Consider the following 117465-nt stretch of genomic DNA (forward strand, 5'->3'; position numbering starts at 1 on the left):
CATCAGAACTAGAAAAAATTACATGTATAGTTACTGGAAGGGCTAATAACTCAAACTTCCACTTCAGCCTGCACTGCTCTCCACTCCCTGGGGTGTAGCTTGCGAGTGGTGGTCCCAGGTGGTGTGAGCGCCTGACCTGCTCACACCCCATTTGGAACTCTAGATCCTAATGACGCTTCTCGCATCCTTCTCATCAGCTCGGATCCAGCGCTTGCTCCTACAGAGAAACGTCCACCACAATATTGACATCTCTGCACCTCGCCCAGTGCAGTAGTTGCTTGCCTCTCGGGCAGAAATAGCCAAGCAAGATAGGGTCTGCTCTATTGGGCAGGTGCAAGCCGTCTGCACGGAGCGGACCCAATCAGGCTCTGCTATTTCCACCAGAGCCCGTGCAGCAAGAAGCTACTGTGCCTGCGTGAGGTGCACACTGTTCGAGGGACCCGGTGGTGAAAGCCGTAGTGTGCTTTTGCAATTGCCGGCGGACTGTCTGAGAGGCCACGCTGGACCGGGGATGCTAAGGAGAATGTGGGATGCCGCTTTAGTATCCAGAGGTTTCCCACTCCTGAGATTAGTACCCCCTAGAGGCACTTTTTCACTAAAAAGGGACACTTAAGCCACACCCATGACACACCCCTGGTCACGCCCCTAGCCACGCATACCATAAAGTTTTCATAAGAAAAATATGTTGTTTTATAATTCAAACCATACTGGTCCTTTCTATCCTGGTTCATTTTCCTTCATAGTAACATTTTAAGATTAGTAATATATCAATTTAAAGGATGGGAATAAAGTTTAGAGTGAATCAAACACATTTTTAGTATAGAAATATAAATATTTATATAAAAAGAGGGACAAAGTCCTGAAAGAGGGACAAATGATAGGGAAAGAGGGACAGGGCTCCCAAAAAGGGACTGTCCCTCCGAAAGAGAGACAGTTGGGAGCTATGACTTTTTATACTGTGTTTAATGTTTTAGAGCAGATATGACATTTTTAGTTTTGTGAATGACCAGCAATAAAAAAGACCAATTCTACTGGTAGTAGGTAGCCCTAAAGTGTAACAACAATAGACATGATTCACACAGCTTTTTCACCTGTTTTCACTTTCTCTATGTTCCTTTTTTAAGCTCCCAAAGAGCAAAAGTATAATATAATTAAGGTATGAAAAGTAATACTTAAATTAAGTTAATCAGGAACAAATTACTTTGAGTGATTATTTTGCTGGCAAATGTGTTGAAAGGTTATTCTTATAAATTAGGTGATAAATAAGTTATTTATGAGAAGTTTTGTGAATACTTTGCATGGAGTACCGAAGCTGTGCTCTCCAACCATTCACAGCTTTCTCCTGAAATAAGGACATGCAGCACACACCATGGTTTATTTCTTGCCTAGGTATTGTAATTATATGAGCTACTAGTAAAGCAGTTATAAGCAACCTGCTTTCTTCCAGCTCTTCAAAAAAGTAAACGTCTAATATAATTAGCTATCCCATGCTGCCCCTTACATGTTACAGGCTTCCATCTTGGATTTGGAGGAAGATCAAGCAAAACAGGTGAGAATATTCCTCCATTTTTTCCAGAGATCTTATATTTTACTGTGTAGAAATTAGATATACCTCACCCTTTGTATAGTACGTTCAAGGTCTGATATAGAGGCCCATATGCAATTAACTTTTTCTCCTGAGTTTTCTCCTTGGTGATATTTTCAAACTTGTCAGTTAAATGTATTTTAAATCACCAGCGAGCAAGAAAACACTTAAAATAGTTTTGATAGTACTTTTCCACTGACTTCTTTGGTACTTTTTCAGTAGTAGAGAGTGAAAATGTTAATCTAAATAGAAGGTGAAAGCTTATCTCCTTGGAGAAAACTAAGGAGAAAAAGTCAACTACATATAGGCCATAGTCTTTTTATGTAAAAATGAAATGTAACACATCATTCCAAAGGGGATCATTGTTGAACAGACTAGATATAATATTTATAGACTGGATTAAGTTCATAAAATGAAACACACTGTTTGTTGCTTGCAAATAAATAAATAAATAGCATTATAACTGGATGAGTCTCATATTTTGCTTATGACTGGTTAATGTGGGTCTGCATGGATAATATACAATGCTAGTTACTCTATGAAGTAAGAAGTGGAGAAGTGAGCCAGCACTACTGATTTGCTGCTTTATTGCAAATATATGCATACAAATGTATCATATACGTGATAGTAGTTATGTCCATCAAAGGGTTACACATATCGGTACAATATTATATAAGAGAGAACAGAGGCGCCAAAAGGATAAAAAGGGTTTTAAAAGAGCTTAAAAGCCAAAACTTGGTAATTAGAGGAGGCAGTGGTGGACTTACCCCCTCCAAGCAGACACAACACGACTGTACATTCAGTCTATTTATTAACGAACTCCAGATAAAACAAAGCAACGCGTTTCACGTCAGCGCCCGCTTCCTCAGGCAATAGAAAAAGGAGTTACAGCTGCAAATGACAGAGATCAGAGGGTATATTGTTTCTGCTATAATATATCTTACGTTTAAAACTTCAATCATTGAGTGACAAACATGTGCAAAATAATAAAGTACATTGACAGTAAAGGTACAGTATTTTGTATTATAGAATTGTTATGTTGGTGGGCTGTTTTGGTGGGGGGGGGGGTTAAAGAATTTGGTAGAGAGAGAGGGAGGGGGGGAGAACCACACAGGGGTGGGGGTTGGGGGAAACCTAGGGGGGGAGGGGGGGAGACCAAGGGAAGGGTGTGTGTCAGGAGGAGGGAGTAGGCGGGGGAAGAGGGGGGAAAAAGAAAAGGAAGGGGTTTATCTATTGTGGCCATGGGACGTGCAAGTTACAGAGCAAGTAGCATCAGAGGTGACTGTAGGTCAAAGATAGTAAAAAGAGTGTGAATGGCAGCAAAACAAGCTAAACAATGGCAGCAAAACCGACATACCCCAGTATGGGGTTAAAAGATATGGATGGTAGCAGTAAATACAAGATGTAAGGCCATCTTGGCCTGACTCCTCTTTAAAAGGGTAAGTCCTTGCAGGCTCCTCCCACTGATGATGCACTTCCTCTCTCTAATTGATGTCACATCCTGCACACTATTTAGCATGCTCAGACACTCTCTGCCATTGCAGAGGCGCTGAGTGTCGTTTGTTTTGCTAGATGGTAAGTCCTGGTGGGTTTATCCACTTACATCTTGTATTTACTGCTACCATCCATATCTTTTAACCCCATACTGGGGTATGTCGGTTTTGCTGCCATTATTTAGCTTGTTTTGCTGCCATTCACGCTCTTTTTACTATCTTTGACCTACAGTCACCTCTGATGCTACTTGCTCTGTAACTTGCACGTCCCATGGCCACAATAGATAAACCCCTTCCTTTTCTTCCCCCCCCCCCTCTTCCCCCCCCCCCTACTCCCTCCTCCTGACACACACCCTTCCCTTGGTCTCCCCCCCTCCCCCCCTAGGTTTCCCCCAACCCCCACCCCTGTGTGGTTCTCCCCCCCTCCCTCTCTCTCTCTCTCTACCAAATTCTTTAACCCCCCCACCAACACAGCCCACCAACATAACAATTCTATAATACAAAATACTGTACCTTTACTGTCAATGTACTTTATTATTTTGCACATGTTTGTCACTCAATGATTGAAGTTTTAAATGTAAGATATATTATAGCAGAAACAATATACCCTCTGATCTCTGTCATTTGCAGCTGTAACTCCTTTTTCTATTGCCTGAGGAAGCGGGCGCTGACGTGAAACGCGTTGCTTTGTTTTATCTGGAGTTCGTTAATAAATAGACTGAATGTACAGTCGTGTTGTGTCTGTTTGGAGGGGGTAAGTCCACCACTGCCTCTAATTACCAAGTTTTGGCTTTTAAGCTCTTTTAAAACCCTTTTTATCCTTTTGGCGCCTCTGTTCTCTCTTATATAATATTGTATCCACCCTTGGTGGAGGGTTGCGACCCTTTCTACTATCTACAGAGAGCGACTTCTTATTCCTGAGTGGGGTCGGGATAATCTCCCCACCTGCCTTTACAGTGGTTGCCTATTGGTGACCCATGTTTGTGAGTATAACAATTATTACTCTTTGTCATTACCCCCGTTGTCAATACATACTACACTATTGGGGCTCTTGGTGTTCCTCTGTTTATCTCGTTTACATATCGGTACAAGAGTGGAGAGGTGGGTAGCGGTGGGTGCTGGGCACTGAAAGAGGAACTCCAGTGAAAATAATGTAATAAAAAAAGTGCTTCATTTTTACAATAATTATGTATAAATGATTTAGTCAGTGTTTGCCCATTGTAAAATCTTTTAAATCCCTGATTTATACTCTGACATTTATTACATGGTGACAGTTTTACTGTTGGCAGGTGATGTAGCAGCTGCATGTTTTTTTGGCAGTTGGAAACAGCTGTAAACAGCTATTTCCCACAATGCAACAAGGTTCACAGACAGGAAACTGCTAAGAGTACGTACTCAGAATTTCTTTGTGGGAGGGGTTTCACCACAATATCAGCCATACAGCGCCCCCTGATGGTTTGCTTGTGAAAAGGTAAAGATTTCTCATGTAAAAGGGGGTATCAGCTACTGATTGGGATAACGTTCAATTCTTGGTCGGAGTTTCTCTTGAAGCTTGACGGCCATTTTTGAGGCCTCCGTCAGGATTCAGTGCCCAGCACCCACCGCTACCCACCTCTCCACTCTTTTACCGCTATGTGTGACCCTTCGATAGACATTACTACTATCATGTATGTGATACATTTATATGCATATATTTGCAATAAAGCAGCATATGTTTGCAATAAAGCAGCAGTGCTGATCTTCTTCTCATCTTCTTACTTCATAGATAACCTGTGCTGGTCAGAGCACGCTGCATCTGTGCTGTGTGAAGTACAAGGTGGCTGTTTACTGACCCCCTGTCTCTATACTGCACCAAACGCTGCAGTGCCAACACTTAGGCCTTGTTCACATCAATTAGCAAAGATGGCTGTGCGATCGGAATGCAACGCGTACGATCGCACGCCATATGCGCTGCTGATCCCATTCACTACAGTGAATGGGTCAGCGCTGGAATTCTTGAAAAATCCATGCAACATTGCGATTGTGGATCGCACTGCTGCCCAGCGTGTATGATGGGAACGGTAGAAGGGCTATCTATGCCCATCTACCGTTCTTGCACGTTGCACACTATACACGCTGCCGAAATACGCACGGCAGCGTGTATAGTCTGAACAAGGCCTTACTTTGCTCCTTACAATGCTAGCTGCAGCAGGTCTCCTAACGGCTTTGAAATAACCTAAAATGTGGGAATACATCCTTTAGAATACGGTTATCTCTATTTCATTGTAATAAAAACCCACTGATTAATTCTGCTCGGTGATGGTCACAGTATTTTAACCTCCCTGGCGGTTTATTAAAATCCGCCAGGGGGCAGCAAATACGTTTTTTTTTTTTTAAAAATTTTCTTTTTCATGTAGCGAGACAATGTCTCGCTACATGATAGCCGCTGCCGAGCGGCATCCCCCCAGCCCCTCCGATCGCCTTCGGCGATCAGAGATCAAGAGATCCCGTTCAAAGAACGGGATCTCTTGGAGGGCTTCCCCCGTCGCCATGGCGACGGGGCGGGATGACGTCACCGACGTCATCGACGCCGTGACGTCAAAGGGGAATCCGATCCACCCCACGGCGCTGCCTGGCACTGATTGGCCAGGCAGCGCACGGGGTCTGGGGGGGGGCGGCTGCGGCGACGCGTATAGCGGCGGATCGGCGGGTAGCGGCGGCGATCGGAGGTTACACGCAGCTAGCACAGTGCTAGCTGCGTGTAACAAAAAAAAAATTATGCAAATCGGCCCAGCGGGGCCTGAGCGGTGCCTCCCGGCGGCATAGCCCGAACTCAGTTCGGGCTTACCGCCAGGGAGGTTAAGAAGTCCCTATCCAAAGAAAATATTGCTGTTGCAGCACCACTAGGCAACTGGCTTGCTCAGTTCATAACTCGTGAAAGAATACCTGGATCAATAGATAGATTGATGATAGATAGATATCGTATTTATACATATGGAAATTTTATTCACATTCACGGATGGGAGTGCAGCCACAAAGAAGAAGAAAAGAGTCTTGGCAACCGCGGGTGGGTTCAAGAAGGACCACAGAATTTTCTCTCTACTAAGGTATGCAACTTTTTTCATTTTTTTTTTAAATAACACCTTTGTGTTAAATTTTACAGATTTTTTGTCGCAATGCCCCTTTAATAACTGACACGTCAATTAACCTAAAGCAAAATTTCAGGGTCACTTCTGTTTTCCGGGTTTCTCAATGTTTTAAAACAATTTTTATTTGACTTTATGCACATGACATTATTTTAAAACCGACAAATTGGTGACAAAAGTCAACATCATATGCACAATTTTCAAAATTACCCCTAGAAAGAGCCCCTCCCTCCCCTACCCGCTCACGCAGTACCTCACTAACCTCCCCAGTTTGAGTTGTTTCGGTTTCATCTTTTTCCATCTTTTTACTTTTTATACTTTTAGCCTTCCCAAAGTTCCTCCCAGATCCTCCAAACAGTATCAGGATGTCAGCTTGTAATCTCTCATCAAAGCATTTATCTGTTGAGAGGTGAATTGGCTCAAAATAAAGTTTCTCCATGTTTTGAAAAAAGTTTTTGTTCTTGCCTCCAATGCTTGATGAGTATTTAGTCTCTCCATGTTAAAAACATGCAAGAGTTCCTGTTGCAGCATTTTTAAATCTGGTATTCCTGGGTCAAGCCACTTGTTAAGAATAGTCCGCCTGGCTGCTATTAGTATAATATGAAAAAGATCCGATGGTTTATCTCGATGATCACTAGAATCACTTTTGGAATAGTTAAATAACATAAGCAGCTGTTGTTTAGAAACTTTCTTTTTGCAGGTTTTGTTTGCATACTGAAGAACTCTATCCCAATATACCTGGACCCTAGAACAAGACCGCATGCAATGTATCAGATCTGCGGTTTTAGTTTTACATTTAGGGCACCATGGATTGTAGCCTTGGGGGGGGGGGTACTTTATATTTAATATTGAAGGCGTATTTGCCTCTATGGATTAACAGTAGATGGGAAGATCGCCATTTTTCATCTTTAATCACCTGTCTGACTATCATATTGCCTTCCAAAATTTTTGATCCCACCCCTTCTTCTACTAATATGTCTTCCCATTTTTTCATTGCTGCATCTGCTTTATGCTGGCTATCTAAAGCACGAATTGCTAGATAATAGTCATCTAGAGATCGGATAGAAAGTTCAGGTTTAAGAATATTATCAAATTTTGTGGGCTTCATAATGGATTCATGGAGGTGCAAATTTTGTTTAACCATAGATCTTATTTGGGCGTATGCTAGAAAATCCCCTGGGGGGAGTCCATATTTTTTCCTCAAAAAATGACCACCATTTACCCTCCTGTAATTTGAACATATTCCCCAGGCATTTAAGACCCTTGTCATCCCAATTTGCAAAAACAGTTTGTTGAGTACTGGGTAGGAAATTGTTATTCCCCCAAATAGGGAGATATTTAGAAAATTGCCAGGGGAGCACACATTTTTTTCCTGTTTCCAGGCTGCAATGGTATCCCTAAATAGAATATTATGTTTCAGTGTGATTGGAAGATTACATAACTTTGCATGTAAAAGGCCTGTAAGAGACCAAGGCAGCGCCTGCTCTTGTTCTAATTTAGTGTTCGAGTAATTTTCTCTGGCAGTAATCCAGTCGTGGGAGTGACGGAGGAGAGAGGCTAGGTTATATTCCCTAATAGAGGGGAGATTAAGTCCCCCCCATTATTTTAGGTAGTGACAATTTACTTTTTGAAATTCTGGCTTTTTTAGCTCTCCATATAAATTTAGACCAGGCAGCATCAAGCATTGTGACGTCTTTATGTTTCAGTAGGAGTGGGATTGTCTGCAGGGGGTACAATAGCCTGCCCATTGATATCATTTTGACCAAGGCAACACGCCCAGCAAAACCCAAAGGGAGGTTCTGCCATCTCTCTAGCTGTGAGATAATGTTTTTCACAAGGGGAGAGTAATTTAAATGATAGAGTTGTGTAGGGTCTCTGGATATGGTCACTCCCAAGTATTTAATACTACTCGTTGTTACTTTAACTCCCAAAGTGGACCATAAGGAGGTCTCTGCTTTAGATGAAAGCGGCATCAGCTCACTCTTTTGGGGATTAACCACAAAACCAGACAGTGTACCTATTTCCTTAATTGTTTGAAGGGCTATAGGGACCTGTGTAAGGGGGTTCGAGAGAAATAGCAACAAGTCATTTACATAAAAAGGAAAAAAGTAGTCCCCTTAATATCTATCAATAATAGTATTCAAACCACAGTAATCTTAGGTTATAAATTCATCTTTATTGCTGGATTCAAACGACATGATAGTTAAAAACAATTAAAAACAACAATGAGGATCCCCTGGCCTCTTGCCATCCAGTTTCCCTTGTAAAGTAATACAATAGAATCACAGATCCGCTCAGTGGAAGTGGGACCTGGGGTAGTTGGTGTGCTGATCAAATGGGCTTGTTTAAATAAACAGCCACTTTGATGTATAAAATTATAAAAGTAAAAAAGCTTAATAGCTATGTCAGCGTAACCAACGTCCCAGGGAGCCACAGAGGTTATACAATAGTATGACAATTACTGCTGGTTAAGGACATGTGCAAAAATACAAATGCATAAAGTGCTGTGCAGTATAATTGATGTAAGGTCATATAATAGACATTAATGTGAACCAAAATAAGTGTAAACAATGCTAGGAAAAAACTGCAAAGTCCAAAGAGGACTGAGGCTGGTGATGAGTAGTCAATAGGGAATAGTGCAAGGAGAAAACCAGTGAAAAAATGAAGGAATACGAAACAGGGAGTAGTCCCAAACAAACCAGAATCAAATGACCACGTGTAATGGACCAAAGCCCGCAGTAGGTAAAGGTCAAGCAAGAGTGTGACCATGTAAAGAAAGCAATCATTCGCACATCTGAGCAGAGCTTTCCCTCGTGTGGGGAATAGGATGGGGCCGTGGGGATCCAGATCCTACCGGTTGCGCCAGAAGCTACCTCAGGGATTCTAATTTCTGAAGTGAATAATATGTTGATATTGAGGCTGTCTTTTGTCTCGTTTCAGAGCCTGTTTTATTGGCTTGTGGCCATTATGGCATATAATTTTATAGATTCATTGCTCTAATTTCTGAAGTGAATAAATAGCAACAAGTCATCAGCAAATAAAGCTTGTTGAACAAGCCTATCTCCAATCGCTATTCCTCCCAATCTCTTTCTTAGTAAAATTGCCAGAGGCTCCAATGCTAAGTTAAAGAGGAGCGGCGACAGGGGACAACCCTGCCTCGTTCCTCTTTCCAGTTCTATAGTTTTGGAGAGGAATCCTGGCTCTTGGATTTCTATACATGGCCTTAATTGCATTCATAAAATGACCTGTAAAACCTCGTTTCGTCATCACCCCCAGCAGCCAACCCCACTCCACCTGATCAAAAGCTTTTTCTGCATCAATACTCAAAAGAGCCGCAGATTTAAGAGTATGTGGGTAGGCCCTTACTTGTTCTAGTACAGCTATGACTTTGCGCATATTGGATACAGCAGCTCTCTGTTGTTTAAATCCCACCTGGTCAGGGGCGGACTGACCATTAGGGCACTTGGGCACGGACCGAGGGCCCGTGGTCAGGGGGGGCCCGCCAGAGAGCCCTGAGCACGAGGGGAGACAGCCAGCGAAGTAGGGCGATGAACAGAGAAGCGGAGAAGGGGGGGGGGAAGTTCCCCCCCCCTTCTCTCACCTTGGGGCTTCCCTTCCTGGCTCTCCCCTCCAGAATCTGTAGAGTGTTGGCGCAGCGGGTAACGGCTGACAGCGGGCGGAGACTTACCGCTGTTCATCCACCGGAGGGAGCGCTGATCTGTGTGCCACTAGTCTGGGCTTCTCAAGATACTCTAGCTGCATATACTGGGGGGCACCTATAGACCTGGCTATACCGGGGAGACCTATACCCCTGGCTGCATATACTGGGGAGACCTATAACCCTGGCTGCATATACTGGGGAGACCTATACTCCTGGCTGCATATACTGGGGGCACTTATACACCTGACTACATATACTGGGGGCACTTATAGACCTAGCTACATATACTGGGGGCACCTATAGACCTGGCCATACTGGGGACACCTATACACCTGGCTGCATATACTGGGGAGACCTATACACCTGGCTGCATATACTGGGGGCACTTATAGACCTAGCTACTCATACGGAGGGCACCTATAGACCTGGCTATACTGGGGAGACCTATACACCTGGCTGCATATACTGGGGAGACCTATACACCTGGCTGCATATACTGGGGGCACTTATACACCTGACTACATATACTGGGGGCACTTATAGACCTAGCTACATATACTGGGGGCACCTGTAGACCTGGCTATACTGGGGACACCTATACACCTGGCTGCATATACTGGGGAGACCTATACACCTGGCTGCATATACTGGGGGCACTTATACACCTGACTACATATACTGGGGGCACTTATAGACCTAGCTACATATACTGGGGGCACCTATAGACCTGGTTGTATATACTGGGGGTACCTATAGACCTGGCTATACTGGGGACACCTATACACCTGGCTACATATACTGGGGACACCTAAAGACCTGGCTATCTATACAGGAGACACCTATAGACCTGGCTATCTGTACTGGGGACACCTATAGACCTGGCTATCTGTACTGGGGACACCTATAGACCTGGCTATCTGTACTGGGACACCTATAGGCCTGGCTACCTATACTGGAGACACCTGTAGACCTGGCTACCTATACTGGGGACACCTATAGACCTAGGTATCTTAACTGGGGACATCTATAGACCTGGCTATCTTAAATGGGGACATCTATAGACCTGGTTATCTATTCTGGGGACACCTGTAGACTAGGCTACTTATACTGGGGACACCTATAGACTTGGATACCTGCACTGGGAAAACCTATAGACCTGGTTACTTCCACTGGGGATACCTTTTGACCTGGTTACCTATACTGCGGGCACCTATTTTGGGGGAACTGCTGCCAGATTAACTATTTTTGGGGAACTGCTGCGGCCAGATTAAGTGTATTTTGAGAAACAGCTGCCAGATTATGTGTATTTTTTTTTTGGGCTGCCAGATTGTGTATAATGGGGGAACTGCTGCTTCCAAATTCTGTGTATTTTGGGGGAACCACTGCTGCTACATGTATTTTCGGTGATCTGCTGCCAGATTATCCATATTTTCGGGAGCCGCCGCCAAATTATGTGTATTTGGGGGAACCGCTGCTGCCAGATAACGTCTATTTTGGGGGAACGACTGCCATATTATCTGTATTTTGGAAGAACCTCTGCCAAATTGCATGGATTTTCGGTGAAATGCTGTCAGATTACATGTATTTTGCGAGGAAACACTATGGCAGAGTTCAAACTTCCCCGGCAGACCTTTTACACCACTGCTAAGGTCATGTATATTTTGCCCCACCCATATTCTGTTGCGTGACCACACCCATTTTTTGGCGCGCCGTCAGGGGTTTTTATCAGTATAGAATATAACATATTTACTGTTGTTAGTAAATTATTATATCTTAGTCTGTAAAAATATAACGTGAAAGGTGGGAAACACTGGTATGGGGGCCCCATAATCTCCTATTGCCCGGGGGCCCCATGAGTTGTCAGTCCGCCCCTGCACCTGGTTAGGATGGATTAAACGTGGCATGATAGTTGCTAGTCTGGTTGCTAATATTTTTTATAGTAATTTGACGTCAAAATCTATGAGTGAGATGGGTCTAGGACCCAACCTGATTTGGATCTCTTCCCTCTTTGGGTATCAGCTTGATATGAGCTAGACGTTCCATAGATGGATAAGATTCTGTAAGTAGTATCTTATTAAAAACTTTTACTAAGATTGGGGTTATCTCTTTCTTTCATATTTTAAAATATTCTGATGAGAGGCCATCTGGGCCAGGCGCCTTTCCAAGGGCCATGTGGGTTATGGCAGTTTTTACCTCTGACAAGGTCACTTCAGCATTCAAAGATTTTCTGTCTTTGTCAGTTAGTTGCTTAAGTATAAGGAGTATAAAGTTTGATAATATTTAGCAAAGATGTTGCATACTTTATCAGGCTGATGTGTTAGCGCTCCCTGCTCGTCTCTCACCACCGGTTTTTTATTACCATGGCGTTTTTTTTGCCAGTGAGGCCAAGAGTCTACCGACTTTTTCTCAGTGTTTGTAATATTGAATTCTCAATGTTCATCACATGTTCTCAAGCTCATAAGAACATTATTAAAACACCGCAGCTGGCTAATATATTATACCAGTCAGTTCACAAAGCTTTACATTATTAAATTCATTCACAGGGAATAACACATTACTCTAATTAACTAAAACATACTTATCACACAGTAATAGTAGAAGCAGTAGAGTGTTATACCGTGTTAGCCATTGGTAAAAGCAAGAAGTTTTGAACGTAGATGATACACTTTATTAACTTACTTAGAAGAAAGCAGTAAGCTTTCGGCTATAAAAACTTGTTCAGACTGATTCCTGTATCCTGACAAAACTTATTATACAGCTTATATACAGTGGACATTAAAGGGAACCTTAACTGAGAGGGATGTGGATGTTTCTTTTTAAACAAGACCAGTTGCCTGGCATCCTGCTAATCTCTTTGGCTGCAGTAGTGGCTGAATCACACACTTGAAACAAGCATGCAGCTAATCCAGTCTGGCTTCAGTCAGAGCACCTGATCTGCATGCTTGTTGAGGGGCTCTGGCTAAAAGTATTAGAGACACAGGATCAGCAGGAGAGTCAGGTAACTGGTATTATTTTAAAAGGAAAAATACATATCCTTCTCAGTTCAGGTTCCCTTTAAAAGGAGATGCATTGTTCTGTCACACAGTAATACACATTATACAAGTGAATTGCAGTATCTCTCTTTTACCACAGATGGCACACATGTAAGGAAAACATGGAAATGTGCAGAGATTTTGTGGGAACGCAAATGAGCATCACTATCCTACTTGCCACTTGGGACTGAACCATTGAAATCCAAGTCTATTTGTATTAGTAATTGTTTTCATTTCTGTATATCCGGAAATTTTGGCGCAGAATCTGCTTCTAGCTTCTTTTGTTGTATTGCATTTTTTGAGCAAGTCATGCAAATCTAGTGGTCTCTTTATAAAGAATAATAAAGCTAACAGATCACCATTTGCTTGCTCTCTTGCCACTTTTTAGGCCTTTTCACACAAGATGGTGAAGGGGGTGAAGTCACCGCCTATCAGTTGCTCCTATTCTCCATGCGTATAATCGCACAGTTCAGCTTCTCCTGTGAAAGACCGTATAATGCAGAGTTCATAAAAGGATGATCAGACTTTGTTCCCTGGTGATCAGTACTGTGTTCTCTGTATTGCAGTAATGATCTGATGCTGCAATCACTTGACGTAACTGAGAGCTAATTGCAATCCTTACTTCTTAAAGGATATATCTGGCATATGTAAAAACATTAGATTTACTTACCTGTGGCTTCCTCCAAGCTTATGTGTCCCTCGCCGCTGCTCTGCTCCTAGCTGGTCTCCGAGGGTTCCCTCCGTAATAGCCGCTGACCCAGCGCAGAAGTACTGCGCCTGCACAGAATTCTCCCGGCTACGGAAGTGCGACCGCCTGCTCGCACATGCGTAGTAGTCTGCGACCTCGCCAGGTCGGCGGCTGCTACGGAGGGGACCCCTGGAGACCGGGTAGGAGCGGAGCTGAGGCAAGGGACACATAGGCTTCCAGTGGCTGGAGGAAGCCCCAGGTAAGTAAATCTGATTTTTTTTTTAATTTTCCAGGTACATCCTTTAGAGTAAACCTGAGATGAGGAAGTCTTCTTATAGTCTGTGAGGTCCATCGGTGTCCTCTGGACTCCCTCCTGGCTGGGTCGCGGGCTTCTGATCATGCGCTGACCCAGCTGCACGCCTCCTTAGTCGTGCCCAGGAGAATTCTGCGCATGCGCAGCTACAAGTCTATACAAAGAGCGCATGCACAGAATGCTCCCTGCCATGAGAGTATAATGGAGAAGGCGAGCAGCCGGGACAGCACATGCGCAGCAGCCCACAACTCAGCCAGTCCTGGACTTTAATTTGGCTGACAGCAGCCTAACGGTAGGGTAACGGAGAACACAGAGTGACCTGACAGACTACTGCGGTCTGCAAGAAGCCCAAGGTTAGTAAAAGTCATCTTGTCCCCCCGACCCCTCCCCTTTCAGGTGCACTTTAACAACAACATGATATTGTATGCCATCCATTGATTTTGACAGAAGCTGTGTACTGCTGTTTCTTAAAGTGGCAATAGGATGTTTTCCATTGTAACTTATGGGGTTTGCCACTTTGAAAGTGAAAGACACCATTTAGCAATAGAAAAAATGGTGATCAGACTTTATTCTCACCTTTGTAAACATGGCAATTGGCAATAAAATACAGTTTAATAACAAAGCTTTGCTGTAAATTTAAGAAAAAGAACAATAGGAGGTGCCCAGTGAAAATAAAACAAAAATTAATATTAAGTGAAGGTAAGAAGTTAAAGGGAACCTTAACTGAGAGGGATATGGATGTTTCCTTTTAAAGAATACCAGGTGCCTGGCACTCCTGTTGATCTCTGTGGTTGTAGTAGTGGCTGAATCACACACCTGAAACAAGCATGCAACTAACCCAGTCTGACTTCAGTCAGAGCACCTGATCTGCATGCTTGTTGAGGTGCTCTGGCTAAAAGTATTAGAGACACAGGATCAGCAGGAGAGTCAGGCAACTGGTATTATTTTAAAAGGAAATATCCATAGCCTTCTCAGTTTAGGTTCCCTATAAGTAAAAACTTATCTCCCCAGTGATCCCCTCCCCAAATCACACCCCCTCCTTACCACTAATAATGCCCCAGCACACCCTTGGTCACGCATACCATAAATATTTCATAAGAAAAATATGTAGTTTTATAAATCAAACCACATATTAACATTTGAGAATAAGAAAGATAACAATTTAAAGCATTGGAGTAAAGTGTAGAGCCAATTAAACAAATTTTTCAGTAGAAAAATACATATATTTACATAGATCCAGGCCCAGATTTACCTCACAGGAGCCTATAGGCACAGATGTCCTGGCACCCTAGACTCCGCCCTCCATGAACCTACAAACCCCCTGCGAACTGCACCACACGTGTGCTGACTGCCCCAGCTGTCACTTCTCCCTTACTTCTCTTGCCCATCACAGGTAGCTACAGGTTCCCCTCAGTATTAGGTAGCCAAACTCTGCATAGGGAATGAGGGAGGCACTAAGGGAGGGGACTGAGCCACCTTTCCATCATCAGGCGCCTGTAGGCACGTGCCTATAGTGCCTTATGGTAAATCCCGCCCTGCATAGATCTGTACATGAGTCCTAAAAGAGGGACAAATGAGGAAGAAAGAGGAATTGGCTTCCCAAAGAGGGATTGTCCCTCCAAAAAATGGACAAGTTGGGAACTATATATATAGAATGCTTGGGGGACGGGCCAATGTAAAACTTGCACTGGGGCTAAAAGCTCCTTAGCTACGCCATTGGTTTTATATGTAAATTGTGAACTGAGCCATGATGACTTTTTCTTTTTTACGTAACATAATGAATGGAACATATAGAATTAGCTGAGGGGAAGGATGTACAGTTTTCATTTACTGGGAGGACAACACTGAGTTACATCAGTCTCATGGAAGGCTGAACAGGGAATTGAAATGGATCCACACTGAACAGGTTGCAGGGGAGAGGCTCTAAGAACAATAGGCGGTATTAAATCCTGGGTGAACGTAAAAAGACAATAACACCAACTGATGCAGCTAGCAATAAAGCAGAAGGAGGTTTATAATCCTTTGATTCAGGATAATTTATAGAACCATACAATAGTGAACTCAGGCTACTGTTACAATAGATAAAACAACAGTATGTCCAGTCGGGTGATATAAGAAAGCATGAAAGCGCCGCATGTAGAAATAGGCGCAAAATAACGGTAATAGAATATCGGTAATTTTACCAATATTCTATTATCCACTATAGTAGAATATTGGTAATTTTACCGCTATATTACTATGTCTTAACCTACCTAACCTATACTCACACAGAACCCTCCCTCTTAATGCCTAACACTAACCTCAACCCCCCTTTAATGGGCACCCTGCATTTAGGTTTAGGTGTGGGGGAAGGAGGGTCTTAGGGATTAGGTATGTTGTGGAGGTCTTAAAGGAATACTTAAGTCAAAAAAAAAAAATGACATTTACTCACCTGGGGCATCCCTCAGCACCCCGAAGCTGGATGGTGCCCTCGCAGCCCCGCTCCGATCATCCTGTCCCCGCCGGCGGCTACTTCCGGTTCGGCGACAGCCGCCGACAGGCTGGGAACGCGGCTGATTTTCCGCGTTCCCAGCCGCTGCTATCACTCTCTATGCTGCTATAGCGTATATAAGCGGCTGGGAACGCGGAAAATCAGCCGCGTTCCCAGCCTGTCGGCGGCTGTCGCCGAACCGGAAGTAGCCGCCGGCGGGGACAGGACGATCGGAGCGGGGCTGCGAGGGCACCATCCAGCTTCGGGGTGCTGAGGGATGCCCCAGGTGAGTAAATGTCATTTTTTTTTTTGACTTAAGTATTCCTTTAAGAGTTAGGCATGGGGGGGATCTTAAGGTGTAAGTGTGGTAGGAGGAGATATATATAGCATGAAGCAGTGACACAGCCAGAAGGGGTGACAAGCCACAATGACAGCTGGAAGGAGTGAAAAGCAGTCAACACAGCGGGAAGTGGTAATGAGCAATGGCAGCTGTAAGAGGTGATGAGCAGAGATGACATCAGGAAAAGGTAACAAGGGGCGATGATGGCAGGAAATTGATGCAGGCAGTGATGTCAGTGGTGAGGAGCAGAGATCAGAGTTGGAAAGGAGCAGGAAAAGGTGGCAAGGGATCAGAGTGGGAAAAGAGCAGGGATAGGTGGTGAGCAGATATGACAGTGGGGAGTGGAGACAAACAGTGATGACAGTAGCAAGGAGTGAAAAGCAGTAATGATAGCAGGAAGCGGTGATGAGCAGTTCCACCTGTAAGAGAGATGAGCAGCGACGAAAGCAGGAAGATTTGATGAGCAGAGATGACAGCGGGAAGAGGTGGCGAGGAGTGATGAACAGCGACCACACTAGGAAGAGGTGAAGAGCAGTGATACTGTAAGGAAGAGGTGACCAGGAGCAAAGACAGCAGTAGGGTTACAGCTCTTTCCAGGTGGTCAATGGGCGGATCTGCAGGACTCCCTGGTGCCAGTCCTATACTTCCGGAGTGAAGAGCCTCTTCCACCCCTGGAGTAACAGAAGTCCTTGGTAAACCTCAGAGTGCTGTGTGACCAGTTTAAGGGCCAGAATAATCTTCATCAGAGCCACTTCAAACACTGGATATCGACTTTCTTATTGAATATGACATAATGGATCTCCTGATACAGGGGATATGATGGGTGCATGAAGACATAGGGCGCTATCTGGATTAGGGTAGATGGCGGAACATCCGCTCATACCGAGTGCACATGGATTTCTCTCCATGGATTTCCATTTATAACCGGATTTACTTTCTTTCACTGGATGGTCCCGGGAGGCTTTTTAGCCCTGTGGCAGACACATTGTGGGGCTCAGTCCCTTCTTGCATAAATCAGACCTGGACACTCTGCTCAGATACATAATAGATCTCCTGATTGAGGTGATGTGAAAAGTGCATGAAGACGTAGGGGCGCTTCCTGGATTTAGGGCAGATGGCGGAACATCCGCTCATATGGAGTGCACCTGGATTTCCCTCTATGGATTTTCATGTATTACCAGGTTGGACTTTTTTAATTAACCACTTGGCCACGGTTGGCTTTGCAGTCCTGTGGCAGACACATTGTGGGGCTCAGACCCCTCTTGCATAGATCAGACCTGGATGTTCTGATCAGACTTATTAAATCACTGAAGATTTTTTGTGAGAGTCTTCCAACTATATTATGCTACTGAAGCTGCAAATGTTGCTTCGCCCCGAGGAGCAACACCCCATATGACGATATGAGTGCTTTCTCCAATGAAGATGGCGCACCAACCACTCATACAGAGCAGGGACAAGGTTCTCCAGCACCCAAGGGTGAGACACCAAAGTGCGCCCCTCCATCCCTCCCACCCCAGCCGTCACACACTGATTACTATTAGACTAAGAGGGCCAAAGGGCCAACAACCTCCCCAACACCTTAATCTCTAGTTATCTGGCTTGCAGTCACGGTTATGTATCCACTTTTCTTATTTCTTTCTGCTTCATACACAATTAGGAATGACAGCTGAATGAATTGTGCGCCCCCTCTCCAGCCTATGCCTCGGCACGGCCCTGCACTCATATACAGTCCATGGACCTACATTCCGTGCAGCTCTGATCCTATCTTCTTCCCAGCAAGTGAAATACAGACAGCTCCAAGGAGGCTGCCGCTGGAATGACAAGAAGAAAGAAGAGCATAAAGACAGAACATTCCCTAGAGTGAGAGAGAAAGTGTGTTTACATGATCACACCTAGGAGAACAGTTCAGGAGAACCGCTGTCCTGTTTCCTTCCTTCCTGTTTCCTTCCTCTTCACAGCAGCTGCGGGTCGCGCGGCACTGACTGAGGTCTATGACGCAGGAGAGGTTTACCAGCCGGGGACTATCATAGAGGAAGCGGCCGCCAGCTCAGAAGGTAGCACAAGTGGTGGAGGGGGACAGGGAGAGAGGGTGGGGCAGGCTGGTCGCCTACCTTGCTAATCTATACTGGGGGCAATTGTACTAGCTACCTATACTGGGTCAACTATACTACCTATACTGGGGGCAACTATACTATCTATACTGGGACAACTATACTATCTATACTGGGGCAACTATACTACCTATACTGAGGCAACTATACTATCTATACTGGGGGCAACTATACTGCCTATACTGGGGGCAATTATACCAGCTACTTATACTGGGGCAAGTATACTACCTATACTGGGGGCAACTATGCTAGCTACCTATACTGATACAACTATACTACCTATACTAGGGAAAACTATACTAGCTACCTATACTGGAGCAACTATACTGGCTACCTATACAGGGGGCAACAATATTGGTTACCTATACTGAGGCAACTATACTGGATACGCTATACAGGGGGCACCTATACCTTGCTACCTACTTATACTGAAGGTGAGAATTTTCGGGTGCTGGGATGGGGGTGCATTCTCACAAGTTTGCCTCAGGCAGCAAAAAGTCTAGAACCAGCCCTGGTGATTAGTAAGTGTCAATCAGCAATAATACCAAATGTAACAAACATCCACTACTCAACGGACCATGGGAATATTTCCTTTTATTGGAATACAACTGCAGAGTATATGGAACAGGCCAGCACAAAGTTTTAGGCCAAGTTTTAGGTGAAGAGGTGTGGTCTTTTAGACTCCATGCCCCAGGTAACCCTCATCTATTGCCACAGGGAGAGTAAACAGGTAGTTCTCAACTCTAAAGGTGGCCATACATCAGACGACTTGGCGGCCGATCGATCATCCGATTCGATTTTTATATTTGGAATCGGATGAAAATCGGTGCCACCAAGTGCATGCCCAATCAACAATGCGACCGATTTCGGACCAAAACTGGTCACATTAATCAGTCAGACATGCTGCAAGATGTAGGGCCGACTTCCTCGATCGTGTGCACAGCGGTAACAGCGAGCGATATTGAGACGAGCAACGAACGTGATGAGACTCCCAACGCTGTCCACCATAATGTGTAATGTATCCCCCCCCAGTGCCCAGTGCACTATACAGTACCTGTCCGTGGCCGCCACTTGTCCTCCGCTGTCCCCGGGTGTACTCCTTGCTCCATACACTTGCCCCACGTGGTTGCCAAAGTAACAGAGCACATGTGTTGTCACACAGACGCCCGCGTGTACACCGGCAGCTACGTGGGGCGTGTGTATGGAGCAAGAAGTGCGCCCGGGGGCCAGCAGAGGACAAGCGGTGTACAGGTAATGTATTGAGCACTGGGCATGGGGGGGGGGGGGGGTGTGTATCATTGCACATTAGAGGAGGGGTGGCGACTGTGGCACACAAGGCTTATTCTGGATCAATTTTAGCATCAAATTGATCAGGAGTTGGCCTGAGGTGTATGGGCATACGACAAATCTTTCTCTAATCAGATTAGAGAGAGATTTGTCTCTTGGTCGAATCTGCCCATCATCGCTAGATGTATGGGCACCTTAACACTGTTCATTTTTGACACTGGAGTTACACTTCAATACAAATACAAGCACTGAGGAAAGGGAATGGCTGCTGTTTATGGGTGTTCCTTGGTAGAAATGATTTGCTCTTTGCATCCTATCATACTCTATGTATCGTGGACAGTAAAGTCAACTGACATAGAGGTCTTTGATGTTTGAACTGCTGTGATGCAAAACAAAGTTTGTACAGACTTTTTGTAGCAGTTAGAGGTAGCAAAGTCCTTGCTGGTGCATCCAAGAGGAAGACTATAATACAACTGGAATCGGCAAGGTGAGCTTTACTCTATGTTTAAATTTTATAATACATTGTTATTAAGGGATCTTACCCCTAAATAATGAAAAATAAGATAAGGGATAGGTATGCCCTGTAAAGAAGTAGATATTGCTTGTAGAATACCAGAAAGCTGAAGGCATCCGTTGAATTTACTCTTCAGTAGGAAGATGCCATCAGCAAAATATATTACATTTTTGTTATTTATATAGCGCCAACATCTTCCACAGCACTGTACAGAGTATATTGTTTTGTCACGTAACTGTCCCTCAGAGGGGCTCACAATCTAATCCCTACTATAGTCCTATGTCCATGTATGTATTGTGTAGTGTATGTATCGTAGTCTAGAGCCAATTTAGGGGGAAGCCAATTAACTTATCTGTATGGTTTTGGGATGTGGGAGAAAACCGGAGTGCCCGGAGGAAACCCACACAGACACGGGGAGAACATAAAAACTCGGGGAGACCCAGCGATGCAAGGCGAGAGTTCTAACCACTACGCCACTGTGCTGCCCTACTTTATTGTCAGATTATTGTTGTTATTATTATTATGTAGTGGTAGCATCATCCATGGCGATCGTCCATACAAAATACATAGTATATAGTTACAAAAACAATGATCTGGCATTGTACTACTATCTGCATTGTGTTGTGTATCTTATTGCTATTACCTGTATTGTTGTATCTATCGTCTATTACCTGTATTGTTCTGTCACCCCTGTTATCGTTGTCTGTAATCCTATTTATTGTACAGCGCTGCGTGATATGTTGGCGCTATATAAATCTAATAAATAATAATAATAATAATGGGATAAATATAGTACACAACTAAACAGGTCAGCTAATTAAATGTACAAACAAGTGGAAAATGTGCACCCACATTACATAAAAGTAATAAATCACACTAGCAGAGAGAGCCCTGCCCTTTATCAAATTATATTTGTAAGGGACCAAGGGAGAGAAGGACAGGTAACTGTAAGCTGTGTACACGGAGGTAGCGTGGTGTTTAGACATTTTCTCTAGCAGATGAATTTGAATTTTCAACATTACGATCTCAGATGACAAATGGTAAACATTTACAGAATGACTAATTGATGTTAAATGTTTAGTTTGTGAAAATAAATTCTTCTGGGAACAGTAAACCATTTATTTTTATTGTCGCATTAATTCATTTACATACCGCTGACAAAATCCATAATATTTTACAGTGTAAAGCAGACCATCCACATTAGTTGTGAAATGTATGCAGAATCACTGCCTCTCCACCTGATTCTAGCTCGCCTGAGCTGGGAGATATTCAGATAGATTCCTGGAAAGTTCCATCTTATTCTGCAAACCAAAGAAAGGTTTATGATTGTTCACAACACGTAATCTGTCTTCATTTGTTCAATGCGTAGATTTAGATACAATGTGAAAATAAGCTCTTCGTTGTCACAGAACAGTACACACATTGTACAGAAAATCGATATTGGGGGTGTATGCGCTAAACTGCTTTAATCGCAGAATTAGGTGCGTAAGTTTTACGGATGATGAGTACTTGCATTGCATGTAATGTATTGCAGTCAGCACTACTCATCATACAGTAAGACTTAAGCACTTTATTTTGCTTAAAGGAAACATCCAAGTTTTTTTTTTTAAAAGTCATTGTTGTTATGTGGTCAGCAAGTGGTTAAAAAAAAGCAGATCTACTTACCTGGGGCTTCCTCCAGCCCCTGGCAGCTTATATGCCCCTCGCCGCAGCTCCGCTCCCATCAGGTGGCCCATCCGTTGCAATCTGGCGAGGTCGGCAGCCTCTGCGCCTGCACAGAACACTCCCGGCTATGTGAGCGCGAGCGGCGCGGCCGTGCTCTCGTGTAGGCGCAGGTCGGCTGCTGCAATGGAGCCAACCTTGGGCTTCCTGATGGGAGCGGAGCTGCGAATCTGCGATGAGGGGCACATAAGCTGCCAGGGTCTGAAGGAAGCCCCAGGTAGGTAGATCTGCTTTTTTTTAACCGCTTGCCGACCACGTAACACAAATGGGCGTGAACGTGGCGGCAGCCCCAGGACCGCCTAACGCCAATTGGCCTAAAGTCCTGGGGCGGGGTTTTGCAGGCGCGCGCATCTCCAATTGAATGCTGGAGATCTGCTCTGCGATTAGTCTCCCAGCGTCGATCACTGCTAGGAGACTGTTAGACATCCAAACCGCCGTCTATTTACAATGTACAACGATGTGATCTAAGGCAGCGCTGTACTGAGGACGGCTGTTCACCTGGGAGGCACAGAGAGCGATCGGCTATCATAGGCTGATATCTATGAGAGCCGATCGCTGGGATTGGCTGGAGGGAGGGGTTGAAAAAATAATAAAAACATAGTAACATTTATTAAGAAAAAGCAACAACAACAAAAATAAAAATAAACAAACATCCCAGCAGGGATCAGAGCCCACCAACAGAAATCTCTGTTGGTGGGCAGAAAAGGGGGAGGGGAATCACTTGGGTGCCGAGTTGTACAGCCCTGCAGCGAGCCCTTAAAGCTGCAGTGGCCTAAATTGCAAAAAGTACCCTGGTCACTAGGGTAAAAGTCAAGGCAAAAAAATTAGATTTACTCACCTGGGGCTTCCCTCAGCCCCCTGCAGCCGATCGGTGCCCTTGCAGCCCCGCTCCGATGGTCCAGGACCCGCCGGCAAACACTTCCGGTTTGGCTGTCACCGGCCGACAGGCATGGGAACGCGAGTGATTCTTCGCGTTCCCAGCCTGTATATCGCCCCCTATGCTGCTATTGCGGCCAGGAGGCATAGTGCATATACATTATTGTCCATAAGAGTTTACACCAGAGACTCATTCTTTGAAATAATTTTCTTTCACAGGTGGAGTAGTTGTAACTGTTCCCAGCGTATAAACATCAACATTATTAGTGCATTCAGACCATGTAGACCATTTTGCTACTTAAAGGGGAACTGAAGTAAGTTATACAGAGGCTGCCATATTTATTTCCTTTTAATCAATACCAGTTGCCTGGCAGCCCTGCTGGTCTATTTCTCTGCAGTAGTATCTGAATAACACCAGAAACAAGCATGCAGCTAGTCTTGTCAGATCTGACTTTAAAGTCTGAAACACCTGATCTGCTGCATGCTTGTTCAGGGGCTATGGCTAATAGTATTAAAGGCAGAGGATCAGCAGGGCTGCCAGGCAACTTTTAAAAGGAAATAAACATGGCAGCCTCCATGTACCTCTCTCTTCAGTTCCCCTTTAAAAACACCATATAGCGATGGGAATATGGAGGCTGTCATATTTAATTCTTTTTAACGAATGCCAATCGCCTGACAGTCGTGCTAATCCTTTTGGATGCAGTAGTGGCTGAATCCACACCTGAATCAAGCATGCCACTAAAAATGACCAGACCACAGCGCCTGATGTTTATGCTTGTTCTGGGACAGAGGCTGAAAGTATTAGAGACTTATGAGCCTTTCCACCAAAAATAGCAATTAGCATCGCAAATGCGTTGCTATAGTTATTGCGATTTTGAGAGAGTGACAGTGGGGCAACAATATAGTGTCAGCGGCTGAATCTAGATAGGAAGTTTCCCTTTAGCATCCACACATGCAACAATGATTCTAGACAGCGCTAATAAGCTACATGGGTGGAGCTTCGAAAAGGCAAATAATGTAAAAACTAAAGTAATATTACTAAAAGAATATAGGTTTATTCATAACTACCGGCAATAAACAGTGTATGCATCCAATTGCACTCACACACCACACCCACCGCTTATTAGCGCTGTCTAGAATCTTTTAAGTATTATTAAGATTTTGACCATAAAACTGGGTGCATTTACTGTGGCAATTCGCGAAAGTGCAGCATGCGGTGCATTCCCGATTGTCAAAAAATGAATCCCATTACTGGAAAAGGGGTACCGCAATTAACATGTTAATCAAGGTGCCTTTGCAATTGGCTAATCGATTCAATCCTAAAACCCGATCGCAAACATGGCCGGTGGAAAAGGGCCCTTGTGGTCAGCAGGACTGCCAGGCAATTGGCATAGTTTAAAATAAAATAAATATGTCAGTTTTCATATTTCTCCCACTACAGTGTTACTTTAAAAGTATATCCATGTGCATTTTATAAGAATTAAATAACGGGAGCTGAATAAAGATCTTTATGGACATCTATTTTTTAACCTTTTTAAGTATGCCATTGTATGCGCATTGGACAAAACTGGTGCATGATAATAAATGACGCATTTGGAGAGTGAATCATAGAATTGTGCCTCGGGAGACCATTATCAGTGCTGAAAGGAATCTGGCAGACTAAACCTGAGATTTCTGTATATCTCTTCGTCTTCTGATAAAGAGGTGAACAGAAATATATTCTGCACTTCGCTGTTTTATAGAGCAATTATGGGAAATGTCCAAGCCACACAGAGCAGAAGGCGTGTCTGTCAGGTCAAGAAGGGTTGCTCTGAAGTTCTGATTGTTGTTTTCCAAATGATCTGATTTCTCCAGAAAAGCTCAGCTTTAAAAATGAAAAATTGTATCCAAGTGGGCATATTCCTATGGTCAGAATAAAGTGGCCAAAAGGTGTTAGGAAATATATCTCATTGGATGGTAGCATATAATTGCCAATCTTCAACCTTCCCAGTCATGTAGTTCAATAACTGGGTAGACAGTGTAATATTATTAGCTAACATACTGGGGGACACTTAAACCATATTTTATATTTAAAGGGGCACTATGGCGAAAAATCGTAAAATTTAAAATATGTGCAAACATGGACAAAGAAGAAGTTTGTTTTTTCCAGAGTAACATAAGCCATAAATTACTTTTCTCCTATGTTGCTGTCACTTACAGTAAGTAATAGAAATCTGACAGAAGCGACAGGTTTTGGACTAGTCCAGTCCATCTTCTCATTGCTCTAACGACAGGGGGGGGAGGACAGAGGTGAACTGGGGAGCCGTGGGCATGAGGACTGCTCACTATACATGCCTGCTCTCCTTGTTCTAACAATCTTCATCGCCTCAGTTATCCTTTAAGACTGTATCAAGAGTAGAAGAGAAGGCACTCCTTCCAAGGCTCGGTTGGATGTGCCCAGGCCGTGCGGACACCACCCGGATCAGAATTTGCAGCAGAAGATTAGGCCGGCTCCATCCATGGATGGTGCCCGCCTAATCTTGTGCTACATATTAAGACTGTATCAATGTAAAGCCTCATCTACACGCGTAGATGAGGCTGCATTCCGGTGGCTCGATTAGCCGCCGAATCGCCTCTTCCGCGTAGCCGCGCGTGCGCCGCATTCGATTCCCCGCTAGTCCCCGCCGGCGCCGCTTATCTTCCGCTCGATTCCCTGCCATTGTCCCCTGGCGGGGAGCAAGCAGGGATTCGGCGGAAGCAAGATCCGTCCTGTTGAATCTTATCAATCGAGCCGCATCAGCGGCTCGATTGATAAGGAGCATCGTGGCCGCATCTACGTGTGTAGATGCAGCTTTAAAGCCTCATCTACATGTGTAGATGAGGCGGCGATCCGGCGGCTCGATTAGCCGCCGGATCGCCTCTTCCGTGTCCCCGCCGCGTCACCGCTCGCCGCGCGTGCGCCGGAATCAATACCCGCTCGATTCCCGCTCGTCGCCGCGCCGCTTATCTTCCGCTCGATTCCCTGCCATTGTCCCCTCGTGGGGAGCAAGCAGGGAATCGGCAGCGGGGAGATCCGTCCTGTCGGATCTTATCAATCGAGCTGCATCAGCGGCTCGATTGATAAGGCACATCGCGGCTTAAGTGAAGTAAACAGTTAGATGTTCACATGGTGATTTTTGTTTAACCACTTCACCCCAAAGGGGTTTTTACCATAACGGACAAGAGCGATTTTCACCTTTCTGTGCTTATCCCTTTCATTTGCCAATAGCTTAATCACTACTAATCTCCAATTTCATCCCCTATAGTTTTAATATAAACACTGCTACCCTACATAAAACCCACACATTTTATCTGCCTATTTGTCCTGGTTATCACAAGATTTTAATGATGTCCCTAGTACAAAGTATGGTGACAATATAGTATTTGGAAATAAAGGTGTATTTTTTCTATGGTGGGTTTTTTCCCCACTATTTTCACGTGCACGGGAATGCACAAGCACGCACAGGAGCACGCACATGCACGCACAGGAGCACGCACATGCAAGCGCGCACGTGCACGCGCACTGTCTGACTTATAAAAACATCCTGGAGCCATTAAGAGGCTCTAGTAGGACGTTTTTTTATAAGTCAGCTTGTCAATAAATGGTTAAGGAGTACTTCCAGTGAAGTAGACAGAGCTTGTGATGACAGGCTCTGTCTGCATGAGGACAGATGGAAGGGAGGGGGGGTTGCAGGGTTGTATACATTACCTGTCCTAAAGTCTTTGGGCATAGAGAGCCGCTCTGCCCCCCTTCTCGGCAGTGTGGTAGGGGCCATGTTTCTGAAGAGACCTGTGCCTGCGTGTCCGCAGCCAGTCCCCAGCTCGGCAGATACCAATGAGGATTCGGAAGTCGTATCCTGATTAGTGGCTGCCAAGCTGGGGGTGGGCCGCGGCCACACAGGTGGGCATGCACAGAGCCCTGGCGGCGATTTGAAAAGAAATTGCCCAGGCCCATTCTGACAGGGAGGCGGAGAGATCACCTGCCTGAATGGATGAAAGCAGGACAGATGAGTATTTTACCCCACAACTCCCCCCCCCCCCCCCAATCCTCCATTATGCCTGTCATTACAGGCTCTGTCTATATTCACTTTAGGCACTCTTTAACTTTAGATAGTACACTTTGAGAAGAAAAAATCGCTCGGCACTCAGCTGTTCAGTCTGGGGGTGGGACTAGCTCCTTGGAATATGCGATAGCTTCACACCGTTTGTTGACACCCCATGTTGTTGGGCTTCTATTTTGGCAGGGGGAAGTGCATCAAGCGTTGGTTAGTGCAGGGCACAAATGGAACACACTGGTACTTGAAAGAAAAAGCTGTGCACCTTCCTCACAAACTGCTTTTATTTAGGCCTTCAAACAACAGCCAGCGTATGCAGCATACATATGAAACAGAAATTGTCAATGTTTGTCAAACCTGGATTCCATGGAGGTGTGGAGGTGGTTGGGGAAGAGGTGACCAGGGGATGTAAGGACGGCACTACAGCCGTTTCACGCCGTCTGGCGCTTGCTCACGTGCGTGTGTCCTAAACGGGGCAGCGCTGTACGGCTTCCTGTGTAAGATCCTGAAGCCGCGCCTCCAGCGCTGCCCCATTGGTGTAGAGTGCCTGGGAGTGAAGGTCGGAGGTGAGGGGGCGGAGACTTGCCGCTCAGCGGCGAGAAACTGGTGTCTTACTGGTGTCATAGCAACCTGTTAACATAGTGAAGTAGTGATCGGCTGCGCAGCCATATGTGGGTGAAAAAGTGCCTTCATATTTACTTTGTGCATTACCCATCAGGATATGGGAACCTGAACATACGAAAAAATCACTATTTGGCATAGTGCAAACAAAACAATGTGTTTTAAATCGCAAATGTGCATAAACAAGGTGCATATAAAGTTGCTGACATTGTGGCATGGCCGTGTCCAAGCCTGGACACCCCAGTTAAAAACCCTATGTTTTATTTCATTGTCCCCTTATCACATAAAAAGGGGGGATTCCCCCCCTATACCAAACCCAAGGGGCTCCCATTTAAAAAAGACCAGGAGGTAAAACTATGAACATTGAGACCTTTTGGGGCGTATTCGCCTACAAAGCTGGATGCATAAACTCCCTTAATTTAGTTGCGTTGTCTATTAGGGAGAAGAGCCAAAGTAAACCTTGCTTTGAACAACGAGGTTCAGAGGTCACACCACGTGAAGAGTGAGGGGAACACCATACAGAAAACCAAGATTAGGGGAATCTTAAGATGTGAGACCCCCAAGGTGCCACCCAGAGATGGGTCCAAAATGGACCGAACAGTTCAGATAATCAAGAGGGGACAACAGAGGCATCCCGACGTCCCTAAGCAGAAGGCGTCTCCAAGACCCAAGGTCGGCTACTAAGGGCGACCCCGTGATATCCTATACCATTGTTTGCCTCACTCCAAAAACGAGCGGGCAGGGAGGGATACGTTTGAACTACTGGTATTCAGTGTTACTAGGTACAGAAACTGTTGCAGCGAAATAAGCTGACAACAAGTATCAGTTACTTAAAATAGAAATTAGTGGGGGGTCTAGTCCACTATTGGGGACCTGACCATTGCATATTGCAATTCCTATCCCGACCTAGGGTCAAAGATGGAGAAGCCAATCCATGTGGAACCTGCCCAAAGCACCGTTGAGAAAGGGGTTTGAATTAAGAACACATCTGGCCAGTCCAGAAGGTGAGAGGAGGAAGGAGAGGGGGGAGGAGATGCCACCAAAATGGGAGACCACAGGTCCAGATAGCAGAACAAGGGAGGAGGCGGGTGAGGGGGGGAAGATTTGCTTTGGTCTGTTATGGGATCCCTAGGGATCCAAGAAGCATGAAAGCTCCAGTCTGTCATTTAAGCCTAAGGGTCCCAGGGCCTCTGCGCGCAATATAACCCGCGACTCTCGTCTGGTGAGCTCTCGGTCGCGGTCACCTCCCCTACGTGAAGAAGAGACATGCAGGAGGCCCGCAAATCTCAGGCATCTAGCCCTACCACCGTGTACCTCTCTTACATGTTCGATCAACCTCGGACATCCTTTGCCCGATTTGATCGATGCAAAATGCTCCCCTATCCTCTCTTTTAGAGGACGGGTGGTTTTGCCTACGTAGTAAAAAAGGCAAGGGCAAAATAACACGTAGGAGACAAACTTGGTTTGACATGTAATGAAGGTTCTTACCTCCCACTGCAAACCACCCAGTCTGTAGTTGGTACCCTCCCACATGTTCCCACAAAACTTGCAGTTGCCACACTTGTGGTTTCCCTTAGGGCGTCTGCATGTTAGCCAATTCTGGATGGGAGGCGTACAAAACTCACTGCGAGTTAGGGTGTCACCCAAAGTTGGGGCCCTCCTGAAAGCTACTCTGGGGGAATTCGGAAACACCTTCTGAAGTGTGGGATCTCTCACTATTATCCCCCAATTTTTCTTGATAACTTTAGTCAACCTCCCAGACATTGGGGTGTAGTCGAAGGTGAACGTGAATGTACCTCTCTCCCCACTTTTAGAGCCTCTAGTGAGGAGTGAGCTCCTGTCTGCTTTTCTTGCCCTGTCCTGGGCTGCTACAAGGGAGCGTTTATCGTATTTTCTTGCCTCCAAACGTGCGGTCAACTCCTGTGCCTGTACCTCAAAGGTATCTAGACTGGAGTTGTTCCGTCTCAGACGAAGGTACTGGCCGTATGGCAGGGAGGTTTTGACGTGCTTTGGATGAAAGCTGTTCCTGTGTAACAGGGAATTCACAGCCGTGGCCTTCCTATAGCCTTCGCACACCAAGTTTTCTCCATCGGGCCTTATCTTAAGGTCTAGAAAACTGATGGAGTCTTTGCTTACTTCAGAGGTGAAGCGCATGTTCACTCGGTTGTCATTAAGATACCCCATGAAGGCCTCAAATCCCTCTGTGTCCCCCTGCCACACGACCAGCACGTCGTCCACATACCTGGCCCAAACTTTGATGTTGTGCCTGTAGGGGTTCCCGGAGGTTGCCACATAGTCCTCCTCCCATGCTCCGAGGAAGAGGCCTGCGTAGGTACAAGCCACAGAGGTTCCCATGGCCGTCCCGGACGTTTGGTGATACCACCTTCCATCAAACTGAAATGCATTGTGTGTCAAGATAAACTTCAAGCAGTCACAAATGAAATCCTTGTACCCTTCGTCCTTACTGGTCCTGTCCAGGAACCTTCGAACCGCCCTCAGGCCCCCCTCGTGGGGTATCCTGCTATATAGGCTCTCCACATCAATTGTGGCTAGTACACAGCCCGGATCCCACACAACGCTTTCGACCAAATTGATCGTGTCAAGCGTGTCGGCCAAATAGGCCGGGATCCCCACGAGCAGGGGGCGTGACAGATGGTCTAGGAACCTGGACAGGCGTTCTGTTAGTGAGCCACACCCTGAGACGATAGGTCTTCCTGGGGGGCTTTCGTCCTTACTGGTTTTTATGTGATAAGGGGACAATGAAATAAAACATAGGGTTTTTAACTGGGGTGTCCAGGCTTGGACACGGCCATGCCACAATGTCAGCAACTTTATATGCACCTTGTTTATGCACATTTGCGATTTAAAACACATTGTTTTGTTTGCACTATGCCAAATAGTGATTTTTTCGTATGTTCAGGTTCCCATATCCTGATGGGTAATGCACAAAGTAAATATGAAGGCACTTTTTCACCCACATATGGCTGCGCAGCCGATCACTACTTCACTATGTTAACAGGTTGCTATGACACCAGTAAGACACCAGTTTCTCGCCGCTGAGCGGCAAGTCTCCGCCCCCTCACCTCCGACCTTCACTCCCAGGCACTCTACACCAATGGGGCAGCGCTGGAGGCGCGGCTTCAGGATCTTACACAGGAAGCCGTACAGCGCTGCCCCGTTTAGGACACACGCACGTGAGCAAGCGCCAGACGGCGTGAAACGGCTGTAGTGCCGTCCTTACATCCCCTGGTCACCTCTTCCCCAACCACCTCCACACCTCCATGGAATCCAGGTTTGACAAACATTGACAATTTCTGTTTCATATGTATGCTGCATACGCTGGCTGTTGTTTGAAGGCCTAAATAAAAGCAGTTTGTGAGGAAGGTGCACAGCTTTTTCTTTCAAGTACCACTCTTTAACTTTATACAGTTATGAATATGTATTCGCCTATATTGCATTCTGCAATTGATATATCTGTGTGTGGAAATCCGAAACAGGAGATTTGGGCACCAGAGTTTGGGTACCCCATAAGTGCCGATGTTAATATCAGTTATACATGGAAAATAAATAAGATATAGAAACTGTAACTACAAATAACTGTCCTCCAAATTTCTGTTTATAACCAATATTACCATGGATACCTATGGGACACCCTAATTTCCACAGTGCCTGATATTAATTGTATATAGCAGTGATGTTGGCACGTTTAGCAGCATGCCTGCATGGGGTTTGGCGGTTAGACATGGATGGGGGTGTTGGTTAGGATTAGACACCACATCGCTGATGGGGTTCAGATAATTTTATGCATTGGTGCAGGGGAGTCGATTAGGGTTAGGCATTGGTGGGGGGTCAGTTAGGGTTAGGCACTGGTGGAGGGTCAGTTAGGGTTAGGCACTGGTGGGGGGAGAGTCGATTATAGTTAGGCATTGGGGCAGGGGAGTCGATTAGGGTTAGGCATTGGTGGGGGTCAGTTAGGGTTAGGCACTGGTGGGGGGGGGGGAGAGTCGATTATAGTTAGGCATTGTGGGGGGTCTATTAGGGCTAGGCATTGGTAAGGGGGAGTTGATTAGACAGACCCTGAGTCTGTACCGTTTGAGTGCCCACAGCCTGGAGATAGAGACAGGGCAGCACAGACAGACATGGAAGCCCCAGGAGGAGAGACTGTGCAGACAATGTGACCAGGGAGTCCTGGAGGATGAGGCCCACTTCCTGCTACACTGCAGCAAATATGCACCTGTAAGGACTGTCTACTTCCAGAGACTCTCTGAACAGATCCAGGATTTTACCTCCGCAGATGAGGAGAGGAAACTCTACATCCTACTGGGGGAGGAGGAAACAACCGTGCAAATAGCTGCCCGATATGTCACAGCCTGCCACCAACTGAGAGGAACATGATACCACATGGACTGTATTCCCCCAATACCCCCCTATGGACTATATATCTCAGCCCCCCATATTGTCCCTTACAACCTCCACACCCTAAGGACTACATACCCCAACCCTCTATACTCCTCCCTTAGTCACACAACCCCATCCCCATGTTAATGCTTTGTTTTGCTTTGGCAATGCTAAATGTATTTGGTCCTGCCAATAAAGCTTTTTGGATTTGGATTGGGATTTGGGTTAGTCATTGGTGGAGGGGAGTCAATTAAGGTTAGGCATTGGTAAGGGGGGCTGGTTAGTGTTAGGCATCAGTCAGGGGGGCTGGTTACGGATAGGCATCAGTGAGGGGGGCTGGTTAGGGATAGGCATCAGTGAGGGGGGCTGGTTAGGGATAGGCATCAGTGAGGGGGGCTGGTTAGGGATAGGCATCACTGAGGGGGGCTGGTTAGTGTTAGGCATCAGTGAGGGAGGCTGGTTAGTGTTAGGCATCGGTGAGGGGGCGGTTAGGGTTAGGCATCGGTGAGGGGGCGGTTAGGGTTAGGCATTGGTGAGGGGGGCTGGTTAGGGTTAGGCATTGGTGAGGGGGGCTGGTTAGGGTTAGGCATCAGTGAGGGAGGCTGGTTAGTGTTAGGCATCGGTGAGGGGGCGGTTAGGGTTAGGCATTGGTGAGAGGGCTGGTTAGGGTTAGGCATTGGTGAGGGGGGCTGGTTAGGGTTAGGCATTGGTGAGGGGGCTGGTTAGGGTTAGGCATCTGTAGAGAGAGGGCTCATGTGAGAATAGTTTAGTTTAGAGATAGTAAAATATCAGAATTCACATAATCATAAAAGTAATGACCAGCATGATTGCTGTTGCAGATATCAGTCAACCTAATGGGTCTTCTACTGCTTGAGGACGCCTATAAATCAAATTACAGTAGCTACGTTATTTGTTGTTGTTATTATTATTTTGTGCTGTGTTAATTTAAGAGAAATGTTGCTTTAGAGAAGAGATGTACCTTGAATAAACTAGAACCTTTTATCTGTGTGTGTGTTTAGGCATAAAGCACATATAAGGTATCATGAACAGAACCCCCTTACAGATTTGTGCTTTGCTGCTGGCTGTGGGTGGGATGACCTGCATCCTTGTGTCTACAGTGTCCTCTAAATGGAGAACCTCTAGCACGTCTGGCAGTGTCATTACCTCCACCACCGTATTTGAAGGCATTTGGCTACAGTGTGTGGGCACCTCTACAGGCTCGGTGCAGTGCAAGAAGTTCACATCTATGTTCAGTCTCCCAGGTAAGGACTTTTACTCGTTGTATTTAACATTATACAGAATGCATGTATGTACTTAAATTATGTGCTGCAAAAAAAATTCTCACTAGTTTTGGAGATAAACCACAACCCACTACAGCTCCAGTCCTGGACTCCTTGATTACATTAAAGGGCTGTAACGAGAGGGATATGGAGGCTGCCATATTTATTTCCTTTTAAACAATACCAGTTACCTTGCTGTTCTGTTGATCCTCAGCCTCTAATACTTTTAGCCATAAACCCTGAACAAGCATGCAGCAGATCAGGTGTTTCTGACATTATTGTCAGGTCTGACAAGATTAGCTGCATGCTTGTTTCTGCTTTTATTCAGACATGACTGCAGCCAAATAGATCACCAGGACTGCCAGGCAACTGGTATTGTTCAAAAGGAAATAAATGTGGCACCCTTCATTTCCCTCTTACTTCAGGTGTCCTTTAAATATAGGCAGTCAAATTTGCTAACCTTAAGGCCAATATAACCCTTATCCCAACATTACAAAGGACACAGTAGAGATAGATGTATATTTCACTAATTCTCACTCACCACTAAGAACACAGAAAAAAAGACAGGAGATCACAAAACCATAGAGATCATCACATCATTCTACAGACAGTAACATCTTGTGCTTGCTTTACTATACTGCAGTTTATAGTAATCCTGTTGATACTGCCAACAATTTGGGCTTGGGGATTGGCAGGCCTCTTATGCTGGATACACACGGTTCGTTCCCGCGCTCGATTCCCATCGATGCGCCGCTCGATTCCCGTCGATTCGTTTATTTCCGACATGTCCGATTCGCAGTTCAATGGATTGTTAGGTCGATTTGCCATACTTTACATGGCAATCGACCTAAAAATCATCTAAATGCGCTCGGAAATGTTCGGGAATAATCGATTCGTCGGGAATCGAGCGGCGCATTCGATGCGGGAACGAACCGTGTATATTCAGCATTATAGATGCTTGTGTTAAATATTGGTAATCAGGCGCCCAAGCAGTGAGTTGGGTGCCCAATGTGTGTAGTAGATGATTGACTACTACAACTGTTACAGTATATTGCTGCACAGTTTACAATTTACAGACAATTTTTGACTTGTCAGTCACATAACATTGACTGCCACAGATGCATAAGTATATTGAAGTGATATAGAATACTAGTAAAAAGGCCCGCCCGTTGAAAAACGTGCGCTAGGTCACAGCCGCGTCCCGCTTGCTCGTTCCCCACCACTGTCTGAAGTATATGCACACATGGAGCTGCTTGCTTGGCAGTTGGAAAAAGATGTTATTTCCCAAAATGCAATGAGAACCTCTGTGAACTACACACAGCAAACTGTGTGTAGTTCACAGGTCCGGCCCTGTGTCCTAACTGCTTTGGCTGTGCACATGCTCAGTACAAAAAAAGCCAGGGACACACAACCATTCAGTTGATGACGCAGGGACACTTGCATTTTATTGTATAGGATTACTGCAACCACCGGCCTGTACCATCATCTGCATGGTTTTGTTAATACTGTTAGATTGCCATACAACTTACAGTTGATTTTTGCCCTGCCCATGCTACAAAACAGATTGCCACAAACATGCATTTTTATTAAAGTGATATACAGTATTACATTACTATACAGTACATTGTCAGCCTGGATCACCATAGTGTCACTACAACTGTTATATTGCTGCACAGTTCACAGTTAGTTTCTGCCTTGCCAGATAACATTGATTACCACAGATGAATAAGTATATTGAAGTAAAAAGGATATTTCTATAACCATCTGCACAGTGCTGTTACTACCGTTAGACTGCCATATAATTTGCAGTTGATTTTTCTCCATTACATAACATTGATTGCCACTATGTGGAGTACGTTTTGTGGTGACGCAGCATGATCTGGACGCCAGGTTGTGCTGCAATTAGTAAAATATAATGCGTGTATTAAAGTAATATATTGCATTACGGTACATTTCCAGTCAATACTACTACTTGATTGCGCTACATTTTACTGTAATTTTAGCCATGTTACATAATACTGGTGGCCAGAGATGCATAAGTAAATTAAAGTGATATATTATTACATTACTGTACACGACTGCCCTATGCCACCATCTATGTGGTATTGTTACTACTGTTGTATTGCTGTACAGTTCACACACTTTTTCTCATTAAATATTGTTTTCCACAGATGCATGTGTAGTAAAGTGATATGTTACACTTCTGTAACTCCCAGACAGCTGTTTGCACCTACCTCAATTTCCTTCCAAAACTATATAACATAATGAGAGGCAGAAGCATGTCTAAGAGCACTGGTAGTGCACTCACGACTATGCCTGCCACCACAGATGATGGAACCGCCTGGACACTGTATTTTAGGGTGTGTCCGACTGCAAGATGCTGCTGCTTGGTGAAAGTCCTTGCCAGTCTTGTACTGCAGCCAGGATTGTTAGTACGTGTTGTGACCCGGCTTGCCTTTTGACCATGCTTTTGAACTACACCTGTCCAGGCCCTGGCTTGGGTATCCCTGCACGAGTCAGGAGTCTCCTGGCCTTGGCTAGTTTTACAACTTTGTTAACTGCCACCAGTCCTGACCTTTGGCCTGTTCCTGACTACTTTTCCACCAGACAATCAGCTTGCTTATCAGCCTGTCAGCTCTTTTGGCAGTCTGTTCTCTCCATTTCTGGTGGGGCAATTACAGAGGTTGCAACTTGGTGGCTACCAGGCAGCAAAGTAGTCCATTGTCTACTAGAGGTGGCGGCCCATCCATCATTCCTTGTTGGGTGGTCTGGTGAAGACCCTTACCCACTGAGACTCCATGAGAGCCCACACCTACTGCTAGTGCCAGGATTAACAGTTCTTCAGAATGAAAACCAGAGTCAAAAGTGCAAACGAAATACACTTAAAGGACCACTATTGCGAAAATGTTAAGATTTAACCACTTTACCCCCCAGTGCTAAATTTCTCCGTCCCTCTGCGCACTGCTTCACCCCCAGGGACGGAGAAAGGCGCACTTGTTTGTTTACTGGCTGGGAGTGGGCGGGGACCTCGCGCGCACACTCCAGCCAGCCAGCACAGCAGGTGACTAATTGGATGTTAGGAACAAGCGTTCCTAAATCCAATTAGACGCGCCGATTGCGGACACAATGGGAGACTGCTTCAAACAGAAGCAGTCTCCATTGATAACAATTAAATGTAAACAAATGTGCAGCGCGCGATCGCGCGCCCCCGCGACCCGCGCGCGCGCGCACACACCCCCGCTCTGCAGTGCAATGATTGGTTATGGGGACCCCAGTCCCCAATAACCAATCATATCACTGAAAACAATCAATGGAAGCAGCGCTGCAAGGCACAAATAGCGCTGGTGCTTCAGGGGTAAAACCCCTCCGTTGTGAAGTGGTTAAAATACAAGTAAACATAAACAAATAAAAGGCACATTTCTTCCTGAGTAAAATGAGCCATAAATTACTTTTCTCCTATGTTGCTGTCACTTACAGTAGGTAGTAGAAATCTGACAGAGCGAACAGGTTTTGGGCTAGTCCATCTCTCCATAGGGGACTCTCAGCATGGCCTTTATTCTTTATTCTTCATAAAGACACTCCCAGAAAAAGATTTGTAAAAAGATGATGGCCAGCCTCCGTGCTCGCTGCACACTTTTTTTGATGTTCTCATCAGTGCAGTTCATTATCTCACCGTTACATGTAGTTCAGTGATCTGTGAGACAGTGTGTACCATTGAATAGCATTAATTGGGGCCAGCATCTTACCCCATTATGTACAGTATATGTGGCAATGTGGTGCTGTGCAGTGCAGCCTAACTTGCATTAATAATGTCAGCAGGCTCTCACGTCCTGCAGTCTTCTGCATCTAGCTGCCAGTTGGCAGGGATCAGTCCTGGACTCCAATCAGTTCATCCTGAGTATATTATAACACTGCAGGTCTGCATGGAATATTCATACTTAGTTCTTTATGCACACAAAAGCATATGTTTTATTAACAGGTGTAAAATATTTATCAATCTTTATGAATTAATTAAACGCACCTTAGGAATGGAAGGATCAAAACAGATTGCAAAACATGTTTTTACATTGCACAATTATTTTCTCCACAAGTTATATTTTGCAATTGTAGGAGAATTAAAGCAGACCTGAACTCCGAACTCCTCTCTGCTCTAAAAGATACACAACAGCATAATAACCTTTAAACAAAAAACATGTCTTTGTTACAGCTGATACAACCCCTAATATAAATCTGCGCAGTTTCTACTTCCTGATTCATGGAAGCAGACATAGGGCTTGATTCACAAAGCGGTGCTAACTGTTAGCACGCCTGTGAAAACCCCCTTAGCACGTCTAAACCAGCTTTTCGCGCACAAAACTTTACGCACGTAAAACTTTACGCGCGCACTGCACAGAGCGCAGGGCGCTCCGCGTGAAGTGCCCATTAAAGCCTATGGGACTTAGCGCGCGCATAAGACTTTGCGTGCGTAAAACTTTGCGCGCAAAACTTTGCACGCGATCTGATTGAGAAATCCGGTGCTAACCTACTTAGCACCCTGGTTAACACGTCTAAAGACTTTAGACGTCCTAAGTAGGTTAGCACTGCTTTGTGAATCAAGCCCATAGTGTTTACAGCCTGTGCTTTGAAATGGGCTTATCTGCTTATCTGCCATAGGCAGTCATGTGACACAGGGGAGGATCAAATAACAACTAGTGATTAGACACAAATGAGGGGGAATTAGACAGGCTAAACTCTCTAAATACATACAGGGTGCATTTCTGTCATGTTTTCCTTCTGTCCTGTGCAAGAGTTGAGGTCCACTTTAAAGGGAACCAGAGAGGAAGGAAAGTAAAAAAAATAAAAAGCTTTTATACATACCTGGGGCTTCCTCCAGCCCCATAAGCCCGGATCGCTCCCGCGCCACAATCATCCGCTTCCTCTATCGCCGGTACCGGGTCCCGTCACTTCCGGCAGACGCGACCAATTGTCCTCATACACAGGGGCTCCCTCCATACCCTTACGCATGCGGCTGCGCAGTAGGGCGCTGCACGCGTAAGGATAAGGAGGGAGCCCCTGTGATGCGGACAATTGGCCGCGTCCGCCGGCCGACTGGTCGACTGGGGGAAATGACGGGACCCGGTACCGGTGGATACAGGCAGCGGACGACGGCGGGGTGGGAGCGATCCGTGCGTATGGGGCTGGGGGAAGCTCCAGTTATGTATAAAAGCTTTTCTTTGATTCATCTCTGGTTCTCTTTAACAACAGAAAAAAAATCAATGAATACGAATGGTGGCTGACTACAGGGCTGTGTGATCACGTGATTAACCAGTCAAATATATTGGATCTGCAGGTTTATGACCATGTGTTTCGCTTTCAGCTTGCAATGATCAATAAATAGCAATAGAGCTGGTAAGCAGCAAAGAATTAAGGTGTTAGTGTTGTTAAACTAACTTAAAGGACAACTGTAGAGATAAGAATATGGAGGCTGCCATATTTACTTCCTTTTAAACAATACCAGTTGTCTGGAAGCCCTGCTGATCTATTTGGCTGCAGTCATGTCTGAATAACACCAGAAACAAGCATGCAGCTAATCTTGTAAGAGCTGACAATAATGTCAGACACACCTGATCTGCTGCATGCTTGTTCAGGGTTTATGGCTAACAGTATTAGAGGCAGAGGATCATCAGGATAGCCAGGCAACTGGTATTACTTAACCACTTGAGGACCCACCCTTTACCCCCCCTTAAGGACCAGCGCTGTTGTAGCTGATCTGTGCTGGGTGGGCTCTGCAGCCCCCAGCACAGATCAGCGTGCAGGCAGAGCGACCAGATCGCCCCCCTTTTTTCCCCACTAGGGGGATTATGTGCTGGGGGGGTCTGATCGCTCCTGCCTGCCGGGTGTTGCGGGGGGGGGCACCTCAAAGCCCCCCTCCGCGGCGAAATCCTCCCCCTCCCTCTCCTACCTGGCCCCCCCTGGAGATCCGGGCTGCACAGGACGCTATCCGTCCTGTGCAGCCAGTGACGGGATGTCCCCTGTCACATGGCGGCGATCCCCGGCCGCTGATTGGCCGGGGATCGCCGATCTGCCTTACGGCGCTGCTGCGCAGCAGCGCCGTACAAATGTAAACAAAGCGGATTATTTCCGCTTGTGTTTACATTTAGCCTGCGAGCCGCCATCGGCGGCCCGCAGGCTATTCACGGAGCCCCCCGCCGTGAATTGACAGGAAGCAGCCGCTCGCACGAGCGGCTGCTTCCTGATTAATCAGCCTGCAGCTGGCGACGCAGTACTGCGTCGCTGGTCCTGCAGCTGCCACTTTGCCGACGCGCGTTATGAGTGCGCGGTCGGCAAGTGGTTAAAAGGAAATAACTATGGCAGTCTCCATATCCCTCTCCCTTTAATTGCCCTTTAAATGAGGCGCTGGTTAATAATACATTGTACTTGAATACTGCTTTTGTTTCTGTTACAGTAATGAGCAAAAAATGCCAATATTTTTTTTTTGCATTAAATTTCAAGAAAATAATGTAAAATTTGAATTTCGAGTGAAAATGCCTTTGAAAATAATTTTGTAATACCTTTGTGTTGTTTTTTTTTGCGCTTTTTATAATTTTTCACTTTACAAGGTGTTATTTGTTTTTAACTCACGAATGGTGATTTGCAGTTTTAGCAAAAATTCACATTCACAATGTATTTTTGTCGATAACGTTTTGAAATTGAAAATAGCATTTATGATGCGAAAGTGAATTTGGCGAAAATTCGCAAGCAACACTACCAGTGCCTTTTAAGCGCTAGTGATTTGAAAAGCGAGCTCATGCAATGTTCATGAGAACACACACATAGCATAGCATTGCATTAGCAAGAGCTCTTCAAATCATGGGTCCTTAGAAGAGTTTTGGTAGTGTGAACCAGCCCTAATTCCTGCACCACCAAACTTTATAGTTGGCACTTTCTCCTTGACAATAACAAATATAACCTTTCACATGAGCAGGTCCAGATGGTCAGAACTCTAACAAACAGATTTGTTGCAAAGGTGACATCCTATGTCAGTGTCACTCTAAGGGCTCGTTCTCACTTGAGCAGGAATCGCGCAAATTCCCACTCACCGCAAACCACTAGCGGTTTTTAAAAACCACTAGCCCATGTAGCACTATGGCAGTATTCTCACTGCCGCGATTGCAATTAGCGTTAACCGCAAACGTGTTACATGCAGCGGTTTGCTGGTGATTCCGGAGCGATTGCAATTAGCATGTATAGAACCGCTAATCACGATCGCTCCCAAAATGCTACGGTGTCCAGTGATTTTTCCACGTTAATCACGGGAAAATCACTCCCGCAAAACGCTAGCGGTAATCGCTAGCGTTTTGCGATTTTAGGTGTGACCGGAGCCTCAAAGTTACTGAGCTCTACCAGGTGGCTTACTTGTTGCATGTTTGTCTGGTGGCTCTTTCACAGTGTGTGCTTTTGCTCTTTACTGAACGCGCACGTGATTTTAAAAATTCAAGGCATGTGGTTTTACATTAGAAAATCATATTAGTTTTCAGACTTACAGTATCTCAGAAAAGTGAGCACTCCTCTCACCTCCCACAGAAACTGAGGCTAAAGGTGTAAGATTGGCTAAGAATGTCTCCAGGCCTAAACCATATTGAGCATCTGTGGGGCATCCTCAAACAGAAGGTGGAGGAGAGGAAGGCCTCTAACATCCACCAGCTTTATCACGGAGGAGTGGAAGAGGATTCCAGTGGCAACCTGTGAAACACTAGTGAACTCCATGCCCGAGAGAGCTAAAGCAGTGTTGGGAAAATAATGGTGGGCACACAAAATATTGACTCTTTAGGCACAATTTTGACATTCTTTACTTAGCAGTGTATTCACTCTTGTTACCAGTGGTTTCGACATATAGAGAGAGAGAAAGAGAGAGAGAAAGTTTTGCCTGTCTAATTCCTCCTCATATGTCTCTAATCACAAATTGTAATTTGATCTCTCCCCTGTGCCACCTGACTGCCATGGCAGAGATGGCAGATAAGCGCATTTGAAAGCACAGGTTATTAACAATATAGCCGTGTGGTTTCCAACTGCTTCTGAGCTAAGTGCTTCTGCCTTAAGGTGCGTACACACATGCGACTATAGTCGTTTGTAACGATCGTTCCCCGATCTTTACCAACGACGATCGTTACAAAAAACGAACCACCGACTATTAAGGCAAACGACGAACGAGCCAAATCGCTACAAAAGAAAGTTCTGTCTCGGCGGATTTTAACCAACGACGATCGTTTGCAAAAGTAGTACATCATTGGAAACGATCGTTCGTACTAGGCTTGACATGCGCATTTCACTATTTCTCCATGGAACTTCTCATTTTTATGTGCAGGCGCAATAGTTGGTTTCTGTGATGTAACGTTCGTTCTAACGATCAGATCGTTACACACATTTTAAAACTACCTTTACTTAGGTCGTTCTTTCATCAATTAAAAGTTCGTTCGTCGTTCTTAACGAACGATCGTTGTCGCATGTGTGTACGTAGCATTACTGTTCCCGATGTCTGCCTGGAGCTTGACTACTCTCTGCCTGCCGCCTGCACCGACGTCTGCCTGGATTTTGACTACTCTCTGCCTGCCGCCTGCACCGACATCTGCCTGGATTTTGACTACCCTCTGCCTGCCGCCTGCACCGACATCTGCCTGGATTTTGACTACTCTCTGCCTGCCGCCTGCACCGACATCTGCCTGGATTTTGACTACTCTCTGCCTGCCGCCTGCACCGACATCTGCCTGGATTTTGACTACTCTCTGCCTGCCGCCTGCACCGACATCTGCCTGGATTTTGACTACTCTCTGCCTGCCTTATTTGTAGTTTCACAATGTTTTAAGTGTATTCATGAATTTAATTAATTCATCAATTTTGTGTTTCAGTCTTTTATTTATATGCAGAATGTCTACCAGGCTTTTATTCTGATATATTTTGGTGAGTTATGACTTAAGAATTGGAGGTCTAAAATTCTAAAAAAAAAATGTACCTCTTTTGACTCATAATTCCAGACTGTTAAGCTTGGAGGTGTATTCCCCACAGTCAGCATGCAACACATAAGCTGACGTGAAGGAGGTACACACACTAGCACAAGGAATCAGGATATTCCCAGTTTAGTGGAGGAGAAAACTGACTCCAATAGGAGGATCAAGACAGATGAACGTAACACAGACAAATATACAATAAGTATGTTTTCCTAGCGTATTACAATTACAGCTATCAATGAACCTATTTGTAACGTCTGACTAACATATGTATATATCGGCAATGAACCGATATATGACATAAGCAGGAACGCTGACTAGGACTGGAGCAATACAGGGAACAGGACTCAGAAGGATTCGCTATCTCTTCGCAGAGATGAACGCAATCCACAGACAGAACCAGGAGCAGGATACTAACTCAGCACGGGTGATCACGATACGCGCAACCTACCAAAACGTGCTGGAAAGCTGACTAACTGAACACAGGATATAAACAGTTCGTGTACGTATATATCAGCGACACTGATGTATCAACGTAACACGAATACAAGGAAAATAACAAAATGTGCAAGTATGCGTATATATTGGCGATGAACCAATATATGACACAAGACAAGCAGAGTAACAACTTCTAGAACAAGAGCAGAACTAGGAGGACTCGCTGACCCCTTCACAGGAGTCAGCGCAGTCCACACGGACTAGGAACGAGGTGGGGCACGAGCAGAGTAACAGACAGAATCTAAGACTATGGTAGCCCATGAAGCATTGCAGGAAGCAGTTCTTTATACTGAGGTCATCCAATGGGAGCAGACCTGCAGATTCCCACACAAGTGAATGGTAATTAATCACAGGCTGACAGCAGGAAAAGGCAGACAATGATATGCAGCCTGCAGGAAAGGGATTGCCCCTCCATTGCAGCAGACAATGTTTGTTTACACAAAAGCATATTAAACTGTCATTAACTTCAGAGCGACTGCAGATGGAATCAGCAACTAGTTTAAGTGCAAACCTAACATATAGAGGGATCGTATGGCTGCCTTTCCTGCAAACAGATTGTGAATCGATTTCAGCCTGAAACCGATCACAATCTGTTGTGGTGGTGCTACCGCCGCTCCCCCCGCCGGTATACATTACCTGAGGCTGGCTCCCGGGCGTGATGTCCCCGTCATGTGGCACCTCCGGCTCCGGCATCCGCATAGAACTTAAGCTATCACACCAGTGACAGCGGAAGTTCAAATAGAGCGCCCTCTAGTTGTACTTCCGCTGTCACTGGCATGACAGCGGAAGTTATGCGAGGATGCCGGAGGCGCCATGACAGGAGCAGTGACGGACGGGATGCCCGGGAGCCAGCCTCAGGTAATGTATACCTGATCGGATCGGCCGCCGCTAGCGACGCGCTCCCTACCCGCGGGCGATCGAGGGTAATTTCCCGCACGGCGCGATCGACGGACCGATCCGATTTCGGGAGGAAATCGGATCGGCGGGTGCGTGTTGCGCGAACGATTGGCAGCAGATTCGATCCCAGTGATCGAATCTGCTGTCGAAACTGCCGCAAATCGGGCCAGTGTATGGCCACCTTTAGACTCTGCGACCACAGCTTCACTGGACAGGATCACTGAACAGGCCATATCGCAGGGCAAAACCATGGAAGCACCTGCTGGACAGCATAATGATTCTGTGACCTGAGCTTCAGTGGGAAGATCTACTGCACAATTCATGGTACAGGGCAAATTTACTGGAACATTTTCTGAACAAGGTAATAATTCTACGATTTCAGGTTCACATAGCAGATGCTCTGAGCTATTCACGAAACTAGAGCGAGGTGTAGAGACAGGAAGATCAAGACACAAAGTTTGTGCATCTGAAGCACTATTCAATTGTAAAATTGGGAAATTCAGATGCTGGGGTTCTGAGCTTTCTAGACAGGATTGCTGGGACTCAGAAACTAATGTAGTGCATCTATTGGCATCTGCTGGATCAGACAGGAGTTGAACTTTATTAACACAGGTAAATTCTACAGAAGTGTTTGCAGAGGCAGGCAAAGATTTTCTAATGTCTGTTTCACTGAACAAAGACTCATAAGTACTGGCTAGGCTGGACTCAGAAGTCAGCAGGATCTCTGGGTCCTCTGCTGAGAAATTTGTGCAGGGCAAGGTTAAGGAAGTATTAGTAATTTCTGTCTTACTGGGAAGTAACACTGAGTTATCCATGGTACAGGGTGGAATTACAGGAACTCCAATTTCACACAAAAGGAGCTCTGAATCACTCGCTGAATCAGCCAAAGGTGCTGAAGCAGGCGAGTCATCAGCAACTGAGGAAGTGGAACAATCTCCAATTGACAGTGTGTCTTCCCTGGTATCAACTGATTGAATCGCATAAAAATCGTCCAAAATCATTCTCCACACATCGATCAATGGAGCCACAAAGTCATACCCACACACACCAGTCTTTATTAGGTTATAAGCCGACTTAATGCATGCATTCAATACTAATTCACTTTTTGCACTGTAAAACTGACAAAATGAACTTGCATCTTTCTTCCATTCATAGACCAGGGCTTCTATCTCTCCTTTCTCAAATGGAGGATCCCATGCATATTTAACAGCTGAGCATTCAGGCTGATCATAGTTTGCAAATGTGTTAGTGGCAGAAACATACATTGGGTTATTTAGCAGGTGATTGGCCGATTTCTTATTCCTAAGGATCTCCAATACCTGTAGCAAGTGTTGAACTGTAGTGTATGCAAATTTCCCTTGCTGCACGAATAAATTGATCTGTTCAATACTCTGTAATATATCTTCATAATCATATTCAGATAATTCATTTAAACAAGAACTTTTATTTTCCCTGGCTAGCAATGAAAGTTCATTAGTAGTTTCATAGGTCCATTTGACTCCCCTGAATGGTGACTGAATTTCATTATCTGCTAATGGCGGAGTCTCATTACAGATCTGATGCACAGTCGCTAAGGGCAACGACTCCGCTGATTGTAACGCTTTTCTTTTGGAGCGTTTACGTTTGGTTTTAGACCCTGCTGCCTTAGGTGATTTATTCAAAGCAGAAGAAAAGTTATCAGAACAATTATCTGCTTGCTGATTATTTTTGTAGGCAGTAGAAGGAGCAGCTGATTGACAAGCTGCCAGGAGCTTATCAAAAGGGCTAGGCAAATTGGTTTTGCGCAGCCAGTTATGGATCACAAACGCTAGAAATTCCAGTGGTCTTTCTTTCAAATTAGTATTAGGATGTGGATCAGAGGCGCCAATAGAGTAAAAATTCAACAAAAAAAGAAAATAAAAATGGGGGGAGGTTATTAGTCACGACTCACCACCCATAAAGCCAAGAACCAGCACAAGACTTAATGTTCAGATGAACAAGAATAATTTATTGGTACTCCCAGGTGTGTTAGCACACACCTGGGAGTACCAATAAATTATTCTTGTTCATCTGAACATTAAGTCTTGTGCTGGTTCTTGGCTTTATGGGTGGTGAGTCGTGACTAATAACCTCCCCCCATTTTTATTTTCTTTTTTTGTTGAATTTTTACTCTATTGGCGCCTCTGATCCACATCCTAATAACAAGTGATCCACCTGTGGTGGCAAGGATTTTTTCCTGGTTTCTATCTACAGAGAGCGACATCTTATACCTGAGTGGGGTCAGGTACTAATTCTCCCCACTGGCATATGAAGTGGTTGCCTAGGGGCAACCTATGTTTGTGAGTATAACTTTTATCAAATAATTATCCAACTGTTTAAAGATATTGCACAATTTGGGCTCTCGGTCTTTTTGTCTTTGTTATTGAAGTGTTTCAAATTAGTATGATCCAAGACATCGTACGCCCACTGGAACAAATTTCCCTTAAACAAAACATAAATTAACTGGGGGGCCCACGTTGAAATAGGAGTAGCCTGGAGCTCGGGATTGGCCAAAAACCTGGTACATTCAGAAAAAAACTCATTTTCTGTTTCAGAATTAAGTTTCTCAAATTTCTTAAAGGAACAGGAACCATAACAAACAGTGTCATTTTTGCTGGAAACCCCCCTCCCACAATGGGGATTGGTAATGGGGCTACCATAATGTTAAGCTTGGAGGTGTATTCCCCACAGTCAGCATGCAACACATAAGCTGACGTGAAGGAGGTACACACACTAGCACAAGGAATCAGGATATCCCCAGTTTAGTGGAGGAGAAAACTGACTCCAATAGGAGGATCAAGACAGATGAACGTAACACAGACAAATATACAATAAGTATGTTTTCCTAGCGTATTACAATTACAGCTATCAATGAACCTATTTGTAACGTCTGACTAACATATGTATATATCGGCAATGAACCGATATATGACATAAGCAGGAACGCTGACTAGGACTGGAGCAATACAGGGAACAGGACTCAGAAGGATTCGCTATCTCTTCGCAGAGATGAACGCAATCCACAGACAGAACCAGGAGCAGGATACTAACTCAGCACGGGTGATCACGATACGCGCAACCTACCAAAACGTGCTGGAAAGCTGACTAACTGAACACAGGATATAAACAGTTCGTGTACATATATATCAGCGACACTGATGTATCAATGTAACACGAATACAAGGAAAATAACAAAATGTGCAAGTATGCGTATGTATTGGCGATGAACCAATATATGACACAAGACAAGCAGAGTAACAACTTCTAGAACAAGAGCAGAACTAGGAGGACTCGCTGACCCCTTCGCAGGAGTCAGCGCAGTCCACACGGACTAGGAACGAGGTGGGGCACGAGCAGAGTAACAGACAGAATCTGAGACTATGGTAGCCCATGAAGCATTGCAGGAAGCAGTTCTTTATACTGAGGTCATCCAATGGGAGCAGACCTGCAGATTCCCACACAAGTGAATGGTAATTAATCACAGGCTGACAGCAGGAAAAGGCAGACAATGATATGCAGCCTGCAGGAAAGGGATTGCCCCTCCATTGCAGCAGACAATGTTTGTTTACACAAAAGCATATTAAACTGTCATTAACTTCAGAGCGACTGCAGATGGAATCAGCAACTAGTTTAAGTGCAAACCAAACTATGCAAGCAAATGCATGTAATGACATCAGAACTGCTTGGTTTGCAATACCACTGCAGTCAGCAGTAAACGCTGCAGAAGCGATCATAACACAGACAGAAATGCACTGCCAGGGAGGTTAATGGCTGTGTGTTGTGATATTTTCATGGGATGGCACATTTACACTGTAATACAATCTGTACACTCAGAGCAGTTTCTAGGCTAAATTGCACCCAGGGCGTGGGTGTAAAAATGAGGCCCCTTCCCCACCCCCGTGGACTCGCAAACCCTTACTCTTTAGGGACAGTCACAGGTCACATGTAGATCCGCCTACTTACTAGTGACCAGCCGCTCATCCAGGAGGAAGCAGGGACCAGGAAAACACACAAGTGAAGAGAGCCCGGAAAGCCAACTTCTCCATGGGCGCTGCAGTGCACATTGACAGCCTGCAGTACCACTACAGGACATCAGGTGTCATCACGCGGTGGTGACGTGATGATGACTTGATGTCTGAAGCAGGCAGCCCAGGAGGAGTCAAGGAAGGTGATCGCGCTGGTAATCTTTCTTCTTCCATGTGGCTGCACCGCGTGTCACCAGCTCAGTAGCGGTTATGTCCTTCTGCCTGCACTCCCATCTTCTACTTGCCGGTCTGCGCCCAGTGGGGTCGTCCTGCCCGCACTGCCCAAGAAAAAGCCCCGTGTACACTGACTAATTTACATTTTATCAAGTGTCGAATCTACTGTGTTGTCCTATGAAAAGATATAATTAAATATTTACAAGAATGCGTAGAAGTGCCAGTTTCGCGTCCCGTCTACCAGCTGCATTCAGGTGCAATTAAAATGCAGCTGAATGGCAGCGGTTGTAACACCATGCATGCCAGGCAGCGCTTGAGTCGCGGTGGCGTTAACCAGCAGCAGAGTACTGCAACATGGTTGCATGGATGATTGTCCCTACATACTTTTGACCATGTGGTAGTAGTTATACATTTTATAATGGTTTGCCTGGCATTCATCTTGAAGATATAGTCATTCTGCTGATGTTGTAGTGATACTGTACATGTCTGTTAGGAAGGATGAGGTGGCTGTTTCGGTGGAGTGGGTGCAGTATCTGTGTGTGTCATTGGCTCTGTACAGGGATAATTAATTCTTCTGCTGAACCTTTGGTCAGTCTCCTGGCAATAGGAGTCACGTGACCTGATGGTAAAATAAACTGTGACAGAGACTGTTTGCTCAGGGATTAGATCAGTCCTACTGCGTATCAATACTCTGTCAAACATTAATTGCTTTTTTCTGCTGTTTTCCTGAGAGATTAGGAGGATGAGTGTTTACCGAAAGAAGCAGGTGTAGTCATTTCAAACCCGATACTGAAAGTCCAGAAATGTCCTATTGTTGCTTATTATTTCTGCCTTAAAGTGACACTGTTAGCTAGCATTTTATACATAGTTTTGAATAGAAAATAGAAAGCCTGTCTTTATTTTTTTTCATTGGTGTTGGGTCATAACTGGAGAGATGTTCTGTTGATTCCTATCATGGTCTCATTGGAACAGGAAAGGAATGGAAATGTTCTCGGCTGTAACAATAATGACACAAACAATACTTTCTTGTAGCAGAGCTCGGCTGCATGGTGATACTGGTCCAAAATATTGGCCCGATGAAGTGGACACGTGTCCATGAAACTCATATCCATTATTTACCAATTTATCCAATAAACTCCTTTATAATATACCCAGTGTCATCTATTGAGGTTAGCAACTCTTTATATATACTAATTTTTATTGTCTTCAGATTGACAGCATATTTCTCTACAAATGCAATGAGATTGGCAGCATATTTCCCCACAAATGGAATCAGATTGGCAGCATATTTCCCCACAAATGCAATCAGATTGGCATATTTCCCCACAAATGCAATGAGATTGGCAGCAGATTTCCCCACAAATGCAATGAGATTGGCAGCAGATTTCCCCACAAATGCTATGAGATTGGCAGAACATTTCCCCACAAATGCAGTGAGATTTGCAGCACATTTCCCCACAAATGAAATGAGATTGGCAGAACATTTCCCCACAAATGCAATCTTATTGGCAGCACATTTCCCCACAATTACAATCTTATTGGCAGCAGATTTTCCCACAAAATGTAATCAGATTATCGCCATATTTCCCCACAAAATGCAATCAGATTGTCGCCAGATTTCCCCACAAAATGCAATCAGATTGTCGCCAGATTTCCCCAGAAAATGCAATTAGATTGTCGCCAGATTTTCCCACAAAATGCAGTATATGTAGCCAGGTCTATAGTGGGCTAACATTATTACCTGGAGGGAGGGTGGTTGGGCAGGCTGGTACGCTATTTGCGGTGCAGGCACTGCACTGGGTAGGCAGTTAGGTAGCCGGGTGGAAGGGTAGGCAGATAGGTAGCCGAGTGGGCAGTTGGGTAGACAGGTGGGAGGGTAGGCAGATAGGTAGACGGGTGGGAGGGTAGGCAGATAGGTAGACGGGTGGGCAGTTAGGTAGCTGGGTGGCAGGGTAGGCAGATAGGTAGATGGGTGGGAGGGTAGGCAGATAGGTAGACGGGTAGGCAGATAGGTAGCTGGGTGGCAGGGTAAGCAGTTAGGTAGCTGGATGGCAGGGTAGGCAGATAGGTAGACGGGTAGGCAGTTAGGTAACAGGGTAAGCAGATAGGTAGCTGGGTGGCAGGGTAGGCAGATAGGTAGCTGGGTGGCAGGGTAGGCAGATAGGTAGCTGGGTGGCAGGGTAGGCAGTTAGGTAGCTGAGTGGCAGGGTAGGCAGATAGGTAGCTGGGTGGCAGGGTAGGCAGAGAGGTAGCTGGGTGGCAGGGTAGGCAGTTAGGTAGCTGGGTGGGAGGGTGGGTAGGTAGGTAGTTGGGTGGGAGGGTGGGCAGTTAGGTAGTTGGGTGGGAGGGTGGGCAGTTAGGTAGCCGGGTGGGAGTGTGGGAGGGTAGGCAGTTAGGTAGCCGGGTGGGAGGGTAGGCAGTTAGCGAGCAGAAGGACTCCTACACTTGGGAGCATCCTGTCACCCAGTCTGTTCTCCCCTAATATACAACGACCATGTTGGTTGACCACTGTGGGTTCTTATAGGTGTAATTTCCCAACCTGCAATTATTGTGTTGTCCATAATTCGACTCGTTCTGTCGTTTCTTTTTTTAATGGCAGAATTTTTCTATAAAACAATACATCAATTGCGATACTAAGTTCATGATTTATCTTATCTCGTGTTCTTCGTGTCACATCCAATATATGGGGTGTACCACTAGACACCTTAGACAACGCATAGCCGAACATTACAGGGGAGCCGGTTGGCTAACCTTGGAGGTGTCTAACGTGGCCAAACATTTAAGATCGGTCCACTCAGGCGATATGTCCTCTTTTTCATTCCAGGGTATTGAGCGTGTCCAGAGGCCAACAAGAGGTGGGGATGTTTATAAATGACTCCTTACCCGCGAGGCGTATTGGATTTTCCAACTAGGGACACGCTCACCAGGAGGCCTTAACACTAGATGGGACCTAAATACAGTCACTTAAAGTGGTTGCACTGTCCCTGGCTATTTGTTCTTTCTTATAATTGTATGTTCTTTCTCATAATTGTATGCCCAATCTTGGAATTTGATGATTACTATTATTATTACATTTATTGCTGTATATTGGTGCGCCATGTTCAATCGTATGCATTTACATTTTTACTTTTTGTATTATGTTTTTATGCACTTGTCTATACTGATTGTGGGTTTTTACCCTCCCCAATTTTTTATATTCACTCCTTCTTGTGGGTGGGGCTCTTGAGCAGGTGTTACTGGGTGTGGCTCTATCTTATATAAGGGTCACCCCTGTTCACTTGCACCTATGCTATGATTAAGGGCGGGTACGCCCGAAACATTTCAGCATGTGGTGCAGGATATTAGCTTGATATGTGTAGTGATTAAATAAAGCCATTTTGATTCTACCGACATTGTGCGGAATTCACTTTCTACAATATTGGACTTGAGGTTTAAGCAGCCCGTCTTTCCTGCACTGTCGGTGGATGGAGTTTGCGAGCGGAGTTTCACCTACATTGGGTAGGCAGTTAGGTAGCCAGGTGAGAGGGTAGGCAGTTAGGTAGCCGGGTGGGAGGGTAGGTAGACGGGTAGTTTAGTGGGGTAGGGGCCCGACTCTTATCCTCCCTGCCTCACCTGGGGGTCCTCCCTCCTTTTATGAGCGGCGGGAGAGTGGCATATACAGCAGGCTCTGGCGGGGTGATCAGACGATAAATGTCCATCTCCCTCCCGGGCTACGGTGTCTCCTCTGTATGCTGCTCGCAATAAACCAGGAAGCAGTGCGAGCAGCATACAGAGGAGATAGCGTAGCCCGGGAGGCAGCTGAACATCTAGCGGCTGATTACCCCGCAGGAGCCTGCTGTATATGCCGCTCTCCCATCGCTCATAATAGGAGGGGGGCCCCCGAGGTGAGGGTGGGGGGGATCGGAGTCGGGCCCCGGGGGTGAGGGGAAAAAATTTTTGGGGTGAACCCCGGCCCCAGACATTTCAAAAACCCGGGAGGACGGCCCAGACAGGTCTGAAAAAGTGGACCTGTCCGGGCAAAAGAGGACGCCTGGTCAACCTAATATAGATTATTATAGAGGGTGCAATAAGACTAGTCCCTCACCCCTAGGGATCAAATAAAGGGCAGAACAAATAGTAATGGCTGTGCACATTTTATGACGTAAATACATAGAAAAATATGCTGACATACAAATTCAAGCAAAATGCATTAGACACTCTGAGTCCATACATGCTACTTTTAAAGACACTTTGCTACTAACCTGATGAGGCTGGCGAGCCCCATCAAAACGCGTCATCTTTTATTGGTGTCCAAATAAACCTTAATTTATTAAATCTCCAGTCTGACGTAAGATGCTCTTCATAAAAAACTTTTTGGGACTACAACTCTCACCTCATATCACATGTAAAACTTGCACCGGGGGCCCATAGTTCCTTAGCTACGCCACTGAGACCAGAAAACCCTCTTAGGCCCGGTTCACATTAGCGGTGGCCGTCCGGAATCGCCGTGCCGGAGCCGGACCGCTTGCAGAACGGACGGAACGGACGCACGGCAATAGCAATGAAAGCCTATGCGTCCGTTCACATGCGTCCGTTCTGCCGGACCGGAGCCGGACCGGATCCGGACCGGATCCGGACTCCGGCGTCCGTTCCAACATGCGCTATTTTTTGGTCCGGCTCCTCCGGCAGCCGTATCCGGAGCGGAGCCGGACTGCACCATCCGGCCAATACAAAGCAATGAGAGCCGGAGAGCGCACAACACACTGGCTACAAAAACCGGACGTTCTACCCCACTTCCTATGCATTTTGGATGGGGACCACATGGGCCCAGCGTTCAAAGAGTGGGGCAGCAGCGATTTCATGCTGGAGCTCGTTTTGGCAGCAACATGTCTGATGTCTGATAACGAGGAGGCGAACAACAGGAAGGAGAGAATTCCCAGGTTTACGAGTAAAAAATGCCTGGATCCATGGTCCCAACTGCAGTCTCTGTATCCACGGATGGTCTTCACACGTCCACCTGTCTCCAACAATGACCCCAGACCCTTCTGCTGACCTCCCAGACCCCAGGTATTTACAGGATGTTATCTCCTTAAGAAACCGGATCCGGACCGCAACCGTGTTCACACCGCACGGAAACCGGATGCAAACGGACCGGATCCGGACCGGATCCGGATAGGAACCGTACGGATCAGGTCCGGTCCGGCTCCGGTGCGGTCCGGACATCCGGTGCGGTTTTGACAAAACCGCAAGTGTGAACGGGGCCTTACTGAAAAGCAATGTTGGATATAATTTTATTTCCTTATAACAGAAAGTATTTTCATGGCATTTGCACTGAAGTGACTGTAATGTGAGGCCAGGCATATAGTGCTGCAACAGCAACATAGAGCGACATTACAAATAAATACCCATCACATAAGTTTGCATTGGTGCAAGAAATGTATTCAATGTGTAAGGTCATAAGTGGCACAGAGAAGAGAAACATGGAGAATATACCTGGAAATACCCAGTAGCAATAAAGTGGCACAAGAGGAAAACAAGGCTCTGTAGCATGCCAACATTTCAAAAAAAGTTGGGATTCTGGTTCCAATATTGTTCCTAACCTCAGATTGGTTAATGAATTGTATCATGTTGTTGAAGATAACTGAAGTGGGTGGCCAGTTCTTTTCTGGAGCCTCTTTTCAGATATTTCAGAATTACACCACTTGGTATTGTGCCTAAAAAAGAGCAAGGTTCCTATAGATGAATGCATCATCTCTCCTTTCTAGAGGCTGGGTTTACAGTGGGACGTTGCATTGCAATGCCTGTATAACAGAAATACAACGCAATTGAATGAAAAAGTCGCACCGCATGTTATGCGACCTTTAGGTGGCATACAGTGAAGTATACAGTCAATGAAAAGTATGCTTCATTGCCTCTGTTAATGCACACATTATGCAGTAATGCACTGCATTGGGATGCTGTAGTGCATTGTACCATGATACTGTAGTGCATTGTATCCCAACACACCACATGCACTGTGAACGTTCCATAGACTTACTATTGCAGTGCAACTTCCTGCGTTAAGATGACTCCATAAAGTTGTTATAAATTGTTCTAATCACCTTTTTCCGGCACCAGCAACTCATCAGCAAGAGTTGCACATACGACTCATCACAGCAAGCAGGAGATAGACTTTCTCAGGCTTCTTCAATATTCACGTTATTTATTCAGGAAACAGAAATACAGATAGATACAGTTCATCATATCCTAGCCACGCCAATCTTCATGTTGCGTTACAAGCTTCTTGATTAAACTTCCTGCTGAAGTCAATCAGGTACCTTCTTCCTAACCTACGTTACACTAGACTACCTATGTACAGCATACATCATATCAGATTACAGAAAAGAATGAAATACTTAGAGGTTCCAGTCAGCATTTAGAGCTAGTGTGTGTAACGATCGGTGAAGCACAGAGAGGATCTGATTACCAGTGATCTGCAGAATCAATGGGAATACAGATGTATACCAGATTATACGTGATCTGCAGTATCACTGATAATCCGATATACTAGCTAACCTCTGTTCACCTGAGTAGAGTGTAGTGTTTTGGTGTAACAGTAACACTTAGAGGACAGGGCCTCAGTACAGTAAGGCGTACTGTACAGATTCCTTCCGCAAACCTGAGCTCTCCAAGGCGGGAGGAGTCAGGCTGCCAGCGGGAAGGATATACTGAAAGTAACCCTCTGGCGGAAGGGTCACTTAACAGAACGAGGAACCGCCTCTAACAGTAAGGTCGGTTCTCGAGGTCGGACAAGCCAGGTCGTACACACACGGACAGATAAAGTACAAGATCAGGAGGCAAAGGCGGAGTCAAAGTACAGGCAAGGTACAGCAACGGGGTATCAGATATATCGGGGTACAAAATCAGGAGGCAGAAACAGAGTCAAGGAACAAGCCGGGGTTCGGCAACAGAGTATCAGAAATATCGAGGTACAAGATCAGAGTTCAGGAGGATAGTCAAAGCAGGCAAAAGTCATAACATATAATCACAATCAAACTAGTACCTTAGCTATCAACAGAATCTAGCTAAGTGTAGGATTACAGCTCCAGCTGGTCCCGGCACACTTGCGGATCTGACTACGGATCTGGGTGCTCCCACATATGTGATCGCACGCCAGACAAAGAGCAAGTGAACAACCAGCAGTATATATACTCTAGGACCTTTCCAGGACCTCCCTAATTGCTGGTCCAATGAGAGCAGAGGAATTTGTCAGCTGACCATGCTGGTCAGCCGACACCCTTCTAACTGCTATTTAAACTCTGCCTCTGTGCTCGCGCGTGTGTAAGTCTGAATCTTGGTGGACTATCAGTCCCAGCCACACCAGTACTGTCATGCAATGTATCTAGTGCGGGGGCCGCCTCTGATGCGGATTCCGCTGTTACCAATGCGGATTCCGCCGCACTGCCTATGCGGCATGCAGTGTTTTTTCCGCGTTGTGACGCCATGCTGGACGCGGAAACAGCCGCCTCACCTCGAGAGACGGCGGCCTTTCCGCGTTTCCTTACAGTACCCCCCCCCCCCCCCCCCCCCGAGGAGTGGACTCCGGACAACTCCTACCAGGTTTCTCGGGGTGTAAGGCATGAAACTCCCTCACCAACTCATCCGCATGCATACGGTTCCCAGGTACCCATCGCCTCTCCTCGATGCCATACCCTTTCCAATGTACGAGGTACTGTACCGAGTTTTGTACCTTGCGAGAATCTAATATTTTTTCCACTTCATACTCAGGTTGGGCATCTACCAACACGGGAGGAGGAGGAGTGGGACCCACCTGGACTGCTGGTTTAAGAAGGGACACATGGAAGGACCTTACCCCCCGCATGCTGGTGGGAAGATCGACGGTATACGCAACATTATTAATCTTTTTTACTACCGGAAATGGACCGACAAACCTGGGGCCCAATTTATCTGAGGGCTGTTTCAGGGCCAAATGACGTGTGGACACCCAAACCAAGTCTCCTGGCTGGAAGCTCCACTCTACTGAACGTTTCTTGTCAGCTTGACCCTTCTGAGTAAGAAGCGCCTTTTGTAAACTATTTCTCACCGTACGCCAAATGTCCTTAAAAGACCTCTGCCAGGCCTCCAGAGCTGGAAACGGGGTGGAGGCCACTGGCAATGGTGAGAACTTGGGCAATCTACCAGACACAACCTGGAATGGAGAGAATCCGGTGGAGGAGCTTTTCAAATTGTTTTGTGCGAACTCCGCGAAGGGCAGAAACTTGACCCAGTCGCTCTGCGTCTCCGCAACATAGCACCTCAAAAATTGCTCCAATGACTGGTTGATTCTCTCCGTCTGCCCATTGGTCTGTGGGTGGTAGCCCGATGAGAATGACAGCTTCATGCCCATTTGTTGGCAGAATGCCCTCCAGAATCTAGAAATGACCTGGACTCCCCGATCCGACACTATGTTTTCCGGAATGCCGTGCAGCCGGAACACATGTGTAATAAACAGGTCAGCCAACTCCTGGGCCGAGGGGAGTCCTTTCAAGGGCACTAAATGGGCCATTTTGCTGAAGCGGTCGACTACCACCCAAATGACCGACATACCTTCTGACTTAGGAAGTTCACCCACAAAATCCATGGACAAATGAGTCCATGGCTCACTCGGGGTGGGTAAAGGCTGCAAGGTACCCACAGGTGCCAGCCGGGAGGGTTTACTCTTGGCACAAATCGCACATTCCCTCACGTATTCCTTGCAATTTGCTGCCAAGGACGGCCACCAGGCGCATCTGGCTACCAGATCCTGTGTTCTAGATGCCCCAGGATGCCCAGCATTTTTATGTGCATGGAACATCTCTAGAACCTGGAGACGGAACGGTAGCAGAATGAACAGCACCCCTGCGGGCTTCCCTTCCGGGATGTCTTGTTGAAAGGGAATTAACGTCCCCTTCCAATCCTCCCAAGTCTCAGTTGCGGCTAGTACCAACCTCTGGGGAATAATAGTCTCTGGAATGGAGGGCTGTGCTGTCTCTGACTCGAAGCACCGGGATAAAGCATCCGCCTTGACATTTTTGCTACCTGGGGTGTACGTAATAATGAAAGAGAACCTAGAGAAAAATAATGACCAACGAGCCTGACGGGGGCTCAACCTTTTAGCCCCCTCAATGTACTCTAGGTTCTTGTGGTCAGTGTAGACCGTGACCGTATGCTCCGCTCCCTCTAACCAATGTCGCCATTCCTCGAAAGCTAACTTAATGGCTAAAAGCTCTCTGTTTCCAATATCGTAGTTCCTTTCCGCAGGGGAGAACCTACGGGAGAAGTAAGCACAGGGGTGCATTCTACCCTGCAAGCCAGATCGCTGAGACAACACAGCCCCCACCCCAACCTCAGAGGCATCCACCTCAACAATAAATGGAAAAGATGTATCTACATGTCTGAGGATGGGTGCAGAACAAAATAGGCCCTTCAGGGTGGCAAAAGCCTGTAACGCCTCAGGAGACCAGTGAGTGGTATCTGCCCCTTTTTTGGTGAGACTGGTAAGTGGCGAAATGACCGTAGAGTAACCCTTTATGAACCTCCTATAATAGTTGGCGAAGCCAAGAAACCGCTGAAGAGATTTCAAGCCTACCGGCTGAGGCCATTCCAGAACAGCGGAGACCTTGGCAGGATCCATAGACAGGCCTGTGGTGGATATTATGTACCCCAGAAAAGCGACAGATGTTACTTCGAAGATACACTTTTCTATTTTTGCGTACAATAGGTTCTGCCTTAGCTTGTTCAAAACGAACCTCACATGGGTCCTATGTTCAGAGAGATTGTTGGAGAAAATAAGAATATCGTCTAGGTAGACTAGAACAAATCTCCCCAACACCTCTCTGAAGACCTCGTTGATGAGTTCTTGGAAAACGGCCGGGGCATTACATAACCCGAAGGGCATCACCAGGTACTCGTAATGCCCATCCGGTGTATTAAAGGCCGTTTTCCACTCATCGCCCTTTCTTATGCGTACCAGGTTGTACGCACCCCGTAAATCCAGCTTAGAAAAGATCTGGGCGCCCGTGATCTGAGTGAATAAATCGTCTATCAGGGGTAGCGGATAGCGATTCTTTACTGTAATTTTGTTGAGACCGCGGTAATCGATGCAAGGCCGCAGGCCTCCGTCTTTCTTTTTTACGAAAAAGAAGCCTGCCACAGCAGGCGACCGGGACGGGTGAATGAAACCTTTGGCCAGATTCTCCCTGATGTACTCTTGCATAGCCACTTTTTCGGGTCCCGATAAATTGTACAAATGACCCCGGGGGGGTACACAACCAGAACGGAGATCAATGGGACAATCGAAAGGGCGATGTGGAGGTAATTTATCGGCTGCTTTGGGGCAGAATACATCCGAATATTCATCATACTGGTCTGGTACACCTTCCACCTGAACTCTGGTTTGCCCCAATGTTAACTTCCCCAAACACTGCTGAAAACAATGGGGAGACCAGGAGGTTAACTGGCCCGTGGCCCAGTCTATTTGTGGTGAATGGATCTGCAACCACGGCATGCCTAGGATAATAGTGGAGGTTGACATGTGTAACACAAAAAATTGTAACTGTTCCCCATGCAATACCCCTATGGTGAGCTTCACCACCGGAGTCTGCGACAGAGCACGATTCCGTTGCAGAGGGGAATCGTCCACTGCTGTGACCTGAATGGGGGGTCTCACGGGAGTGAGCGGAAGACCCAACTCCTGAGCAAATTCGAAATTCATAAAATTAGCCGCTGAGCCAGAGTCAATAAAAGCTTCAGTGGATACAGATTTATCCTCCCATGTAACTGTACAAGGGAGAAGTAATTTTTTCTCTTTAAGGGGTGAAATTTGTGTGCCCAGGGTGTCACCCCCCACTACTCCTAGGCAAACTCGTTTCCCGACCTGTTAGGGCAGTTTCGCACCTTATGCCCTGCTGTTGCACAATATAGGCACAGCTGTTCCGTCATCCTCCGCCTTCGCTCCACCTGGGTCAATTTCGATTGACCAATCTGCATTGGTTCGGGTGGAGGCAAGGCCGGAGGGGATGAGACAGAGGGAGACGGTGTTACTAAGGGTGCAGCAGAAGGTGCCGCATAGGATGTCGCCCTTACACGGTGACTGCCTCGAATTTGCCTCTGATGGCGTAATCGACGGTCGACTCGGATGGCCGATGTAATGGCCTCATCGACTGTCCTGGGTTCGGGCAAAGTTAACATTAAATCGGAGACCTCCTCCGACAACCCAGACAAGAAGTAATCCATCAGGGCAAAATTATCAAATCTGGCAGTGACCGACCATCTGCGGAATTCTGCCGCGTAATCCTCGACTTAGCCTCTACCTTGCCGCAAAAGTTTGAGCTTGCGCTCAGAGGTAGCCGCAAGGTCAGGGTCGTCGTATATTACGGCCATGGCCTTAAAAAATTCCTCCACCGAAGTTAGAGCAGTATCAGTGGGAGACAGATTGTATGCCCAGGTCTGGGAATCACCGGTTAACAAAGTTTTAATAAATATGACCCGTTGGGTCTCAGTCCCCGAGGATCGGGGTCTCAGCTCGAAGTATGACAACACTCTACTCCTAAAATTCCGGAAGTCAGACTTGTGGCCGGAAAATTTATCAGGTACTGGCATACGTATGTCAGCACTAGGAGAGGATCGCACTGAATCAACTGACGTCTGGAGGGTTTGCACAGAGCCTGATAGGACATCAATCATAGTCTTGTGGCTACCCAGCACTTGGTTGATGTTTTCCACCGAAGTGGCAAGTGCGCCCAGACGGTCAGTGTGTGCGTCCATTTGCATTTGAGGTCTGGCGTTCTGTAACGATCGGTGAAGCACAGAGAGGATCTGATTACCAGTGATCTGCAGAATCAATGGGAATACAGATGTATACCAGATTATACGTGATCTGCAGTATCACTGATAATCCGATATACTAGCTAACCTCTGTTCACCTGAGTAGAGTGTAGTGTTTTGGTGTAACAGTAACACTTAGAGGACAGGGCCTCAGTACAGTAAGGCGTACTGTACAGATTCCTTCCGCAAACCTGAGCTCTCCAAGGCGGGAGGAGTCAGGCTGCCAGCGAGAAGGATATACTGAAAGTAACCCTCTGGCGGAAGGGTCACTTAACAGAACGAGGAACCGCCTCTAACAGTAAGGTCGGTTCTCGAGGTCGGACAAGCCAGGTCGTACACACACGGACAGATAAAGTACAAGATCAGGAGTCAAAGTACAGGCAAGGTACAGCAACGGGGTATCAGATATATCGGGGTACAAAATCAGGAGGCAGAAACAGAGTCAAGGAACAAGCCGGGGTTCGGCAACAGAGTATCAGAAATATCGAGGTACAAGATCAGAGTTCAGGAGGATAGTCAAAGCAGGCAAAAGTCATAACATATAATCACAATCAAACTAGTACCTTAGCTATGAACAGAATCTAGCTAAGTGTAGGATTACAGCTCCAGCTGGTCCCGGCACACTTGCGGATCTGACTACGGATCTGGGTGCTCCCACATATGTGATCGCACGCCAGACAAAGAGCAAGTGAACAACCAGCAGTATATATACTCTAGGACCTTTCCAGGACCTCCCTAATTGCTGGTCCAATGAGAGCAGAGGAATTTGTCAGCTGACCATGCTGGTCAGCCGACACCCTTCTAACTGCTATTTAAACTCTGCCTCTGTGCTCGCGCGCGTGTAAGTCTGAATCTTGGTGGACTATCAGTCCCAGCCACACCAGTACTGTCATGCAATGTATCTAGTGCGGGGGCCGCCTCTGATGCGGATTCCGCCGTTACCAATGCGGATTCCGCCGCACTGCCTATGCGGCATGCGGTGTTTTTTCCGCGTTGTGACGCCATGCTGGACGCGGAAACAGCCGCCTCACCTCGAGAGACGGCGGCCTTTCCGCGTTTCCTTACAGTGTGAAAGTAAGAAGCAGAGTGAGCTCCCATCGCTCACTCGGGCTTTAATACCGACTAGAAAAGAGTTAAATATGACATCATCTTCGCCATCCCCTAGATCAGACTATTGGTGGACCCACTCGTGGTGTCATCATACACACCTACTCGATTAATATTCAATGAGGCTTTTGACATACATACAAGAATTGGGTGTTTAGTAAATATGGCTGATGTTTATTGTTCTAGTGGTGTACATGCACAGGTCAGGGAGACCTGTGGCCTTGTCCATAGAACAGCTTCTTGGTATGTTCTAGTTCTGACAGAACTGAAGATTTTCTCTCTAAGAGAAAATCCCCTTAAAGGGCAGGTCTGCTCCCCAAGCCTTTTTGACTAACTCAGTCCAAATAACTGAGGCCTACTTACAGGCGCGGAGCTAGGGGGGGTCGGGGTAGGACACGTGCCCCCGGGCGCTAGGTCCCCAAGGGCGCTTCTGCAGTGTCTTTTTTTTCACTTAAATACATTTATTTGCGTAATTTTGTGTTGCGTTGCTAGCGCAGTGTACACTTGGCTCAGCCCGCCCTCACTGCCAGGCTCCGCTCCGGGTCTCCCCCAGTCAGTGACGTCGTGCAGCCTGACGTCGTGACATCACACGTTATAATCGCCGCACCGCCGCGCAGAGTGGCAAGGCAGTCGGCAGACAGAGGCACAGCCGGGCACCAGCGAGCCAGCCCCTGATCTCCAGCCAGCAGAGTAGAGAGGTCTGCAGACCGAGACCGCAGCCATCACGTCACAGACAGCGTACACGGTGCGTGGAGCTCTCAGCTTAGCCAGGGTCACAGGTGGAGCCGTGGAGGCAGGCAGCAGCCGGACCGGATTCAGCCAATGCCAGAGCCAGGTAAGGGAGGCAGGCAGCCCACTGGCTGAGCCCAGGACAAAAGCGCCCGGGGGGCCTATAAACAGTTATGGTGCGGTGGATTGGAACATACATGCTATTACTGAGGGAGGGTGGTTGGGGGAGTGTGAGCCTGGGGGGGGGGATATACCCCTGCCTAGATGTACTGGCCTGGGCACATATACCCCTGACTACATGTACTGGGCACATATACCCCTGCCTACATTTACTGGGCACATATACCCCTGACTACATGTACTGGGCACATATACCCCTGACTACATTTACTGGGCACATATACCCCTGACTACATTTACTGGGCACATATACCCCTGGCTACATATACTGGGCACATATACCCCTGACTACATTTACTGGGCACATATACCCCTGGCTACATATACTGGGCACATATTATACCCCTGGCTACATATACTGGGCACATATTATACCCCTGGCTACATATACTGGGCACATATTATACCCCTGGCTACATATACTGGGCACATATTATACCCCTGGCTACATATACTGGGCACATATTATACCCCTGGCTACATATACTGGGCACGTATTATACCCCTGGCTACCTGTTCTGTGGACATCTATACCGCTGGCCACCTATTCTGGGGACATCTATACTGCTGGCCACCTATTCTGGGGACACCTATAGACCTGGGGCTACCTATTTTTGGGGAACCACTGCTGTCAGATTGAGTGTATTTTGGGGAACTGCTGCTAGGTGAGAGCTGTCTACCATATTAAGGGGGCATTCTGCCTATTTATGTGAAATGCTGTCTATTTATGTGCCTCATGACTGCTGAATTTGTCTTGTTGGGGGCCTCATGGTTACTGAATTTGTCTTGTTGGGGGCCTCATGATTTGTTGGGGGCCTCATGATAGCTGAATTTGTCTTGTTTGGGGCCTCATGATAGCTGAATTTGTCTTGTTGGGGGCCTCATGATTGCTAAATTTGTCTTGTTGGGGGCCTCATGATTGCTGAGTTGGTCATGTTGGGGGCCTCATGATTGCTGACTTTGTCTTGATTGGGGGGGCTCATGATTGCTGAATTTGTCTTGGAACATGCTGGAAGGTACATACTGAGGGAGGGTGGGTGAGCGTGAGCCTGCTAACTTCCTGTACATTTGGCTCCACCCATAACCACGCCCACACTATGCGCGCCCCGCAGCCTTCACATTAGGGGGCGCATTAATAGTCTTTGTCCCCGGGCGCTGAAGGCCCTAGCTACGCCTCTGCCTACTTAAATTATAACAATCCCCCCTAAAAAGGCTTGACCCGCAGATCCCAGCTTCTGAACCCACCAGTACCTGGTTTCTTTTCTTTAGGTTTCACTTTTCGATGTTCGTGCTCACACAACTTCTCTGCTCTAGGCGGTTATCCCTGGAAGAGAGAGAGCAAGACCTCTTGGTCTTCCTGTAACCAGGCTCTCTGGGGAGGCCCTACTTCTAAGTCCCTCTATACCACATGCTCAGCATTTGCGTCACTTGCGTATCACTCACAAACTTGCATGACCACAGAAAAGTGAAACTCGTTTGGTTGTTACACAACGGAGCCGTGCCAGGTGCCTTCTAAAAGAGCGCATTTATACAATCAGCTCCATCACCGGTACTACTAAACCTATACCCGTAACCCTGTATATCCCTTAATTTGAAAATATTGGTTCATGAGATTGTTTATGAGGCACCAATCTCTTGACCAGGTTAATTTGTTCTACGTAATTTTAACACACAACCTCACCTGGATAATGATGCCTAAAGTTGTCATCCCCATCCAGACGACCAGTGGGTGTAGGAAGAACTTTTGAACTGCAGAGGCCCAGTCCGAGTGTCCCTGGAACATTGCCAGAAACCGTTTCCACCAGGTCAGACTGGAACTCACCTGATTATATTTGTGTTCAAAACTGAACTGAAAATTAAAAGTCAAAATAAACATACACAAGTCATACTTACCTCCTGTGTAGTCTACTCCTAAATCTATTTTTCCTCTCCTGTGTCCTGTTTGTCCACTGTGATCAATGGAATTCTCCGTCCTCCATTTTGAAAATGGCAATGACCCCCTAACAGCTTCCTGGTCAGCACACTGTTAAACTGTAACATCGCCCACTTGAGCCATAGGGAAACATGGACACATCAGTTCTCCTCTCAGCTGTAAATGACAGCAACTGATATTTAACTGACAGCAACTGATATATTTCAGTTCTGCCAAAATGTTGTCAGAACTGTAAGGGATCACTGTAAGAAGAAAATGGTGAGCTTCTGAGAGGGACTGATGGGGAGGTAACCATGTAATGTTCATTTGAAGTTACCTCATGTGTTTATTTTAAATAATTTGACTCAGTACAGGTTCTCTTTAAGATCACCTTGATCATGACGAAATATCACCTCTAATTTAGTGTTCTGTTTGTTTAACCGTTTTAACAAAGTGTGATCTTGCGTCAAAACCTATACCCATTTGTCCCATGGCGTGTTAACCCTCCAGGAGGGGAACTTCCCGTGAAACTTTGAACTTTAGAGTTCTCTTAACAATTTGAGAAATAACGTCATCAAACCTGGATGACTGGATCCATATGGGATCTCCGCTCACCCAATATGTTCCCCTTGACAGATCCTCCTTATCGGAACAATTATGAAAATGTACCTTGAATGTGTCCTTAGACATGATGCTAAAAAAACAAACCTTTCCTTCAGCCACCGGAACTATCGGTTTGGCTTCAGGGTGGATTTTTGAATGGTAGCCTCGCATTCTGTGTTATTGAGCCCGCAGGCTTCTTCACTAAATTTGGCTTGCCCCGGCAAACACAGGTACCTCTGGGAAATTGCCCGCATGAGGACAACTCTACTCGTTTCACCTCCTTGTCTAGCACCAAAAAAGTTTGACCTCTCAGGTCATGGTGTAAGACATGTGTTGAGGTGGGAACTAAGGAAGTGGCGGTGCCTAAAGGAATGTTGCACCGTTTCCATTTGTTCACCCAAACATCTTGAAGCTTCCATGCAAAAGATCCTTCTCCAGAAAAATCGATATACCTCCCCTTGTCCAATCTCAGTTGGACAGGATCTTTAAGCATCTCCCTGTTGGTAGTTCCAGAGTGTGATGTTGTCCCCCGCGTCTCTCCGGCCGGAGAATTGACGCCTCCTGCTCGTTCCTCTCCAATCTGGAACCATCTCACTCTGGATAACCAAGACAAGGTACCCCTGAATCACACTCTCCACCTTTTGCATGTACCCATTGTACTGCAATGTACCTTTTAACAAAACTTTGGATCGGTGCATCGATTCTGGGAGTGTGACATTCAATAGCAGATTTACCCTGCCATTCAATTGATACTGCCCGCACACCTGACCCTTCAGACCTGTCACCCACCTTGTGCCCTGAAATTTGTTTTCACCTGGCACAAGTGCTCGTTTCCTCCATCCCTGCTTGGTCCATCTGTGCCAAGCAGAGGGAGGTGTGAAAGGATTAGTACCTCTGTCACCAAACATTAACATGCTTGGACCTTGCATTCTCATTAACCCATTATTATACATGAGAATGTCCTCTCCTCGTTCTCCTAGGACGAAATGGCAACCTAGGATCGCCATTAGCACGGTACTCTTCATTATAAAAGCACCACCTTGGGAAAGAAAAACATTAGCAATTTGCACTATGCTTTGCTCAGTCAGTTTTTTTGGTCGTTTTCCGATCTCAGGAATCTCGTGTTTTAGTCTCTTTCCAATTTCAGGAATCTCGTGTTTTAGTCTCTTTCCAATTTCAGGAATCTCGCTGTTCTCCAACCTCAGATTGGCATCTGGAACCTTTCGCTTATCCGACTGACATCTCCATCTTTGCTGCCAGCACTGCAGCTGTCTCGAGTCCATAGTGCCAAACTCCTGAAATCGAAATACAAACAAATCAATTCTTATTAATGATTTGGGATTCGCCCTGCGGCTTGTACTCTGTACACTTTAAATTGATCAATATATACCGTAATTGATCTCGTTGCTTTATGGTTCTCATGAACTCTGTTTACTCTTTTTGGTAGATTGGAGTTAAACCTCTCTCCCCTACCTAAGTACTATTCGAAGTACTTACCTGTGTAAAATATGCTCCCGCGGACTTCACCTTTGGAAGCTCTCACCTCATTGCAAGCTCCCTCCACATCCCCCCCTATCTGTACATGCACGGCCGTCGCATGCACAGATTACGGATGCCACACCTGTTACTGCTTTGCAGGTGAGCCTGCAATGCTCTTACTCATGATCGCATTTACTTACCTAGAACTGCATCGCGATACCAGCTCTGCTAGAAGTTCTGTGTGTTGTACCCTCTGACCAATGTTTGCCGTGCTACTACCCCCATACTACCAAAAAAATGGCTGCCGCCCTGTAGGAAGGAGCACTTTGCACTTAAACTACACAGGGTGCAGGGCTAAGCATTCCAGCATCAAATGCCAGTATGCAGATCCCTGAATGCCCACTTGGTAGGTAGTCGTATGGCAAACCTGTCCTGATACACTGTCACTCTGTAAATGGCAATTCTTTCATCTTTTTTTTTTTTTTAATATTACATTTTTATTGAAGCATAACATAGAATACAGGTTTCGTTAATAAGAATTGCATGACAGTTTAGTCCAATGAATTTTAAACAATATATCAGCAATGAGTATCATAGTATATCACCTGTTATCTAGTCATTTCTTCCTTTTGAAACATGTAATTACTATTTGAACATTTGACATCTTTTCTGTTAACTATAGTAACTGAAGAAGCTAGGCCTGAGGGCCCCTTACTTTTGTTACTTGAGATCAACTTAGGGAAAGAGAACTAAAGAAACACGTATATCGTGCATTTAGAAAGGACTGATATAATCATCCATTTCTTTACTTTACCCAGGTTTAGCCTACCCTCTAAACTCCATGGTAGGTAACTTAGGTACGCGCAATTTGCCTCAGCAGAGTGAGTGTGGGGAGGGGTGGTAATAGGGCGTTGGGAAGGGTATGGGACGGGAAGGATAAGAGGCTATTGTAATGGGTTTATTTGTCTACTTATAGGTTTATCTTATTTAATTATTTATTTATTTATTTGTTTATTTTTTTTTTCTATTTCGGCTTATTTATGTCTTAGTCTAGTGTTAATATAAACTTGTCAAGGGTGAATATTAGATATGCTTTAGTGCTAGTTTTGCCCAGTCAATATTAGGGGTAGGAGGGTTGGTGCTTGAGTTGTAGTGTTGGGAAATTGAGTTTTCCATTTCCAGATTGCAATGGGTGTTTTGTATGATTTTGGAGACTGGTGGGATGTTGTCCGTCATCCAGTTGGATAGAATAGCCTGTCTGGCTGCGCTGATAATGTGTGCAACTATTTTCCTGTAATTGTAAGGGATTTTATCTAGGCCAATTAGAAAGAGCGCCAATTCCGGGGGTAACATCATCTGTGTTTTTGTGAGAGTTGATATTATGCTTGAGATGGCGGTCCAGAGGGTTTGGATTTTGGGGCATTCCCACAGTAAGTGGCATATCGTGCCTTGTTCTCCACAGTTTCTCCAACATAGGGGGGACTGCGTAGAGGAAAAGCTGGCTAGCAGTCTGGGAGTGGTATACCACTTATAAAATATTTTTTTTGAGGTCTCCAGATGTGAAGAGCATTTGGATAGTTTTCTAAGAGTGTTGTGGGCTCTAATGAAATCTGTTACTGTGATTCGCGAGTGCAGCTCTGTGGACCAGAATGCTGCGTATTTTTCTAAAGCGTTGGATTTGTTCTGTGATAGGATTTGGTACCAGGCTGATATACCCCCTCTATATTGGAGTGGGCTGTCAATTCTTTCATCTTTATAATTGCCCCATGAACTGCTGTCAGTTCTTGTTCTTTGTGCTACACTTGATAGGAGCTGGAAAAAAAAAAAAAAACATATTTGACCAATCAGTGGATGGAAAAAAATGCACACAAAAAAACCAGCCCCAGCTCAGCATAGACCTCTTAGTCAAACCGGAAAAAAAAACGTTACCGCTCTGCAGCAGCGGCGACGGATACCTGGATTGGTCAACTCCCTTTTTTTTCCAACTCCGGCACCCCCCTGATGCACTGTCCCCCCTTTTCTCTATTGGGAACTCATGCTGCACCACCCGGTAAGGTGCCTCACTTAAAGGAATAATCCCATAAGCAACTCAGTACAGACCCTTTCCTGATCTGCGCTGCTCCGTGTCTCCCTGCACCTAGCTGGGAAACAATTCCTATCCGTGACCATGCTAGTCTTACAGTAATAGCTTGGTGCACGTATTCTGGCATTCCTATCCCTGGACCCAGGCTATGGGGAAATATACGGAATCCGAGATACTCAGTAGAATGTCTCATTATTTCTACCCCCCTTCCTTTCAGCTGCTCTGCCCGGAGCCGCGAGCACAGCCTGACGTGACGTGGATCCCCCCAGCCCCTCCTCCCCCCCTGCCATGACGTGTGGGAGCCATGACTCTTGGGGGCGGGCCCTCTCCACTGCCGCCATTTTGAGTCCTGAACTGCCAGCTAAGATGGCTGCTCCCATAGCAACCTCTCAATCCTATAAACCTTAGGAAAAAAAAACAAACTCAAACAGAACAAACATTTTATGCATAGTTACACACAGCATCGATACATATTGCAGATAGTCAGCATTCCGCTACATCCCCTCTTGGATGCTCGCAAAAACCTACAAAAAAACCCGTCCCAGCTGCAATTCTAAATGCTATACATCTTAGTATCACCCAGTGACGTGGAAATCTCTCTCACTACATCGCAGACATAACTCAGAACTGCCAGAGCGCGCTATACAACACTTTAACTGTTACCATCCCAGCTAGAAACTTCTTCTGAGACGAACATTTATCAGCCGGAGCTGACCAAACAACATTACACATATGCAGACATTTAGAAACGTTTTAGCAGCACTGACTGGAAACGCACCGAGGAAAGGAACAAAAAAACAACTCACCCATTATCTCAGCTGTAGCTACAAACTTACTTTCACAGCGACCCAGAGACAAGGGCTGTGCCTTCCTGTCTACCCAGCTCACCGAAAAAAAAAGAGAAAAAAAAAACCCAGCCTACCACTGTCTCTCACTCGCTTTCCTCTCCTCTCTCCCTTCCCTCTCCCCCTCATCCAATACTAACAGACTGAAACATTGCTGGCTTCTCTCTGCCGCGGGGGACCCCCCCACATCTGGCATCCTTCCCAGTCTCTGGACAGGGAGAGAGAAAAAAAAAAGTACAGAGAAGGAGGGGAGAAAGAAAGAAAAAAAATGAAGCACGCAGCCTCCAAGCTGCAATTAACACAGAATGTACACATTAACAACTCCATTGTTATAACACCAAATACAACACAGACAATGCAATACAACAACGTAGATCATACATGCCTGATTAGCGGACTCGTGGCAATTCATCAGCTTTCGCAACTTTCCCTCCGCAAAACTCAGATTGGACTCCGGAACTTCTGGGGGGGGGGGGCCTCCCACCTTCCCCCACAGCGGATCAATCTCCAGCGGCAGTTGCGAGCAGCCGTAGCCTCGGAGGGTTCCTTCCGACCCAGGTTTAGGCTTGTAACTGTTGTGCACATGCAGTTACAGTGTAACGTCCAAGAGTTTCGCCGCTGATATCCTCGAATTGCAGCCCGTGTGCTTGGCTCACGCACACTCCCCACACCAGCTTATCAGCTTGATAAGCTTTACAGTCCGCATCTATTCCGCTTGTTTTGCTGTGGAATATCTTGAAAACTGCTTGAAACTTCTTCGGCCCCCGGCCCCCTGTCTGCTTGTATTGCTAGGCAGCGAAGGGTTTAATCAGCACCATTGTTATAAATTGTTCTAATCACCTTTTTCCGGCACCAGCAACTCATCAGCAAGAGTTGCACATACGACTCATCACAGCAAGCAGGAGATAGACTTTCTCAGGCTTCTTCAATATTCACGTTATTTATTCAGGAAACAGAAATACAGATAGATACAGTTCATCATATCCTAGCCACGCCAATCTTCATGTTGCGTTACAAGCTTCTTGATTAAACTTCCTGCTGAAGTCAATCAGGTACCTTCTTCCTAACCTACGTTACACTAGACTACCTATGTACAGCATACATCATATCAGATTACAGAAAAGAATGAAATACTTAGAGGTTCCAGTCAGCATTTAGAGCTAGTGTGAAAGTAAGAAGCAGAGTGCGCTCCCATTGCTCACTCGGGCTTTAATACCGACTAGAAAAGAGTTAAATATGACATCATCTTCGCCATCCCCTAGATCAGACTATTGGTGGACCCACTCGTGGTGTCATCATACACACCTACTCGATTAATATTCAATGAGGCTTTTGACATACATACAAGAATTGGGTGTTTAGTAAATATGGCTGATGTTTATTGTTCTAGTGGTGTACATGCACAGGTCAGGGAGACCTGTGGCCTTGTCCATAGAACAGCTTCTTGGTATGTTCTAGTTCTGACAGAACTGAAGATTTTCTCTCTAAGAGAAAATCCCCTTAAAGGGCAGGTCTGCTCCCCAAGCCTTTTTGACTAACTCAGTCCAAATAACTGAGGCCTACTTAAATTATAACAAAAGTCACACCACAAAAGCCCACTGTGAACCTAGCCTAAAGGTCATTATCTAAACAACGAGACCGGTGTGCCCATGGGATCGGTCTTGTATGCCTAATTTGATGGCCAGGGAGCACTTTTGGCAAAGATGGACATTAAGTCATCCAGTGTCTTTTTATGTTGCCAATGGGGGGCTTGTTGTCCTGTTCTTAGTTTAAAAATATTTTCTACCCTTATATTAGAAAACATAAAGGAGGCAACATTTCAGCTTAATTTCATTTTCAGTTTACATACAGTCATTTCGGCTTTACACTCATATACTGTAGAACCTTCCTTTGTTTCCAGAGGGGCATTAACAGAACTTTGTCCCATGTGTCATTCCCTGTTCTTTGCGCACAACCACTTTATCTTATCAGAGGATTATGTTGTCAAGCTTTAGAGTTATGTAAAGCTAAATACACACACACACACACACACACGCGCGTGTGCGCGCTGGTCGACCTTAGGGGACTTCTGTACAGACAGTAGAGATCATGAAAGATTATAGGCCATTGTTTCTGATGCCAAACATCTACTATATGTAGCTTTTGCGAATAAATGGTGCCTGATGCCATCTGATTGCAGGGCCAGAGATCCGTTCTGGTAGAACATTTTGGGCGAGCAAGGGCCGATAGCATTGTTCTCCTCCACTTACCTCGTCCGCCATGCAACATCACTCTCATGCTGCTCAGCCCCCCGGCAGCAAGCAAGAGACTCATCTGTAATGTCACCAGAGGCATCGGGTCCTGACTCTCATCAGGCGCCATAGATTGAGTTTGTGTACGGGCCGAGTAGAAATCTTTGCCACACTCTATGGGCACTAGCCAGCCCATAAAGCCCTGAGTAAGTACTGACAAGCGCAGAAATGAACTGCTGCCTAACGCTCATTGTGGATCTTGCAGTTGCAGTCAAACACTAGACATCATGGTGATTATAAAGAAGTGATCCAAAATTCAAGGACAAGCAAAGGGGACTATGGAGTGGCTTTGGGTTGTACATTGTTAGGTGAGAGGGCAGGAGAGACAAATATATATATATATATATACCTGTATATATATATATATATATATATATCTATATATATATATATAGATATATATATATATATACATACATACAGTGCTGCCCATAATTACATAGGTGCCTCCCAAAAGATAATAACACAATGTACAAGAGCAATTATTGTGGGGGGAAAACATTTCTCAGCTTTTATTTACAGTTGAGCAAAAAGTGTCTAGTCCAAAATTATTCTTACCCCTCACAAACTGCCACAGTCTGTGGGAAAATGTGGTTCTATACCATTCCAAATAGCCCAAGCTGTTCTAAAGCACCCTAATTACCCTGATTAATTGAGAACAGTTGTTTTTATCAACTCAACAGGTGAAAAACAGCAGCTCTCTGCAGTTGGGTTGTGGACAGTCATGGATAAGACAAAGGAGCTCAGTGAGAGCCTGCGGCTGCGCATTGTGGCTGCTCACAAGTCAGGAAAGGGCTACAAGGCCGTTTCTAAATGTTTTCAAGTTCCAGTGGCTACAATGCAAAGTATTATTAAAAAAATACAAGATTTTCTCAGGGGACGTGGTCGGAAGCAAAAGTGACACCTGTGCTGACCAGGAGAATAGTGAGAGAGGTGAACAAGAATCCAATAATCACCACCAAGGCCATCCCGGTGAATCTGGGCTCTTCTGGTGGCAATGTCTCAAGGCAGACAATCCAACGGACACTGCACACTGCTGGGCTCCACGGATGCAGACCATTAAAGGGAAACTTAAGTAAAAAAAAAAAAATGAGTTTTACTCACCTGGGGCTTCCAATAGCCCCCTGCAGCTGTCCGGTGCCCTTGCCGTCTCCCTCCGATCCTCCTGGCCCCACCGGCAGCCACTTCCTGTTTCGGTGACAGGAGCTGACAGGCTGGGGACGCGAGTGATTCTTCGCGTTCCTGGCCACAATAGCACCATCTATGCTGCTATAGCATATATCATATACCATATAGCAGCACAGAGGGTGCTAATGTGTCTGGGAACGTGAAGAATCACTCACGTCCCCAGCCTGTCAGCTCCTGTCACCGAAGGACACAGAAAGTGGCTGCCGGCGGGGCCAGGAGGATCGGAGGGAGACGGCGAGGGCACCGGACAGCTGCAGGGGGCTATTGGAAGCCCTATGTGAGTAAAACTCATTTTTTTTGTTTGACTTAAGTGTCCCTTTAAGGAAGCCACTTCTCCAGATAAGGCATACAAAGCTCACTTGGCCTTTGCAAATGCTCATCTGGACAAAGAAGAAGACTTCTGGTCTTCTGTGTTATGGTCAGATGAAACAAAAAAATAAATTGTTAGGTCACAGTGATGTTTCCTTCATTTGGCGTAAAAAAGGAGAAGCCTTTAACCCAAAGAACACCACCCCCACTGTCAAACATGATGATGGGAACCTAATGCTTTGGGGTATTTTCCAGCCAATGGACAAGGGAACCTAATCGCAGTAAACAGCACCATGTAAAAAGATCAATACATGAAGATTCTCAATGACAACATCAGGCAGTCTGCAGAGATACTTGGCCTTGGGCACCAGTGGACATTTCAGAATTACAATGACACAAAACACATAGCAAAAGTAGTGAAGAAATGGTTAGCAGGCAACAACATTAACATTTTGGAGTGGCCCAGCCAGAGTCCTGACGAATCCAATTGAGAATCTGTGTAGGAAACTAAAGATTAGGGTGATGGCAAGAAGACCCTCCAACCTGTAAGATTTGGAGCTCATTGCTAAAGATAAATGGGCAAACATGCAAAAAGCTGGTCTGCAATTATAGGAAGTGTTTGATTGCTGTAATAGCCAATAAAGGCTTTTCTATTGATTATTGAGAAGGGTATGAATAAGTTTGGACTGGACACTTTTTGCTCAAATGTACATAAAAGCTGAGAAATGTTTTTTTTTCCCCACAATAATGCTTCTTGTACATCTTCTTATTATCTTTTGGGAGACACCTATGTGATTTAAAAAAATTACTTGCTGGTTGAATAAAAGTCATAATTTGCCAAGGGGAATGAACAATTATGGTCAGCACTGTATGTGTATGTTTTTATTTAATATGGCTTTAATGCGCCAGAGGTATGTGAGCACAAAGCTATATTTCCATCTTGCTTCTCCTGCAACTCCTAGTTGACATACTGGCCCATATGCAATTCACTTTTTCACCTGAGGTTTCTCCCAGAGGATATTTTTACAACTTGTAGTTAATAAAATGCCTTTTAAACCACCAGCAAGCAAATACTCAAAATAATTTTCACAGCATTTTTTCACCTACTTTTTGGTATTTTCTCCATTATAAACTACTAAAAAGTTATTTTAAATCAAAGATGAAAAATTATCTCCTAGGAGAGAACTCAGGAGAAAAAGTGAATTGCATATGGGCCACTGTGTTAAAGTATAGGTCTAGAGAATGGGTTGTGTAATATGATTTTGCAATCACTATATGATACCCATCACATGAAAATTGTGGCTTGAAGCCCCTAAAGCTACAGGCAAATGAGCACTGGTCAATGATTACCTCTATCACCAAGGCATAGTTGATTCCTGTCTGCTTCATGCCAAGTACCTGGTGTTGGGTAGCAACAGCCATCGATCAGGCTAAAAAGAGCCATGTAGTCCTGTGCTTGGAAGGCCTTTGTTAAAAGAGAATGTTAATGATATTATGTGCAATCCAGTCTGAAGATAAATAGCTTAGCACAGCTCAGACTGTAATGATGACACAACTTCCCAGCTATCACCATGCAGAGCAATAAACCCAACACTGGGAGAGGCGCTCAGGAGGAGCCGTTATTGAGCATGTGTGAGAATATATGTCGTATTAATGATCAGCAAGTCACTCCTTATCACACAATGTAGTGTCAGAGCAAAGAGCAAAGGTGCAGCAGCTTTATCTAACCGGGAAATCCGTGATGGGAAGTCGTTTCTTTCATTTGGGAAGACCGTAACGTACCTATTGGCTAAATTCTATATTTCCCATTTTCTGGACTATACTAACTTTTTGCTACGATGTCCACAGCCTTGGAACTGGTGGGATTTTTAATGGGGCTGGCCGGGAGCTTGATTTGTGGAGTTGCCTTAGGAAGTGAGAGGTGGAAAACGTCCTCGATGAGCGGGAGTGTCATTACCTCAAGCAGCGTCTATGAGAACCTGTGGAAGAGCTGTGCCACAGCCAGCACAGGGATCACCAACTGCAAGGCCTTCGATTCACTGCTGGCCCTGCCCTGTGAGTCCTTATCCCTGCCTGGAGGGAACAATGCTTGTCTTTGCTAAGCTTTCTATACCCTCTTTTATCTCTTCATGTTCTTTTTCTCTATTCTTAGATTCTTTGAGGCCCAGTTTAGGCCCCCATTTTTAAACACTGGATTTGTATGCAATTACCTAGACATTTTACTGTAGCCTGTTGTGGATGACTGGACATGTGGCGGTAGCCCAAATTGATCATATTTGTGCATATTTGTACGTTTTCACACTCTTGTGCCAGTAAATGGTTTTCGGACATATTTACTTTAGTGCCATCAAAAGTAGCTTTTCTGACAAATTGTTAGGGATAGGGATTTGATATGAGAGTGTTTTAAAGAATGTCTGGAAAGTATCATTGTAAATTAGGCCTAACAAAAGGGCCTATGGGCCTGTAAGGGTGCGTACACACATCCAGTTTTGATTGGACAATCTTGCCATCTCCATGTAGTATTAGGGACAACAGTATTTGAATGCTATGAACAGATTGTGTAGGTAAGCTGTCATTCCACATGGAGGTGGTAAAATTGGCAATCATTGGCCAATTAAAATTGGCTGTGTGTACCAGGCTTATTGCCCACAGCAACCAACGGGATCCCCATTTCCATTCTTGTCTCCTCAAGTTTGAAAATAAAAAGTAAGGCTTGATTAGTTACAATAGACAGGTCGCCCTTTTTGTATTTTGGTTAAAGTTGTTTTGTTCCGAAATTAAGATATGTCAGAACTGTTTATTATTAGCATGAATTAAATATTTGTTTATAATTGTCTTTGATGCAAAATATTACTTTCAGTTATTGATTGAGGACATCTAACAATTAGGGATCAGCAAAATATCCCTCCACACCTAAAGATAACACTTGCATTATGAGTGTCTATTAGCTGGGCTCTTTGATGGCGAAAGTCATTGGAGGTGAGTGGCATGGTGGCAGTCTGAACAGCACTGCCACCTTCAGCAGAGTCCCTGGTTCAAATCTGGGTCAGGACAGTATCTGCATGGAGTTTGTATGTTCTCACTGTGTTTGTATGGGGGTTAATTGGTTCCTCTCAAAAATCAGATCAGAAATATACCGTTAATGGCTTTTGCCCTCTTTTGATGTTCAGTGTATGTATGGAGAACTGGAGGCGCGAAAAGGACATGTGGCCGTTTACTCTTACACTAACTGTAAGGCGTCAGCAGTGAGTCACATGACGTTCCCAGTGAGGCGTATACAACTAGGTTAAATGTTTAATAACTAACCTGTTCAGTGTTTTACCAAGACCATTTTTACTGGCCTACATCAAGAGCTACTCTTCGTCGCTGTGGGGGGTGGAGCAGTAGTACAAATCTTCCACACCAACTTTTATTGTCAGTGCTAAAGAAATGGAGGGAAAGTATGGAATTAGAAGTGCGGATGACTGGGGGCAGAGGAGCAAGGAAGGAGAGTATCAGGCAGGCTTGCATGGTGAGAGGTGTGGGCAGAGGATGAACGTAGGGAGCAACTACTTTTGTTTTTGTCCCTAATTAAACTTTAGGACAGTGCTGCATGATTAGTGAACTCGTGAGTGAATAACAGATACCGCTCCAGTCTCCTGGGTGTCATGCAGCACAGCGAGCCTCCTGAACAAGTTCTTGAACTCAAGAATCAAACAAACAGAAATTCAAGCCAGGCCTTGCAAAAAAATTGTAAATTAGATCGGACCTGTCGTGAATTATCGATTTGACCCCTCAATCTGACAGGAAATTGCATGGTGTGTACCAGGCATAAGAGGAAGAACAGTTGCTATTGTGTCATGCTACGTTATCAGCCAGCAGGCTAGACGTTTGCTAAATACCATGCGTGCATGTGACTCCTGCAAAATTTAGGATGTGCCCCCCTTGTTTTCTGCACAGGTAAACTGAGAACCAGTGTTATTCAATTGGCCAGTGCACACTTGAATGTGTTTTCCCCATGCAGATAAAAACAGCATTGCAGCAGTGAAGCACTGCACACATTTTCTCTATCAATTACAGTAGCTTCTGGGATAAAACATGCATGTTTTCACACATACAGTCACACATGGGCCTTGATTCACTAAACCGTAATAACTCAAGGATTCATAGTGCTCGCTATGCTACTCTGATAAGGCGTGTTAACTTTGATAAGGTGTGATATCTTTAATAAGGTGTGATATTTGAGTTATCGCGGTTCAGTGAATCAAGCCCATGGTGTGCAGAAAACTCATACAGAAAAATGACAGATGAGTGTGCTGCCAGCCTCCGCTTATTACACCCACTCTGTCCATCTCTGATCGAACAGAACTGGCTCTGCAGACCTCTCCAGCATCACTACAGTACAGAGAACTTGGGGAGGGGGTAGAGAGGCTGGGGGCTGAACTGGTACTGCAGAGTGTGAGATACTGGAAGAAAAAAACACAAGGACAACGGGAGCCCAAATGGTGCAGTATGTCACATGTGATGAGTATTAAAAAAGATAAATAAGATATAAGAATACTCACAAAGGTGGGTTGCACAAGGGGCAACCGACCACTTCAGGCAGGTGGAGTGTCTTAAACCTGACTCCACTCAGGTATACCAGCAATCCTGGATACGGTCGCTCTCTTAGCAAAAAATCCTACGCACCTTAGATTCCATAGGTGGTGGAATTCCACCCTGGGTTAGATGCGTAAGACTCCCCTCACTAAGAAGCGGGGGGAGTAGGGCACAGGAGAAGGTAAAGAGGCATCCAATGTACAGTATATAAAATACTCTAAAATCAATAAAAATAAAAAAGATAAGGTGGTTTACCTCACAGGTGACAACTCACTTCAGGTTGAGAGTTTTAATGAAAAATAAGCATGGGCAATGCGTTTCGTGGGACCAAGCCCACTTCTTCAGGCCAAATAAAAGTGCCACTGCAGTCTATTTGCTGTATTCGGGACGCCTCGAATACGGCATATAGACGGTTGAAAAACATTACATTGAATCTAGGTATTGATTCCCCCAATCATGCCCGGAGGAGAACTCACAGCAGCAGCCATTCAGTCATGCGGCATCTTTGTGCGCCAGACAGTGAAGCATACCCAAGTGATGCACTGGGAGACATCTCGGAGCTCACTCCAACCTGAATTATCGCAAATACTTTCTGTTTTAAGAAAGCAAACTTTTGTTTTCCATTGGTCAAAATAGAGACTGTTCTAGTCCACAAGAGGGGTGACAGACAGTAAGATTGCATAATCACGCTGGAAACACTAGAGAGTAGGGCCCTGCCAGAAGCACCCAGCTTGATCATGTGCCCGTTACCGTAAGCCCCCTGCACATGCGCAGTTCAGTCTTTTGAAACAGGAGGCTTATGTTGACGCGCACATGATCGAGCTGAGTGCACAGAAGGACCTTGCGGGCTATGGGGGGGGGGGGGGGGGGCTGGGGGAAGGCCTAGGTAAGTGCCGATTTTCAGTTTAACCTCTGCTCAGGGTCCCTTTAACTGAATGCTTGTTTCAGGTGTGTGATTCAAACACTACTGATGCAGGAGATCAGCAGGACAGCCAGGCAACTGGTATTGTTTAAAAGGAAATACATACGGCAGCCATTATATGCAAAGCACAGATTCCCTAAAAATTGTTGAGATCTGGTGGTGTTATGATGTTCTGGACCATTTCTAGGCACAGACCACACAGGAAAAGGCCTGGGTAGCCCTCTTGTGTACAGGGCACAATACTGCACCCCTTTGTATTAAAGTGGACCTGAACTCAGACCTTCTCTCTGCCCTAAAAGATACACAACAGCATAATAACCTTTAAACAAAAAACATGTATTTGTTGATACAAATACTAAAATAAATCTGCGCGGTTTCTACTTCTTGATTCATGGAAGCAGACATATTGTTTACAACCTGTACTTTCAAATGGGCTTATCTGCTTATCTATATAAGTACAAGGATATATAGTAAAAACATATTTTTGAAGAGACAAAAAAGTTTCAAGATGATCTTAAATTTTAATGTATCAAAAAGTTATTTTGTAAAAGCAGAGTTCACAAATCTTCAAGCGAATTCATCTTTGCAAACAACATCCCATTATCAAGTACCAAAAACATATGTTAAAATTTTTAAACAATTTTAAACAATTTTTAAACAATTGCATAGTTCAAAAATTTTTTTTACTATATATCCTTGTACTTATATGGTTATATTATTGGTGTTCTGGCACACCATTGAGGATATGGTTTTTGGGTCTCCCAATTTTTCCAATTACACTTATCTGCCTATCTGCCATAGGGCTCGATTCACAAAAGGGTGCTAACTCAGTTAGCACGCCTAAAAGCTTTTATTGACCGCGCGCAAAGTTTAGCATTGCGCCTAAAACGTTGCACCGGGTGCGGCCGAAACAGCGCACCATGCACCATTTCTGCGCACCTGTTGCGACGGTTGGGGGGCACCCAGTGCAACGTTTTGATCGCACCTGGTGCGACGTTTCGCGCGCACCGTGCAGCGCTTAAACTTTGTGCGCAGCTTTGCACATCCTAAAGGGCTTTAGGCGTGCTAAGGGGCTTTTAGGCATGCTAACTAAGTTAGCACCCTTTTGTGAATCAAGCCCATAGGCAGTCATGTGACACAGTGGAGGGATCAAATTACAACTAGTGATTAGACACAAATGAGAGGGAATTACACAGGCTAAACTCTTTAAAGGACTTCCGAGGCCAAAACGAAGAAAATTACACTTTACCTTTTTCTTAGCAGAATCCACGTAGGACGCCCTGCGCGTCCTCCGCTCTGGTGCGCCGTCAGTGTAGGCCTTTTCGTTCCCCCAGGGCTTGCCCCGACCCCACCGAACGGGTCGCATCGATGCCACCCATAAGATGGCCGCCGCCTTGCTCCGCGGCTGCGCATTACGCTTTGCCGCGATTGCGACTGCGCAGCCTTTAGCCCGCCTCCAGCCGCGTATGGGTCCCGGCATCCTCCTGAAGCGTGCGGCGGGCTAAAGTCTGCGCAGTCGCAATCGCAGCAAAGCGTACTGCGCAGCTGCGGATCAATGCGGCGGCCATCTTAGGGGTGGCATCGATGCGACCCGTTCGGTGGGGTCGGGGCAAGCCCTGGGGGAACGAAAAGGCCTACACTGACGGCGGAACAGAGCGCAGGGCGTCCTCCGTGGATTCTGCTAAGAAAAGGGTAAAGTGTAACTTTCTTCGTTTTGACCTCAGAAGTCCTTTAAATACATACAGGGTGCATTTCTGTTATGTTTTCCTTGTGTTCTGTGCAAGAGTTCAGGTCCACTTTAATGAAATGATTTTCCAGGCAGCCTGTAGAACCCAGGACTGTATATTCCAGCTTTTACAATGTCCCTGTGATGTCTTACAGCCTTTAGTCTCCGATAGTGTGTCAGATACATCCCTGCATACAAGATTCAGCAAGTAGACATGGTGACATACTGTACAGTCATCCCCTTCAGCAAAGTACGTTTTATCATCACTACATCATGAGCTTATATACTACACAGATATTCTCATCAGTATGGCAGTGGTCACAGACAGAGAACCTGTATGACGCTGTGTTGGATGGCATGTCTCCCAAACATACTGATGGTGATATAAATATTTCTTGTGAGGAGACCTGTGATTAGTACTACTATATCGTTCCTTGCAGCAGGAGAGGCATAGAGAATCTGCCCTATTCAATTATTTTATTTGGTCAGGCCCATAATGCCAAAAGAGGCGACTTCCTCAGGCGGCAGAAGTCTGGGGGCAGCACCAGGCAGAAACAGGAAGTGAAGAGAGTGCCTGGCCAACCTATACTAGCCCCTGGCCATCGTGTGAACCAAGCGTGTGTTTTCAACCTATACTAGGGGCAACTGTAACCTGAATAACCGATACTGGGGGTAGCTGTACATAGCTACCAATACTGGGGGGCACCAACACTTGGCTACCTACCTAGACTGAGGGTGTTTTTCTTTTGAGGGGGGGGGGGGGAAGGGGGTTCACTGCAGCTATAATGTGCGGTGAAAATTGTCAGGTGCTGTGCGATCATTCCAATTCGCTGGGGGGGGGGGGGGGGGGGAGAGCGCATCCTCACAAATTTGCCTCAGGCAGCAAAACGTTTAGAACCGGCCTGTATTTGGGTGACATGCTCCCATGCCTGCACACCTTTCCTTGCAACAAGCTCAGCATCTGTATGTAACCACTAATCTCCTATCTACCTGCTCTGCGCATATCCCATCCTGCTCCTACTTCCGTTAGCTTTACAAAAAGATGCAACAACGAACAATCCCAGCAGTGAGAGACAGCAATACATTACACACCATGCTTTGGTATCTGAGTGATTAAAGAATTAGTATTTTCATGCAAGTGGTGAGATGCTCCAAACATGCACACACTTAAGCTGTGTACACACGCAAGACTGAGACAGCCCATAACGACCATCTCAGCCAATAATCTGGTGTGTGTGTACAGCAGTCCCCAATGAAGGGCCGCCACTTGGCTAACAACTGGCCCAGCAAGTCAACTTAGCCAAGCAATAGCCGATTGTTTTGTCTGCGCTGCTTGCCCCACCCGACACGTGACGTCACGTGTGCACACTCCCATCGTCCATCCGCCTCCCCGAATAGCAACAGAACGTGTCATCAGTTGTACAGCTGACACGCATCTGTATTGTATGGCCCAGCGATGTTGCCCGAGTCCCAATCCCCGACAGGCAACATCCGTCAGCCTGTGTGTACGGGTCTTTAGTTGTAGAAGTGGCATCTCTCCCAAAGCACCACCACGGTTTCTCCATACCTCTGGCATCAGTGTTGGTGGCATTTATTTCCCTACCCCACTTCCTAAAACTATATTTATAGTCAAAGGTTTTTGCAAACAGATTTTGCCACAGGAGTAGTCAGTTCATTTAGGACCAATTTAAAGTGGACCTGAACTCTTGCACAGGACAGAAGGAAAACATAACAGAAATGCACCCTGTATGTATTTAGAGAGTTTAGCCTACCTAATTCCCCCTCATTTGTGAGCTCATTTGAAAGCACAGGATGTTAACAACATGTCTGCTTCCATGAATCAGGAAGTAGAAAACCTGCAGATTTATTTTAGGATTTCTGTCAGCTGTAACAAATACATGTTTTTCTTTAACCACTTGAGGACCGCAGTGTTAAACCCCCCTACCGACCACTGGGCTGTGCAGGCTTTTCAGCCTCCTGCACAGCCCAGCTATGGAGCCCAGCGATCGGACTCACCGCCTTGCTTTGTCCCTAAGGGGACATGCCGCCTGAGGTGTCCGATCGCTGTGGCAGTAGTTTTATTTTTATTTTTTCAGCCTGTATCAGGTTGTTTCACCCTTCCTCCCATCCGTTCACTGCATTTGAACAGGACGGCGATCCGTCCTGTTCCGCCTCACATAGGCATCAGCCTATGAGAGGACGGCGATCCCCAGCCAATCAGAGGCCGGGGATCGCCGATCTCGTACAGCGCTGATGGAGACTGCAGCGCTGTACGGATGTAAACAAAGGGGATTTCTTTCCCTTTTCATCTACAAACAGCCTGCTAGCTGCGATCGGCGGCTAGCAGGCTAATCACGGAGCTCTGCAAACGGGCAGAGAGGATGTTCTGAGTTCAGGTCCGCTGAAAACCAGACATATGTGAGTACGGAAGCCCAGACATCAAGTAGGCAGGGCAGGCCACACAAAGAATTTGTCAGGAATTTGGTCAGAAAGGGTAACATCTTTACAATTATTATGGAGGCTTTATTGAGGCCCTTTTCTAATGGTGAAATTTTTGTGAATGGCAGAAATTCACTTTCACTTTAAATTTGACAGTAAAATCTATTTCCAAATAAAATATTGTTGCCCTATATTGTACAAGGGACATAATTTAAACATTGCAATAGCTGGGAGAAATGAGCAAATAAAATGTGTGGGTTTTATCCACAGTAGCACGTTTTATTTTAAAATTATAATGGCTAAAAACTGAGAAATAATGAATTTTTACATTTTTTTTTATTATTCCCATTGAAATGCATATAGAGTTAAATAATTCTTAGCAAAAAGTACCTCCTAAAGAAAGCCTAATTGGTGTGGGAAAAAACAAGATACAGATAAAAATTCCTAAAAAGAAGGTTAAGGTTAAGGTGTCACTGGTTCTTGACAGGATAAAATGATTTATTCTTTTGAAGTGTGATATTTACAGTTGAAATTCAGGCAATTTTTTTAAACATTAATTTAATAAAATATTGGTTTACATGAACTGAATGCACCAATCTTCAACTTCTTATTTGCTTCCCATAATCAGGGCCGGCGCTACCATAGAGGCAAAGGGGGCAAATGCCCCAGGGCCCCAGAGCTTGTAGGGGCCCCCAGTGGCTACAAGAGGAAAAAAAAAATTTTCAAATCGACCTTATAGTTACATAGTTATTTTGGTTGAAAAAAGACATACGTCCATCGAGTTCAACCAGTATAAAGTACAACACCAGCCTGCTTCCTCACATATCCCTGTTGATCCAGAGGAAGGCGAAAAAACCCTTACAAGGCATGGTCCAATTAGCCCCTAAAGGGAAAAATTCCTTGGATCAACATCATTAGGCATTACCTAGTAATTGTAGCCATGGATGTCTTTCAACGCAAGGAAAGCATCTAAGCCCCCTTTAAATGCAGGTATAGAGTTTTCCATAACGACTTCCTGTGGCAATGCATTCCACATCTTAATCACTCTTACTGTAAAAAGACCTTATAGTTTTTGAGAAAATCGATTTTAAATTTCGAAGGAAAAAAGCATACTTTTAAATGCGGTAAATGTCACTTTTAGTAGCAAACCTAATGGTAGTGTAATTTTACATGCATCAAAAGAAAGAGCAATACATTTCCTGACGCGGTTTCCAGAAGGTCCATACGCAGCTGCAGCGCTTTGGCCAGGGATCGCTATACAGCCGCAATATGGCTGTATGAAGATCCCTGGCATTTTTTCCTATTTTCCCTTTTTTTTTTTATGTTTAGAGTGTGGGAATTTTTTTTTTTAAATTATGTGCGGTCCCCCCTCCTGAAACTTTTTAACCCCTTGTCCCCCATGCAGGCTGGGATAGCCAGAATGTGGAGCTCCGACCGATTGGGGCTTCACACCCTGACTATACTAGCTGCAAAAAAGGTCCCTTAATGCCGATTTTTGTTCCGGGTATCTGTTGGGGGGGGGGGGGGCAGGTTTATTTTGCCCTGGGACCCCATTGTTGCTTAAACCGGCCCTGCCCATAATGCAATGATTGATACCTACAAAATACTGAGCCGAACTGAGGTTTAAAGGTCACACAAACTGTGTCTGCCATCATCTTGTGTGTCATGCAAACAGAGCTAAGAATCTGGGTAACAGCAGGCTTTCTCGGCATAAGCACTGTTAGTGAAGAGGCAGAGGTAATGCTATAGACAGAAAGTTATATGAATGTTGTCACCTGGTAGCAGCACTGGTCTCTCCTGCTAGTAGCTTCAACTCCTCCTGAGCATGCCTACTAGTATGGTTCTTTGTTTTTACCCCTTATGTACAGTATTGCTACTATTGTAAATATCAATACGTTCTTAATAATGGGGGCGTGTGAGGAATACCTGCAGGCGGTGCCCCCTGCTGGTCACATAATCTATGATTATGTGTGACTGAGCTCTCTCTCCTGTCTATGGCCGGATTGCTTAAAGGGAACCTAAACTGAGAAGGATATGGATTTTTCCTTTTAAAGTAATACCAGTTGCCTGACTCTCCTGCTGATCCTGTCTCTAATACTTTTAGCCGCTGCCCCTCAACAAGCATGGAGATCAGGTGCTGTGACTGAAGTCAGACTGGATTAGCTGCATGCTTGTTTCAGGTGTGTGATTTGGCCACTACTACAGCCTTAGAGATCAGCAGGACTGCCAGGCAACTGGAATTGTTTAAAAGGAAAAGTCCCTATCCTTCTCACTTTAGGTTCCCTTTAAAGAAAACCTGAACTGAAAATTAAAAGACAAAATAAGCATACACAAGTCATAATTGCCTCCCATGTAGTCTACTCCTCGGTCTCTTTCTTCTGTCCCGCGGCCTGTTTGTTCACTGTGATCAAGGGAATTTTCCATCCTCCATTTTGAAAATGGCCATTACCCATAACAGCTTTCTGGTCAGCACACAGTTGAACTGCAATATCGCCCACTTGAGCCATAGGGAAACATGGACATTACCTGGTACATCAGTTGACCTCTCAGCTATAACTGACAGCAACTGATATTTTACTGACTGCAACTGATATATTTCAGATCTGACAAAATATTGTCAGAACTGGAAGGGATTCTTGTCAGAAGAAACTGGTGAGCTTCTGAGAGGAACTGATGGCAAGGTAACTATGCAATGTTCATTTGAAGTTACCTCATGTGTTTATTTTAAATATTTTTACTCAGTACAGGTTCTCTTTAAGCTCTTGCTAGATTTGGTACTGCAGACACCAGGTATAAGTATTTGCACCATTTTATTGGCTGACAGGCTGTCTGAGGACCAATTTAAATAGCAAAGCGCTGTCTGGGCATGAGCATTTGCTTCTCTTGTGTTTGTTATTCAGTTGAGGGGTAGTTTGGCAGATTTCCCTGGTGTTGTGATCACTGGGGTCCACCTGTGCTGCCCCTTTGGTGTTGCTGTTGTGTGGGGGTTCCGGTTAGTGGCAGACCCTGGGGCCCCACCTGTCATGTGCACCAGTGTTTGTGATTTTAATCCTTAGTTTTTCAGCTCCTAGTATCCAGGTCAGTAGTAGGGAAAGGGGCGTGAGAGGGATACATGCACACGGTGCCCCCTGCTGGTCACATAATCAATGATTATGTGTGACCGAGCTCTCTCTCCTGTTGTTTCAGCTCTTGCTAGATTTGGTACTGCAGACAAAGGTGCAAGTACGGTATTTGCACCTTTTTATTGGCTGACAGGCTGTCTGCAGACTAATTTAAATAGAAAAAGCTGTCCGGAAGTGAGCATTTGCTTCTCTTGTGTTTGACAAGTTTTTAATAATATGAACACCTGGCTATCCATAAAATGGGGATATATTCTATGCTACACTGACAGAATACCAGAATACCTAAGAAAAAGTGGAGAGTGGGGGGAAATCTCTCAAGCACTTTTGACATTTATCTGTACAGCTTGGTCACTTCAGTGCATGTCAACGGGGCTTCTCCTTACATATTTGCTCACAACTAATACTAATTAATCTTCACTGTATTTCAGTGGAGATTCTTTACACCACTTTAGGGTAGAACAGGTGCTTCTCTACTCCACTTTTGGCCAGAGATGGTGCACTTTTCATCACTCTAGGACATGTATAGTGTTTGTTTTCACCACTGTAGGGCACATACAATACTTCTTATCTCTGCTTCTCAGAATAGCTTACCTGCCAGCAGGCATGCTCAGATGTACCAAAATTCGGTTCGGGTACATTCGAATTCGGGTCCGCATGACATTCGAATTCGAATTCGCCTTCGACCACGAAATTCGATTCGAGTTCATATTCAGTTCGAGGTTACGCCTGAAAATTCGTTAAAAATTCGTATTTGTGAATTCGGGTTTTTTTTGTGTGTTTTTTTTAAAGTGAATTCACATTGAAATAGGTGTACTTAAAAAAACAAAACTGAAAACGTGACGTGTGGCACTGGCAGCAGGCAATGCATTGTGTGGACCCTGGCGGTGGGACCACTGACAGCAGCAGGATAAATACAACAGCAGCAGTAGGAGGAGGTGGAGTGACGTGTGGCACTGACAGCAGGCAATGCATAGTGTGGACCCTGCTGGTGGGACCACTGACTGCAGCAGGATAAATACAACAGCAGCAGGAGGAGGAGTGACGTGTGGCACTGACAGCAGGCAATGCATAGTGTGGACTCTGGTGGTGGGACCACTGACAGCAGCAGGATAAATACAACAGCAGCAGTAGGAGGAGGTGGAGTGACATGTGGCACTGACAGCAGGCAATGCATAGTGTGGACCCTGGTGGTGGGACCACTGACAGCAGCAGGATAAATACAACAGCAGCAGGAGGAGGAGTGACGTGTGGCACTGACAGCAGGCAATGCATAGTGTGGACCCTGGTGGTGGGACCACTGACAGCAGCAGGATAAATACAACAGCAGCAGGAGGAGGTGGAGTGACGTGTGGCACTGGCAGCAGGCAATGCATAGTGTGGACCCTGGCGGTGGGACCTCTGACAGCAGCAGGATAAATACAACAGCAGCAGGAGGAGGAGTGACATGTGGCACTGACAGCAGGCAATGCATAGTGTGGACCCTGGTGGTGGGACCACTGACAGCAGCAGGATAAATACAACAGCAGCAGGAGGAGGAGTGACGTGTGGCACTGACAGCAGGCAATGCATAGTGTGGACCCTGGTGGTGGGACCACTGACAGCAGCAGGATAAATACAACAGCAGCAGGAGGAGGTGGAGTGACATGTGGCACTGACAGCAGGCAATGCATAGTGTGGACCCTGGTGGTGGGACCACTGACAGCAGCAGGATAAACACAACAGCAGCAGGAGGAGGAGTGACGTGTGGCACTGACAGCAGGCAATGCATAGTGTGGACCCTGGTGGTGGGACCACTGACAGCAGCAGGATAAATACAACAGCAGCAGGAGGAGGTGGAGTGACGTGTGGCACTGACAGCAGGCAATGCATAGTGTGGACCCTGGCGGTGGGACCTCTGACAGCAGCAGGATAAATACAACAGCAGCAGGAGGAGGAGTGACATGTGGCACTGACAGCAGGCAATGCATAGTGTGGACCCTGGTGGTGGGACCACTGACAGCAGCAGGATAAATACAACAGCAGCAGGAGGAGGAGTGACGTGTGGCACTGACAGCAGGCAATGCATAGTGTGGACCCTGGTGGTGGGACCACTGACAGCAGCAGGATGAAAATGAGCGCAGTGTAATATGTTGCCGCTTTAGAAATACAATAAATACATAAATAAATTCATAGGTAAATCAATGCAGCAGGCCAGCAGGAGGAGGAGGAGTCCGGTAGAAATACAATAAATAAATAAATACATAAATAAATTCATAGGTAAATCAATGCAGCAGGCCAGCAGCAGCAGGAGTCCGGTAGAAATACAATAAATAAATAAATACATAAATAAATTCATAGGTAAATCAATGCAGCAGGCCAGCAGGAGGAGGAGGAGTCCGGTAGAAATACAATAAATAAATAAATACATAAATAAATTCATAGGTAAATCGATGCAGCAGGCCTGCAGCAGCAGCAGAAGTCCGGTAGAAATACAATAAATACATAAATACATAAATAAATTCATAGGTAAATCAATGCAGCAGGCCGGCAGGAGGAGGAGGAGTCCGGTAGAAATACAATAAATAAATAAATACATAAATAAATTCATAGGTAAATCAATGCAGCAGGCCTGCAGCAGCAGCAGGAGTCCGGTAGAAATACAATAAATAAATAAATACATAAATAAATTCATAGGTAAATCAATGCAGCAGGCCTGCAGCAGCAGCAGGAGTCCGGTAGAAATACAATAAATAAATAAATACATAAATAAATTCATAGGTAAATCAATGCAGCAGGCCTGCAGCAGCAGCAGCAGCAGGAGTCCGGTAGAAATACAATAAATAAATAAATATATAAATAAATTCATAGGTAAATCAATGCAGCAGGCCAGCAGGAGGAGGAGGAGGAGTCGTCACGTATGGCAGGCAGCAGGCGATGTATTGTAATTCCCAGGCAGGCACCTCATGTCCTCCTTTCGCCGACAACAGGTGCCAGGAACGTGCCTTCTATCCAGGCCTGGTTAATCTTCAAAAATGTCAGTCTGTCCACGCCCTCTGTGGACAGACGAGAGCGCTTCTCGGTGACCACACCACCGGCCGCACTGAAGCACTTCTCAGACAGCACGCTGGAAGGGGGGCAAGACAATACCTCCAGGGCGTACTGCGCAAGCTCCCTCCAGATGTGCAAGCGCTCCACCCAGTACTCCATGGGGTCCACAGGCTCTTCGCTGCCGGTGTCAAGCCCACTGAAGGACCCCATGTAGTCGGCCACCATCCGGATCATGCGCTGGCTGTGACTCTCACCGAAGGTGGCTGCTGCCCGCACCTCCTCTCTCGGCTGCTGTACCTTCATGTAGAACGCCTGCGTCAATGACAGAAGGTCTCCTGGGCGCCTTATGCTGCTGCTGGCCGCAGGCACCTGCTGCTGTGCTGCTGGCTGCTGGACAGGGACAGAGGGAGTGGAAGGCGGGGGGAAGGCTTCCTCCAGTCGCCGAACAAGGATCTCCTGCAACTCCCTTGCTCGCTGCTCACGGTCTCTGGCAGGCAGAAACTGATCCCACCTCCCCCTCAGCCGTGGGTCCAGGATCATGCTGATGCAGGCGTCCTCCCTCGCTTGCATCCGCTTGACCCTGGGGTCTGTGCACAGGCAGCGCAGCATGTGCGCTGCCATGGGGAACAGGGTGGACCGTCTAACAGAGACATCAGGGTCAGCGTCCTCCTCCTCCTCTTGCCCCTGAGACTCTTCCTCCTCTCTCCACCCTCGCACCACTGCTGCTGCGCTCCGATGTTCCCCCCCAGCAGCAACGTCCAGCACCTCCAACTCCTCCTCCTCCTCCAGGGACTCAAATACCTGTGGAGCAGTGGACTGCACAGGCGGCTGCTGTTCCAGCTGCTTCAGGGCCTCCTCTCCCAAATCCACCAAATCGCCAAGTGCCCTGTCCAGCAGACAAACAAAGGGCACCCACTGGCAGAGGGATGCCCGTTGTTCACTCACCAGGTTGGTTCCCTGCAGGAAGGGAGCCAACACCAAGCAGACCTGCTGCATCTGCCCCCATTGCGCGTTGGTGAGTAGCTGGAGTGTGGTGCTGCTTCTGCTGCCGGTGCCAGTGGCATCATAGATGTACCGGTTGACAGCCCTCCTCTGCTCAACCAGCCGCTCCAACATCGGCAGAGTGGAGTTCCAGCGAGTTGGCACATCTATGATAAGGCGGTGTCGTGGCAGGCCCTCCTGCTGCTGGATGTCTGCCAGTTTTGCTGCGGCAGCTGCTGAGCGGCGGAAAGTGCGCACAATTTTCCGCGCCGCTTCTAACAGCTCCTCCATCCCCAGGTAGGTGCGCATGAACTTTTGCACCCCCAGGTTCATGACGTGGGCCAAGCAAGGGACATGGAGCAAGTCTCCACTGCTGATGGCAGACAGCAGGTTGGCGGCATTGTCGGACACCACCAATCCCACAGTGAGGCCTCTGGAGGTCAGCCACGTCCTCTCCTGCTCCCTGAGGTACCGGAGCACGTTACTTGCCGTCAAGGAGTGTTTCCCCAGGCTTTTCATCTCAAGCAGCGCTTGGCAGTGGAGGGCCTTCACGCTGCTGGAGAGACGGGATCGCTTGGCGGTGGGAGCTGCTGCTTCTCCCCTGACCCCGCGCGGTGGCACCACGTAGTGGGCGACTGGTGCTGCTGTGCCCGAGGATGGACCTGCTGCTTCCTCGCTCGGGCTTTCCACCAGGCTGACCCAGTGGGCTGTAAAGGACAGATAGCGCTCTGTCCCAAACCGGCTGCTCCAGGAATCCATGGTTATGTGGATCCGCGCACTGACAACGTGATCCAGCGCGCGCCCCACGTTCTCCATGGCAGAGCGGTGCAGTGCTGGGATCGCCCTGCGGGAAAAATAGTGGCGGCTGGGGACTTGCCACTCCGGGATCCCAACCTGCAGCAGCGCTCTGATGTCACTCCCCTCCTGCACAAAGGAATATGGCAGGAGCTGGGAGCACATGGCCCGGGCAAGCAACCCGTTCAGCAACTGGATGCGCCTGTGGGCGGGAGGCAGCACCTTGGTCACACCGGGGAATGCTTCGCTGAGCAGGGTCTGGCGGCGTTTGCCTGCACGGGAGGATGAGGAGGCCACTGTGGAGGGAGCTGATGAGGCCACTGAGGACTGGCTGCCCGGGGGGGGGGGGGGAGTGAGTTGCTGCTGTGCTCCTGCTGCTGCTGCTGCTGCTGGATGGGCAGGAGGGTCGGCTGCTGCTGCTGCTGCTGAAATCTGTGCAGTGGCTGTCTGGCTCTGACCAATGCCTGCACCACTTTGCATAAGCTTCTCCAACTCATTAAAGTCCTCAAAATGTCTGCTCTGTAAGTGGGTCTGCAGGCACGAGGTACTCAATTTGTGGATATCGCGACCTCTGCTGAGACTGAGATTGCAACTGTTGCAAATTGCACGGGTCGGGTCCACTGGGCACTTGGTGAAGTACCGCCAGACTGGGGACTTCAACCTGCTCTTTGCGCTTGAGGGCTGGGGTTTTTGGGTGCCCTTGGAGGATTGTGCCTTTTTGGTTGTAGTTAGAGGTTTGCTGCGAGTGGTGGTAGCGACTGAAGCAGTAGGCTGTGGCTCCTGCCTTCCACGCCCTGTGCTGGCCGCCTTGCTGCTGCCGCGCCTCTGCGCCAGAGACGCTTCCTCCGCCGATGATGAGCTGCCTTCAACCAACTGTGCTGGTGGTACTGGTGGCACATAGGAAGGATCTATCAAGTCATCATCATCAACCCCAAACAAATCCTGTGAGCCCGACTCAACCAACTCCTCTACCCCAACATCCCCTGCATCACGCCCCTCCTCCTCAGCGCCAACAACAAACTTCTGCACCTGTAACTCCTCCTCCTGCTTGCATGGCCCCATCATCTCCAACTCATACTTCTCCAAAACATCCCTGTACATGGTCACAGTCTCAGGGGAGAAGAGCGTGCTCTTTGAGGACAGGCTGGTCGATGGGGTCACCGTGACCATGGCCTCAAGCGCTGGTGGAGGCCTGCTGCGGACAGGAGTGCTGGTGGCACTAGTCTCGCTGCTGCTGGAGGCCTGGCTGGAAAAGGTGGCTTCCTGCCCCGCCATCATTTCCACCACAGCTTGCACCTGACTCTCCCCAATGGGCCGTGGGCGACGACCCATCTCAAAGATGGGTGCAACACGCTGCTGTTGCGCCTCTGCTCCCTCCTCCCTGTGGTCAGTGGCTGGCAGCGCACCAGTCCCAGACCTGCTGCTGCTGGCAGTGGCTCCTGCAATGGCGCTTCCTCTCCTGGTGGTGCCTCGCCCTCTACCTCTACCTCTGCCAGTCATAGTGCACTATACAAATACAGTAAAAAAAAAAATAAGTAGAAGAGGGCGGGAAAGGGTGTAAACTTTAATAAAGTCTGTGTTGGTGGTGACTTGGTGGTGACTAGTAGTACAGTAGTAGACACTAGTAGTATGCACGCACGCAGGTAGCTAAGAAACACCGAGCGTACTACGCTACAAGTAAGTCGTGCGGCAGACAATCGGTGACAATTAATAACGGTCACACACGGTCAGATGCAATCAATCAATAGGCTCGGGCAGGTGAGGTGACAGACAGTCACAGGTCACTCACAACGGATGCTGGTGTGGTGGCCTGTATGTGTTGTAAGTAACTCTTATTTATTACACACACTACAGATGATAATAAAATCACACAGTAAAATTGAAAAAAAAATTAGTGAACAGGTACTAGACTAGTAGACTAGTAGTATAGTAGTAGACACTAGAAGTATGCACGCACGCACGCACGCAGGTAACTAAGAAACACCTAGCGTACTACGCTACAAGTAAGTCGTGCGGCAGACAATCGGTGACAATTAATAACGGTCACACACGGTCAGACGCAATCAATCAATAGGCTCGGGCAGGTGAGGTGACAGACAGTCACAGGTCACTCACAACGGATGCTGGTGTGGTGGCCTGTATGTGTTGTAACTCTTATTTATTACACACACTACGGATGATAATAAAATCACACAGTAAAATTGAAAAAAAATTTAGTGAACGGGTACTAGTCTAGACTAGTAGACTAGTAGTATAGTAGTAGTAGACACAGAGCCGGCCCGCCCATGAGGCGGGGTGAAACTTTTGCCTCAGGCGGCACTTCTGGGGGGGCGGCACCCGCCTGTCCATGTGTGTGGGGGGCCGCCTGAGCTGGAGGGGATAGCGGGCAGGAAGGGGGTATTGGGCATAGCGGCGGGGAGGGGGGTCGGACCCCCCCTCCCTCGCCTGGGTCCCCCGTCCTCCGCTCCCCTCCAGCTTTAAAAAGGTCCGTGCTGTGGCTGCAGCTATTCGTAAGAGGCAACGGGCGGGGATTACTCACCTCTTCCTCGTTCCAGGCCAGCGTGCGCTCCACTGACGTCACTTCCTGCTACGCCGCATCAATCAATAGGCTCGGGCAGGTGAGGTGACAGACAGTCACAGGTCACTCACAACGGATGCTGGTGTGTTGGCATGTATGTGTTGTAAGTAACTCTTATTTATTACACACACTACAGATGAGAATAAAATCACACAGTAAAATTGAAAAAAAAATTAGTGAACGGGTACTAGACTAGTAGACTAGTAGTATAGTAGTAGACACTAGAAGTATGCACGCACGCAGGTAACTAAGAAACACCTAGCGTACTACGCTACAAGTAAGTCGTGCGGCAGACAAGCGGTGACAATTAATAACGGTCACACACGGTCAGACGCAATCAATCAATAGGCTCGGGCAGGTGAGGTGACAGACAGTCACAGGTCACTCACAACGGATGCTGGTGTGGTGGCCTGTATGTGTTGTAACTCTTATTTATTACACACACTACAGATGAGAATAAAATCACACAGTAAAATTGAAAAAAAAATTAGTGAACGGGTACTAGACTAGTAGACTAGTAGTATAGTAGTAGACACTAGAAGTATGCACGCACGCACGCACGCAGGTAACTAAGAAACACCGAGCGTACTACGCTACAAGTAAGTCGTGCGGCAGACAATCGGTGACAATTAATAACGGTCACACACGGTCAGACGCAATCAATCAATAGGCTCGGGCAGGTGAGGTGACAGACAGTCACAGGTCAGGTCACTCACAATGTATGCTGGTGGTGACCTGTCACTCACAGTCAGTAACTAACTAACACAGTACTGAAACTAATAAAGTAACAGACTACAGCAGTAATAATTAACTAAACTAGTACTACTAGTACACTACTAACTAGAATCCCTAACCTACCTAAGCTAGTAGTAGGCTAAGGCTACCTAGGCTAGGAGGCCTAGCCTGCTCACAGACTAACACTAGCCTAGCACAGTATACACTATACACTAGCTGACTAAAAACAATCAAAATACTAGCTAACTATATAAGACAACAATAAATGTGTTTAGGAGGTGTTTAGGAAGCAAAACGCTAGGTTTAGCAGTGAAAAGCACTTGCTCAGACACAGCACAGCACTGGAGAATCTCTCAGTACCAGCAGCAGTCACACAAGTGTGTGGCTCCGCAACATGGCCGCCGCCTTATATAGAGGAGGGGAGGGCCAGGCTCCCCTCCTCTGATTGGTTGCTAGGGTTGCCAGCCCCTCGGCAGGAGGACTTCTGATTGGCCCAATCACGTCATCCCCGAATCCCGAAGCCGAAACCGAACCCACAGCTCCATCCGGCCGAATTCCAGCACGCGCATTCGGCATGCTTCGTATTCGGGTTCGGCTCGGAATCGCAGCATTCGGGTTCGCATGTGGCAAACCTAAAAAACACCCGAATTTTTCGGGGAAACTTTGCATTCGGGGTCCTGCTGAGCAACCCTGCCTGCCAGTGGAAAATACTTGATCTGTTTTATAAATGCAGTCTTCAGTATATGGTGACCAAGATTTTCAGAGGCAGATAATAGAGATACATGCATATACTGTATTGTCATTGTCCTAACCTTCTAACACTACCATGCAACTAGTCCTACAATTCAGTAGAAATAGTAGAAGTAATAGCAGAGAGCTAGTAGTATTATTGCGGTAGTAGCAGTAATAACAGCAGTAGCGGTAGCAGCAGAGGTGGCGCTAGAAGTTTTTTTTAGCAGTAACAGTTATCATTCCAGTAGTATTAGTAGCAATGGTAGTAGTCCTAAGAGTAGTAGTATAAAAGTACTACTGGGAGCAGTTGCGGTGGTGGTAGTAGTAATATTTATAGTAGGTGTAGTCATAATGTGGTTGTAGCAGTAGTAGTATTAGTAGTAATTTAGGTATTATTGTGGTAGTCTCAGTAGTCATAGTGGTAACATTAGTAGCAGATGAAGCAGTTAAATAGTAGTAGTGGTAGCAATAGTAATAATAATCGTAGTAATAGCAGTGGTAGTAGTAGCAGTAATATAAGTATTAGCAGCAGTAGTGGTAACAGTAGTAATGACAGAAAGAGTAGGGGTAGTGGTTGTGGTACGGGTAAAGGTGGTAGTAATACTAATAACAGTAGTAGCAGTAGTAGCGTGGTAATAACAGTTATAAAAGTATTAGTAGCAGTAGTAGTAGTAGTAGTATTAGTAGCATCAGTAGTAGTAGCAGCAATACAATTATTATTAGCAGTAGTAGTATTATTATTATTAGTAGCATCAGTAGTAGTAGCAGTAATAGGAGGCAGTAGCAGCAACACAAGTATTAGCAGCAGTGAAAGCAGTAGTAGTAGTATTATTAGTAGTAGTACCAGCAGATGTAGTAGCAGTAATAGTAGTAGCATCAGCAGCAATAGAAGTATTAGGAGCAGTGATAGCAGTAGTAGTAGTATTATTATTAGTAGCATCAGTAGTAGTAGCAGTAATAGGAGGCAGTAGCAGCAACACAAGTATTAGCAGCAGTGAAAGCAGTAGTAGTAGTATTATTAGTAGTAGTACCAGCAGATGTAGTAGCAGTAATAGTAGTAGCATCAGCAGCAATAGAAGTATTAGGAGCAGTGATAGCAGTAGTAGTAGTAGTAGCCATAATAGTAGCAAGCAATACAAATATTAGGAGCAGCAGTAGTGGTAGCAGTAGTAATATCTGAAAGAGTACAGTAGGTGTAGAAACAGTGGTAGGGCTAGCGGTGGTAGTAGTAACCGTGATAAATGTAGAATTGGTTGTTTTCCCAGTTTGAACATTCCCCTGGATGTAATGAATGAAAATCACATTGTTTCTGTGTCTGCAGCTCATACACAAGCCTGTCGTGCTTTGATGATTGTCTCTCTCATCCTGGGCCTCGTTGCATGTTTAATCTCCCTGTTTGGACTCAGATGCACAAAATTTGGAAGCAGTGATGAATACACCAAGGGGAAGATCGCTTTGTCCGGAGGACTGATTTTCATTTTAGCAGGTATTTGGCTTAGTATTCAGTGATTAATATTTGGCAATGGAAAGTCATTTCAAATATTGCTATGCCCATATTGAATTATTTAATCAAATATAGTTCTTTGTTCTACTGAAGTAAAGGCAAGCAACAATTCATTGTACTTTTTAGGCATCTATTTTTTGGACTGAACAGTTTTTATTTATATCATCATTCAGCAAAGTTGTTCAGTTCCTGTTTACAAAGGAAGCCAATGAGGAAGTCATCCCTGTCCATCCATATGGCTGTGAGGTTCAGGTTAGCTTTTCAAAGGCGCAACTGTCACCATATTTACTGATTAGCCAATACTGTATACACTAATGCAGAATCCACTTGTAGCCATAGAAACCGAAGTGCCTCATCCTAATTGTTTTGCATGCAAAAGGGTGATTTTGAAGCATAACTCCCAGCTGTCCTTTTTTCGGAGTGACAGTCCCTCTTTGGGATTTAAGTCCCTCTGTCTCTCTTTTTTCCTCATTTGGCCTTCTTTCAGGACTGATGTACAGATCTGTGTAAATATATGTATTTTTTTTTCCTGAAAAATGTGTTAAATGGACTCTAAACTTTTGACTCTAAACTATTGTCATCCTTTAAAAGTCTGAGATGGAAAAAAAAAATATATATACATACCTGGGGATTCCTCCAGCCTCCCTCAGGCTCATCAGTCCCTTGCCATCCTCCCAGGCCGCCTGCTGGATCCTCTGCTAGGTGGGCCAGTAATTCGTCCAGTCGGGTCCAGTCAGCAGGCGCAGAACAGGGATGGGAGCGCAATGGGGGGGGGGGGAAGGGGCTGAGTCGCACAAGTGCAGTGTGCCCTGACTAGTCTGGAACCAGCCCTGGGTATGGGTATGGGTGGAAACCATAAAAGTGAACCAATATACAGGGCTGATACCATATAATAGTCTAGTGTCTGGTTAATAATTACTACAGACTACTGTAAATGAGACGGCACAGCATTGTGCATAGATAGATACAGTATACAGGCACTATATTGGTATACTCTTTCCTTTATAGTTACTCATCTAAAATATATTCCAAAGAGTCTTCTTGACTTGTGCAGTTTGGAGGGAAGTCTAGAGAAGGTGATTTATGTCTGCTGTAGGTGTCCATCATTCAGGCCACGGACGGGCGTCCTAGATGAGTGTCTGCTCTTCCCTTCATGCAGCTCTCACAATTTATTCTTGTGGTCTGGCTATAAATTATAGATTACACAAAAATAAGACGCTGTAGAAAAGCCCAGATGTTGACGTTTTGAAGTATTTGCAGTGTTATATTGCAGTCTGTGACTGGGGGGATCAGCTCTGTGTACTTTAATAAATATTACAGACATAATATTCCTGTCCAGTGCAGATAGTCCCCATGTCAGGCTTGTCTGGTCAATGACTATAAGTCAGGCTATATGCCCGTATGACTGACCTATAGCTCAGCCCATAACCCCTGCACAAACTCCTACCTAGTACAAAACTACAATAATCATGCAGGTAGATGTAGCATACAGACTGACAGATAGTATCCACCAAACAGAACCAATAGCAAATAATACAAAGCACAGTATCACAATGATATAGTCACCTGAGGTCTGACGGATGAGGCTATCCAGATGAGAATCAGATGACTGCAATCAGGAGTAATGGTATGCAGATCAGGTGCTTAGAGATAACGTGGTCAGTACTAGCCAGAAGTCAGGGCAGGCAGTGTTCATGCAAATCCTTATTCAGTCCGAGGTCGATCCAGGCTGCAAGCAGGGAAGTCCAGGTAACAGATGCGGCAACAGGTGATTCAATCAGAAAGCGTGGTCAGGAACAAGCAGTGGTTGGTAACAGGAATCAATCTAGAGTAAAGCTTGGTCAGGATACAGGTAAAGTCGACAACAATATCAATCAACTAGCCCAGCATAGGCTATCACAGGCGATAACTGAGGTCGCTCACCTTGCATTTATACAAGGACTAACCAATCAGAAAGCAAAGGAATCCAAAGTACCCAATCCCATAGCAGCGTGTCAGCAAGTCAGCTGACACGCAGTGAGCACATGTGATAATTGTTTACAGCGGTGGAGCGCGTACTGAGAACGCACCCGCCGCTTATCCAATGGGAGCTGAGCGCCCTGTGCTCCAGTGACGTCAGTGAGCTGCCGAGACCCAGAGGCTTGTGCCTCAGCGTGGGTCTCAGCGTTCCGCCGCCATGAGCGGCCAGAGGATCTTACACCCCATCTGTGCAGAACCTTAAGGCTGGTTCACATGGACAGCAGGTGGCGTTGGGGCGGCTGGGAAACCGCTTCGTCCTGTGACGTCTCGTTCGGGGGTGGCGGTACAGCGATCATTGTCTTCCCGTCGCAATCGGTGTTTCTCGTCCCCGCAATGGGACATGAAGCAGCGGCAGCTAGCCGACCCTGGATGTCGCATGCGGCTTCTAGGGCCGGCCAAAACGATGTGTTAAATCGGGATCGGAACGCCGCTTTAGTGTAATTGCCGGTAACCGTGTGATGCTGAATGCTCCCATTGACTTGAATAAGAGCATTTAGCCAACGAGTCCCGAACGCTTGGCGGTAAATGCCGCCAAGCATCCGTGTGAACCAGCCCTAAGAGTCGGCCATTTCTTACGTTTAATTGGTGAAATGTTTAGCATGGTGCTGGTGGTCTACAGCTTCATTTTAGGTGGTATAAGAGACTACTCAACTCAAAATATGGTAGAATGACAGCGCTGTGACAGGCTTTATTTACATTCAATTATACTCCATCTTTCTTTCCATCTTTCGCCACCGCATTCACACTGCTAGTGTTTCTCAACATATTATTGGTATGTACCCCTTATAAAACCCTGTACTCACCAAGTACCCCCTAGCATAGTAAACATTATCACAAGTACCCCTTCACAAATATACTGTATATTCCTGCGTATAAGACTACTTTTTAACCCTTGAAAAGCTTCTGAAAAGTTGGGGGTCGTCTTATACGCCGGGTGTCATTGATGCCGGGTGATACGCCCTATCCTGTTACCGTCTCTCAGAACTCCCTGCTCTATTCTTCCATACCGCTCTGATAAACAGGTAGACAAGGAGAGCTGAATAGTTTACTTAAGGAGAGTTGACCAATGCAACAAGTCAATTGACTATATACTGTTATATACTGGGTAACACATACAGTACAGCACCATTATCTGTTCATACACAGCACCAGTACATGATTTTTTTATTTTTATTTTAATTTGGTGTGCGTTGGAAGAGGGGTAGTCTTATACGGTGAGTATATCCCAAACTCTATATTTTAACTGGAAAAGTTGGGGGTCGTCTTATACGCCCAGCCGTCTTATACGCCGGAATATACGGTATTTATTCGTAGCACATGAAAATTGGTTCTAAACCATTTCCAAGCATTTACTATAGCTTTTAATTAGCTAAAACACTAATTTGGTGTTGTTTAAATAAGATTTATCATTTTCTAAAACTCTAAATTTGTTATTCTTGGTTAAGTATATCAAGCCCGAGTACCCCCTGGAACCATCAGAAGTACCCCCTGGGGTACGTGTACCACACATTGAGAACCTAGGTGCTAGAATTATTACAAACTGCCCACCTAGAAAGAAAAAGCCACATACTCACCTGCAGCCTCAGTTCTATCTCCCCTCCTTAACTCTGTGTTAAGTGCATGGCAAAATTGTCCCTATATAGCTGTATAGAGGTGTCCCCGACTCTTCTGGGATCCTAGCAAGGCCCCTGCAAATGGTTTGTAATAATGTGAATTATTATATTATGTATGTAAACCTATACCCTACTTGTGTATTGCATGGTAGTAAAAGGTAGAAGGTCATTGCAAATGTATTAAGAGTTTTAATAATATGAATCTCTATCCACAGGCATTTGCTGTTTGGTAGCAGTATCCTGGTACGCAGCTAGAATTACACAAGAGTTCTTCAGTCCTCTATATGGTGGAATAAAGTAAGTGGCTTTTAACCACTTCCCCTCCCCCGGGACGAATATCTACGTCCTTGCTTTACCTTGCAGGGACGTAGGTACTCCTCCCCTGCCACCGTACACTCCCACTCGCTCTCCGTGCCCGCTTCCGCCGCCGATCGGTAGAGAGAGGATGAAAAAATGGTAACGCAGTTCCAATTCATTAATCCAAGTTCCTGTGTGAATGAGCGCCAGTAATCAATGAGATGCCGCGTCATTCACAGAAAGCAATGTGGCCACGCATTGCTTCCTGTTTAGCGTACTAATAGTAGGCAACAGAAAGTAATGCACAAGGACATCTTGTGGCCAAATAGTAAAATTACACCTACATACAATTTGTTTTTAATAAAAAGTCCCACATTTACATTTAAAATTAAATCTTTCCCTTCCACACTTCTCCCATAGTACCCAGTTGTTGTTTTTGTATTTAAAAAAATTACATTAAAAAAAACATAAATAGTCACCTTAGGGACTGAACTTTTTTTTAATATGTATGTCAAGAAGGTATATTACTGTTATTTTTTAAATCATGGGCTTGTAAATAGTGATGGACGCAAAATTGAACAAAATGCACCTTTATTTCCAAATAAAATATTGGCGCTATTCATTGTACTAGGGAAATATTTTAAATGTTGCAATAACCGGGACAAGTGGGCAAATAAAATGTGTCGGTAGCATTTATTATTTTAAAACGATAATGGCCGAAAACTGAGAAATAATGAATTTTTTCCATTTTTTTTCTTATTATTTCCATCAAAATGCAGTTAGAATAAAATAATTCTTAGCAAAAAGTACCACCCAAAGAAAGCCTAATTGGTGGTGAAAAAACAAGATATAGTTTGTTTTGTTGTGATAAGTAGTAATAAAGTTATAGAAAAATGAATGAAAGGAGCTCTATTGCTCTGCTCTGGTGTTTAAGGGGAAAAACCCTTGGAGGTGAAGTGGTTAATATATTAAATGTGTGTCCTTGGAGTGGATAGAGAATGTATAAACTCCCACAATCAGAAAACTCCCTGTCAGGTTAACTGGCTGCTCCTCCAATGCTCCTGTGTGATTATGATACGGACAATCGACTATGAGCTACACTGGAGGGAGGACAGCATGTCAGTATGCTTTGCAAAGTGCTGCAGTACATGCTGGTGTTGTATGAATTCATCCTACCTAATAATATGCAAGTGTCCCTGCGTCCCATGTCCCTGTGTCAGTGCTTTTGCGCTACTGCGCATGTCCTGCACTGACAGCCGTTGGGACATGACACAAGACTGGCCAGGGGGTGGGCCGGCCAGGCAGGTGTGTGTGCGCGCCATGGGCGTGCATGCTTGTGTGCGCGGTGGGCGGGCGCGCTTGCGACGGGCGGGTGCGCGTATGAGCGCTGTAATGTGTTGGTAGCAACAGATCTAGAGCCCATTTTTAAATGGGCTTAGGTCGTCTAGTTATCGATAAAATGTATTCAAAATAATGAGATGGCCCCATTAAAACTGAATTATAATTGCAGACTTTGCATTAACATCATCTGTAAGGATCTGTGTTTGAGACAAGAAGAGACAGAGCGCACTCAGGGGAACAGTACAGCAGTAGATTGGGTGAATTCAGAATAATCTCACCTCTAGAAGTTGCTGGCGAGCCTGTACAGGAGTAGCCAGGGTGTAGGCTTTTATCCCTCTAGCCAGGGATCAGGCACAAAGGCAGCTGGATTCCTCCTTCACTCGGATGGTTGTTGGCAGGCAACGAGCGGCTCTGAAGTTGTACACCCTGTCTGTGTGCGAGTCCGCTATATGCGGTTGCACAAACAGATTGTGGTGGATTTCAAAGCATCAGCTCCAGGATTGAGGGATCTAAAAGCAAAGCTCCACTCTGCTCCATGAGTCTTGCACAGGCAGTTCACGGGCAGTTGGAGTGGTGGTCTGATTGTAATGCAGCAATGCGTGTAGGAAAGAAGAAACGGCGGCTGCCGTATAGTGTTAAGATTTATTAAAATATATTGCAACGCGTTTCAGGAGTCAAAGTCCTCCTTTCATCAGGCATTGTTTGCCTGATGAAAGGACTCATGGAGCAGCGTGGAGCTTTGCTTTTAGATCCCTCAATCCTGGAGCTGATGCTTTGAAATCCACCACAATCTGTTTGTGCAACCGCATATAGCGGACTCGCACACAGACAGCATGTACAACTTCAGAGCCGCTCCTTGCCTGCCAACAACCATCTGAGTGAAGGAAGAATCCAGCTGCCTTTGTGCCTAATCCCTAGCTAGAGGGATAATAGCCTACACGCTGGCTACTCCTGTACAGGCTCGCCAGCAACTTCTAGAGGTGAGATTATTCTGAATTCACCCAATCTACTGCTGTACTGTTCCCCTGAGTGCGCTCTGTCTCTTCTTGTCTCAAACACAGATACTTTTGACACCGAGGTGGATACCAAGAGCAGCACCTTCATCCTTCCCCTCTTCTACCCTGCCACACTGATCGCTCCTTCTGTTTGCCGGAAGTAAACCGCCTGCTTCTTTTCCAATCATCTGTAAGGAAGGAGCCTGAAGGGAAAAAATGCCAATTGGGATACTTACCTCAGTACAGGGAAGCCTCTGGATAATACAAAGGTTTCCACCGTCCCTCTCCACATTGCTGTTCCAGCGCTGGATTCCTCTGAAGCTGGTCAACAAGGGCTTGTCAATGGAGCTCAGCTGAACTGTGCAAGTGCAGACGGCTTACCTGCACAGTAGCAAGGAGGTGCACAGGCTCAGCTTTTATAGCCAAGCCTGAGCAGCAGCCCCTATGCTGTTCATTCAAGAAGCAGCAGATGTGACCACCCTCTTTCATGTATAGAAGGTGGCCACAAGCTTCCAGGGGCTCCCAGCGTCCAGCGGTGGTCTGCAGGAGGATGTGGCTTCCCTCTACTTTGGTAAGTATCAAACTTTCCCTCCCCAAATTTAAAGATTTGCTTTAAAGGACCACTGTCTTGAAAATCTTAAAATTTAAAATATTTGTTAGATGTTTCTTCCTGAGTAAAATGAGCCATAGATTACTTCTCTCCTATGTTGCTGTCCCTTACAGTAAGTAGTAGAAATCTGACATTACCGACAGGTTTGGGGCTAGTCCATCTCTCCATTGGGAATTCTCAGCATGACCTTTATTCTTTATAAAGACACTCTCTGAAAAAGATTACCATAATACAAAGATGTTGGCCAGTCTCCCAGCTCACCATACACTTTTTGGCAGTTGGGACGGAGAAATTCACTTAGTGCTTTTAAATATAAAGAAAACCCTGAGAACCACCCAGCCCCCCCCCCCCCCCCCCATGAGGAGATGGGCTAGTCCAAAATCTGTCATTTCTGTCACATTCTACTACTTACTGTAAGTGACAGCAACATAGGAGAAAAGTAATTTATGGCTCATTTTACTTTGGAAGATACATACTTTTCATATGTATATGTTTATATATATATATTTTAAATTTTATGATTTTTCACGCCAGTGGTCCTTTAATATTCTTAAACCAATCACAATTTATTTTCTTTTTCAAAGATTATGGGAGGATTAGACCATCTCCTAAGTGTTTTTCTTTTAATCTTTGTATTCCCATCAGAGGGAGAGAGCTTACCGCTTCCTTTGTTTTAGAGTGGAGGTGAGGGGAACAGAGTCATTGTATGTGTTTTTATTACCCCAAAACATATTGATAAGGTCATTGGCTCCCAACAAAATCAGCTATAAACTGTGATAGGGACATTAGAGTATGACTATGGCAGGATTAGACTGTGATCTTCTCTGAGCACAGTCAATGACATGACTATGTACTCTTTAAAGTGCTATGGAAGATGTCAGTACTATGTAGTAAATACACAATAATTTATATGGTGGAAACATAATGGTGGCCATACATGGTACATTTGTTTCATCCAATCTTACCATTTCTATGTAGTATAAGGGTAATTTAAGTGAATATACTGAAAGGATAATTTAGGCAGTTCCCTTATATTACATAAAAATTTTAAGATTTGATGAAAAAAATGGTACCATGTATGGGCACCATAGACTATGACTATAATAGGGATAAGATTATGAGCTCCTCTGAGGATAGTCAGTGACATGACTATATATTATGTAAAGTACTGCAGAAGATGTCAGTGTGCTATAAATACATAAAAATAATATGGTGGGACATATGACTATGGTAGGATTAGATTGTGAGCTCCTCTGTAGGACAGTTAGTGATAAAACTATGTACTTTGTAAAGTGCTATGGAATATGTCAGCACCATATGAATAGATTATAATATTATGTTTTCCTTTGCCAGGTATGAGTTTGGTTCTGCCCTGTACATAGGATGGGCAGGATCTGTTCTGGCTGTTCTCGGAGGCTCTTTTCTGTGCTGTTCATACAAGAAGAAGAAGAAAAGTACTAACAAAGGGTACGTTAAAGAGGAACTCTAGTGAAAATAATGTAATAAGAAAAAGTGCTTAATTCTTACAATAATTATGTATAAATGATTTAGTTAGTGTTTGCCCATTGTAAAATCTTTTAAATCCCTGATTTACATTCTGACATTTATTACATGGTGACATTTTTACTGTTGGCAGGTGATGTAGCTGCTGCATGTTTTTTTGGCAGTTGGAAACAGCTGTAAACAGCTATTTCCCACAATGCAGCAAGGTTCACAGACAGGAAACTGCCAAGAGTACGTACTCAGAATTTCTTTGTGGGAGGGGTTTCACCACAATATCAGCCATACAGCGCCCCCTGATGGTCTGTTTGTGAAAAGGAATAGAATTCTCATGTGAAAGGGGGTATCAGCTACTGATTGGGATAAAGTTCAATTCTTGTTCGGAGTTTCTCTTTAAACATACAGAACAAGCCAAAAGTAACTTTGTAAGGTCAGGAATCCACTCTTGAACAATGAATACTGAACCAAATATAGAAAAAATAATCTCACTGCTTAGAAAGTGCTCTCCATTATTAGCTGTTAATAAAATCATATTTTTTTAGCTCTTGAAAGCTGCTAACTTAGTGGTGGTTAGTGTATTGGCTGCTGTATTGGATTTGAGAAAGCCTGCTTCATCCTAGTATCTGTCATCAGGCCCGATCCATAAAACATCTGGAACCATAAAAAGCTGGATAGGCAGGCTGGCTGGGATCTAACCCATCCATCCAGCTGTCTATGGTCTGGGCAGTCATCACTGAGGGAGTATAGAGAAGAAGATGGGCATGCTGGAAGGGACTGTCCATCCAGTACCTCCTCCCATCCAATTCTCTGGTCATGGGGTGATGACATCACTGCAGCAGCAGAAAGGAGATGAACGGTCAGGTCAGATGAAGCCCCACTAGTTTAGCAGGGGCAAAGCCGGGGGGGGGGGGGGGATTCCTCAAAGGTCTCCCTCAGCCAGGCACAATACAGTATAATAATATCACACTGGTTCACACGACAGCCTCAGATACCTAGAGGGAAGTTCAAGTGGGCCCCGAAACTCTCACCTCCAGGGGATTCGACCCCCTTGCCTCTATACTGAATGCTGACTGCAACACACACAATTGCTCACTCCCAGCTCTAGCAATTTCCTACCTTCATCTGGTCAGCAGGCACCTGTCAACCAATCAAATGCACAGTTATATACCCTTTGCCAAATATAGCAGGAATTGCGTAAATTAGGCAGCATTCAGGTGGGAGGCTTCGGTTGGACGTAATCGTAGATTATGTCGCTAGCAGGACCTCTCCGTGCAGGCATCCCTCCCACAGCGGTCCCAAATATTATAATATAATATAAATATAATAATATGATAGGACATCATGGTGGGCAGACATACTGCACTTTCCTATTCAACTGACCGACCGACAACGGGATCGATCAGGAGCAGTTTGGATACAGATTATGAGGATAGCCGACATTGGTAATGAAGGGGAAAGTGAAGCAGTCACACAGCAGGGGCACAGGGCTGTAATCATACCCGACTCTGTTAGGTTCCCCAGAGCTGCTCCATGCTCTGTACACACACGCTGCTGCTATATTCACAGTCAACTGTAGCAGGGAAAGAAAGGGGGCAGTGCTGTGAGCTGCAGGATGCCTGCATATATTCTCGTGTCTCAACTTGTTCCTGTCTCTAGACACTGCACTTGCCCTGGTCTGAGGGGGGACTCCTGCGTTTGCCTAAGGAGTCAGTAGGAGTCAAAGTACAAGTAAAGCACACCCATTGGCTGCAGGCGAACAGGATGTAGCCTTTTTGAATCTAGACTTCCATTGACACCATCCGTTTTGGTGTGTGTGACAGTCATACCCCCAATCACCTCTATCTGAGCTATCATATGCTGTTGGGTGGAATTCTTCTTCAAATGCTTTCCTTATTAAAAATACTTTTAAACAAATCTATTTTAGTTCTAAACCTAATAAAAAAATCCCTAAAATATTTGGATGATACACAGATTATTTAGTAATTTAGCGTTAGTGAAATTACTTTTCCAACTCCGAATATGGAAGTTATGCTTCCCTGCAATCATAGGAGTGTCCAGAGATCTCACTCCTCAGTTTGTGTAATTGGCTACCATCATTTCACAAAATATGCACAGAGCACACCTAGGTTAATGCAGAACGCCTGTCATCTGCATGGAGTGGGAGGATGTTCATCTGTAGAGATGCCATGAATTGCACAGTACTCCCATGTTCACAATTGGATCAGTTATTATTAATCACTTTTATTGTCTTAGGGTTTTTTATGCTGCAAGCATTGCATTTTATGTTTGCACTTTGTGTTTAATCATCATTTTATATTACTTGACATTACACAACTACAGCCACACCTAACAGCAATCAATGGCTCTGGTTCGATTAACTTTTCTCCCGAGTTTTGTCCCAGGAGATGTTTTTCCATCTTATCTACAAAATACTTTTACACCATCTAGAAAGTGAACAGTAGTTTATTAAAATGATATCACACTTTGGAAATCCATATATTCAGTACTTTTTGCTTGCTGGTGGCTGGAAATGTACTATAAAACATCTTTTATGAGAAAACTCAGGAAAAATGTTAAATTAATTTGGGCAAAACAGAGAGTTTAAAAGATCTTTGAGGGCTGGAACCCACTAGAGTGATTTTTTTGAGCGTTTAGGGAGTGATTAAAAACACTAGCAAATTCCCCTAAACGCTCAGCTGATATTAATGGATGGGCCAAATTCCGATGGAGCTGTTTGCGTTTCTGCAATATCAGTTATATAAATGCTGGCATAATCGCTCATGAATCGCTGCACATACCGATTTGAGTGCAATTTTAAAGAGACTCTGTAATATGAAAAAGATCCCCTGGGGGGTACTCACCTCGGGTGGGGGAAGCCTCCGGATCCTAATGAGGCTTCCCACGCCGTCCTCTGTCCCACGGGGGTCTCGCTGCAGCCCTCTGAACAGCCGGCGACAGGCCCGACTGTAACTTCAATATTTACCTTTGCTGGCTCCAGCGGGGGCGCTGTGGCTGCTTTCCTCTCCGAACTACACGGAAATACCAGACCTCAGTCGGGTCCGCTCTACTGCGCAGGCGCCGGAAACTTGCGCCTGCGCAGTAGAGCAGACCCGACGGCGATCGGGTATTTCCGTGTAGTTCGGAGCCGACAGCCGTCAGAGCGCCTGCGCAGGAGCCAGGAAGGTAAATATTACGTCACGGCTGCACGGAGGGCTGCAGCGAGACCCCCGTGGGACAGAGGACGGCGTGGGAAGCCTCATTAGGATCCGGAGGCTTCCCCCACCCGAGGTGAGTACCCCCCAGGGGATTTTTTGAGGTTACAGATCCTCTTTAAATGAATGCAAACTGTAAATAAAATAATGATACATTGAAAGGACCAACACAACAAATTGAGAGCAAAGTGCACACAACACAAAGGGCAAACGCCATGGACCTATAAGCTACTTGTATATACAGAAAAGCGTCCATCTAGGCAATCATTATTAATAACCAAGCCGCCAAAGCCATGATGTAACTGTATGATAGAGTTTATTAAGGACTTATCCCTTGAACCAGGGCCGGGCCGAGGCATAGGCTGGAGAGGCTCCAGCCTCAGGGCGCAGTGTAGAAGGGGGCGCACAATTCATTCAGTTGTCATTCCTAATTGTGTATGAAGCAGAAAGAAATAAGAAAAGGGGATACATAGCAGTGACTGCAAGCCAGATAACAAGATATTAAGGTGTTGGGGAGGTTGTGGGCCCTGTGGCCCTCTTAGTCTAATAGCAATCAGTGTGTGACAGCTGGGGTGGGAGGGATGGAGGGGCGCACTTTGGTGTCTCAGCCTTGGGTGCTGGAGGACCTTGCCCCTGCTCTGCCTTGAACAATTCAAAACAGTACAGTGCACAGGCTGACAAGTGTTGACCATAGAATTTGTAGCAATAGCAGGTTACACAGTAAGTATGGGTATCACCAGATACATATGCTGGAGCATAGTTCAATACACCTTTTATAATTAGACATTAAGTCGCCACGCATATGAAATAATACAGAATAAGTCTTACCCAGTCCTGCAAGCCTACGTACCACTGTCACCCCGTGCTACACTTGCGCGTTCCGTGACACAGTCACTTGTAGTGGGTTCCAGGCCTCACATTTGCTATAGCATCTTCTCCAATAAACTACCCTTGGCACTATCGGATGCTCCTGACACCTGCCATGTCTGATTTAGATCAGACATGTCCAAAGTTCGGCCTGGGGGCTAAATGCAGACTGTGAAGCCATTTCTAGTGGCCCCAGAAGCTCTCTACAGTTGTTAATTCATGCGCCCCCCCCAGGCCATAGCTGTGGTGCCACCTGCAGGGGGCAGCAGCAGTAACAGGAACTGATTAGTAGCTGCCACTGTGCTAACTGCACACGGTATATGGGTTATTTCATATGGGGATGTTTTGTCAAACTATCACAGGCATAGTGTACCTAATGGCAATCAGCAAAAATTCTGTTTAATTTAGTTAGTTTGCCCCTAGCACTCTCAAGAATGGCAATATCGCCCTTTGGCCCCAAAAATGTGTCCACCCCTGATTTAGATTAACTGTTTTCTATGGTTTCTTCTACATGACCCCTCCTATAAAGGAAACATCAATCAAATAATGCTGCCCTATGATATACTTACCCGGGGCTTCCTACAGTCCTTTGCAGCCGACAGGTCTCATGCAGCATCTCTGCGCATAATCGCCGGCCTGGAATGCCCGCCGGTGCAGAGGGCGACCTCGAGGCCGTCTCTAGTGCGCCTGTGCGAGAACCGCTATCAACTACTGCGCAGTACACTGCGAACAATGTGGACTTGATTGACAACAGCGCTCGTGCAGGCAAAGTAGGGGAGGTTGGCCTCTGCACTGGCGCGACCCCAGGCCAGCGGCTGCGAGCTGAGATTCTGTGTTGGACCTGTCGCCTGCAAGGGGCTGTAGGAAGCCCTGGGTCAAGTATATCATAGGTCAGCATTATTTGATTAAGGGCGCGTTTCCACTTAAGCGGAAACCTCCGCTAATCCGCAAAGTTTCCCCGCAGGCGAATAGTGCGGGGAAACTCTGTCATAGGGTGCAATGGTAGCGCCGTCCGAATCGCTACCGCTAGCAATTGGCCGGCTTTTCCATCCGAATCGGCGCGGGAGGCTGCAGATCCCATAGGGTGCAATGGTAGCACCGGCCGAATCGCTACCGCTAGCGATTGGCCGGCTTTTCCATCCGAATCAGCGCGGGAGGCTGCAGATCCCATAGCCGTGCATAGCACGGCTGATGGGATTCGTCTGCTTTCCCCGCAGACCAGGAAGAGCCGGCTAGCACCTCGCAGACGCGCGCCACCCTAGTGGAATCGTGCCCTGATGCTTCCTTTAAGCCTAATAAAATAGGGAAAATAAGGAAGTGAACGTGACACCCTTGATCAGTTACTGAGTCTCTGATTGGCTTTTTATAAACATATGATCCTGTATCACTTTCATCATATAGAAGAAATAACAGAAACTGATCATCATTACTATTTACACAATGTTACATCTCTATTAACTGCATTGATTATAGGCATTATTGACAGGAATTTGTCTACTACTACAAATTGTATCTGCTAAAGCACAGGTTTACCTTCTAAAGTGTAACTGCGTTTTCTGCCTTTTGTAGAGGCTACAAATACAACTATCCAGCAGGCGTACCTGACAGCGATTTCACCCAGTTCAAAGAGCGGAACGACACTGCCTCCAGCGGCAGAGCATACGTTTAATATGTGATCCTGAACCTATACCATTTGAAAAGATTTTTTACTGCAAACGTTTTCGCATGTGCAACTTTTTTTTTTGTTATTTTGATGTGTAACTTGGAGATAAGACATGATCAGTTTACATAAGTGCAGCAGAAATATTGGATATGTAAAATAAAAAACAAAAAAAAAACTTACTATGTAGTATAATTCTGTTTTTTATAAGTTGTACTAGCTTGCTACTGGGAAACCATATACCGTATATGAATTGTGCCCCCCCTTCTTCAGAAAAAAAAACAACTGTTGAAGATGAATGATAGTTGTAAGAATGTGTTCTCCTCATCAGTCATTCTGGCGTTTACATTTTGCCCTGGAGACAGGGCTGTGACTATAGTGAGCTGAGAAGGAACAGCAGTCTGTCATTCACATTCCATTACTGATTTGTGAGCCTGTATCTGTCTGTGCATGTGGAGACTTTTACACAATCCTCTGCTGTGTGATAGGTGCAATCAGTGGAAGCCATGCTATGCACCGGGACACATATAGTGGGACATGAAGCGCCTCAGCAACGTCAATCAATCTCCATGTCATTTTAGAAGCCATACTATATGTGTGAAAAAGAGTAATTTTGTCACCCCAAAGCTTGAAGCTGGATTTTATTGTGATGTTCCTGTCAGTCTAATAAAAGAACTGCTTAAAGTGGACCTGAACTCTTGCACTGAACAGAAGGAAAACAGAGAGAAATGCACCCTGTATGTATTTAGAGAGTTTAGACTGTCTAATTTCCCCTCATTTGTGTTTAATCACCAGTTGTAATTTGATCTGTCCCCTGTGTCACCTGACTGCCACGGCAGATAAGCTTATTTGAAAGCACAGTTAACAACATGTCTGCTTCCATGAAAGCAGGAAGTAGAAACACTGGATATTTATTTCAGGATTTGTATCAGCTGTAATAAATGTTTTTAGTTTAAAGGTTATCATGCTCTTGCACATCTTTTAGAGCAGAGAGGAAGTTCTGAGTTCAGGTCTGCTTTAAAGTGAACATGTTCCTGGTGGGAGCTCTTGCTAAGGGACTGTGGTTGAGCAGAGCACAGTGATGTGCAGGGTGTCGCTAGGATCCTAAGAGATCCGGGGCACTTTTGGGCACTTCAGCCGGAAAATGGGTGGCGCTATGCACCAGAAAAAGGGTGTGGTTATGGGTAGAGCCAAATTTACATGAACATGACAGTGGTCTAATTAGGCCTGCCCAGCAAAATTAATACAAAAATAACCCAAAAATGCAGCATATCACATACTGTAAATAGGTAGTGTCATTTAAACATAACTAGGCAGAGTTACCTGGCTTCTGTGCTGGTTGGTCTTGATTTCTGCTGGGCGGGCAGGCCTGCCGCCAGATTGTCTGGCAATTGCCCCAAAGCATTCCCTGGCCTTCTAGTGGACCCCCTCCAATGTTCCCACTGGCCTTCCATTGAGGCACCACAACTCCCAGCATGACCCCATAAAGGCATCACAGTGCCCAGCATGGCACCACAGCACCCAGTATACCCACATAGAGGCACCACAGCACCCAGCATACCCTTGATTGATGCACCACAGCTCACAGCATGCCCACCATTGAGGCACCACAGCTAACTCTGCCTGGGGGACATCCGGGGCACCCCAGAATAGATCCGGAGCACGTGCCACTGATCTTTGGGGCTAGCAACGCCCCTGGTGATGTGTGACTCACCTCTGTAGACTACAGCAACATCAGTTGATCAGAAAAATGAAGTTGTGGGTGGATATCAGTACACATAACACTAAGCTAAGACTGGGCAAACTAAAGATGTTAAGTGTTCTGTACTTGTAAAATGGAACAGCAAGAGGTTATTATTTTTAAAGAAGAACTGCACGGCATGGCATTGATTGGGCAATGTATATCTTTTAAAATGTCTTTCCCTGTAGAAATTGTCAGTTGCAGAAGTTTTGTACAATTTCTGTAATTAGTGGATGACTCACCTGTTTGAATAAATACTGGGCAGACACTCAATCACTGTCACTCACAATGATCAGTGGTGATCATTCCCCGAGCTTTAGAAACTGGTGCTACACAGACACACAGCTTGGCTACACCAATACAGCCTGGTATTTTCTATAGAGAAGGTGGGCAACAAGTGGTGACCCAAGGGGATGGTGCTGACGTTGGTTTTTAGTGATCTGACATGGTGGATTGCTAAACAATGTTATGGGACACATGTACTGATAATATGACTCATAGTACTGATAATACGACTCATCCACCTCTCCTCACGCTTCTCCAGCCTTATGCCTCTCTGTCAGTCTCTTCACTGGCTGCCAGTTACACAAAGAATACAATTCAAAATCCTGACCCTCAGCTACAAAGCACTTTACAAATAGCTCCTTCTTATTTAAATAATCTTATTTTCAGATACCACCCTACATGCAATCTCCGCTCCGCTAACAATGTACTCCTGTCTTCCTCTCTGGTCACCTCTTCTCACTCCCACCTACAAGACTTCTCTCGATCTTTTCCCCTCCTCTGGAACACCTTCCTCCAACACATCTGCCACTTGCCCACACTTACCTTTTGTAGGTGCCACTTGAAAACTCACCTCTTCAGGCAAAAATACTCTCTCTCTTAGGACACGCTAGCAACTGACAACCATTTCTACCATAGCTTTCCTTCACATATTGACCCATCCCTTAACCCTTTATGCTGGGAATAGACGGTTTGTTTTTGAGCCAGATAGATGGCTCAATAGATCATTTCCGACATGTCCGATCTCCTGTTCGATCTCGCCGCTCGATTTGTGATAGAAGTGAATGGAAAAAGATAAGAAAAATGAGCGGAAGATAAGAGAATCGACCGCAGAATCGAGCTGTGAAATTATCAAACGGGAGAATCGAGTGACAAAAACGAACCGTGTATTCTCAGCATTAGTCTGTAAGGCCGTTTGGCCAGGGCTCTCTTTCCCTTTTGTCTCCTAATGCTGAGTAATGTGGGTGCAGATCTTCCAGCATTATGTAAGATTTGTTCACTGCATAAAATGTAATCCACCTTTGTCTTGTACTGTTAACTGTATTGTTTCATTTGTTTTGTTATACCTTGCATATTGTTTTACAGGGCTATGTAAATCCTACTAATATAATAAATGGGAAAGTTCGGATGTTTAGATGTTTGTTACTCGATCACGCAAAAACGGCTGAACGGATTTGAATGAAATTTGGCACACACATAGTACATTACCTGGAATAAAGTATAGGATACTTTTTATTCCCATAACCAAAAAGAGACAAATACAAATTTCACTGGAAAATGTAAATTGCAGCTTCTAAGGGTAGAATGGTTAATTTGCATATATTCAGCAGTGATGCACTGGGAGACATCTCAAGCTCACTCCAACCTGAATTATCGCAAATTCTTTCTGTTTTAAGAAAGCAAACTTTTGTTTTTCTTAACATCTTAGTAAGGGGGCTTTTAGGACTACTGTAGTCCCTTACACACTCCAATGAGTTCTGGGTCACCATGAGCTTGCTGGTTAGTCTGTACCTCTCGGTGTTACAAGCCCTACTGCATACAGCCAAATTAATCCATGCCATGCACTGATGAAGATCCAAAACATTTGGATGAGGATCCAAAACAATCCAAAACATTCTGTATGCATGTTGGATTATTATAGCTCTGTACAAATAAGTTGACACATCATTGCATCCAGCGGTTCTGGAAGTGTGTTTAGCTTCTAAGGGTAACAATGGTTAATTTGCATATATTCTGCAGTGATGCACTGGGAGACATCTCGAGCTCACTCCAACCTGAATTATCGCAAATTCTTTCTGTGTTAAGAAAGCAAACTTTTGTTTTTCTTACACTGTTAATGGTAGGGTTCTCAAACTTTGCACAGTTGGTCGGTTTTCAAGGGGAATATTTCTGCCATTCTTGCACTGTTAATGGCACAAGCCTCAAACCTGCCATTCTTGCACTGTTAATGGCACAAGCCTCAAACCTGGTATAGTTGATCATTGGGTGACTGGGGTTCAATTTCAGAAAGGGGGTGGAGCCACAAATAGACAATCAGATTTGTTTCATTCCAATGCAAATTATTGTTGCCAAACACCACAAAGCTCACAAACTTGGTAATTGAGTAATTGATTAATTGTGTGTTAGGGTTAGGAAAGTGGGCACAGCCAACACCAGCCAAATACATAAGCGGGCAACGCAGGGTCATAAGTGGGCAGAGACAAATACAAATTTTACTGGGAAAATGTAAACAGCAGCCATTCTTACACTGTTAATGGTAGGGTTCTCAAACTTTGCACAGTTGGTTACTGGGTGACTGGGATTAATATTCATAAAGTGGGTGGAGCCTACTAAAAACAATCAAAAATTACCTATTGATTTATCAGGGGAATATTTCATTGCTGCCATTCTTGCACTGTTAATGGCACAAGACTCAAACCTGGTACGGTTGATCATTGCGTGACTGGGGTTTAAATTTATATAAGAGGGTGGAGCCCCAAACAGCTAATCTGAATTTGTTTCATTTTAATGCAGGTTATTGATGCCAAAGACCGCAAAGCTCACAAACTTAGTCATTGAGTAATTGAGTAATTGTGTGTTAGGGTTAGGAAAAGGGGGCGCAGCCAACACCAGCCAAATACATAATCAGGCAATGCCAAGTCATCAGTGGGTGGAGACAAACACAAATTTCACTGGGAAAATGTAAACTGCAGCCATTCTTACACTATTAATTGTAGGGTTCTAAAACTTTGCACAGTTGGTCACTGGGTGACTGGGATTAATATTCAGAAAAGTGGGTGGAGCCAACAAAAAACAATCTGGTTAGTCTGTAACTCTCGGTGTTACAAGCCCTACTGCATAGAGCCAAATTATTCCATGCCATGCACTGATGAGGATCAAACAATCCAAAACAGTCTGTATGCATGTTGGATTATTATGGCTCTGTACAAATTAACAAAATGACACATCATTGCATTCCAGCAGTTCTGGAGGTGTGTTTAGCTTTTAAGGGTAACAATGGTTAATTTGCATATATTCAACAGTGATGCACTGGGTGACATTTTAAGCTCACTCCAACCTGAATTATCGCAAATTCTTTATGTTTTAAGAAAGCAAACTTTTGTTTTTCTTACACTGTCAATGGCAAGGTTCTTAAACTTTGCACAGTTGGTCACTGGGTACTGGGATTAATATTCAGAAAAGTGGGTGGAGCCTACAAAAGCTAATCAAAATTCACCTATTGATTTTCAAAGGAGTGGAGCCACAGGCGATTAGATTTACTTCATTTCAATGCCAATTATTGATGCCAAAGGCCGCAAAGCTCACAAACTAGGTCATCCTTGAGTAATTGTGTGTTAGGATTAGAAAAAGTGGGCAGAGGTAACACTAGCCAATTACATACCTGGGCAACGCCGGGCGACCAGCTAGTCAATAATAATTGTAATAAAAATAATAATAATAAATTTTAGCTCAAGACAATCCAGCATCTGTACATAGCTTGAATTGGGAGATAAGAAGAGGTAGAGGTCAGGGCCAGTTCTAGACTTTCTGCTGCCTGAGGGAAACTTATGAGGATCCCCATAACCCCCCCCCCCCCCCCATTTGGAATGATCGCACAGCAGCCAACAATTTATTCTACTCCATTTAATGTTCTCACATGACATGCTGCAGCTCAACACAATAGCACACTGGCTGGCTATGAGACTGTGACAAAATCTCAGCCACTCTATTCCTCCTCAGTCAGGACAGCAGTGCCACCTCCTCCATAATGCTGCTTTTCCCCAATGATGACCTCTTCACTTTGCTCTCCCCTCACTTCTCCTCCTACTCTGACCGCATGCAGTTAGTGTAAACACAGTCCAAACACGCTGCCCCGGTAATCTCTGCGCCTGATGCAAATGTTTCACCTTGCTTCATGAAAGACCTGTCCTGGTAAAGGTGATATGTATTGCAGCCTCAAGAGCAATATTGAAATACTTAAAGAGAATATAGTGCCTGGCGAAGGTGCTTATCATTGTTGACACAGTAAGGAGTGTGATCGCATTTGGCGGCTGGGGCAACAATCTTGGGCAGATTCAATCACAGTTGTCGAATCTGCAGAGGAGAGTCTTATAATGTATTGAAACCTTAAAGTGTACCAGAGATCACAAATTACGTTTTTTTACTTACCTGGGGCTTCCTCCAGCCCCAAAAGCATGGATGTGTTCCTCACCGTCCTCCCGCAGTCCTCCGTTTAGCGGTAATCAGCTCCGATATTTGGCTCAGTGACGTCAGCTGGGGTCTTTTGCACATGCGCAGAAGGTCCGCACATTCGCAGAAGACCCCGACTGAAGCTGACTGAGCCAGTTACCGAGGGTGATTACCGCTAAACAGAGGGCAACGGGAGGACGGCAAGGGACTCATCTATGCTTATGTGACTGGAGAAAGCTCCAGGTAAGTAAAAAACTTTGTTATTCACTTTAAGGTTTAGCAGATTCAATAACAGGGGTCGAATCTGCATAGGAAAGTCTCATAGTGTATGGGTTTAGGCATCGTATGTGAAATATTTTAAGCTCTCAGAAAGAGCTCTCTATAAGAGGCTTACTAAGAACTTACTAACAGCCCCTTGTGCTATTATACTTCTGTATTATGCACACACACATAAGCCAGGCCTGCTCATACACACATACTTTACTTAGTCAGGAGACTCTGTACGCAGGTGTATTTGTAAATGCTCCAGAGAAAGCTGCAAGCTTCAAGAGATGCACAGTAGCACTTTACAATTGTACATCAGGCTTGGGAGACTGGCTCCAGAATTTGTCTCTGAATTTTAATAGCTCAATAAGAGTATGCAGTGCATCCTGATCTGTAAAATGCAGCACACTAATATAAGCAGTCAGAGCCGGGACAAGGTCCTACAGCACCCAAGGCTGAGACACCAAAGTGCGCCCCTCCATCCCTCCCACCCCAGTCGTCACACACTGATTGCTATTAGACTAAGAGGCTCCACAGGGCCCACAACCTCCCCAACACCTTAATATCTAGTTACCTGGCTTGCAGTCACTGCCATGTATCCCCTTTTCTTATTTCTTTCTGCTTCAAATACCATTAGGAATGACAGCTGAATGAATTATGCGCCCCCTCCTACACTGCACCCTGAGGCTGGAGCCTCTCCAGCCTATGCCTCGGCCCGGCCCTGTAAGCAGTACTGGCTGAGCTTCAGTCGCCTTACAGTGCGCAGAACCGAACACAAATGCTGCTTGCTGTTCACTAAGGTTCCATGTACAACAGATGGCCCTTACACCTATTTTTTTGCGTTGCTGTGGGGATGTGATGCTCCTGCTGCATCCCACCGCAATGCAAAAAATGATAAACAAATAACCCTGCGACAGAGCGCGGCGACAGCGTCATATGCATTGCGCCTCTCCCAGCTCAGTAACATACTCCCTGCTGGGAAGGATGTGCGTCACTGGGATTCCCATTTGTCTGCGCATGT

At 45.7% G+C, this 117465-nt stretch overlaps 1 protein-coding gene across 2 annotated transcripts; it reads left to right on the plus strand.

The window, feature by feature from the left end:
* Positions 1 to 20461: 20461 nt before the first annotated feature.
* Positions 20462 to 110169, plus strand: LOC137571503 (claudin-10-like). Of its 2 annotated transcripts, XM_068280719.1 has the most exons (6): positions 20462 to 20592; positions 33329 to 33571; positions 95691 to 95855; positions 99721 to 99802; positions 104102 to 104215; positions 109897 to 110169. In XM_068280719.1, the coding sequence occupies exons 2-6, from the start codon at positions 33352 to 33354 to the stop codon at positions 109994 to 109996; spliced, it is 681 nt and encodes a 226-aa protein (XP_068136820.1). In that variant the 5' UTR covers positions 20462 to 20592; positions 33329 to 33351; the 3' UTR covers positions 109997 to 110169. The 2 variants fall into 2 exon arrangements, with proteins under 2 accessions (XP_068136820.1, XP_068136821.1); XM_068280720.1 differs by lacking the exons at positions 20462 to 20592; positions 33329 to 33571 and adding an exon at positions 74486 to 74789.
* Positions 110170 to 117465: the final 7296 nt, after the last annotated feature.

The sequence above is a fragment of the Hyperolius riggenbachi genome, chromosome 4 (genome assembly GCF_040937935.1).
Source record: "Hyperolius riggenbachi isolate aHypRig1 chromosome 4, aHypRig1.pri, whole genome shotgun sequence".
NCBI lineage: Eukaryota > Metazoa > Chordata > Amphibia > Anura > Hyperoliidae > Hyperolius > Hyperolius riggenbachi.

Excerpts from the sequence above, each read along its gene's own strand:
- LOC137571503 (XM_068280719.1), top strand. The coding sequence starts at position 33,352 with ATGAACAGAACCCCCTTACAGATTTGTGCTTTGCTGCTGGCTGTGGGT. Across the intron at positions 95,856-99,720 it reads ACTGATTTTCATTTTAGCAG|GCATTTGCTGTTTGGTAGCA; the intron begins GTATTTGGCTTA and ends CTCTATCCACAG. Across the intron at positions 99,803-104,101 it reads CCTCTATATGGTGGAATAAA|GTATGAGTTTGGTTCTGCCC; the intron begins GTAAGTGGCTTT and ends TTCCTTTGCCAG.